At 29.3% G+C, this 117074-nt stretch overlaps 1 protein-coding gene across 1 annotated transcript; it reads right to left on the reverse strand.

Annotated features, from left to right (window-relative positions):
- Positions 1 to 1158: 1158 nt before the first annotated feature.
- On the reverse strand, positions 1159 to 80133 carry LOC100212564 (protein DD3-3). The gene is made up of 13 exons (XM_065818248.1): positions 79782 to 80133; positions 53311 to 53364; positions 52918 to 53100; positions 41093 to 41149; positions 35286 to 35367; positions 31078 to 31194; positions 29944 to 30108; positions 28013 to 28268; positions 13818 to 14001; positions 11692 to 11862; positions 10120 to 10364; positions 9615 to 9828; positions 1159 to 1428 (listed from the first exon to the last, which is right to left on the reverse strand). Exons 1-13 carry the CDS (start codon positions 79856 to 79858, stop codon positions 1353 to 1355), a joined length of 1881 nt encoding a protein of 626 aa, XP_065674320.1. The 5' UTR covers positions 79859 to 80133; the 3' UTR covers positions 1159 to 1352.
- Between the last annotated feature and the right edge of the window lie 36941 nt (positions 80134 to 117074).

The following is a 117074-nucleotide window of genomic DNA, read 5'->3' on the forward strand; positions in this document are numbered from 1 at the left end:
GTTACTCGTCATTCAGTTAAGTCTCATCTTTTTACTGTGACTATTTTCAAGTGCTTAAAAAATTCTTATTTGTTTGTTTTTTCCTCGAACATCGGTTCTTTGAAATTCGCTCCCTTTATCTTGTTTTCCTGATTCATATAATATAAGTCGCCTCTTAATCGTTATCTTGCTTTATAAACTTCATTTTTTTTATTCAGTAACTTCCAACTCTAATTAGTTGTTGCTTGCAGCCTTGTTGGAACTGAAGATGATTAAAAAAAAAAAGGTTCTTAAAATTTATAAGACGTGCTACATGCTACTGCTCATGATAGCTACGTGCTTTTTATATAGACCTCTTGTCTAAACTTGTTGCTAATGCTGTTTTAATAAGCATATCATCAATAAAAAGAAAGGGTGTACTCAAGGAGGTATAATAGACTGGAGGGAGAACGAAGTTAAAATACGTTAAAATACGAAGTTAAATATTTCTCAAGGAACCGTCTTAGTAGTAACATAATTTTTTATTAAGCACCACGTAGTTATCATAATTTAAAGTTAACCAATTACATTTAACTTTTAACAAAAATTATCCAATGATATTTTTTCAAAGCATCTTAAGCAATTGAAGCATTGCAAATAAAAGATGAAAGTTAAAAAATTCGTAAACAATATTTAGAGTTTAGTTTATTTGGCGTATTTATTGTGCCACTGGCTGGTGTATTAGCACTTTTTTTATATTTCTTTAAGAAAATATTCTATTATGTAAATGTCTTTGGTATACTTAAAATAGTTTCAGTGCCGAGCAAAGTCTCCACTTAAAACTACCATTCAAAAACTTAAGATTTTAACGGTCTCGAAATTAAAGCCGAAGTTAGGATTCCATAATATACCATTAAAATATATCATTAAATTATATTAAATTAAATTATAACACAAAAAATCTTGATAGGCATATTACATTTTAAATAAACACAGTAAGATTTTTGAAGTTTTTCCCTTAAACAATTTAATTGAGTATATCTTGCAGACCAGATATTCAACTAAAATACCGCGTAAACTAATAACCCACTGACGGCAATTTCTTCAAAACCAACTTAACTACTATGAGCAGTATAGTGTTCTTAATGTAAAAAAAAATTTTTAAACGATCGTCATCATATATACTAAATGAAAAGACAATTTATTCTGCAAAATTAATCCAATTCAAAATTAATTATATAAAAAACTGAAAAAAATGATGATTGTATAAATTGGTGAAAATATGTATATATATATAAAAAATGATATTGTGTATAAAAATTGTGTACATTGAATGTAAAATCTGATAAGTATAAAAGCCAGCACAGCAGTTTTATATAAAATAATAAATAACTCTATACAAACGATACTTTGGTTTTTTGTGTTAAAGCTGATTTGTGAGAATGAAACGTATTTTTCTTATGGTTTTTCCTAAAATAAGATGTACATAATATTTACTAAATATTAAAACATTACAGAATAAAATAAAAACATTACAGATTAAAAAAATTAAATATAAATTAGAACAACACTTTACAGGTAAAAAATTGACATGTTTTTAACTCTAGTTGTGTACTAAAAAGAATAATTTTATCAGATTTAATGTTGAAGCAAAAGTGGAAACCAATAAAACGAAAATAAACCAAATGCCAACAAAACTCCTACAAAATTTACGAAATTAGTGAAGGAAATCAAGAGATTTTGTGCAGTCTAATATTTTCAAGAACAATGAGTTTTTTAAACTTTTCCTACTACTGTTTTTGTTTTGTTACTTTTTTTATATAAAAACTCAAGATGGTTTAAAAAAATATTATAGTCGAAAAATTGTATCCTTAATCCTCAAATTTTATTCTTAGCAGAGGAGTATTCTAAATCCTAACGCGTATAATATGAAGAGGCGTCTTTAGCTCTAGCTGCCCCTCCCCCCCAGCCTTTCTAAAAAATGTCCTAATTTAAAGGGAGGGGGTGGTCTCTAGGTACCACAGTTTTAGGGGTCCCATTTTTTCAGAAAAACTATTTTTCTTATGTCCTATTTATGGTAATACGTCAGGCTTGGAATTCTCTTTATCTGCCACCGGTCTCCAGGCCTAGAAAAACGCATAACAAAAAAAAAAAAAAAAAATTTTAACGTAATGCTGCATATTTTTTCAACTCGATTTAATAATTAGAATTGACACATCGACAATTGCAAATTACGAAAAACCTGCCCAATTGTTGAGCGTAGAGCGCTCTTGATCCGCTTTAGTGCGTCGAATAACCCATCTCCAGAGCAGTTTGAAGCGGCGGTACTCAAAAATATTCGCAGTACAACATCGACGTTTTGAAATGAAAACTCGAGGTTCTTGGAACAAATGATTTGAATCAGATGACTGATTCAAGTTGGAAAGTAAACATTATGGGCCTGATTCAGGATTCATAAAATTTACGTATCATTTAATGTCTCGCATGTTTATTACCCTTGTTGCGCCAACTATGCTGATACATGAATTGTTTTGAAGAAGAAAAAAACTTGATTAAATCCAATAAACATCTTTAAAACAACCTTAAAAATAATACAGCCTTAATCGTCATGTTTTTTTCAAAGCATTATAACATAAAATATAACATTATAACTACAGTAAATTAAAATACAGTAGAAAAATTGTTAAAATTTTTGTTAAGTTTCACATTCAAAAAACGAAGATAAAAAAATCAAATAAAATATTTATACAAAGATAAAAAAATCAAATAAAATACAAAGATAAAAAAATCAAATAAAATAAATCATTTCATGTTTAAAAGTTATTGCACGAACGAAATTTAAAAAATCGTTCGCTTTCGTTTAAAACCGATCAATTTTAATAAGTCAGACTGTTTTTTGCAAATAAAAGTAATTACGACATATCTTTGACTTAAGATAAAAAAATAAAAAAAGCCCTAAGTGATAAGGCCTGAAAATCAATATATCATTTTCGATGCATCGAAACAAGCATCGTTAAACAATGTATTAAATATTCATCTTCGTAACACAATGATCGAAAGAATAAAACCAAAATTTATAAAACAGCTAAATTCAAAACTAAAATCTTATTTGGTTATCGTTATTTGCCATTGCGCTACAGTAATGGTGCTACAGTAAAAAACTTATAGAAGAAAAACAAATTGCATACTGTTCACATATTCTTTTAATACGCATTTTCTTCATCTGTCTTAAGTTTTCTTTTATCCTAACAGGTTTTTTCAACTTTGGATGATGATAGATTTGTTCTTCTGTCACAACAGATATTTCCAACTGTGGAAAACAATCGTTCAGAGGAAGCAACTGGAATTGCCAATATTCTCCTTGCTTGGAGGAGAAGCTTCGAGGAAGCTACTGGAATTGTCAATATACTCCTGGCAAAGCGGGTAAGTTTGAGATACTTAAATGATTGGTTCTTTCACTAACGAGGTATATACCCGCTATTGGCAATCGGTGCTGTTGTTAAAGAGCTTTCTAACTCCGCCTTAATCTTTGTTAAAAACCTTCAAATTTTCACAATTCTTACGTATCCAGTTATTTTGTTTTCTTAAGGCTGTGTTTGTGTCTGTGTCATAGTGTCTTGTGTGTCATCAATGAGGTATTGTGACGTGTTGGTGAAGAGGTGTTCCTAAGTTTGACCTTCCACATGTGAACACATATACCTTCAAGGATATCTTGATCATGTTGTACCTTTGTCCAATGCAATGCAATCTTGATCCTTTGTAACGTGGATCCAATATGTAACTCCATATTCGGAAAACTTATCATTTACTTTCAATAAGTAATGATCAACGACCTCTTTCATTATGGGATTGGTTAGATTTTAGGTGGTATAATCTCCACTTTATCTGGTATTTTGATGAATAGATTTTGTGAAACATCTTTTTCTGCTACAATATTGATGGCAAGCAGTAGCTTATTAATTGATTATGAATTATTAATTGATTGTAATTGGTAGAGCTCACTGTTCCATCTAATTTAGCAACTTTTAACTAGTTTTTTAATTGTAACATCTAGAATTTTCAATGCTTCGATAATTAGTAAATCCTTTGACTGCTAAGAGTGATTGAATAAGCCAATCAGTCTTTATCAATAAGTGTCTTGTCAATATGTCTAATTAAGGCATTTAAGTCAACGATTTACGGTTAACAATATATTAAACGACCTATTTAATTTAATGATTTATGATTAATAATAAATTAGACAATCTATCTAATTTTACTATTATCAATACAATAGGCAATTTATTTACTTTTTCTCATGTGAAAAGACATTGTAAGGAACATAATTATAAATCAATAAACCACTAATGTAAGTAATTTTGCCATTTTATATTTTAATTTTTTATATAACACATCGTTAATCGTTCAGGTATATTTTTGTTCGATTAACTGTGTTCAATGCTGAGAAAAACTCATCGCTTTCGATGTATCGAACACGATGAGTTGTTCGATGCATCGACCACGATTTATCGACACATCGTTAAACGATACATCGCCGCTCCCTAACTTTTATTATAAATTTTATAATCTAGAACATTCAATATCGAGTCTTGAGGCATGACAGTGTATTAATTTTGCTTTAACACAGCCTTAAACTATAGAAGTTAGTTACGAGTCAAAGTTTGATAACAAATTTAAATTGCAGCCATTGAATATTCTGTTCTTAATAGTTATTGCTCATTTTTGTCCTATGCATTATTAAAATATTCTGGTTGATAATAATGATTTTTACAAGTTAACTGATGTATCCGATTTTATGTGGCGAAAACATTATATGTATTTTATTCTAAATGGTTATGTAATAATTGGGTTTCAATGAATCTAGATTGGTGTTTCAAACTTGTTTTAATATAATATTTTAATATAATATAATGTATTGTTTTAATATAATACACCTTAAAATATCTATTTATAAGATATTGTAAGTGTAATTCATGTTTTTATATATTTATAACACGAAAAATATTGATATTTGTTTATATATAATACAAGAAAACTTGAACTTAGCTAATTCTAATATTTTGGATACAGTTGTAAATGGCACGAACTTGACTGTAAATAATAACCTGTCTAAATCCATAAAGCATCTTTGACAAAGGTGGAATATATGCAACCAAATTTTTTTTCAAACCAAATTTTTTATCCTATTATATACGCAATAAGGTTTAAGCTTTAGGTTCTTTTTTATATAGATTACGTAGTAGTTTCATGAAATATAAAAAAGAGCCCTAGAACAGCATAAAAATACCTAAAATTAGTAATTGGATATGTGTTTAGTTTTCTAAATGCATAAAATAATTTTCAATCAGAATGCCATATTAATATTAGTCTAGTTTATAACTTTGATGCTTTAAGAAATTTAAGCTATTAACTATGCAAAATGAACCGTTGCCAGCTATTCCAGGTATCACAATTAACCAAATAAAAAATCCTTAGTACCACTACATTTGTCATATAATAATACTCAATGTGGTAATTATGGGAGTAGTCCGACAAAATTATTACTTTAGTCCAGTTTAGTTTTATTATGGTTAATAAAATATGTGGTTGCTAAACAATTTAGGTTTCCATAGCAACCCAAAATTAAAACTAATGTCACCATTGAAACCGTAATTTTCAAATTAGTCAACAGTGCAAAAATGGTCTTTAAATCTTTTGTATATGAGGAGTTATTTGTTTTGTCCAGTAAAAATGAATTTTGGCCTACTGTGTAATGGTTTAGGGCCAACGACATGGGGAGGAGGAGGAGGAGGGGGCGGAAGGACACGTCCCCCCCACTTTTTTTCTTAAGGACCTTTTTTTTTTCCTAAGAAAATTCTAGATACAGAAGACTTTTTTCAAGAATTGACAACCGTGCCCCTTACTTCGAAACTCGTGTTGTCGACCTTGTGGTTACATAAATTTCACATGTCAAAAATTTTTAAATCTTCTCATCAAAAAATGATAAACAAACAAAAGAAAAATAAAGAGAAAAAGATAACAAAATGAAAAAGCATCAGACAATTTTTTTTTTTTTTTTATTTTTTAATGTAATAAAAGTATGCATTGCTAATTTGATGAATTTTTAAAATTCTTGAAAAAAAAAAAACCTTTTTAAATAGACACCAATTTAAAAAAAAAAACTACTTGCATGATTGTTGTGAGCTACAACAACTTTATGCAATCAGATCCTTATTTGCAACAAAAAATACTACCAATATTGAAAAACATATCTACCATGTATGTAAAACCATGTATGCAAAGAGCTAGATAGTGAGAGAGATAAAATATTTTTCAAAAGTTATATTCAAAAAACCATGAAATTATATAAAGAATCTAAACCTTTGTGCTGAATTTAAAAAAAAAAAAAATTTTTAATTTAAAAATCTTTCATTTTGATGTTTTCGAAAATCTTCTTCTATTATTTGGTTTCACTGGAAAGTCATAAAATGTTTTTAAATCAACATAAAAAAATCATAAACAAAGTTGCTTGCTTAATCCATTTTGCTATAAATTAATATATATATAACAGAACAGAACTTAGATTACATAGCAGAAATCTAAATTCTGTTATGTCGAATAACAATAAGTAATCATAACAATCAATTCTGTTATGTACACTATTTTTATATAAAACTGAAGGTTAAGCCATGCATTCTGAACTGCATCTATTTTTTAACAAGATGCATGCAACCTTATCTAATTATCAACTTTTTGAAATTTTTGTTTTCAAGTATTATCAAAAAGACTTATGCAGCAACTCGTTAAAAAAAGTTTCTGATGATTGAATCATTCTTGAAAATATATTTAGTAAAGTTTAGTCTCAGCTCAGCTTCAATTTAGCAACAGTTTCTTATCATAATATAATTAAATATTCAAACCATTTTTTCTATTCCTAACAACAATGGTATTGTGACTTATAACTTTTCAATGTCAGAATGTCAGGACACTTATAACTTTTTTTGGCAAGATTTGTCATCTGAGTGTTTGTAAAATCGCTTAGGTAGTTGATAAGAAAGTTATAAAGCAGCCAACTTCTGTATTATCTGAAGATTACAATTTCATGCATTTTAGCTGATTTTCAGTGTTTAACTATTCAATTGGTCCAGAAATTGTGCATATTTTGAACTGGTTAAGATTGTAATCACACAACATGACTAACAGCAACTAAAAGTACTAACAGCTGGCCCCTGATACAAAAAAGATAGAATAGACTTTAATGGTTAAACCAGTTAATGATTTAATTCCTTATACCATAAATATATGATAAACTATTGTACTATATCAATAGATTATCCAGTCCATATATTAAAAATCTGTAAATAATTTTTTTCAAAATATATGAAAAATATCCAAAAAAATATTACCAATGAAATGAATATTAACAAAATTTAACAAATAATAAGCAATATAAAGCTCTAGAAAACACTATACCTCCCTTATATTAATTATTTTACTATGCCTTGCTTAAAGTAACTTTCTACTTTAATGAACAATAGTCATATTTTTATTATGTGTGAAGAGAAAACACTTTTTTTTTAATGTTGTCAAGGAGGCTACTTTAAATGTGGTTACAACCCTCTCTCAACTCTATAATTCTGAGACACAAACCTTGACAAACAAGGCAGCTATGCAGAGAAATAAGTTGAGCGCGGTACCACCAGGGATGTTGTGGAAACATGAATTAGAAACCTCTCACTTATTAAGCGAACACTTATAAATAGCAGTAGCCGGTGATAAATTTGCTGATAAATTTAGTTTGATATATGAATAACTTTAAAATATCTACTTTTAAAAAACTAAATAGAAGTGAATACATAAAAAAAAAGATTTAGAAGCTGAAATCATAACTGCATTGAAAATATTGCGTAGCTTAATAAAAAAACTTGAGTAGTTAATTCTCTTTCAAAAAATTTACTTTGAAACATTTTTTTTAATGAAAAATTGTCTTTGTTTACTACTAGTACACATGAACCTTTTTTCAAAACTGAAAAAAAAAGAATAAAATTTGTCATTTTCTTCAATATTTTTATTGTAATTGCCTTAGTAAACAGTATTTTCAGTCACTTGATGACTTTATTCAAACTTAAATTTCTGGAGAATTTCTCGATTTCCAGAAAATCTATAATTTAACAGAAATGTCTGGAATTTTAGAAAAATATGATCTATAGACAATAAACGCATATCATTTCTAATTTTTTTCTAATCACCTTTGATACTTCTCTGTCTCCGTAACTTTCTAGCACACATAAGTGTGGAATATTTTTTTTTTTTATCACATTAAAATTTTTTTTTATAACATTAAAAGTTTTGACATGTTGTTGATAAATGACAAAGGCAAAAAAAGTGTTTGATGTGTGGTTTTTATGCATATGCATTCTGTTAAACTTGCACTGTGCAATGTTTTACTATGAAATTTTTTTAAGTTTCTTTAATTACGCTACATTTATGGATTCTGTAATTTACTAAAATAATATTTTTTAAGCCAAAAAACATTAACTTTACGATAATGACTTTATCTATGCTGACTGTGTTAAAAAAAAAAACCACAACTGGTTTTTTATTTGCAACTTAGTTTCTTGAAATTTAATGCTAGTTACAACGATATTTTTTCACTAATTAGATTTCTTCTCCGCTCAGCAGCCATTTTTGTTAGTGAATTATTTCTTTAATGTTTATTGCCAATTGAGTTTTTATTAGAGATGCAAAACCAACACCGTTCACCAATCATGATAGTTAATTTAAACATTTGCTAATTTTCCCATTAGTATTTTCATAATAGTAATTCAGATATTTTCAAATAATTGGTCTAATATTGTAAGTTGCTCGCAAATTGTCTTTTAAAGACAATTTATGAGCAACTTACAATAATTAATTTTAAACTACTTTTAACTCTGCTTTCCATATGAAGTCAAGTATTTAAATTTTCTATGCCCAAACAAAAAACAATAATGCCATACTTTTCAGATAATGCAAATACCAGCTGCTTGACAACTTCCTAATTTGCCATCGTATAATTAACACCCTTCTTGCTGATTCGTTCTAATAATTTTGAAAATACGAATTCTACCACCCCTAATACTCTTGGTTGAAAATTTTTAAACTAATGATTACCTATGGAATTTTTACACATTAACTCAAGTAGTTTAGAACATGTTTTTTCTAATGCGTATATATATATAAAAAAAAAAATTGATAGAAAACCTAACAAAATTTCAACTCCCTAAACTACAAAAAAAAGTTATTTTAAAGCAGAAATAACTTGGTTGTGTAGTTTATTTTTGTTTATTTATTAGTTTATTATTTATCTAGTTTTTATCTTTTTTTATGTAGTTATATTTTTTATTTTATGTATTTTTTATGTTTCAGTTAATTTTACATTATTTAGTTTATTAATCCACAACAAATTTCGTTACAAACAGAATAATTGAATTTCTTTACCAACAGAATAATTAAAACATTGAAACAGCAAAAAAAAAAAAAAATAATAATAATAAAATAACAAATTTGCTTCTATCTAAACGCAGAAAAAATGACTTTTTTAAATTTTCATTACTGATTTACTTTTTCAACAATTTTAGAACATTGTTATAAACAAAAATGTTTAAACAAAAAATTATATATAAAATAATGTGTACCTGGGATTATAGTCAGCAACATTTGGTTGCTGTTTAATTACATCATTTATTGGTAAAACAATAATTTTTCCTTTTTGACTACGATTTGAAAAGTTATTATTCCTGGTGCACATGTAGTAATAAGTCCCTGTTGCATTATTTGCAAGTATACGAGGGCCCAGATCAAAGTATCTTCCAGCATCAGCTAGTAATGAATTCCTAGCACCAATTACATCTACAATATACAATATATAAGAGTTCAATTCTCCAATTTTATTTTAAAGTTATTTATGAAACTATTTAATAGTGTAAAATATTATATATCAATGTTGTGACCACTATATTGGCAGTGACATGATAGGTTGCATTAGAAAAATAAACTAATAAAATGTCATTTTAAAATAACAAAAATAAAATAAAAAATAAATTATTTCCTTTCTTATAATGGTTTTTTTTTTTTTTACATTTATTTCTAAAACAAAATTATACAAATTTTTATTTTATTGGTGTTTAAAATGTAACATACCAGGTGTGAGTATGGCTAGTTTTATGGTATCAACCAAACCAAAACCTAGTAAACTTTTGTTTGGCGTGCTCACATTCATTGGATAATTATTTCCATAATGACCGTTTTTGTTATCAAGGGAGACAGCTTGTCCAGGATTGCCTTCAGGGTAATTTTGATCTCTTAACAAAATAATGTTTGAACGATCCGTTCCAGCGGTACCTTGTCCTGCATTATCATTTGGATTAGTATTTGATCCAGTCCACCTAAAGAAAAACATGGTTATATAGAACTGTATATATATATTTTGCATAAAGTTACTATATATATATATATATATATATATATATATATATATATATATATATATATATATATATATATATATACACACACAGATACACACATTAGATACAGGGGTTTTAATATATACATCAACTGATTTTGGGAGAACAGGCAAGGAAGTTTGCTACATCGAATGAAGATTTAGGTTTAATTATTCTTTGTTTTTTTTTTCTAAAAATTTAAAAAATACACTTGACAAACATAAAACTACTCAACAAAAAGCTGGTGACATTTATAAACAACTCAATTTTCATTTACTCAAGTATCAACAAACACATTTTTCAATTGCTTTGATAAAATCTCAACTGAAAGTGCTTGAGAAACATAAACCTACAGAAAACAACCTGATTAGTCAATTTCTGCTATTTTTCATATCTTATATACACACTTTATATAATAGGAATTTTAAATATAAAAATGGTTTAGCTTCTTAGACAAAGTCTTTGTTTCCATGCTCTAATGTTCATTAGTATTTAAAATAGAATAAAAAAATTTTTCTTAATGAAAAATATCTTCTGTTGGCACCATTAGGAAGATTAAATTACATAAACCAATTCATAAAGAAAACAAAAAACAGGCCTAAGCAGGAATAGCAAACTTATTATACTTTGTTGTGACAACTTGGCCACAGCTTTTCAGATATCTGGAACATGTGGTAAAAGAATTAATTTAGTTTTTTTAGGACGTATTTGAAATATCTGAAATGCTGTGGCCAAGTTGTCGCAACAAAGTATTATAAGCATGGTCAGGCAAAGTGGTTGATTGCTCACAGTTCCCGCCAAATCCTGAAAAAACTTCAGTTCACGACAACAAAGATACAATAAGGATGTTAGTCATCATAACTTTGAGGTTTGAGGTTTAAATCCATCATATGCGTATGTTCAACTTCAACATGTGTTTTAAAAAAACAGCAAACATCAATACAAACAATATTATTTTTAAACATTTAATCTAGTATTTTTAAACATTTAATCTTGTATTGCTTTTTTGTGTTTCAGAATACACATATAATAAAAGAATAATATTGGAATAATAATGGTATTTAAAAAAAATAAATCTATTAGACATTTAAAAAAATCATTATAACAAGTCCACAAACAATTAGAAAATTAGAAATTCCAAAAGACTAATGACAATTTTTTTTGATTATCTTCTTATCAACATTTCACATGTTAACACTAAGGCAACCACATTTAAATATACAAGGAAAAATTATTTATAGATAAAATCAATTGAAAAAATAAATACTGTATATGAATTGCATCTGAAACTGATAGAGTAAGACGACTTGGTACAAAATCATATTCAACTGCTGGATATACTTGAACAATATTTCCTCGCTTACCACGAACATTTAAGTTGTACATTTGAACCCCATTAAATGAACTAGGGCGTGGTCGAATCGCAAATCGATGGCTCCTAAACAAAAAAATTCTTTAAAACAAACAAAAAAATTTTTTTAATTACTGTTTGTCACTCTTAATTTTATTACACATATCACATTTAATTATTCAATTTATATAATGCAAACTTATTGCTTAATTCATCTTCTGTGTTGGAGGGAGGCTAGATATACTTTTTTAAATATATTTTATATATATATATATATATATATATATATATATATATATATATATATATATATATATAATATACACACACAAATAAATAAAGGAATTTTTCAACTTCATAATTAGACCTCCAGTACATCAAACTTTTTACTTAAAATAAAGTTTTGTTTAAAAAATAAAGAAAAAATGCAGAGGCATTACATAAAGACAACTTTTGTTTGAACTCTTTGTTAAAAAATATTTATGTTTGGGATGATTGTAGATTAGTTCAGCAAATGCAATTCCAAAAATTCAATTAAAAAAAAAAATGAAAATGAATGTATCACTTAAAAATTGACAAACCCTTTTGATATATCATCTACCAAATACCATGTTTACTAACATAAAAATGCTTTTAAAACAAGATTACAATTATGCAAATTTCATTGTTATAAATATTTATTTTTTCAACCAATGTTGGAATATATTATTTGTAACAAAAAAAGCAAGGTATCCTGCATAAAATATATAATACTACTATGACACAGCAATTTTGCCCAACTTTGCACTCCTGACATGTTAAGCAGAGAATAACTTGACTTTATTTCAATCAAGATATTAATAAATCAATAAATGTCAAATTTTTAACACTGTGCAGCTTGGAACAATATTAAATCATCACTTAAGCAAACATTCAATAATGCAACTTGCTTTCCTATCAAAGCATTCAAAACATTGACACAAGTCACTTTCTATCTAAGCATTTAAAGGGTTCAAAACCACTATACCAGAAACCAAAAAGCCAAATATTACAGCTGAATGCTCTTTCGAATGTCAACTGTTTTAGATGACATTCGAAAGAGCATTCAGCCATACCAATATTTAACTAGAGATGTTATATCACAGTTTTCCTTCTAAAATGTGAGTTGCCTTTGCAAAAACTTAAGATTTGCCCCATTTGTATCTCTACAAAAGCTGCAAATAATCAACCTATTTCAATAACATCTGGTTTGTGCAAAGTGATACAAATGACTTGTTTTTAAAACTCAAAATGGTAAGTCCTGTAACAAATCTGTTGAAAATGCTTGATCTTATAATGACGTTGTGAAGTTGCATTTTGACTTTGCCAACACTTCTTGCCAGCATGCTGTCAACATTTACAATTCTTGTCAGCAATCTCTCAACATTTACAGTTCTTGTCAGCAATCTCTCAACATTTACAGTTCATGTCAACACACTGTCAACATTTACACTTCTTATCAATATGCTGTCAACATTTACAGTTCTTGTCAACATGCTGTCAACATTTACACTTTTTGTCAACACACTGTCAACATTTACAGTTCTTGTCAACACGCTGTCAACATTTACAATTCTTGTCAACACACTGTCAACATTTACAGTTCTTGTCAACATGCTGTCAACATTTACAGTTCTTGTCAACACGCTGTCAACATTTACAACTCTTGTCAACACACTGTCAACATTTACAGTTCTTGTCAACATGTTGTCAACATTTACACTTCAAATCAGCAATGTCAACATTTACATTTATTTATATGAAAGATATTAGGCGTAGGAAGAAGGAAAAAAAGAAATTTTATTTGATATGTAATGTAATGATTACGTTATCTAATGTAAGAGAATTTTAATTATTAAAACTATGATCTATGATTAAACTTTATTATTTTATGCATATTTATCATAAATTAATCAATTATTGTGCAAAATATATGACTTTTAATATAAGTAAATCAAAATAATCATTTTAGTAGATAAAAAAAAAGACCAATTAACCAATTTTAAAATTTAAAATAAAAATACCTGTCTTGAAATGTTCTTCCATATTGAGCAGTATTAATAGCTAAAGCAAGATTCAACTTTTTACCTAATATTGAATTACCAACTTTTAATGGTTGAACAACAGGATTGTTTTTAAAAAGATATCCTCTATTACTGGCCTCAGTGTCTGAAAGTCCAACCAAAGGTCCAATTTTTATATTGTTAACTAAAAATGAAAAACAAATTTATTTATTTTGGTAAAATATAGTGTAAAAGCAAGTAAAATGAAATAATTTTTATGAGAAAAAGGTATTTAATTCTTTTTTTTTTAAGTTGTAGAGAATTTTGAGGTACATTTAAGTATATAAAGATTAAATAATTTTTTTTATAATTTTTTAAGAAACTTTATTTAATTAAAAAAAAAAACTATTTCATTCTTCCCCCATATTTGGGAAGAATGAAATATGCAAATTGATGGGTAATTAAAAGAGTACTTAATTAAAAAATGCAACATATGATAACAATTAAAAAAAGAACCAATAATAGCAATTAAAAAATCAATTAATAAAGAAAATATTTTTATTTATGAGACGATGTTGAGTCTTTAAGAGGTTCTGTAGGTTGAGTTTTTTTTAATTCTGATTCACTACCAACAAGGCTGCAAGCATCCAAAATTAAGTTGAGAGTTACTAGAAAAAAAAGAATAGAGTTAAAGAGCAAGGAAACGGTTGACAAAACACTTGAAAAGTTGAATCAGTCTGAAAATAATAAAGATGGGAGAGAGTTCCAATGGATCGAAGCACAGGGAAAAAAAAAAAGTTGAATAAAAGTTTTTAGAGCATACAGGGATCTCGCAAGTCAAGCGAGAATGAATTTTAGTTGATGGAACTAGAGATGAAAGCTCTATTGAGCAGCAACCATTATAGTATATGTTAAAAAGAGAAAGCGATGCAACTTTACGAAAATGGGAGTAAAGCTCAAGCTTGGCAGATAGAGCTGGTCCAACTACATTTACAATGCATTTTTTAAACCATTTAAGCATTGCTTAAAAGAGAAAGATCATCATTAGAAAAACAAGCCCAAATATGACAACAGTATTCCATACAGGGGCAAATAAAAGATTTGTAAAGATAGAATGGAATCAGAAGAAAGAAAATGGAAAGCACAATAAAGAGAAGCAATCTTACCAGATGTTAATTTAGCAATCGATTGTATATATGGTTTCCATGAGAGGTCAGTAGTGAACAATAATCCAAGAAAGCATAATGAAGAGGACTCAGTGAGAGGGTTGCCATTCATCAATACAGGAATATCAACAGTATTGCAATAGTTATTTGCAGTAAATAACTGAGTTTTGTTAGAGTTAAAATTCACAAGCCACTGCAAGCCCCAATCTGTTACGGAAGTGAGATCAGATCCAAGATCAGCTGCCTGTTCTAAGCAATAGAAAAGACAAGACTTTTTGTCAAGACAGGAGTTTAAAGTCGATTCATCAGCAGAGCCTCTTTAGATATAAGCTTGTCTGGAAGATCATTAATGTAGATACGAAACAAAACAAGACAAAGGATAGATCCTTGAGGTACCCCAGAAGTTACTGGAAATAAAGAAGAGTGGTGGCCTTTCAAGGATGATTTTAATAAAAATTTCTTTAGAAAGAAATGATTTGATATTTTCAAAACCTTTGTCAGATACGCCATATCAAGCAAGATTATGGAAAAGACCATCATGCCAATCTTTGTTAAAAGCTTTAGACATGCCAAAAGCAATAGCCCTTGTCTCAAGATGAGATGTTAGAAATTTATTGATCAAAGATACAAAGACTTTGCAAAAACAGACAGAAGACTGATCGGAAGATAGATGGAGGCGTCAAAAATATCTCTAATAAAATGAGTTTTTAAAAATTGGAACCACAGATGCCATTTTCCAGCAGATAGGAAAACAAGATTTAGTCAAGCACTAATTAAATAGTTTAGAGAAAACTGAAGAGAGTTCTGGAGAACAACTTTGTAAGACTATGACAGGAACATTGTCTGGACCACAAGCCGTAAAAGCGTTTAATCGAGATATGACTTTCGCAACAGAAGCAGGAGTGATTTGAATGTCTAACAATTCGTTAACCTGTTTAATTGAAATGGAAGAAAGAGAATAGCCGTACCATTCAAGAGTTAAATTTGAAGAAAAGTTTTTTGCAAAGAGTTCTGGCTTATCCTTGTGAGAGGTAATAAGATCAGTGCCATAAATGAGAAATGGAATGTTAGGCCGAACTTTGTTAATGACGCTATTGAAGATTTTCCAATGCCTTTAGAGCCTAACTTCTGAGATAAAATACGAGATTTAGTGAATTGAGAAAAAAATGATTACGACTATATATAGCAGCTGCTATATATATGATGATGAAAATGGCACTACTTACTAGTAGTAAGTAGAGGGATGATAAGGTGAATTCGAAGAAGAAGTACAAGATAAAAGATTTACAGAGATCATTGCATAGTCAGAATCACCTAAGGGAGAAAAAGGAGAAACTCAACACAAGCTAGGGTCAGAGACAAGAAACAAATCAAGTAGTGAAGGTAAGTGATAAGGGTTGTCCGGAAAACAAGTCACAAAGTTAACTGTGTAAGAGATTGAGAAATGCAGAAGTTATAGGCTTTAGTGCCAGCAGGGTCAATGGCATTAGAGTCAAGTCATTCAGTGTGATGAGTATTTAAGTCACCATTAACAACAATATTAGCAGAGGGTTGAAATTGAATCAGGAAACTTATTCTATAATTATAATACTCAATTTGTAATATTTCTCAAAGATTATTTTGTAGTTCAGTAATGAGTTAAATGTATTTTTGAAATTCAGTTATGAATTGAAACTCAATTATGAGTTGAAATTCAGTTATGAGTTAAAATTCAGTTACGAGTTGAAAATCAGTTATGAGTTGAAATTCAGTTACAAGTTGAAATTCAGTTATGAGTTGAAATTCAGTAATGAGTAAACTGATGATATCAGGTTTTCATAAACTTGTTATGTTATAATCTTTTTTAGTATTATGTCCAACTAAATTTTTTCAATATTTTTTTTTTTTTAAATTGTATAAGACTCCCTCTTTTTCTTCTTTCAGTTAAAAGCATTAAACTTAATAAGTAAGACTCTTACTTATTAAGTTTAATACTTTGAAAAAACACTTTATAAAAAGCACTCTTTAAAGAGTGCTTTTCATATTGTAAAACTTTGTATTATATTATTTTGTAACTTTTAGCTATAACTTATTTCATCTAGTATTGAAATAACTTTGCAATAACTATTTCATTAACTTTGCAATTTTCTGCAAATAATTGGTATTAATTTTTGAATAACAAATTATTTTTGTAAAAAAAATCATATTTGATTTTGGTTTATTTCTTGGATACAGTTACAGTTTTGCAAATAAAAAATATTTTGTATTTTTTAAAAGTCAGCAAGTAATAAACTAAAAAAATTAAGTTTTGTAAACTTTTTTTTATAAAGTAATTGATAGAGTAAAAGTGGGTCAAACCGATCACCGAACAATAAAAATCAAGTAACTTTATTCTTTTTAAAAATATTTAAACTATTTTTTTTTAAATAAGATAAAATATACCAACAAGCACATTATTTATTAATTTTTTTTTAATATTGTATTTGAAAATATGAAAACTAGAAGAAAAAAAAATGATCGCTTTTGGCACAATGTCTGTTAAAACCAATCAATATAAAATACATTTAATAAATTTAATATTTTATATATGTAAATGTATATACTTTTATATATTTTTTATATAGCATACAGAAATATGCTATATATTTTTTATATAGCATACAGAAATAATAAAAGATTTAAGGTTTACATTTTTTACAACAAAAAAAATCTTAACCCATTACAAAATTTTTTGACAAACATGTTTTGTTGCAGAGTCAAGTATTGCAATTTAGATTCTTGCATGAAATCATGTCCAAATGTAATTTTTTTTTACACTTTCTGCATTTAAAAACTTTTCTTCTTTTGGCTGAAGGTGTTGTAATTGGTTCTATATTTTGAGTTACTTCTTTTTCTGCAAGGTTTGGCAATGGCATTATGAGTTTGCAGATGGTTTTACGTTTTTTAGCTTGTTTTACAGCTAGTTTGAGTTGCTTAACTTCTCTTTTTTTTTTTGAGATGATCTGCAACACCATGTTCTGTAATACATTGGCCAGCAATTTTTGGAATATTAGGTTGTCTCAATTTTTTTACATGAGACTGATTTTTTTCTTGAAAAAAACTCTTTAGCTCATTTCCCATTTCGATTTTCATTCTCTCATGTATTACTCTGTGCTTGTCGAACCTCAAAGCTGCTGTTGCTGGTTCAGAAGATAATGCTAAAGACTTTATTGTTCACAATGGCATTGAAGACGTTGGTTGATTAATTGTTTTGGAGATAGCTAATGCTTGTTGATTGATTTTGTTTTCGTTAAGTGGAAATAACCCAGTATATTCAAAACCAGCGATAGTGTGCAAACGTGTAAAATACTTACCGCTCTCATACACCTGTTTGAGCAACGTAGGAAAATTTTCTTTATCTAAGTTTTTGTATTTTGTGTCTTTGTAATATTAGTTAAGAACTGCCTTCCACACTTGCTTAACGTGGCAATAGACACCTCTGTCCAGTGGCTGAAGAATGTGAGATAAGTGGGCTGGTAGACAAATCAAAATTACATTGTTTTCCCAACATAGCAATACAGCTGCTAAACTGACGTGAGACGTATGTCCATCAAGATGTAAAATATGATTACCACTAATAGCTTGACATTCTGGTATACATTTCCTTCAACCATTCAATAAATGTGTCATGCTCCATCCAACCAGATTTAGAAATTGAATATTTTGTGCCAGTCAGACTACCTAAAGCCCATTCAGCTCTAAAGTTTCGTTTTGCTTTGTGTACCACAAATGGTGGTGTAAAGTATCCATCAGCATTACAGCAATTGTTCACTGTATAATGGATTTTTTCATTGTTACCAGTGAGTTTCAAAACACGCTTTGCACCTTTTCCACATACTACAGTTGCTTTGCCTTGATCACCACAGAAATCCGTTTCATCGCAATTCCACATATGACAACCAGAAGTTATCCCAGACAATTGATATTGTTTAGTGACAGCTTCAAAATAATTATCAATTCTTTCTTGTGTACAAGAAGCGGCTCTGGCAGATGCTAAAGTGTGAGTTTTTCTTGTGGAAATTTCTTTAGACCATCGGTTTATAAATGCATAAAACCAGTCTTTGCCGGGCCTGTCATTTTTAAATAGACCTGAATGATTTGTACGAAGAAGGTAACCGCATACGAAGTCCATGGCATCATTTTGTGTTAAACCATAACCCCAATCACATAGAAACTCAAACGCATGCACCATAATTGACTCTGTTTGCTGTGAAAGTACGGTTGTTGATCCTGATCCCTTGAAGCTAGCATTGTTGCTGTTCTTGAGACCTATTAGAGTTGAGAATGGAATGCCATATTTGAATCCAGCTTTTCTGATTAAAGTATTTTTTTCTTTTACATCATTTAACGCAGCTTCTATATCTTCTTGACTTTTTACTTGTTGTCATCTTGAAAGTGAATAATTAATAAATATCATTGAGTCATTTTTGTAAAATAATTTTAATAGGAAGAACCTGGAACAAACACATGAGAAAATCCAATTATTTAATTCACCTAGTTTCCTGATTTAAAAATTCACATACTACTTAATAAATGAATTTAAAGTAAATATGTGAATGATCGGTTTTACCAGAAAAAGTTTAATATTAATTTTTCTTACTTTTTGTCTAATTTTTAACTATAAAACAAACAAAAATTATGTAATCGGTATTAAAATTAAATTTTCAATAAGATAGAGGTAAAATTATTTTTAAACGAATTATGGTTCCTGAATTATTACAATAGCAAATAAAAGAAAAAAGCATTTTTACGACTCTCTTTTAAACTTTTATAAAAATAAAATGACTGAAAAATGACTTAGATTTTATTTTGACACATTTGAATACAGGAGATGATTCTCTTTCTTCTGGTGTTTTTATTTTTTAAATATTCCTATCGGTTCCGGTTTTATTCAAATTTTTCGATCAGTGATCAAAAAAATAGTATGATCGTTTTGACCCGCTTTTACTCTATGTCTTTCTTTGTGTTAAAAATTTTCACTTGCTATTAAAATGTACACTTTTTGCACACTTGTGATGTTGACAAGAAGTTTCATTTCTAGAAAAATAATATAAAAAAGTGCAACAAAAGCCTTATAAGCTAAACAAAAGATATTTCTGGGAAATAAAATTTGCTTGTTGAACAATATATAGTAATAATCTTGCTAAGATTCAAAATTTATCAGGTGCATTGGTTAAATATGCAATAAAATATAACTATTGCTATAATATAGCAATTGCTATAATATAGCAATTATTTTATTTTATATATATATTTTATATAATATAGCAAACTATTGCTATAATATAGCAATTATTTTATTTTATTTCAAACTATATATTTTTATTAGATATAACTATTTTATTAAATACTTTTACATATTATACATTTGTAAATAAAAATTCAGACATTGAAAGAGTTATACTTTTATTAGACATATATACACACTACTGTTCATAATTATTCTAATGACATAAACTTTTGAAAAAAATCCTATTTTTTATTTAACTATTTTTTAAGATTATTTTTGCACTATTACATAATTTAAAAGTACTTTGATTCAAATGCTTTGATAAAAATCATAAGAATTTAAAAAAATGCTATAGTAGGCAAAATTACATAAAAAATAGACCATCAATAACTGTAAACATGGACCATTATGTCGAAGTTTTAAATCTCTGGTTTCAAGATAAAATTGTTTGTCTGGAAAAAAAAAACGTTGAATGTATGATAAAATAGTGTGTATTATCGCCTGTAAAACATGGTGGATATAGTGTTAAAGTTTGGGGCTGTTTTGGTTGGAATGCCGCACGTGACTTTGTGAAAATAGAGGGAGTAAAAACAAAACTTGTTTACTTGTACACTTAAAAAATCATGCCACACCTTCAGCAAGATCAGTTAATGGAAATTAATTTTTCAGAAGAAAATAACTTGCAGCTTAAATATAAAACATACTTTTCATAAAATTGTTTACGCTATTTGACTGAGTTTGGGAACCATCAAATATTGAATAAAATGACTTAACCTCCCCAATCAAAGGATCTTTCTCCTATCGTATTTTTAACTAAAAGTAATGTCAAAAGCCTAATGATGCATAGGATGTGGAAAAAACTTATTAGTTAGTGACATAAAATTGACTTCGACAAACTGGATAAATTGTTATGTAGAATGCCAAGAATATCTATGGTGATTATTGTCGCTAAAGGTGATTAAAAAGCAAGTAAATTATAAACTAATCTAATGGGACTTTATATTAATTTTTTTGCAAACATAATAAATAGGAAGATAACATATAATTCAGGTAGACTTAGCTTTTAGTTTCTCTCCCAATAGTATGGAAAACTTTGATATCTTAAAGTATGACCATTCGAATAATTATGGACAGTAGTATATTTATATATATATATATATATATATATATATATATATATATATATATATATATATATATATATATATATGTATATATATATATATATATATATATATATATATATAGATATATATATATATATATATACATTCATATATATATATATACATATATATATATACATATATATATATGTATGTATGTATATATATATATATATATATATAATATATATATATATATATATATATATATATAAAAGCTTATTTCAATAATTCATATTCGTAATAAAAGTCTGTCAAATGAAAAAATCATTGTATTGAAACTAAACAGTAATTAAATTTTAAAAAATGAAGCTAAAAGTAAAGTTTTTTAAAGAAATCTTTTAATTGCTAGTTGTCTCTGAACAAATGTACTTTTTTGAAACAAACATAAATACAGCCTAAATAAATACTCAAATGCTTGCTAGCTTAGATTAAACTTTTTTTTTTTAAATTTTTTAAATTTTATTCATTTCGTATCAAAACAATTGAAAAGTTTTTCTCCTGTCGTTGAATATTTTGATAAAAAAAAATAGGTCAAAAAGTTAGACTTTTTTTTTATCTGAATTTATTATTTGCAAATAATGAGAATATTTTATGTATTTGTAATTCAAACTTTTGTACTACGAATACATAACAAACCTAACAAAGGTATGCACTTTTTGAAACGCTATTGTTTCATTAAAACACTGCTTAAAAATATCTTTAAAGTTGTTTAAATATTACCAAACAAAAAAGATTTTAGCTTAGCGTAAATAACATAGCCTTTTGCAAAGTCACTTTTAGTGTAAATGAAATGCACAAAGCCTAACCCTTTATCACAAGTAATAATTGTAAGATTTTATTGTACAACAAATGTTGCAGAAAGTTATTGGTTTCTACTTCCAGCATAGTTTTGCTTTTTTTAAATTTATTTAAATACCCTACTCACTTGCAAAAAATATTTACTGGTAAAAAGTTATGCATTTTCATATCATTGCACTTTCATTTTATTGGTTGCCCTAAGAAATAGTTAAGTAAAATAAATTAAACTCAACATAATTAAGGTAAGAATAACTTTATAATAATAACTGTCATATTTGTCTAATTTTATGTTTTATTTGTTTAATTGGATTTTATGTCGTAATTGTATATATTTCATTTTATGTTGTAATTGTATATATTGCATTTTGTGTTGCTCTTGTATATATTGCATTTTATCTTGCATTTGTACATATTGCATTTTATGTTTTATTTGTATATACAAAATTTGTACGTATATCTATATTATTATACTTGCTCAGTACTCTGGTGCTCAGTAGCTGCAATTATGACAGATAATGATTGACCAGTTTTATTTGAATGTTGCCTGATTACTCCAAATAATCTTGTGTGAAAACTGTAAGTGATCTGCACATTTTGCAAAGTACGACTCACAAAACTCTACTTTCTGATCATAATAGAATGTGATGGTTTTATTGTGCACGCTTCAAAATGCAATGATACTTGATTTTAAAATGCCTGCCTTATGTGCTTCTTGCCAAATAGATTTTATTAAAGTTTTGCTATCAGTTTTCAGTAGTTTTTCTCTTGCGATGCTTGTGAATGTCTGTTGTCACCCAGAGCGCTGTTTGTGAACATCTTGAACAGCCCTGTTCCTTTCATAATTACCCCTGATGCAACTAATGGTGAGTATTGTATACAGATCTATCTAAAACTCCCTTCTAAACCATCTTTGCAATTCCACAACATTCCACAAGGCACACTTTTATTGAACTTTTGTTTTAGATTTTTTTAAAATGATTTGAAAGTACATACAGGTTTTTGTTGGAGTCGTTTACTAAGATAATTGACATTTTCTGATACAACAGCCAATAAAAATGTTTGTCACTTACTACTAGTACTATTTAATATTTGATTTTTTATTGTATTTTGATTTTATATTATATATAGTTTGACATTGATACTACTATAATTATATTGATATATATTGGTACAATTATATATTTACTAGGTGAATGATATATAGATCTTAAGGGGTAAATTGATTCTCTCTGATGACCTGCTTTTCACCCCTTCTTCATCTATTAAGTTGTCATAGATATAATTATAATACATTGTTTCCAGTTTAGGATTTGAATGCTGGATCTTCTTAACTCATTGCATCAGTTTTGCTTGCCTCTCTTTTTATGACTAGGCAACTCATTCTAATATCTCCTAATGAAGGTATAGCGCTAAAACTCACTTTAATGGTTCTGAGGTCCGCTGGTAGTAAGGTTTCCCAAACTCTGTGGTAGCTCTTAGAGAAGCTGATTTAATCAACAGTCAGTACTCAGTTTCTCCACATTCACCCTTAGGTGCTTCTGATCAAGGTTTGATCTCTCTCCAGTCAACTTTAAGGTAGTTGTAAGAGGTACAATGATAGTCCCCTATCATTCTACCTCTTACAACTACCTTAAAGCTGACTGGGACTCATTCCGTGAATATCTTCGTGATGGCTCTTGAGGTAGAAATCTTTCGTCTTCCTGCTGACAAATTTGCTTCTTATGTAATTTCTTGGATTCAGGCTGGCATAAAATCTTTCATTCCCTCTTGATAACTCCAAGTCAAGCCACATTCTTCTCTATAGTTTTCTTCTCATTGTGTTCCTGCAATTTCCAATCATAAACATTACTTTCATATCTATCTGCAAAACAACTTTTTTTAAACATCTTTGCTTCCAACAAGGCTGCTAGCAACCACTAATTAGAGTTTGAAGTTACTGGAAGACATAATCTTTGGAATATTTTCTTGAGTAGCTACCTCAGCAATTCGACCACTTTCAACTTTTCTTTTTAGAGATCCATTCTCCAATTTTACGATTTTATCATAAGCAGTTGATCTGGGTAAACCCCATTCCATAAACTGCTAAGCAACAAACGCTTTACCTTTTTCTTGATATTTTTGGAAAAAAATTTCCATAATTTTTTTGAGGTCCTTTACTTTGACCATTTCATTTTCAATATTTAAATAATATTTTTAACTTGATTAAATTAAATTTTTAAAACCCTCTTTCAAATAAGTATAAAATTTTTTTGCGAAAAACTTTTAGGGTGTTATGTAAGAAGCACATTTGTCAACTGGAAAACAATAGATTTCAACCTAAGGGCCATCACGAAGAAAATCACGGAAAGAGTCCCAGTCAGCTTTAAGATAGCTGTAAGAGGTGTGATGATAGGGGGATTCAGATGATGAAGAAGAATGAGATAATAGTTTTACAGAGATCAAACTGTGATCAGAAGCACCTAAGGATGAATGTGGTGAAATTGAGCACTGACTAGGATCAGAAACAAGACATAAGTTGAGTAGAGAAGGTAAATGATTCGGGTTGTGTGGAAAGTGAGTTGGAAAGTTAACTATTTGAGTTATGCATTGAGAAAGGCAAAAGTTGTGGGCTTTAATACTTGCAGAGTCATTGACACTAGAACTAAGCCATTCAGTGTGATGAGCATTTAAGTCACCAACAACAACAATATTGGCTGATGGATAAAGAGAGAGAGCTTGGTCAATATGATCAGAAAAAACATTAAAAAAAAACATTAAAAAAAGTCTTGAAATGAAGAAGAGTGATATAGAACAAAGAGAAAGGCGATAGAGTGAAGTTCTCCAGAAACCAGATGTCTATTTGCTACTGCTGGGAACCATTGTAAAAAGGTTTTTTCTTAATGCCAAAGTCCGCTATTCTCAGGTCATAAAATCTCGTATTTCATCTAAAAAATTAGGCTCCATCTAAAAATTAAACACAAAGCTGAATTGTTTGCTAAGAGCTTTTAATCAATCTTATCTCTTGACTCCACTAATCACATTCTACCTGATAGAGCCAACAAAAAGTTGACCCATTGTTTGACAGTTGTATTATTCCAGCTTCTGTATCTTAAGTGATTTCCTGCTTGGACTCTTCTACAGCTTGTGGTCTGGACAAAATACCTGTTATAGTCTTGCAGAAGTGTTCTTCGGAGCGGTCATATATACTTTCAAAACTATTTAACAAGTGCTTATCAGAGTCTTATTTTCCAGCCTGCTGGAAAGTGGCATCTGTTATCCCTATTTTCAAAGATTCTGGAGAGCGATCTGACTCATCTAACTACTGTACCATTAGTCTTCTTCCTATCATAAGCAAAGTTTACGAGTCTTTAATTAACAAACACTTTTTCTCTCATCTTGATTCTAATAACTTGCTTTCTGATCATCAATGTTGATTTTAATCTTCTATTCTACTGCTGATTTACTAATGGTAATAACTGATAGGTTTTATTGTGCATTAGATAGGTGTGGAGAGGTTAAGGCTATTGCTCTCAATATTTCTAAAGTCTTTGATAAAGTTTGGCATACTGGTTTTCTCCATAAGTTCTCTTCTTACAGCGTATCAGGTAACATCTTTAGGAATATTGAATCCTTTCTTACCAATTGTGGTACAAAAGTTGTCCTTAATTGAAAGCACTCTTTTTCATTTTCTATAACTTGCCTCAAGGTTCAATCTTTTGGCGCTATTTTTTTTTTTAATTTACATGAATGATCAACCAGAAAATCTCACACTTATGGTGGCATTGTTCGCTGACATCACTACCATTTATTCTTGTCTTGACAAGAAGCCAAAACTCTTTGATTGTTTGGAGGGGGCATTTGAGTTTAAAGAGGATCTCACTTTTGCTACATTATGGGGTCTCAGTGGCTGGTGAACTTTAACTCATATAAAACTCAATTTTTTTAGCTAATCGTTATTGCAACAATATAGATCTTCCAATATTTATGAATGGTAATTTACTCAATGAGTCATTTACCTTTTATATTAGGATTAACTCTTACTTCCAATCTTTCTTGGAAACCATATATCAAATCCATTGCAAAACTACCATCTGCCAAGGTTGCATCAATTCATTGTGCTTGCCATTTCCTTACTCCAGATTCTATTCTTTATCTCTATAAATCTCAAATCTGTCCTTGTATGGAATACTGTTGCCATATCTGGGGTGGATCTTCGAATGATGTCTTTTCTCTTTTAGACAAGGTGCAAAAACCCTTTGTAAACATAGTTAGACCTGCACTTGAAATCAACTTTCAACCATTGTCACATCGTTGTAATGTTCCTTCTCTTTCTCTTTTTTATAAATACTATAATGGGCGCTGCTCTAAAGAGCTAGCGTCTCTTGCGCCATCTACTAAAACTCATTTTTATGTTACTTACCATTTAATTAATTCTCATCCTTTTGCTGTGACTGTTCCTAAGTGTTTCAAAAATACTTATTTGTCTAGTTTTTTTCCTTGAACACCATTTCTATGGAATTTGTTTCCTTCATCTTGTTATCCTGCTTCATATAATTTGCAATCCTTTAAGTCGTCAGTAATTTATTACCTTGCTTAATAAACTTCATCTTTTTTTCATCCAGTAACCTCCAACTCTAATAGTGGTTGCCTTGTTGGAAGTAAAGATGTAAAAAAAAAAAAAAAAAATTATTTTATTCTTGTATTTAGTCATATTTATTTGTATTAAAATTTGAAAATAAAACTTCTTAAAATTTGATTTAAACCTTAGCTTTGCTTCAAATAAAACTAATAAGATTTAAACAGGTTTATTTAGTAAATGATTTAAATGAGTTAATGATTGTAGTGCTGTGTTGTTTGGCATTTTATTCTTTTATAAAATTTTTCTATATTTAATTTTATTTCATACAAATATATTAATATATAGATAAGTATAAAAAAATTAATACATCAATTTTACTTTAAACAAAAATTTCTTATTCTCAAAGACAAAAAGTATTTATAAAATTATACAAAAAGTAAATATTTATCAAACCATAAAAGCTGTGATTATTAATTCAAACATTTACTTTCAAAACGCCAGAAAACCTTTCTTATTGATGGTAAAGAACTTTATCTATTTTACAAAGTGAAACAATTATTTTCTTAAAAACGAAGAATTTCCAAACTTTGACAAAATTCTGACTTTTTAAAATGCATTTTGCTCATTGGAATTTTTGCAACAGATTCGTTTTTAGTTACTTAAGTTTTATTACTAAACTGTAAGCAAACTGTAAACTCTAAACTCAAGCTAATTATTTTTATTTAGCTTACTACTTGAGACTATAAGAAAATCATAATAGATATTAAAAGATCATAATAGATATTGAAAATATTTTAACATATCAAAATATATAGAAACTAGATTACTAGTAATTAAGTTTCTATGTATTTCTTAAAAAAATACAAAAAGCTTTTTTTGTTTACCTTAGTAGTTATTTTAACAATTAATTTTTTTTTGCAAATAAAGACTTTCATTACCGTATGAAATATATATCAAGATTATTTCTTTTTTTAATTTTTTTTTTTATTTTTAAAAAGAATTATTGTTTATATTTGATAATTTTTAATCTTATAATACAGTAGAATCTCTCTAATTCAAATTTGATGGGGAAAAATAAAAGTTCGAATTCAACAGATTTTCAAATTATAGAAAGTTGATTTTTCTTAAACGCATTTGATGGTGACTTTGCATTTAATCGAATTATGGAGGTTTTCGAATTAAGGAGATTCGAATTAGAGAGATTGTACTGTATATATAAACAGTTTATAAACAACAAATTAAAAAATAAAGTAAAATAACTCAATGTAAAAACTAACCAAAGTTGTTATTTGATGAGTCAACAGTTGTTGGAAAGTCACCAGTAGAAATGTTATATCGAAGACGCAGTACACAATTCTCATGGATGTCATTTGGTATTGTCCAGTTGTATGTGTTTGCAAACCCTCCAAATCCATTACCATTATGATTATCCCGCGATATAGGTGATAAAATGCAATCAGGAAAGTTTAAATTCTTGCTTGGTATTTCTGTCCATTTAGCTTTTATTTTAGAACCTCTAGGCCATTCTATGGTCTAAGCAAAAATAATAAAGTAATTAGTATAAATATATAATGAGTAAAAAAGAAAAAAATATATTTAAAATAGTAATGGTTATAATTAAAAAAAATATTAAGAAATCAAAAAATAACAATTAATAAATATAATTTAGATTTAGGAGGAGTTAGGGCACATTGATACATTTTTGCTTTAGAATGAAAAAAAAAAAAAATCAAAACATCGATTTGATAGTAATGATAAAGCTTCAAGAATAAATTCTTTATTTATTTAATTTATATAAATTTATTTCTTATTTGAAATGAATTACCTCTAAGATTAATTAGAAAATATTTTTTTTAAATTTCTCCTATTGCACGATAGGTTTCTTGTATATAATGAAATAACACTGGATTTAAAAAATCTTTGAGTAATAAATATTTTTAGGGGTCCCATCTGTCTCTTAAATAATTAACAGGTCCCAAATATTATCCAAAAAAAATTCCTGTATTCCACAGTAGTAATGCTATTTTCATTATTAGCATTGATATCATATCTGAGCTTGATGTTGTTACCAATTGTGTATTGGAGAAGAAAAGCCATGAGAAAAAGATTATCTTGAAAAACATGTTGAAGAAATGTTAAATTATAATTAAAAAAATTAAAAAATTACATATTAGGCAAAATAAAAATGATAATAATGCAAAAGAAAATGAAAAACTTACACTGAAGTAAAACCATATCTTCTCTCAATTTAACAGTTTACAAAAAATATTGTAATTAATAAAGCTATATATTATTAAACAAAAGAGAAAACATAAACTGCAAAATTTTGAAAGAATTAAAAGCAAAAATGAGAGAGAAAAAAAATGAGCAAAAAAGTGTTGAAGAAAGGAAATGTTGTGGTTAAAATCCCACAAGAATTACTATAACTGTTATACAGGCTCATTAAAAAATTTACTAAATTGCAGTTAAATACTAATAAAGATATATTAAGAACATTACTACTTCCACAATGCAGCTAATATTTAAAAAAATCTGAATCTTACATTTGGAAAATGCAGTTCTGCAGACAGAATTAGAGAATGCGCAGTACAAGAAAGATGGGCATGACAAGGTAAAAATTATTATAGGCTGGCAGGGCATGGACAACATTGTTTTATCAAAATAAAGAACTCACAGGAAAAGATTTGAAGAACAAAAAAAAAAAAATTAAAGCTGACTACAAAATGATGACAAATAGTTGTTTTGTAAAAATAACAATTTGTTGTAAAATAAACTATTATTCGTATTAGTTTTAATTCTATAATAATGCAGCTAGAAGTAAACATACATTAAAAATGTATATATATATATATATATATATATATATATATATATATATATATATATATATAAATATGTATATATATATATGTATATATATATATATATATACATATATATATATATATATATATATATATATATATATATATATATATATATATATATATATATATATATATATATATATATATATATATATATATATATATATATATATTGACATTATTTATGAATAACTATTATAACAAATTAAACCAAAAATAAACTAATACTAATAAATACTATATTTAAAAATTAATAAATTTATTCATTAGCAAAACTAATGTATTATTTAATATAAAAGATTTAAACTTTGTTTTTATTAACTTGAATTTATAATGTTTACCTCGCAGCTTTCCTTTGTTATTTCCAAAAAACTACTTGTTTTACTTTGTATAAGAGCATCCATGTAACCAGCTGGTGGAACGCATGCGTACCTGGGTTTCACATTTTCACTTTCTTGTTGATACCAGCTGCATCGACTCACATTATTTGTCATTACCACAATATCCTATAGTACCATAGAATACAATTAATTATCTTTCTTGTATTTAATGATGTGCAATTACATCAATTCTAACTGTTTACTTTTTTATATATTTTTTTAAAATTGTTTATTTATTGTTATTAATACTTAACACAAATGCTTACAGTAAAACTTAGTAATTATTAAATGTTTAAACTTGTGGGATAACAACAAGAAACACATAAAATCTTCAAAGAAATTTATTGAAAATTGTTTCACCGTCAAACAATAAAAAAACTCATTTTAATGAGTTGCAGGGTTTTACAAAAAAATTAAAATCAACTAATCAAAACATTTTCAACCTTCAGTAAAACTTGAGCATAAAAAATACTAATCAAAGTTGGTCACTTACTCCAAAAATGGAAGCTGTTTTTTGCTGCTTTATACATTAAAAAATTTTTTTTTCTAATGTACAAAAAAAGTAGTCAAATCTTTTTTTAGCAAAAAAATGTCTTATCATAAAATATCAAATAGACTATATTTATAGCATTTAATAATTTTTCTAATTGTAAATTAAAATGTAAACTGTGTGCTACAAAGAGCTCAGTAACAGATAAGTAAAAAAAATATTAAAATAAGTTGTTAACTAAAGTCTAACTCAAATGTTAGGAAAATGAATAACAAAAATATTACAAAAGTTAAAAATACAAACATCTACTCGTGTAGAACTCAATATGAAAGATAAAATACAAACATCTACTCATGTAGAACTAAATATGGAAGATAAAACACAAAAATCTACCCATGTAGAACTCAATATGAAAGATAAAATAATATATATAATAAAAAGAATAAAAAAAGTCACGTGAAGAATAAAGTGAGGAAAAAAATATTTAGCTGAAGATGTCACTAAGTATATTCAGATCTATTCTACATGCATGCATACAGATAAAAAAAAAGTAACAAAAATAAAAAAATCCTTCCAGGGAGTAATATAAAATATAAAAATCTAACCTTCCAGGGGGTAGGCCTCCAATAAGGATAATAATCTCTCTCTTCAGGGCATTCGTAACCACTACGTGCGCCTTGAGAATTTTGGCGAGTAAACTGTGCTGTGTCTCCACCTAAAACCTAAAAATAATTTTTTGAGACTACACATAACAATTTGTAAACAGTCCCTGTATATTTAATAATATAGAAAAGTATAATATGACAAAATATGTTCCTAAATACTTAAACAATAATAAAGATAATAAAAATATTTGTCTTGGAAATAAAAAATTTAAAGTTGAGTTTATTGAGAAATAAAATCAAAAATTCAATGGAAACTTTGTTATTGTTCCTTGTTGCAACTAACAGAGTTAGTTGCAACAAGGAAAAGTTGCAACAGTGCCAAGAATTCACTTATTATTTCCTTTTAAATTTATAATCTATTTATTATTTCCTTTTAAATTTGGAATTTATTATTTCCTTTTAAATTTAGAATTTATTATTTCCTTTTAAATTTAGAATTTATTCATTACTTCCTTTTAAATTTAGAATTTATTTATTATTTTCTTTTAAATTCAGAATTTATTTATTATTTCCTTTTAAATTTAGAATTTATTTATTATTTCCTTTTAAATTCAGAATTTATTTATTATTTCCTTCTAAATTTATATTATGTAACTATAATGATAACATGTCAGCCTATAAAAAATTTCAATAACAAAATATCAATTTTAAAAGTTAATTTTTTTTTAATATAAAGTTGCATCACTATATAACTGCTGGTTTGATTAATCATACTTTTTTAGTTATTTCCAAAAATGGAGATTATTATTTCACCAGACAAATTTGATTACAAAAAATTCTCAAATTATAAAATTTCAAAACTTTTTAAAAAACTTTGAAAGGTCAGCAATTTGCTTAAAAATAAAATATAAAAAATAAAAATATTAACTTCAGCTATCTTTTTTTTTTCTTCAAAAAAGTGAATGAAAAAAACTGTTTTACCTAAAAAAAAAAAAAATCTCTTGAGTTTTAATACTTAATCAAATATTCTATAAACAGGAGATTTAGTTTTTATTTTACTCTATATTATTTGTAAACTACATATTATCAATTTGGTATGCCACATAAAATTACTCAGTTACCCAGTTTTTAAGTATTTGTGGTTGCTTTACTCATTTTTTAGGCATTATGAAATGTGATGTAATTTTTGAAAATTTGTTGGAACCAAAATAATTCCTAAAAATTTTCTTGCTTTTGTTTCTTCATATTTTATATTTTAAAAAAGTGTTAAAAATGTCGTTTTCATGAACTTTTAGTTTTTTTTTGTCTTATCTCACCACTTGATTTGCATTGTATTCAACCTATGTTTGTTTGCTCAGTTACTAAAGGGTCAGACCTGCCCAGAGAATTTTAAAACAATTTTTTTAAATTCTACAGTTTCGTCTTTAATAACTTGATATTTTTACCCTGAACAATCTTAGCTGTTATTTGCCTCCATGCTTTCCATACTCCATAATTTAAGTTGTGTGTTATTGGTTAACTCAATTAGCTCACAAGTATGCCCTTATTATGAACAGTCAGTGTCAACAGTTGATGATAACTATTGGATTATGAATAGCCAATGCTAACCAAAAACATTTTTTGTACAAGAAGAATACTAATCTCCAAACTTGTATACTGCTTTATGTTAATTTTCTGAGATAAAATAAATAATAGTAGACAGCAGAGACCTTCCCTCTAAGTAGACAACTTACCTCTCAGCTAATATTCTGTTGTTTTGAAATGTAAATACTTTTCTACTTTTCCCACTGGACAGAGAGTTTCTAGCTACATTGATCATTTTCTAGTTAAAGCAACACCTTCTAGAACTAAGTCTAAAAATATCTGTTCCATTTTTTCAATGACTGTACTTATACCTTCATATTGCTCTTTAAATAAGTCACAAAGATCACTGTAGGCATGTGATGCTGTCCAAACTATTTGCAACAATACAACTTAGATATTTAAATATTTTCTATTGAAAATAATAATGAGACCTTCTTATTTTATTGTTATAATATCTAAATTGTACAATGTGCATTCTTTAACTATTTTATAGTTAAAGAATGCACAGAGTCTTCTGTAAAAAATTTGAGTTTGTGGATATAAGTTCCTTTATCAAGTTAATTCCATCAGCATCAAAGTTAAAAAGTTTTAAAGTCAAAACATTGCCATGATATTGGTATTTACATTATGAAACTAATTATACACTTTATATCATCCATCGCCATCTAAAGCAAACTTTGATTTTAAGAACTAAATTTGTTAGGTCAAATGTGATATGAAAAGCTTAAATCTGGGACACTGTGAATTTGGTAGAATTTGGTTTAACTTATCTGGAGTAATAGAAAATTTAGTCTTTGAATATGTATTGCAACTAGCCCTGGTCCCCCTTACAACTAGCCCTGGTCCCCCTTACAACTAGCCCTGGTCCCCCTTACAACTAGCCCTGTTCCCCCTTACAACAAGTTAAATTCGGTTAAGACTAGTTATTCATAGTATTTCAACTTAATTCATTAATAATAATAATTACCAATTATAATTATTTTAATATTTATAATTTATACTATTTATTGCATTAATAGTTATTCCATGATAACTATTATTCCATGATAAATATTATTAACTACTTAATACTTTTTATATTTAATCTTTTTAAATTTCATATAACTTTTTCATTAATACCATTTATAAACACTCAATTAACATTAACTAATTAAACATTTACAAATTTTAATTTACCATTAATATTTTATATTATTACTTATATATTATATAAAGGAATAATCTGCTAACTTAACCATTAATTGTAATGAATGATTATTATAATTATTCCGTTAACATTATTAGTGCTAAAACAATTAATCACAATAATGATAATGAAATTAAATGGCTAAATAAAAGATTTAAAAATTGAATGGGTAAATAGTAAAACTTGGATGTTGACAAACCAGAGTTTATATTTATCATAGAAATTTTAATTTTAAATGTATTATTGTTTTAAAGACTTCCATTACAGTTTTTAAACATTTTTCATTTTATTATTAAACATCGATTTTTTTTAAACATTTTCTATTTTTTTTCCTTAAAGACTAATATATACCAATCAAAAGAGCATTAGTATACCTTGAAGCAATGACAAGAAAAGAAACTCCTCAAAAAGTATTCTAATTTAAAATAAAAAATATTTACTACCTAAATTATATGCTGAGTATTTTAATATCAAGAATTTTTAAAATGAAAACATAAATATTTGTGAACAAAACCCTCAATAATTAAATATTGTAATAAAACTTAAGAATAATTTTTACATTGAATAAATGCTAACAATAGTCATATATAGGGCAGGGTTCAAAAATTGTGTTTTTCAAAAGGAATGACCTTTGTAAACTAAATTGGAAAACCAAAAAAAAAATGTTAAAAAAAAAAGGGGGGGGGGGAGGGTTAGAAGGGGGCAAAATACCAAACAAACTACCTATAAATATCTATTTTATTTTGAAAAAAGAAATTTTTAGTAGAATTCTAAATTTTTAGTTTAGGCATTAAAAACTTGTGTCACAAAAGGAACGATAGGTTCCTTCCATGACACAAGTTTCAATGGCTTATATATATATATAAAAAAGTTATTATTCCACATTCAATATCTTTACCTGAAACTAAATAGGTCTTTATAGGTTGCATGTTAGGTATTATTGTTCTCCTTCTAAACGTTTTTATATTTTTTTGAATTTTTAATTTAGTTTATAAAGGTCATTCCTTTTAAAAAAAAACATTTCAATCCTGCCCTATACAACACTTCATCAAGTAAAATGTGTAAAGCAGCCATATTACCATAAAAGCAGCCATCTATGTTGAAAAAAAAAGTCCCATAAAGTCACATTGAGTCGCATTGGTCATTTACATTTACTATATAAAGACATCAACCCAAATTATAATAGATCCTAACTTAAACACCATCTCTGTTGTAAGTCGCAGCCCCAGCCCCTTTTCTCAGATCTTACTTTTTAGTTTTTTTAAATTTACTATTTTTATAACTGGAGGTTCCTAAAGCAAGCAGCTTCAGTATAATAAGTGCAACTTGAGTTTTGTGATCAACATTTACAAAGCTTTGTGAGATTTTAAATATTTATATAGAATTATTCAGCAAAAAAATATAAATAGGTAAAAAGATACAATTTTCAAAAACACACCTGAGTAGCAGTAAACAACCCTTTGTTCCTCTTTGTTTTTATACATTTCATGTAGTAGTCGTAATCTTCATTCATGCCGAAGCTGCTCAAAAACAAGATTAGTTGTATCACATATTATAAAAATAAATAACGTTTACTAATAAATTATATAAACATATAAACATTACTAATAAATTATATAAACATATAAACATTACTAATAAATTATATAAACATTTTTAATTAAAATAATTGAAATTGAAAAATAATTGAAAAGCAATATAAAATAGTTCATTTCAAAAATCATTTTTAAACGTTAGAAAATTGTAACAGATTGAAATACAGGTTGAAATTATAATTTACTATCATTACTAAATATCGTTTGTTCATACATATATATACATAAAAAAACAAGAAGAAAAAAAGAAAATAACAATGGCTGTTAAAGTATTGGACATTTCGGTACAATAGAGTCAAGTATTACTAGAAACCAGCATAAAAAATTCATTCCTAATCCATATCTAGCTAGCCCAACCATACTTCAAATTACCTATTACAACAACTTGTATTTAATACAAGGAAGCAATTATTTTTTTTTGGTAATTGAAAAAAATATGCTATACAAAATGCTAAAAAAGTATGCAAAAAATATGCAAAAAAATCAAAAAGTTAAATAACTTGACTAATATAAATGACTTTCACAGTTGAAATAATAAAACAAAATAAAAATAATAAAATTTTCAAGCAATTTTTTTTGAATGTTTATTTTACATAAAAAAAGTAAACTTTTAGTTAATACAAAAAAAAAAAAAAAAAGGTTTTATTATAAAAAAATGAAAGAAAGAAAAATATATATATATATATATTTTATTACTTTTATTGAAAATTTGTTGAAAAACTTAGATGTTGTTTTTTAAAAAAAGCCTACTAATAGAAATGCAGAAATCTTTAATATTGCAAAAGGAACTAAATATAAGATATAGTATAAATTTTTATAGAAATAATCATCAAAAAAGGCAGGCAAAAATCAACAATTTTAGGCAATCCGAACTAAAAATATTGTTTGACAATTGGAAACTGAAAATTCTTTTATAAATAAATTCCAACCACATGCTGAGAAAAATATTGAAAATTAAGAAAGAAAAAAAAAATTGAAAAATAAGAGAGAAAGAAAACAAATAAAATCAGATAATAATGAATAGTAAAATACAATGCAAATGATTGGATTGAAATCAAAATTGTTGGAGGAAAACTGCTACTCTATTCTGATTATACAACATTTTTATTTCCAACAAGCCTACAAGAACCCACTATAAGAGTTGGGAAGTTACTGGAGGAGAAAAGATGAGGTTTATAGAGCAAGATAACGATTGACAGACAACTTAAAAATTGCAAATTATAAGAATCAGGAAAAGAAGATGAAGGAAGCGAATTCCAAAGAACTGATGTTCGAGGAAAAAAACTAGACAAATAAGAATTTTTAAAGTACTTAGGAACAGTCACAATAAAAAGATAAGACTTAATTAAATGACGAGTAACACGAGAATAAATTTTAGTAGATAGCACAAGAGAGCAGTGCCCATTATAATATTTATAGAAAAGAGAAAGAAAAGCAACATTACGACGATGTGATAATGTTTGGAGGTTGGCTGCAAGAGTAGATCCAACTAATTTTACAATACCTTTTTGCACCTTATCTAAAAGAGAATGAGCATCATTGGAAAAATCGCCCAAGATATGGCAACAGTGTTCCATACAAAGACAGATTTGAGATTTATAGAGATAAAGAATAGAATCTGGAGTAAGAAGGAGGCAAGCATGTTAAAGATATGAAAACTTAGCAGATGCTAATTTTGCAATGGATTTGATATATGGTTTCCAAGAAAGATCGGAAGAAAGTGTTAATCCTAGAAGGTGAAGAGTAGATGACTCATCAAGAACATTACCAATCATAAATATAGGAAGATTTAGACTATTGTGATAACAATTAGCTGAAAAAAATTGAGTTTTGTCTGAGTTAAAGTTCACCAGCCACAGAGAGCTCCATGATGAAGCAGAAGCAAGATCCTTTTCAAGCTCAAATGCCCCCTCCAAGCAATCAGAGAGTGTTGGCTTCTTATAAAGACAAGAATAGATCATCATATCATATGCAAACAATGCCACCTAGATTTGAGAATTTCTGGAAGATCGTTAATGTAAATTAGAAAGGATATAGGACTGAGGATAGGACTTTGAGCAACCCTTGAAGTTACAGGATATGAAGACGAGTGCTGTCTATTGAAGACAACTTTTATACTATGATTGGTAAGAAACAATTCAATAATCTTAAAGATGTTACCTAATATACCATAAGAAGAAAGCTTATGAAGAGGACCAACATGCCAAACTTTATCAAAGGTTTTAGAAATGTCAAGAGCAACAGCCTTAACCTCTCCACATCTATCTAATGCACAATAAAACCCATAAGTTATTACCCTTAACAAATCAGCAGTAGAATGAGAAGAATAAAATCCATATTGATGATCAGAAAGTCATTAGAATCAAGATGAGAGATTCGTTAATAAAAGACTCAAAAATCTTGCTTATGATAGAAAGGTGACTAATGGGGCAATAGTTGGATTGCTCTCCAGAGTTTTTGAAATAGTGATAAAAGATGCTTTCCAACAGGCTGGAAAACAAGAGTCTGATTAAATTTGTTAAATAGTTTTGAAAGTATAGGCAACAGCTCTGGAGAACACTTAGGCAAGACTATAACAGGTATGTTGTCCAAACCACAAGCTGTAGAAGAAACTAAGCAGGAAATCACTTTAGATACAGAAATTGAGTAATATGAATGTCAACCAATGGATCACCTGCTTGTTGGCTATATCAGGTAGAATGCCACTAGTGGAATCAAGAGATGAGATTGATAAAAATTTCTTAGCAAAAAAATCAGATTTGTCTTTCAGTGAGGTGACAAAATCTGAACCATACAAGAGAGGTGGAATAACAGATTTGTGCTTATTATAGATACTGGTAAAAATTCGCCAGAAGTCACAAGAGCCAAATTTTTGAGATGAAATATGAGATTTCGTGACCTGAGAATAGTGCGCTTTGGCATTAGACATAACCTCTTTATCATGGTTACTAGCAATAGTAAAAAGACGTCTTTTTTCTGGAGAATTGTTTTATTGATAGATATGGAAGTAATGGTTACAATTAGGAATCACAGTAGCACAATGAGAGAAAAACCATGGAGAAGAGTGAGGCTTGACTTGGAATCACCGAGAAGGAGATATATATAAGATTCCATGCCAGCCTGAATCCAAGAAGTTACATAAAAAGTATATTTGTTAGTAGAAAGACAAAAGATTTTTACCCAAAGGCCATCACAAAGAAAATCATGGAATAAGTCCCAGTCAGGTAGTTGTACAAGGTACAATTATAGAGGAATTCTGATGATGAAGAAAAATGAGATGTAAGTTTTAGAAAGATTAAACTGTGATCAGGAGCACCTAAGGGTGAATGTGGAGAAACTAAGCACTGACTAGAATCAGAAACAAGACATAAGTCGAGTAAAGAAGGTAAATGATTAGGATTGTCTGGAAAGCAAGTTGGAAAAGTGATTATTTGAGTTAAAGATTGAGAAAGGCAAAATTTGTTTTGTCAGGGCTAGGTTGATTTGATCAGAAATAACATCAAAAAGAGTGTAGTTTTGAGTTGAATGAGAGCAATATAGAACAAAGAGAAAGGCAATAGAGTGAAGTAATGCTAAACAAAACCACATAAAAGAATAGTCTGTGGATTTAAACATAGTTTCAGGATAAATGGGTGAATTCTAACAAATGTAAATGCCCAGGCTAAGCATGTGACTGTTGGAGTCTTTATGAATTAAAGGAAGATAACCAATAAACACTAAGATCACAAGTTGAGACACCTGAGCTAAAATTAGTTTCACAAAGAGCAAGTCTGACAGAATTTGAAAGAGATAAGACTCAACAGAAGAAAAGTTACTTTGAAAACTATGATGATGACGATGGTTTTTTGTGTTTTATAGTTTTTGGAACTTTAGCCATTTTCAAATTTGTTGAAGAACTTGACTCAAAGCACAGATAATACACAGTACACTATTTAGTAGTCCAAGCAATTGCCTCATTACTTTTAATAAACCCTAAGACATAAAAAAGGGCTTCAAATATGGTCTCGACAATGCACACCAAAAGTAAAAACAAGGACACCATCCATGCGCAACATAGCATTGTTAGTACTCTGATATTTTACAGCTGTTGATGGAATCAGCCTCTTTGAGAGCTGCCACAGAGTAAACTGAGTTTTAAAGATGTACCCTCATTAGGAGATAACAGAATGAGTTGCCTAGTCATTAAAATAGAGACAAAAGCAAAACCCATGCATTGAATCAAGAAGATCCAATATTCAACTTTCTAAACTGGAAGCAATGTATTATAATTACATTTACCCCATCCTAATAGATGGAGAAGGGATGCAAGGCCTAGGAGGCTTTCTACAAGACAGTAGTTGGATGTAATTAACATCTACCCAAGATGAGTATTTTTATTGAGATCATTTATTGAGACCATCTCTAGCCTTTACTTAGCGTTTGCCAAATAGTCACATTTTTGTTGCGGACAATTTGTCCAATAAATACTTAAGTTTAGTGGTCAAGTCCGACAAAACCTAACAAAAAATCTTACTTTAATAAAATATTTTCTTTTTACAACTTGACCACGGCAGTTTGCATATTTTGACAACTTTAGACATTTTAAAAATGCACTGAAAATAACAAGAAAATTTAAAAATTAACTTGTCTAAAAAAGAAAATCTAAAATCTTAAAAAACTAAAATTTGAAAAAGAAAATATTTTATATTAGGTTTTATAAAAACTTTTGAAAACTTTTTTATACAATGTAAAATACTTTGTAACTTATTATAAATATATTAGTTACATTATTATGTTTACTTTACATTAGTAACAAATTACTTCTAATGATTGTTTACAATAAACCCATTTTATTTAAATTATCAAACAATATTATTATTATTTCATTTATATAAATATGTATTTTTTATGATAAATCTTTTCAAACTTTTTCTTTGATAATTTTTATGATTAACGTTATGTTACTTTATTCAAATTTAACAGTGTAATAAAAAAGTACTGGTTTCTATTAGCATTAAAATAACTATTACATTTAAATTTTTATAAAATAGATTTAAAAGGGGTTTTAAAAGTTAAAATATTCTTTTACAATTTATAAAAACCATCGGACAATAAAAAAAAAAAAAAAATCTAAAATATAATTTAAATTAATAATAAAAAATTGTAATGCTTTAATATATATAATTAAAACCAAAAAAATTTTGATAGAAAGGTCTTACCATAAGAAATAGAAATGAGTATGGCAATTTTTTTCCGCCCTTAAAACACTTTAAGGTTGGCAGTTAGTTCAGCATCGAATGCTGTATATATAATATACAGCTTGTATATATATATATCTGATCTTAAAGTATTTTATATTAGCATAGATTTGCCGATCTTGTTTCTATATTTTATAGTAAAATCATTGCGCCAAATTTCTTTTGCCAATCTCTAATAGTTTAAGGTCTAGTTTTTGCCGACCTATAATAGTTTAAAAATAAGGTTGGCAAAAGATTGCTTGCCTCAATTTTCCAAATTCTAAGGGCTGTATATATATATATATATATATATATATATATATATATATATATATATATATATATATATATATATATATAATATGTATTTAGTTTGAACAAATTTTTTTAAATATAAAAATAATAATAAATAATAATAAATAAAAAACTCTTACTTTTGATCAGTGTTACAGTTATTGTTTGTACAACTCGCAGGATTAGTAGGTATTGTACTAAATAAAATAAAAAATGTAATCTAAAGAAGAAAAGTATAAAATAATAAAAGTAACCAAAAGAAGCCATTTTTTCAGAATAGCATTTTTTTATTGCAAGTTAACATACACTAGTGGCCATAGGAATGGACACCCCTTCAAAATATATGAAAACTTCACTTTGGTGTGTTTTTTAAAAGAAAATAGCCATATTTATGCGGTTTTCTATATTGATTATTGTTTTTTGATGTGTTCAGATTAAAAAAAAACTAAATTTTTAATTAAAATTCACAATTTTAATATAAAAATATAACAATTTAATGACAAAGTGACAAAGTATGGTAAATTTACATTTTACAGCTTACAAAACATGGTAAAAAAATGGCTTTTAAAAAAAACAACTTAATACTTTGTTGGATATCCATTATTTTTTATTACTGCAGCAATCCTACGAGGCATTGAGTCCACTAAATTGCCCAAATCTTCAGTGCTGATCACGTAAAACCAGGACTTGATTATGGCCTCTATTAATTGTTGCTTGTTCCCAGGTTTTTCTTTCTTTACAAGTTTTTTCAGTCGAGACCACAGGTTTTCTATTGGATTCAGGTCCAGACTGTTTCCAGGCCACTTCAAAACATTTATCTTTTTGGCTTTAAACCAATTTTTGACAGTTTTTGTAGTGTGGCATTTAGCACTGTCCTGTTGGAACACACAGGTTTCTGTTTTGCCCTCAAACAAATCATCAATCGATGGGAGTTATTTGGCTTCTAATATGTTTTCTTGGTATTTTTGGCATTTAAAATACCATCCACAATGTGGATATGACCCACAGCATCTCTGGTCATGCATCCCCACACCATTACACTTATGGGATGCTTTATTGTAACCAATGTGCCCTCTTCACTGGGCCTTCTTCTCACATAATTGATCAACACTTCCAAAAATAAAAATCTTGCTTTCATCACTCCAAATAACTCTTGCCCAGTCTTCCTTTGTCCACTCCTTGTGTTCTTTTGCCCAAATCAAACGATTCCTTCATTGTTTTTTGTTTGAATATGGTTTTTTTCTGGGTCTTCTTGCTTTTAAACCACTTTCAAAAAGCCTTCGGCGTATTGTTCTTGAACTAATCGAAACTCCGGCGGCCTCTAAATCATTTTTAATTTTAGCTGAAGTTGCTCTTCGGTTCTTAAGTACAAGCCTCATTATCATCCTGTCATCGTTGGCAGTTGTCTTCTTAATTTTTCCATTTTTTGGCATATTTTTGAAGGTATTGGTTGCCTTAAACCTTTCGCACACCTTCCTCACTCAGGATTTTGTGGCTTCATTTCCCAACTTTTTGGCAATTTCCATGTACGAATAACCTTCTCCACGTAATGTAACAGCTTTGCATCGCTTTGTAGGTGACCAATATCCTTTCGCCATTGTAAATAAAAGTACAATTTTAAAAAACACACTAAATCTTTAAGAGCACTGTCAACTTTTCACCAGCAATTGTTGAAACTCAACTAAATGACTACAAAACAATGATCTTGTATTTATAGTTTAAAAGATTTATGGATAAAAATGTTAATTAATAGTGTAGTTAACTATTAATATCACAATAAAAAGACTAGTTTTCACAAAAGCACAAAAATAATGAAACATTCACCTTTACTAGAGAAACCCATTAGCAGAGCAATGACTCATTTTTGATACCAATTAACAATAATAATCCATAATTATGTTTAAAATTGATATAAACGATTGAAACTTGTGATTTCCTATAAGCCAAATTATAGATGATGTGGTTTAAATATAAAAATAAATAATTAAATCCACCAAATGCATGATATGTCAACTTTTCTAAGAAAAATGGTAAAAATTACAGGGGTGTCCATTCCTGTGGCCACTAGTGTATAATGCATTGTGTTTTTCACTTTTTTGACACTTTTCATTAAATTAATGACACAATAATGACATATGACACCCAAAATCATTAAAAATTAAAAAAAAATAGTTCAATAATTTATTTATTAAACTTGTATATAATAGTGTACTTTATTTACTTATTAAATTATTTTATACTTTACTTTTTATAATTATATTATATTATACTTTCTATTTTATACATTTTTCACTACCATTACAATGGTAACTGCACTTAATGCATTTAGTGCAGTTTTTTTATAAATTAAATTAAATGAAATGAAAAAATTTCCAGAAAATGCAAGCTTTTTTCAGCAAACTTGACAACCAACAGAGACAACTCTAATCATTTACCTTCACTCCTTTTTTTTTATATCTGGTCACTGATCCTAGCTTGTGTTCAGTTTCTCCTTTTTCTCCTTTAGGTGGTTCTGACCATGTAATGATCTCTTTAAATCTTTCATATTGTACTTTCTTTTCGTACTCACCCTATCATCGCACTACTTGTGACAGTCCTTGAGTTGATGTCTTTTTTCTCTCAGCTAATCTTGCCTCCTACATAACCACCTCAATTGAGGCAGGAATGGAAGCTTTTATTCCTTCTCATTGGTTTCAAGACAAGCTTCATTCTACTCCATGGTTTTCAGTTTCTTGCGCAGCTTCTATATCTATAACTATATATAACTAATCGTAATCATTTTTTTCATCTTTTGTTAATGAACTCTCTAGAGAAATAATGAGGTAAAAAGCAAGAATTCGATGTTAAAAGATGTTGTCAGATGTTTAGCTCCATTGCTCTCAGTTTACTATGTCTAGTATCTTATCTCAGAAGTTAGGCTCTAGAGACTTTTGGAGAATCATCAACAGCATTGTTAATTAGGGTAGGTCTAACATTCCATCTCTCAATCATGGGACTAATCTTATAACCTCTCCCAAGGATAAGGCAGAACTATTTGCAAAAAACTTTTCTGTTAATTCAACTCTTAAATCTAACTGTTATTTTCTTCAATTCAATTAATCAGGTTAGCCAATTGTTAGACATGCAAATCATTTCTGCTTCCGTTGCTGAAGTCATATCTCCATTAAACTCTTCTACGGCCTGTGGTCCAGACAACATTCCTGTCATATCCTTTTCTGTTGTTTTTTTTTATCAACAATAATGATCTTTCCGACAACCTTACATCAAAAGTAGCACTTTTTGCTGATGACATAAAAGACTTCTCCTTTTGATCGCTTAGAACAGGTAGCTGATCTTGAATATGATCTCATTTCTATAACAGATTAGAGCTCACAGTGGCTTGTAAATTTTAACTCCAACAAAAAGCTAGTTATTTACTGCAAACAACTATTGCAAAACTGCCATCATTTCTATATTAATGAATGGAAACCCTCTTACTGGGTCCTCTTTTTTACGTCTTCTTTGATTATTGTATATTACTGACCTTTTATGGAAATCATATATACAATCAATTGCTAAATTAGCATCCACTAATGTTGCTTCTCTTTATTGTGCTTGCCATTTTTTTCCTTCTGATTCCATTCTACAAATTTCTTATTTGTCCCTGTATGGACGAATAAGAGATTTATTACCAGAACTGTTATTACCTCTACAAATCTCTTATTCAACCCTGTATGAAATGCTGTTGTCATATTTGGGCTAGTTCTTCTAATGATGCTCTTTCTTTTCTAGACAAGGTTCGAAAATGTATTTTAAACGTTGGATCTGCTCTTACTGCTAAGCTTAAGCCTCTTTTCCATCATCATAAAGTTGTATCTCTTTCTCTTTTTTACAAATACTATCGTGTGTATCAAGTGCTGCTCAAAGGAGCTATTATCTCTAGTTTTGTCAATTAAATCATTCTCTTTTGACTTGTCATTTAGCAAGCCTCATTCATATAATGCATCTGTCCCTGCATGCTCTAAAAACTTTTATTCGTCTAGTTTTTTTCCCCACACTTAAACTCTTTGGAACTCTCTTCCATCTTTATTTCTTCCTGATTCATACAACCTTCAACTTTTTAAATTTTTTCTCAACCATTTTCTTGCTCTATTACACTATTCTATTTTTCTAGTAACTTCCAGCTTAATAGTGGTTGCTTGCACCCTTGTTGCGAGTGAATCTGAATTAAAAAAAAAAACATGGTTAAACAACAGAACATTAGATTTGTTATTATTAAATGAAAAGTGTCCAAGTATTTTGTCATGATAATAAAGCCAAAATTTTACTCACATTAGTGCATTAGGATTAATCAAATTTATACCCTATTTACATTTAAAAGTTTTTTTTAATTGGTCTTACAGCTTCTTTTTTCTTTTAAAAAACATAAAAATTTGCCGTAAAATTGGAGCAGAAGCAACAGCTTTAACAACTAAAGAAAACTGTATTGATAATAAACAAATATATAAAAATACAAACTATACAATATAGTAGACTAAACTTTTTTTGTTGAACTATATTTTACTATTACCATTTTTACTTTATTTTTAAAACTAATCAGCTTGTCTTCTACAGGGTGTAAACAACAAACCGAACTTAGTTGTTAAAAACTGAATGTAAAAATATTTATCCAGTTTAAAAAGTCTTCAATCTTCTAACGAACATCTTATGACATAAAAAAAACCTTCAAAAATTTTTTTCAAAAAAAATCTTCAAATATTTGTAATATTAACATGTAACTTAATTGATTAGTAATTGATTCATTCACCACATGATTCATTTACCATAAGATTCATTCCCCACATGATTCATTTACCATAAGATTCATTCACCACATGATTCATTCACTACATGATTCATTCACCACAAGATTCATTAACACATGATTCATTCATGGCATTATTGTTCTGGTGATTCATTCACAATCACCGCATGATTTATTTATTTATTTTTATTCACCACATAATTTATTCACCAAATAATTTACTTTATTCATAAAATTGCATCTTTTAAGTGTTAATTTAGTTTTAATAATAACTTTTTGCAAAATATTCTTGACATTTGGTTTGGTTGATTTTAGGGGTAAGAAAAAACTTTTTGTTAACCAGACTCACATTCCTTTGTCTATATAGGCTGGCATAGATGTAAACCTTTGTTGCATGTTTTACTGCATAGGACTATAAACAATGAATTATATTGGATCTTCTTTCTAGTGGTGCACCAATTATTCAATAATGGCCAATTTTTTGCATATTTGCAAACAGTATCAGTTTCAGCCTTAATTTATTGATTTACTAAATTTCTTACCAAATAATATTTTCAAAACTTTTTATCCTCTTATGAGAAAATAATTATATGCCTAACATATGAATTGAAAAAGGGAAAATTGAAAAAAATTAGTACCAAACCCCATTCGTATATTTTTTCCTATGTAGCAGCAACATCATCAACCCGACTCACTCACCCTCATCACACTTTACACTTGTCACTGAACCAACCTTATAAATGAATGGTAGCTGCACCTGTTCAGCAGGTCCAATTTTAACTTGGCAACGCTCATTTTGGAATTGATTAAACACAACTTTCATGTGATGTCAGTGTTGAAAGATAATTTAGAAGTAATAAGGTAGAATCCTTGCTGAGAGTTTGTCAATTGTCAGAAACTTCAACATTATTGCAATAATGATTAGTTACTTAGCAACTGAACTTTGTTTGGGTTCACTAGTTTTACTAGCCACTGTAAGCCCCAATCATACCATGGAAGAGATCAAAATTGGTTTCCTGTTCTGAGAAGTTAAAGGTGATAACTTTTATCATAGAATCTTGGATCTTTAGTAAATAGTGCCACATTAGAGGTAAGATTATTACCACATTAGAGGTAAGAAAGATTATTAATGCAGATGAAAAGCAAACCACTGCACTGTAACTTTTCCTTAGAGGTTGATAAAGACCATTAGTCCTATACTAAGGCAAATTCTAATGAGGGTGGTTTGAATTCATTGAAGAAGGATGCAACAGTCATCAACCACCGATCCCTTAAACACTAAATCAAATATATCTTCAGACACCCCAACAATTACTACACCCCAATCTTTCAAGTTTTAATGTTGTGTCTACTCCTTCTAATTATTTGTCTCTCTGCCTACAATTAGGCAGAGGAGAGTATTCTATAAGTACCAATTTTTTAATGAGACTTGTTGTCTTAAATAATAACTCTTTTAAGAATCATTTTAAACTTTAGTTTTGTGAATTACAAAACTACAGACAACCTTGTTAAGGTTTATGTACTTTTTTATTGTACATTAATTATGCATAATTCAATTTTTGTAAATAAAGCAGACCATGATGTCTTTTATATCTGTGCAACACTTTTTAAACTAAACATTCAACAAAGATGCTTTTGCAATCTATTGCAATGTGTAGACACTAATGTTGCAACTATGATATTTGCTACCTTACTGTTACATATTGCTATTGGTAAATATTGTGAATAAAAATGTTTTTTAAACTTTTTTTATATATGCTAAATTTCACGAAATCTTTATTCTGAAAAATAATTGTAAATAGAAAACTTTTTTTTTCTATTCTGATTCACTCCCAACAAAACTGCAAGCAACCACCATTAAGTTAGGAGTTACTAGAAAAAATGAAAACAGTTATAGAGCAAGAAAACAGTTGACAAAAGACTTAAAAAGTTGAAGGTTGTATGAATCAGAGACACATGAAGATGGGAGAGAGTTCCTGTGAAGAGTTGATGTGCAAAGAAAAAAACTAGAAAAATAAAAGTTTTTGGAGCATGCAGTGACAGCTACAGTAAAAGAATGAGACTTAGCTGAATGGCAAGTCAAGCGAGAATGAATTTTAGTCGATGGAACTAGAGATGAAGCTCCATTAAGCAGCAACCATGATAGTATTTGTAGAAAAGAGAAAGAGATGTAATTTTACGAGCTTAGGAAAGAGGCTCTAGCTTAGTAGATAGAACTGTTACAACTACATTTAGAATGTGTTTTTGGACCTTGTCTAGAAGAGAAAGAACATCATTAGAAGGTTCAGCCCAATTATGACAACAGTATTCCATACAAGGACAAATAAGAGATTTGTAGAGGTAGAGAATGGAATCAAGAGAGAGAGGAAATGGCAAGCAAAATAAAGAGAAGCAACCTTAGCAGATGATAATTTAGCAATCGATTGTATATATGGTTTCCATAAAAGATCAGTAGTAAATTTTTTTTTTTTTTTTTTGTAATTCACCTCCCCAAGGCATAGAAGGCCACTACAGATGAGGAGGCTACTTGTGTTTATAACCCTCTCTCAACTCTATAATTCCAAAACACGAACCTTGACGAACAAGGCCCCTGCGCGGAGAAAAAAGTTGAGCTCGGTACTACCAGGGATGTGGTGGGAATCGAACTCGGAACCTCTCGCTTATGAAGGGAGCACTCTACCACTACACCACTACCGCATAATGATAATCCAATGATACTACACCACTACACCACTACCGCAAATGATAATCCAAGATGACATAAAGAAGAGGAGTCAGTGAGAGGGTTGCCATTCATTAATATATATATATATATATATATATATATATATATATATATATATATATATATATATATATATATATATATATATATATATATATATATATATATATATATATATATATATGTCAACCGTACTGCGATAGTTGTTTGCAGTAAATAACTGAGTTTCATTGGAATAAAAATTTACAAGCCACTGTGAACCCCAATCAGTTACAGAAGTGAAATCAGATTCAAGATCAGATGCCTGTTCTAAGCAATTGAAAAGAGAAGACTTTTTGTCAAGACAAAAGTATAAAGTTGAGCAAATCATCAGCAAAAAGAGCTACTTTAGATGTAAGCTTGTCTGGAAAATCATTAATGTAGATAAGAAACAAAAAAGGACCAAGGATAGCCCCTTGGGGTACCCCAGAAGTTGCTGGAAATAAAGAAAAGTGTTAGCCTTTGAGGATGACTTTAATAAAGTGGTTAGAAAGAAACAACTTAATAATCTTAAAAACTTTCCCAAATACACCATATGAAATAAGCTTATGGAGAAGACCATCATGCCAAACTTTGTCAAAAGCCTTAGATATGTCAAGAGCATTAGCCCTAGCCTCTTCGCTTCTGTCAAATGCACGATAAAATCTTTCAGTCATAGCAGTTAGCAAGTCAGCCATAGAGTAAGAGGATCAAAACCCGTATTGATTGTCTGAGAGCAAGTTATTTGACTCAAGATATGATGCGAGAAATTTGTTTATCAAAGACACAAAGTCTTTGCTAATAACAGAAACAAGACTGGTTGGACAATAATTGGAGGGGTCAGAATGTTCATCAGAGTTTTTGAAAATTGGAACAAAAGATGCCATTTTCCAGCAGGCAGGAAAGCAAGGCTCAGTCAAGCACTTATTAAATAGTCAAGAGAAAATTGAATAGAGTTCTGGAGAACAATTTTGTAAGACTGTGACAGGAATGTTGTCTGGACCATAAGCCGTAGAAGAGTTTAATCAAGATACGACTTTAGCAACGGACGCAGGATGATTTGAATGTCTAACAATTGGTTAACCTGTTTAATTAAAATAGAAAGAAGAGAATGGCCAAAAAAAAGAGTTGAGTTGGAAAAGAAAATTGCAAAGAAAGGTTCTTTGCAAATTGTTTTGCCTTTTCCTTGGGAGAGGTAATAAGATCAGTCCCATGAATGTGAGATGGAATGTCAGACCTACCCTTATTAACAATTTTCCAAAAGTTTTTAGAGCCTAACTTCTGAGATAAGATACTAGACTAGGTGAACCCAGATTAATAGAGCTTAGCATCTGACAGCACCTTTTTACATCGATTTTTTGTAATAATAAATAATAGTTGTTTGTTCTCAAGAGAGAACAAATAGCTTTTCTTTTGAAAAAGATTAAAAAAAAGATTAGGATTAGACATAGTAGCTGCCCAAGTGAGTGAAAACCATGGAGTAGAATGAGGCTTGACTTGGAACAAACAAAAAGGAATTAAAACTTCCATTCCTGCCTGAATCCAGGAGGTTACCTAAGAGGCACATTTTTCAGCCCAAGGACCGTCACAAAGAAAATTATGATAAGTGCCCCAGTCAGCTTTAGGTTAGTAGTAAGTAGTGTGATGATAGAGTGAGTCTGAAAAAGAAGTATGAGATGAAAGATTTAAAGAGATTATTGCAAGGTCAGAACCACCTTAAAAAGAAAAAAAAGAAACTGAACACAAGCTAGGATTAGAGACAAGACATAAATCAAGGAGTGAAGGTAAATGATTAGGGTTGTCAGGAAAATGAGTCATAAAGTAACTACCTGAGTAGGAGATAGTAACTATCTGAATAGGAGAAATTCAGAAGTTATAGGCTTTAGTGCCAGCAGGGTCAGCGATGTTAGAGGTTAACAATTTAGTGTGATGAGCATTATAGCCATCAATAACAACAATATTGGCAGAGGGGTAAAGAGAGAGAGTATGGTCAAGTTGATCAGAAATTATATCTAAGAGAGTGCAATCTTGGGAAGAAGGAGAACAATAAAGAACAAAGAAAAAGGTGATAGAGTGAAGAGGTGCTACCTTCTGTGTAATACATTTTTTAATATGTTACATGGAAGCACATTAAAAATTGGTCAAAAGATTCAAACCTGATTTCACAACAATTAGGTGAATTGATGCGTATGTATACCCCTAAGCCAAACATGTGACTAATGGAGTCTTTGCAAATCAAAGGATAGTACCCATTAACAGTGAGGTCAGAAGAAGGAATAGCACAATTTAAATTAGTTTCACTGAGAGCAAGCAAGCCTGGTGAGTTTTGTAAGAGGTAAGATTCAACTTGAATCAGATACTTAATCATTAGGGAGTGCATAAGAAGATTAAACATAAAAGATTGTTTTAAACTTATATTATTATAGTATTTAAAAAAATACTATACTTTTCCATAATATCAATTAAAATTTTATCTATTTAAATAAAAACTAATAATAAATTTAAGTAAGTGTTATTCAATTTTGCGTATGTTAAAAAGTAGTTTTTGTAACTTTATCTGAAGATAAATAAGCAAATTAAAATAAGTTATATGCAGTATTGTTTGTAGTGGCTAAGCTTTTGGTTTATGAATGAGAAAAGATTAAATCATTTTTCTTGTGAGAAGAAGAAGAGACCATGTTTCTTTTAATGCATTTCTCAAATTGTTTCTTTGTGCAGCAACATTGTTTGTTTTGCAAAATTATAAAATTAAGAAAAGGTTGAAAAACATTACAAAATGACAGTAAGCTGTTTTTTATTATTCTTTGTTTCTTCTTTTTGTTCTGAAAAACCATCATTTTTTTTTATAACTTTAAAAATCTACACTTTACAAGCCCCTACCCACAGCCTCAACAAGCGGAATATAAATCAAATATCAGTGTTTTTTTTCCTGAAACGCACTGGAATGGAACCTTTTTTTTTTGTTAAACATTTTTCTGGTATTGTTATTTAATGAACTTAGTTCATTTTTAAATATTAAACAATTTTAATTCACAAAATATCATACTTGAAATTGTTTCCATTAAAAAAATGCAAAGCTGGACTATAAAAGTCATTAAGTAAAACATTATTTGTAAATTTAAAAAAAAGTGATATCAAATATTAATTAAATAAATTATAAAAAAATAAACTAAGTATGATAAAAAATTATTAGCTTTTTCTTGACTGATAATTGAAGTTTTAATTGGAGCGTTGAAGGTTCATGAGTTTGCTCATGTAGCGATAACGTGAAATGGTTTTACAGTTACTATATAAAATATGTTAACAATATTGTGGCGTGAAGAGGAGCATCAAGGTGGGGAAGGGTTATGAGGGGAGAGAACCAGGAAATTTCCCAGTTTACCGGTGGGCCAGCCTGCGTCTGTTAAGAACCTTGGAGGTAATAAAAGATTATGACAAAACACTTGGCTTCATTATGACAGAAAACTAAACATGATCCTTTTTCTGAATCATTTTTGAAGTACAAAATCTCGTTTTAAAAATAGCAAAAAAATAATAAAGTAACCACAAATCTTTATCTTTGGAATAAAAGGAACAATCTATATTACACCAAAAAAATGTTCAAAATGTCTTTGTTGTTTAATAATCATCTGGCGGGAAACGGTTAAACAATGGTTAAAGTTAAACAATCTTTTATTTTTCTTAGGTTTTAAAGACATCACTTAAATTGTTTGAGAAAGAAATTTTTTGCTCTAGATATCCAATAGTTTAAGAAAAAAATCAAATAAATTGCAACAAAAATTGAAGAATTCAAAATTACAGCATCTGAAATACCTTCTGCATACAATTACACCAATCACGACAAGCCAAGTTGCTGGACATTGAGCAAAAAGCAAATTTTTGATTCAAAGACTTGAACAACATTTCAAATTTTTTAATAAAAAATTATAACAGCAAACATTTTTCAAACTGTATATGAAGTTGTAAAAATCAGTCTTTTAATAACTTTGAAATGGAAACTGATGTATTTGAAATGGATTGAATTTTTCATTCTACATTGCCAATCATATAGGTATGAAATTTAAAAAAATATGATCAAATCATAAAATCAAAGTATACAATTTTTTTAATGATTGATGAGTCAACCACTATAAGTTAAAATTCAACACTGATAGGTTCCCCTAATTTGATGAAAAACAGTTTCAACAATGTTTTTCATCAAATTAGGATCACCACAACTAACAAGCTTCAATCCTTAAAATCATGTTGATTTATGGTTACTCAAGGAAAAGCAAAACCACTGTAAACCATTACACATTATAATTATGATTACAAATAGTACAGAAAAAAGTAGCCAGAGTCTCAAGTCTTTCTAATTATTTGTAAGTGATAAAACTTAATAAGCAAATATAACTATAAAAAAGCAGTTTGAATATAAAAATTTCAATTAAAAATAAAACCTTGTTATCAGACCATCTCGTAAATTTTCACCGCACATATACTGTACAACAATTTCACAATTGGCATTAGGCCCACCACAAGAATGTTGGTTAGTCCACTCAATTGTCAGTTGTGATCCTTCATAATAATACAAATTTCCAACATTGTACCCACCACGTGCATTGTTTTGAGAGTCAAACAAACTACATATATTTTGATACATTAGAATAATTTTTATTCAAGTTAAAATTGATTATTTAATTACAATAAAATGAATAAATAATAATTACAGTAATATTAATAACACTTTTTCACAATGATATAACATGCTACAGTAAGACAACAACCAGATTACACCCAAATAATATTTAAATTAGTTACAAAATTCAAAACATTTTTTGAAAAATCTTTACCGATTTCCATTATCACGCTCTCTAACTGGCTCATCAAGTCGATCATTGCTTCCCCTAATTTAATAAAAAAAAACTAAATTTGTATTACAAACTAACACTGTCTTGTAATGTATAGTAATATAGGCAAATATTGTTTTATGATGTAGAGCTTAAAAAGCGACTAAATGATAATGTTTGTTAAACTATACAATTGTTATAATAATAAAATTGTTCAACAATGCAAATCTAAAACTTTTTGTATTGTAAACTAAAAAAAACCAAAAAAAAAAAAAATTAAATGGGTCAGATAGCACAAATGTGTTTGGTAGGCTACTATTACCAAATAGCATATATTTGCAAATAGTAGCGTACCAAACACATAGAAATTAAATAACAGATACAAAGCTACGTTGCATGTTTTTTATAAAAGCTTACAAAGTTGTAAGCTGACAGCTTACAAAGTTGAAAGCTTACAAAGTTGTAAGGCAATGTTGCTTTAATTTAATTTTTGTAAACAAAATATATAAACCAAGTTCTTGGTCTATATATTTTGTTTACAAAAATTAAATTAAAGCAATATCACCTTAGTTGGTGACCAAGTGACTTCAGTCATTAAAGAATAAATAGCAACCAAGCATGCATACTCAAATTTTACATTTTTTTCCTAATAATATTTGTTGTGACTTTGATAAATCTAAATTCAAGATTATAATATTAGGCAGATATTTAGATTAGTTTTATTGGAAACCTAGCTTTTTGGGTTTTTAGGGTTTTGGTAGTTTTTTGAAAAATCAGTAAAACTTTAAAATACTATAGCCTTGTTCATTCATGGATGTATAAGAGACATGTAAGTTGCTTGTACTTCTATGGTTCATTCATGGATTATTTGCAATTTAAAATAAAATCTTTACAAAATAGCATAGATTCGCGGGAAGAAAAAAATAAAACTATGAACTGATAACAATGAAAAGTTGCTTTTTATTAACAACAACAACAATAACAACAATATATTTTTCATATTTAAGATCTGAATTTGAATAAGATTTAGTAAGAACATCATCAACATAAGCTAGCTCTATTCTTAGTTCTTCATCAGCGGTTGTTCAGATGCATGTGTTGTATGAAGACTACTAATTAACTCTTGTAAATACAGGTTAAATGCTTTGCAAATATTTGACCTATTAACAGCGGTAATCATTGTGATTTTATCTCCAATGCCAAATTCTGAGTGGATCTGTTCTAGAACAGCTCCAAATAGGTATGACATCTTTTTAAGCATCAACATGCCAGTGCTCCTGATCTCCTCTTTTAGGCTGACTCTTTAACCCAGAGTTTCTGTGACACAAATGTATAACTAATGATGAGGTAACTAACAATCAGTTGAAGTTGCAACAAAATACTGTTTCTGTAACAGAGTGGTCAATTTTTGACGCATGACTATCTATATTACCTGCTATCATTCACCAATTTGCATCTTGCCTCTATAGCATTTTACGTTAAGTCTCAATCGGTTACAACTGGTAACAAGGTTACATTCTCTAACTATTAATTAAATATTAAGTAAATAAACTTGAAAATGCAGTAATTATCTGTTTACCATTGCCATAATGTTAAATATCTTTTATTTTATTTTTATTGTAAAATAGCTTCGTCTCAATTAGTTACTTTATCACCCAAAAAAATTAAGTCTCAATTCGCAACGTTACGTCTCAATTGTTTTCGTTTTTTTTTTAACTTTTTAGAGTGTAACCAATTGAGACGTAATGAAACGTAACTAAATCTAGATTTGGGACGTAACTTAAATACGTCTCATAGATTGACTTTTTTTAACGTTACGTTACATCTCAATTAGTTACCCGTTATATAAAAAAAAAAGACAGCGTAGAGTAAAAAATTTATATTTGTAACGTATTTTAACAACGTTTTAATTCTTAAATGTTTTACGCTAGGTTATGTCTTGGTTAGTTATACTTTTAAAGGTAATAAGAAGCTTATAAGGTAAAATAACTTACGGTACACAAGCAATCTAATTAGATTGCTTAAGTACCGTTAATTATCTTAACTTTTAAATGTACTTTTATTTTTAAAACATGAATACAACTTTTAAAGCTTTAAAAGATTTATTTACCTATAAGAACTCCTTTTTAAAAACTAACCCACAAGTGTGGGTAAATTTTTTTTTAAAAATTTCGTGTTATTGCGTTTTCAATAATCAAATGCGTAAATAATCAAATATATAAATAATATTATTGATAAAACAATTTTGTTAAATACCGTAACTCATGAGTTACAGTATTTAACAATGCGTTTGTCGAGAAATTCGCAGCTAAAAAATATATATATTTTAAAACTGATTAGAAAATAGATTCGTTTTAATTAGTTTTTAACTACGTCTCATATCTAGATTTTGTTACGTTGTTTTTTTTTTGGTCAATAATACAAGCGTTATACTTTACAAGTTTTTATAAACCCACAAGCAAAAATGTATATAAAATATTAATGTTTTTAATAATGTCGTCGAAAATGCACTCTATTAGCTGTAGCTAATTTATGTATATCATTATAAAAGTAATAAAAATAAAACACATACTGAAACTTTTTAGTCCCTGTGTTTTTTCTTTCCGTTTTCCTACAACGGGTTGCCTGTAAGGCAACTTTAGTTTGTAGGGTTTTTTTAAAGTTGCCTGTAAATTAATCGTTGAGTAGTATTGGTTTATGTGCTTGAATGTATTTACCCTTCCCCTACATCGGGTTGCTGTAAGGCGACTTTAGTTTGTAAGGGCATTTAGTTGTTTCAAAACAACTTTTGAGTAAAGAAGATCGTGTATGTGTGAGAAACGAGCGTTGAAGGAAAATATTCATTCGTTAAACCCTGTTTACGCTATAAATTAATCTTAAAATGGAAACATCGGAAAATAAAATAGACTTAAACGTCTTTAATAAAAGCTATGCCCAAGCTATGGCAACAAATTTTAACTCTAAATTGTCTAATGAATTTAGCACATTGAAAAGAACCCTGTTGTGTGAAATAACAGAAAATATAACTGAGCCTAATATTTTATTCGCTATTGAAAACACCAATTTAGATCACGATCTGGAAGGCTTGCAAATTATTCGTAAAGGGACAATGATCGAGATTGTCATGAAAACTGACAATTCGAAATCGTTGATCCTTGAAAATGGTCTTGTAATTAATGGTGTAATCCACCATTTTTATAATTCTACTCCTACAAGAAACCTTCGCAAACGAGTTGCAGGATCGGTAATGGGTTTGCCTCTCGAAAAATAATATTTACTTGTCGGTGTGGCTCTTGAGCAACTCGGATATGGAAAACATATACACACAAGAACAGTATATCGCAAAATGCCTAAAAACGGAACACCCTATTATACAGGGATACTAGTTGCCATGATGAATCAATTAAATAAACCAATACCAAGATCTTTAAAACTCTGTGGGTATAACGTCAGGATAATCTATACCGGATAAAACAAAGAAGATAACCTGAAACCAAAAGAAAATTTTATAGAAGTGACCGAAGATCCTAGAAAAAAAGTAACGGTAACAAATGAACCAGAAACATTGGAAGAAATACCTGAACCAACAATTAAATTTTTAAAAACACAAGAATCAGAAGCCTCTATGGTGATATGCCAAAACTCTCTCGAAAACCAAATTATAAACAACGATATCAACAACTTGAATAAAACAAAACCAAAGACACCCGATCAAACATTACAACCGCCTGAAATAAATTCTCAAACACAAGAAACAGGAAGAAAGTCACATGAAAGAAAGTCAAAGTTTTAACAACAATAATATTGAAAAAAAAATTGAATCTCACAACGACAACATCGTAAATGAAGCAAACATAACGCTAAAAGAAAAAGTAGAAGAACCAGAAAAAAAAAATTGAACTTCCCTCAGAATATCTTTGCTTAGATTATACTGAGAGGCATATTTACAACTTAAATTTATTCTACGGCTTCGATAAAACAAAATGCTCGGAAGATGAACTATTAATATTTAAGGCATACAAAAAAGCAAAATATGATCAGAGAAAATTCGAAAGACAAATAAAAAGAAACAAAGCAAATAAGATACCCGTCGGACAATCAATGAATTATATTAAAAGCAATACACAAATCCAAAATAACTCTTCATACAATCATAATGACTGGACTTAAAACTAATACAAAAAACAAAAGTAATACTTCAGAAATTAAAACTATAAAAATTATGTAAGAAAATAAAAAATATTGAAAATGCTAAAAAAAAAAAAAAATTCAAAAATTAATAAAACACAAAATAAAAAAAAACAAATAAATAAAAAATATATAGTATCCATAAGCTTTAAACTAAGATAACAAAACAAAGGTATAACATTAAAAATTTAAACTACAAAAATTAACAAAACAATTTTAAAAAATTTAATAAAAAAAAATAAATAAATAAGAAAAAATAAATAAATAAGAAAAAATAAAAAAAATAAAAATAATGGTATTCAAATAATAATATAACTTAAAAATAATTGAACATACCGATGACGAAAACGGACATTTTAATTATACCGTTGTGGAAAAAGATAACCACACTTTTATTTCAGCTAATATATACGCAAAATCCGGATCAAGTCAAGCTGACCAGTTCGAAAGGAAAAAATTATTTTCAAAAAAATAAAAATAAACAATTCCCATTTTATAATCCTTGGGGGCGATTTTAACATGGTTTTGAAAGAAATAAATTGGCACCCACAAATAAATCGAAAAAAATGTCTCTTAATCAAAGCCTTTAAAATATTATTAAAAGAGCTTAACGTAGAAGACACGTGGAGGAAATTTAACCCTTGCACAAAAGAATATATTTATAAATCCACCAATAACACCACATTCTCCCGCTTAGATCGCTTATATATTAGCAAACACATGCGACAATTAATAAACATAAAACACGAGCCGATGACATTTTCCGACCACCATAATTCAATATGCGCCACCATCACTCTTAAAAACTTAGATATTGGAAAAGAAATATGGATCTTAAACAATAAAATCTTAAATAACCAAAATTATAACGATAAACTAACAAAAATTATAAATTTAGCCAAACAAAAAATAAATCAGTCTGAAAATAAAACATCTGACTGGGATTCTCTTATCTGGAGCAGAGAAAATAATATCTAGAAATTAATAACAAAATTCTCATAAATTGAAATGCCCAGATATATTTTATGAAAACTTCTTTTTTAAATTTTCTTTTTCGTTTTAAATCCTTCAATTAAAACTTCTTTTTTAAATTTTCTTTTTCGTTTTAAATCCTTCAATTTATAATTTTTTTGCTTTTTCGTTTTCGTTTTTTATATAGTGGGTTTTTTTTATTCTTTAAACATGAGCCCCCTGGATGTCTGTCTTTATGTATTTTAATAGTGAAACAGTAGACCACCTTGTAATTTTATTTATCTACTACTGTAACATTATTAATACCTTTGCAAAGCAAACGCCCGAGGAGAATAAACTGCAATACAATGAAAGTTGAGGAAAAGTTCATATGAAGTGAACTTCATTCAAGTTTTTGTCGGCGTACATTAATTAGGTGACCTTGTTAACAGTACGTTTTTCACCTTCTACATCGTGTGCAATTCCTGCCTGCCTTCTCTATGCAATCATTCTAACACGCTTCTTCTGTCTTTTATTCTAAGATATCTTCGTTCTTCCCAAACTCACCTTACTCTCGGTCCGTAGAGAAGATTATGACTCTTCTTTTGGAGATGAACCAGTCTTTGCGGGTCTTGGTAATGTGGCCTCTATATGGCAATTAGCCGGAGGAGGATAAACCACAATACCAGTAATTAAAAAAACATCACAAATATAAATTGTTTTAAGTTACTTCACGTCTTTCTTTTAATTTAAATTATCTAATAAAGTGTAACCAATTCAGATGTTAAAAAAAAATTATGTTTGAGACGTATTTTAGTTACGTCTAATAACTAGGTTTAGTTACGTAACGTTACGTCTCATTTGGTGACACTTTCAAAAGTTAAAAAAAACAAAAAACAATTGAGACGTAACGTTGCAAATTTTGACTTTTTTTTTTCGTGACAATGTAACCAATTGAGACGAAGCTGTTTTACAATAAAAATAAAATAAAATATGATATTTAGCAATACGGCAATATTTATATACAAACATTTACTGCGTTAAAATTTAGAGAATGTAACCTTGTTACTAATTGTAACCGGTTGAGCCGTAACGTAACTTTAAACTGTCATAGTGGTATACCTCAATATTCCCTAGGTTCGAGAGAGAGGTAGTATATGCTGAAACCTGTGTAGGCTTTGACGCGCACAACAAACAAAAATATTTTGTCAGTAAATTTAACTTTTAAACGTTGCATTCAAATTTGGGCATTTTGATAACACCAATTTCAACAAATAGCATAACCGTTTTCTTATTAGTTTCTAAACAGACAGTCATTTCACTTATTGCGTTATGGATGTATAACGCAATAAGTGAAATGACTATATAGTATGCATTTTGTTGCATGGCTGGACTCTAACGTCAAAGGGTACCGATTTCGGTTTCGCAATATAGTGTGTATTATACTGAATATTATAATGAAGTTTAAATACTCTATTTTTTTTTTTTACTTTTTTGCCTGAAAAGTAACAAAAGTAAAGTAAAAAGAAGGTAAACATTCCGCGTAAAGAAGGTAAACATTCCGCGTAAAGAAGGTAAACATTCTGCGCTAAAAAAAAAACCTAGTTGTCTTTTATTACTATTACCTTTAATTCAATTATTGAGTGTTTAAAAATTAACAAATAGTTAAGGAACCCACAAATAAATGCTTTGCCCGCTACTATTTGCTTTTAACTTGCACTTTTTAATTATAGAATATTGAAAATTAATACAATTGCAATAATTTTTTTAATTTAATTTTTATTTCAAACAATGCGCTTGGATTTCAGTTGTCCTTGTGCTTTAAGTCATTTAATCTAAATAGATAAAACGGGCTGAGTACTTAATTTATTCTTCATATTGGAGAAAAAATTATTATTTATCAAGTTAAGAAATTAAAAATAATACTCATATCTAAATAATGTCTTGCCAAAAATTAAAAAAATGTAAATAATACTTGTTTCAATTAGTTTTCTTTATTAGGTTTTAAAAGAGTTACCCGGCTTTTCTGAGTGTAAAATTTAGAAAACAGTAAAAAGAATCAAGGTGGCGGATGACGTAAGAACGCATAAAGGACTTACATACAAACAGTTCATTTTAATAATATAGACACTGTTATTTTTATATAATAATGTTAAGTTACTAAAAAAAAAAATTTTTGTACACAAAGTATATATTTCCTAACAATTATAAGCATATTATTGTTTTCAATATTGATTAGTTTGCTGGGTTGGGCTTTAATTCTGTACATTTTTCATAAAACTATCAATGCTGAGTAATGTTCAATTATTTTTAAGGTATGGTAAAAAATAGATCATTATACAAAGTCTTTATACATGTAGATGATGGCACTTGCATTTTACGGTTAAAACATTTATAAAACAAATATATCTGAGTGTCTACACTCAGTGAGTTGCATATTTGTAAAATTAACACAGTTAATAAATGCAGAATGCAGCGCTGCATTCTGGACTAACTTAGGCGCCAAAAATTTGAAAAAAATTTTTTTTAGATATTTATGGTCCTATTTTACATTTTAACTTAAAAGTTATGTGGATCGTTGGTCAAAGTAAACAAAAAGCGTTAATTTTCTCAACATAAATTTCTTCGTCCATAAAGTACATACGCCAAAAATTTCAAAAAATTGACCCCTCCTCCTCCTTCAGTTGCCATGCATACTTTCAAGTCACCCCTTCCCCTTGAAATTTACGTACGTTTTTGAAGTACCTCCCCCCCTCTCTCTCTTTTCTCTTTATGAATTAAAAAGTTAAAATTTAAAAGGAAAAAAACATTATTTAAGAAGTTTAAATATTAGAGGTCGTTCATAAATTACACCGGGCAAGAGCAAAAAAAATCATCAAAAAAGTGGCCATTAGGGATTAACACAACGAGATTAGGATTAGGGATTAACATAACGAGATATGTATTCATTAATTGACCTTAAGGATTGGGACAGTTATTGTCATGATTATGAGTATTTCATAGGATGGGACACGTCCGCCAGCATAAAGAATTGACGTATGAATTGGTTTTAAAAGAACTTAAACGAAAAACAGAAGAAAGTAAAAGTCAGTTGATGTCTTTTTGGTCTAATGCTAAAACATCAAATATTCAATCTATTGCAATGAAGCCTCCTTTCATAAACGAAATATCAGATTAGAGACCAGGAGCTTTGTTAACATCTGATAAAGCAGACAAAATAGATTTTGAATCAATAAAATACCATCTACTTCTTTTAAATTTGATATTCAAAAAAGTCAAAAATCAAAATCGGAAGCACCAATTGGTCAGCCGACAAAATCTCATATTTTATTCTAATTTTATTCTCTCTGCAAACATTCTCACCAGTTTGTTGATTTTAAAAGTTTGTTTCTGTATGCCAATAAAAGCGCTTAAAGATCAACTACACAAATTTTTCGACAAGTCTTTTTTATTTCATTTTTTGCAAATGATCTTTTAAAAGATTGCAAAATAATACACTTCCCTGTCACCTTGATGTTCAGAGTTGAAAGTTTTCAATTTCTTATATTTTTTTTAGGTAAAATACTTTTCAAAAATTTATAATAGGGTGGTCCTTAAAGCAATAAAAAAATTTTTTTTTTGAAATGTTAAGCTCCCACCCTTTTAAAATGTTCCTTTGGGTAACAAGAGAACCTGCAAAAAATATTTATGCAATCAGACAGTGTTGTGAGGTCGCCCAGCTTGTCTTTTTATAGGGTATAGCAAACATGAACACCGATTACGATTATTCCGAAAAGAGTAATTGACTGAAGTGACAGTTCAACAGTATTCTTATTAGTGTTTGTAACTCATAGTTAATGTAATGGCAGTGTAGAGATATAGTATTACTAGTGTAGTGTGTTGTAATTGTTCAATGTTCAAAATCACCACAGTAATGACTAAATTAGCAGGCCTATAAGACAGTCTGTGCCTGCAGTGTTGACTTGAGGCAATCCGGGTAGCGACGTCGGTGATCGGCCACAACTTGCAGAAGGAATTAGAACTGGTCCTCATCATGGGTTATGAGTTTATTTAACTCCTGCACAAGGGCTACACCCTGTTCATTTGTGACCAGAAGTTTGTTCACAATTGTTGTGCTTTGCTTGTAATCCTCTCTGCCTTCCCATGTTTCGGGGTCCGCGCACAAGAAATCAGAACCAATGTGGAGACTGCTGAGAAGATCACGAGTGTTTGAAGTTACGAAGTCCTCTAAGTTGTGTTGCGATGACTCGCTGGCTTTTAGAATGATTCGTTTTGGACCAGGTTGAACAGATTGTTTGGACTGTAGTGCATCCACCATGTTTCGTTTTGTCTCGGATGAAACGTTTGGATCGAAAAAGGCAAGGCCCACTAAATATTCCGACAGATACCACAAGTGATGTTCAAGCTTCTTGCAAGTAGCTATGGCAATTTTTTCGTCAAACTGCCTGTAGCTGTAGAGATTCTGAAGCAGTTGAAGGTCATTACGAGGAGCGCTGGCAGCCAGTGGTGCAGAGAACCAGGCTTTCAGATATATGATGACTGTGAAGACGCACATCTTACGGAGGCCTTTCTCTTCAAATGCTGTGAGCTTAAATTGTGACCGGAACATCCAGACTTTGAGTGAGTATATAACTTTTGACATCCATCTAGCGTGATGCATGGCACCTGGTGCCATGAAGTTGATTCCACGTGCAGGATCAGGTGAACCTCCGAGGAAGATGATGGACAGCTGGAGGAGTTCACGATAGTCGTCTCGCACTGACTCACGGAGCAACTGGCTATGAGCAAACTCCAGTGTTTCCTGCTTCACTGCGTACGGAATTTCACCCAACTCTGAGCCTGTCTCATACTTTGTCTGATCCAAAACGGACCATTTCTGCTGAAATCTTTTAAAAAGCAGAACCTCTGGGGCAGACGAGGGGGTAAGGCTTGCTGTAAATGCAGCTCCGGCCAACAGCTCCATTATATGATGGCGACATGCCAAGTACAGCAAATCCTTGCCAAGTGCTCGCTCAATTTCAACACAGGCCCCAATGTGAATTCCAGTATTTGAGCTGGTTGTGTCGAAACACATTCCAATAACACGATCTTGGACTCTCCACTCTTGAAGTGCTTGGACTACCACTGACGCCTGATTTTTTCCTGTTCCACCAACCATCTTGCTTACCTTCAACAACTGACAGACACCAAAACCTGTAACTATTATTGGAAGGCGGTCAACATGATCGTTGCCACAAAGATCCTGCATTAACTTGCCATCCCAATGTACTGTCAACGGTACATCACTTGACAAATTGTTCTTCAAAGCTGCTGCAATTTCCGACCGATATCTCTCACGTCCACGCTTTATAGTGCTACGGTTTATACTGAGGTCGCTGATGTCATATCCCAAACTTTGAGCAGTTTCAGCAATGACGAAAGTGGCTTTCCTGTCGCTCATTTTGGTGCGATCTAATGCAGCAGCTAACTGAGGTGTTATTACTTTTTTCGTTGCTCTTATTTTTTTTTTGGTGGAGTACAGAACTTATGCGCACTGAATTCACCATCATCATCGATGCGGTGAAGACTACATCGATTCTTCACTGATGTAGTCTTTTTCATCCAACACTGCACTGGCTGAAGCCTGAGCCCATTGGTCCTTCGCTCGTTTTCTTCTAGCATTTTCCAGCTCAGTACGCTTTGCCTTCCGTTCTTCCTTGGCTACCAGTGCTGTGTCGATTGAGCCCATATAACCTCGTCAACCAGGTTCCCGCTGTGCGGCAAGAAACTCGAGATCTTCCTGGATTTTTATTATCGTGACAGCGTTAGCGTGAGCGATATCAAGGAGATCGTTCATTTTGCCACAAAATTGGGTTTCATTTGATGTATGCGACTCCGACTGGCGTGTTTTGTGCTTTTTCAGAGTTGACCATTCCTTATACAGTAGCTCCAACTTGGCAATGGCATGATCCTTCCGGCAAGTTGGAATACGAGCAATGTTCCAGACTTTTGTCACCTCTTCAATCACATACGATGATGCTTGGCGTGTTGTGAGTCCAAGATTGAGATGATGATGACAGAAAAGCCCTAGTGCTTCACCATTTGATGCAAGGCGGATGCTGGAAACTGCAGTAGTTGGTTCACCCTGGAGATATAGTGCCGACTTACTACGTGTTGTCATGTTTCGCCTACAAAGTGAAATAAAGAACAAATAAAGTTCACACAGTGCGATGGGACATGCGTTAGGCCCATAGGCTATTTCTTAAAATGATAAAATGGTCAATCGCTCATGAAATTCATATTAATTGTAGAAAGTGTTGAGTGATGCAAAATTAATAAGTAGTAAATTGCTTTCAATGCATAAAAAAAATTACAGCAATTGATTTTTTGCGCTGCCTACAAATACAACGAATGACGCAATACAATTTCAACTGGTCAAGGAGCAAAAAACAAAATAAAACGATAAATTTATACTCACTATTCCTGGTTTGAAGATTCCTCTGACTCCTTGTATTGTATTTACTTAGTTGAATTGCAGATAGTGAGGCGTTTCTATTGCATTAACTGGTAATTATCTCACAAAACACGCATTAATATTTTGAAAAATGACGTTTATGCTAAATGACGTCAACCAACATGCATCAAAGAATACTTATTACTTAATTAGTTGATGGTTGATATTACTAAACACCTGAATCGACCACAAGGTGAAAGTGTTGATTAGTTTCAATGTTTCATGAACAATTTTCATAAACTAATTTTTTTTTTAAATAAGCCAAAATAACATTTATAGAACATGCTTGGGCGACCTCTAAACATCAACCAAATGTATAAATATTTTTACACAAACATCTTATCATATAAACGAACAATTCTAGGGGGTGGGAGCACAACATTTCAACTTTTCATTTTTAAGGACCACCCTAATTTATAATCTCCAGTTTTCTCAAGCTTCTTAGATTAAAATGATTATCAAAAAAAATTACCCTGCTTATATTTGAGATAAGATGGGCCGATTATGCAGTTTTGTTACGTAAAATTTTTTATATTCAAGAAATAATAATGTTAAGAATTTTTGCATTTAAGCACAAACGTGTCTTCCTCACGATAATTATTACCCAACTATAATTGCGGTACAGCAACATAGGCACAACAACATGGGTATGTTAAAAACTATGACATTAAAAGTTTGAAAGAAAATCTCCAGGCCGGAAGTAGTCAAAACAATTGTTTTGAATATTTCCGACTATTTTTAACTTATTATTTATATTTATTATATCGCAAACAAAGCGTTTTGACTATCGCAAGCAAATCAAAAATTATGCGTTGTCATTAAAACTATTCCTAAATAACTAATAAACGTAACCAAGCATGTGAGACGTTACATTTATAAAAGCTTCAAACGGTTACTATGAGGTGCCAAATAAACTTGCAAGGCCGTTTATTTGGAACCAAAAATCAACAATATTTTTATCAAGCCTATTAAAACTTATTAAGTTTTTATTTTTAAATTTAAATTTCTTTTACTAATTTTTAAGTTACTTTAATAAAAAGAACTTTAAAGTTTCCAAAAAAAGATTTTAATTAGATCATCTTTTAAGGGCAAGTATACTTCCATCCTCCCAACCTGTGATTTCATTATATTCAAAAACATCCAGAAATTTATTTAAAAACATCTAGTTATTATTAAGTATTTTTATAAGTTAGAAAAACAAGCATTAACTTTAATTTTTTTTTTTTAATTCGTGCGTACGTACTTTTATATTCAACCCCTCCTACCACCCCATAAGCTTATGCAGATCCCACCCCTACCCTATAAGCGTACTTACTTTATGAACAACCCTTTCGTTACGTGATTAACTGTTATAACAAGTCCAGACTGGTTGAACGTAAGTTTGCTAAAAAGAAAAATCCCGGCTAGGTCAAAAAAATTTGTCAAGGCCGTCGAAAACAAATTCAGAAAAATCTGGTCCAATCAATGAGGAAGATAACCAAGGAGTTTTCTGTCAGTGAGAAAACGATTCGAGTGGTGGTGAAGCAGGAACTAAAGTCCAAGTTAAGCCAGGGTAAAAAAATACCTGCTTACTGACACTTTAAAAAGCCAAAAGACTTTGGCTGTTTAAAGAAAATTTGTAGCATTCTAAAAAAAAGCGTCCCAACAATACTGTTATTTGACGAGAAGTCGTTTACAGTTGACTATGTCACAAACAACCTAACAGACCACTACATATCAATCCAGGCACATAAGCAAGTTCCAGTAAAGGTCAGTTTTAAGTTTCAAACAAAGCACCCGGTATTAGTGATATTTTTTTTGTCTTGTTTCATCAGATTAATAAAAAAATTGATTCTGATATCTGCATAGACATCCTGAACACACATGTCAAGCCTTAGAACGAGACCAATTACTATCAGGATACCAAGTTGGTGTTCCAACAGGTTGGGACACTGTGTCACACCTTGAAGAAAACGCAGAAGTGGCTGAAACGAAACATTCCGAATCTCTTGCCCAAATACATCTAGTCCCCTAGTTCATCAGACCTGAATCCTTTTAACTACTCTAAATGGGTATATGTTGAGTCAAAGGCTTGTGCAAAAGCTTATAATAGTGTTGAAGATTTTAAGAAAAGCTGGGGCTAAATGCCAACCATTTTCATCTTGAACACCTGCAACAGTTTCTGGACCAGAGTTGAGTCCATGATTGAGACCAAAAGGGCCCATATCCCAGTTAAAAAAAAAGCTAGTCCCACAATGAGTTCCATTTGGTTTCAGTTTGGGATTTATAGAACCACATAAAACCCGTGTAAGACGCTTTTTTTTCAATGGAATTGAGTAATGTTGCCAAAACTTGTATCTTTCATTTAATAAAAGAATCAAATAAATTGGTTAATTGTTACTTGTTTTATTTCAGTTTTTAAAAGTTGTTGAAACTATTCCGGAAATTAGCGCCGCATACTTAAAATGTAACGCCACACACTTATAACGTAGCCCCGCACACTTATAACGTAGCCCCGCATACTTATAATGTAGCACCGCATACGGTATTTCCTGATATAGAACAACAAATTACAATAGAATAAAATTTAAAAACTACGAAATATTACTATTAAAAGAATTTTTTTTTTATCAAATTTATTATATAATTTAAATACATATAAATAGATAAAGATTTCATTTTAACATTAACTTTTACTTTTAGTATTAACTAATTCTTAAAGTAAAACAATGTCTTATAGCTAAATTATTTGTATTACTATATGAAAGTAATATTTAACCTCTCAATATATAAATTAATTATATAACATTTTATTAAAAATTACTAAAGTTTACTATAGTTCAATAATTTTGACTTATTGTTTTAAATATTGTAAAACAATAAGCCAAAAATATTGAACTTTGGTAAATTTAAAAAAATTTACTAAAGTTCATCAACTAATTGTTTTTTCAAAGAAATATAATAACACTATAGTGTTTTATGCAGTATACTGCATAAAACTATTTAAACATGACTAATGTTGTTGTTACAGCTAACGATGTATTAACCTATAATGATCTTGAAAATATGATTATTTAATTAAGTTTAAAAAATGACTTTGTTTTTCGAATGACTAATTCAAATATACTAGATGCGTGTTTATAGAGTAATAATGTGGTAGTGTGGTCAAAAATAACAACACTTTTAATTTTTAGATACAACCTCCCTAGACATTTTTAGACGTGAAAAAAATAAGACTGTTAATTTTTTTAAATATAAACTGTATAAAGTGTTATACTTATTATTTTTAATTAGGTGCTTCAACGCAGTTCTCCTTAGCATGGTTGGGGTCAAATACGTATTTGTATTTGGTAAAAAATAGGCTAAATTGACGTTTTTGTATTCGTATTGTATTTGATAAAAATTTTTCCAAAATATTTGTATTTGATTGAAATGTATTTACAGTTTGATAAACTAAGTTAACCAGTGTTTTTTAGGGAAATACCATGAGGTTCGTTGTTTGTTTTCTTCATTTTTAATTACAGCAATAACCAAATAATAAAATTTAAAAGAATCGTAAAACTCATAAATATTTTTACTTTATAAAAAATTACAAATTAATTATTCACTTTTCACGAAGTAATGATTTTTAATATTTGCTTATTGACTTTTAAATTTGCTTTAAATACGGGTCTTTACCAAACCTACCATTTCTTACATATCTATTCAACACCGATTATTTATATATCTATTCCTTATTTACTTTAATATTTTTTAGTAAAACAATTTATTCTAAAAAAAAATATTCAAGAGCAAAGAACTTAACATGTGCACATTTTCTGCGTACGTAGAACTTATAAAAGACTTAGGTTTGTTTCTACTACTAAATGCATTTCATTGATAGCTCAGTGGTTAAGTGCGCTGACATCAGTTTTGTTTTAGGGGGTTTAAGACCTCCCCTCAGCGTAATAAATTTTGAAATTTTTTTAATCTTGCTTATATATTTATAGCAAAAAAATAATAATATAGCAAAAAAGTTTCTAAAATTTAAAATAGAATTTTAAAGTTTTCTCATTTTATAGATATATTATACGCGATTATTCCATATATTGCCTGCGAACTCAACATTTGCTAACGACGTTTACACTTACAGACGTTTGTACCTAACGCTATACAAATGGAACGAAAAAGATGTTAGACCACTAAAACATAGTCATAAAGATAAAAGTTCATTCTTATGATTACGATTAAAAACTAAGAATAATATTAAACGCTAATCTAAAAGTAAAGCCACAAAAAGTTTAGCGCATTGACGTCGGTTTATGGCAAAATTAACGTCAATTAACGTTAATTATGCGTCATTAACCTTTATGCGTCAAGTTTCTTTTTGCATTTATCTTACACTTTTTGATCAAGTTTAATTATCTTGCATACAATTCCATAAAAATATATAAAACGTGTACAGATATATCATTTCACGGATAAGAGATCCTATTTATAACAATAGTAATTAATAAATAGTTTTGTCTTTATTAGAATATATCTCATAAAAATATATTCCATATATCTTAAATAGAAGGAGATTTTTTAAAAAATCTAATCAAAATCTTATTTCTAGTTTATTTTTCTAGTTTTTTAAAAATTGTGGCTTCAACAATTTTTGAAAAAGCCTCGTCTATCATTTTTAATTGGTTTAAAGATCGAATGATGTAATTTTAGCAACCAGAAATTATCAAGATAGAAGCAAATCTAATATTGAAGTCCACTTGAATGAGACAATATGTTTCGTTTTTTTTCAATCTTGTTTTTTCAATCTTCAATTTTTTTAAATATAATAACATACATACAAAAAATCAAAACAAACGCATTGTAACACTTAACTGACCTCCTTTCCCCCCCCCCCCCAATATTACGCAACAGTTTGGTATTCCCCCTCCCCCCTAAAGAGAGAGGGGGGTACAAAATTTTATAAAATACAAAACGATTTTAAATATAATAATGTCTATAACTTTCTGAGCTTTTTTGAGTTAATTAACTAGTACTTTTCAGCCTGTTCAATGTTTTTTTTTTCACCCAATAGCTCCGAGTAAAATTATCTCTAAGTATTTATAAACTAATTGATCTAAATTCGGACTTTGTCAGAGCTAATTTCATACAGTAAACATGCTCTGTGAAAAAAATTAATAAAATAAGAAATGCTGCCAATCAAATATTTAAGTTTTCTTATTTTTATAACTTTTTTCAAAATTTGATTTATTACGTTGATTCAAGAGCATTTTTGACAGCTCGAACCTTGTGTCCGTATCCAGAGTTTTTTCCGGAAAGGCAGTTGTACAAAACAAAGAAAATTGTAAACAAGGTTTTTGTGAATATATTAAGTTTGAAGATGCCAACGTTTGCAAAGACCCATGAAGAATGCAGAAAATCTGTTTGTGTCATTTGCATGAAAAAAGGTGACCAAGTGCTGACCGAAGACTACAAATCAAAAATTCTTCAACAAATCCAGAAAGATATCAATTTCAATGATGAGAGAGTGCCTTTAGCAACTTGTATTTCATTCCAATCTCAGATTGGAAAGCTTTGTGATGGGAAAACAACCGTTGTGGCAAAATTTTACCAATTTGAGACAATTTTAATCAAACCTGCAACTCGTTTTTCTTATGTTTGTGAGTGTTTACTCTGACAAATTGCCAAGCCCAAGGGAAAATAAAAGTATCTATTCAGCAAATTACAAGACTCAGAGCCCAAACTCCCACAGCAGGCTTCTCAAAGTGCTGAAAAACGTTGCACAAAGTGCTTGTCAATTATTGGACGTGGGCTTCCTCACAACTGCACTTTAGGAACTCACCATAAAAATCTAAGAAAAATTGCAGCTGCAGATCCCGTAATAGCAGGGCAAGTTGCATCAGCAGTTTCGGCTTCTAAAAGTGCCTCTCCAAATGGAACCATCAGGCTTAGTCAACCAAGTGGAAAGATATTGTCTATGAGAAGAGGTATGCTGTGCTGATTTGGTATTGTTAATTTAATTTAAAAAAACGTTTAAACTTGTCAATCAAATATTTTAATAAAGCTAAATAGGGAGAGGCAAAATTAAAGTAAATTAAAAATGCTCCTTCCATATTCTTAATTGATTCTAATTTAATTTACTTTAAAAATATTGTTATTATACTTTGTTCTAAATTAAATTATCAAATCTTTATCTAGTTTAATCACTTGATTGATTTTCAACTTTCTATTTTTTTTTGTTTAGGTCCATCATCAGCTCAGCAACTCCTTAAAGAACCTCTTACAACGGAAAGTAAGGTTCAAACACAGCAGAATACTGGACTGTCCAACAATGGAATGCAAAAACTTGGCTCAGCTCTGAATCAAATTATTCCTGTAAGATTGGTGGAGCCAAGTTTCCCTCTAAAGTTTGCTCAAGCAGGCCAAAATCTTCATGATCAGTTTATTGTCAGCAACATAACTCTGGCAGAAAATAAGGAATCATGCCAGGTGGTTCATTGCCAAAGTCTCAGCAGTCTCAGTGAAGCCTTTAAATCAGCTCAAAAATTAACAGAATCATCCATTTTGAAGTTGGGAATTGATGGAGGAGGCTCCTTTCTGAAATGGAGGAGGCTCCTTTCTGATGGAGGAGGCTCCTTTCTGATGGAGGAGGCTCCTTTCTGATGGAGGAGGCTTCTTTCACTCACATTGTTTTAGAGGAGGATGAAACGCCACTAAACAGCCCAGTTCAGAAAACTATCAAACTGATGTTTCAACTCTCAACCAAAGCAACAAATGTAAAGCAAAAAACCCTGATAGCACTTGCACAAAATACTTCAGACAGCTACCATAGTGTGAAGACAATTTTAAATCTCATTCAAGTTCAAGAAGAATGTCAGAAAGATTCTCTCATCATTTCTTGCGATCTCAACTGGCAAACATTTTATGTGGAATACAGTCTCACAGCAGCAAGCATCCATGTTGTTGGTGTGATGCCTCATCACCAAATCTCCAAAATCTGTGGCCACCTGAGAACTTTTGGTGAGATCAGAAGACACATTCCAAATTCATCAGAGCCGGAGGAGATTTGAGAAAATCAAAGGACTTCAAAAATGTTGTTCACTTGCCAATACTCGATTTTCCAGATGATAAGCTCGTCCTTAAGGCTATTCCACCCATGGAGCTTCATTTGCTACTTGGTGTGGTAAATCACTTGATCAAAACTCTTTGTGATCTTTAGCCCAAAGCCAAGGAATGGCCCTTATCACTTCACATTCCCATCCAGCCTTTCCATGGTGGTCATTTCAATAGGAATGACTGCATGAAGCTCTTGAGAGGTGTGACCAAACTCCAACTGATTTCAGAAAAGGAAAATTTTGCTCAAGCTCATGGCTTCATTCAAACACTAGCGCTATTCAAGGATATTGTGACTTCTTACTTTGGCCAGAATTTAGATCCTGACTACGAATCCAAGATTGCTCAACTCCAACAGAGCTACATTAAACTTCCAATTTCAGTTACACCTAAAGCGCATGCAGTATTTTTCCATGTGCCTCAATTTATCAAGACAAAAAAAATGGGACTGGTCTCTTCAGTGAGCAGGGAACAGAAGCCTTGCACTCGAATTTCAAGATTCATTGAGATAGTTACAAACAAGATTTTTCCCACCCTGATTATGCCAAGCATCTCCTGAAATGTGTAACTGAGTGTAATATCAAAAAAAATCTAAACTCTGCACTAGAAAGATTTTTTACATAGGTTATTTCAGAAAAAAAAGTTTGAAACATTTGCTTCTCCATGTGTCTTTCCTTAAAGAGTATTCTAATCAATTATCAGAAAGAAAATTGTTGTTTATCTTGTAAGTGAAGTCTTGTAGAAAATAAATGATTAAAATTAAAAGTCTCTATTTTTACAGATCTAGATATCATGTTTTATAAATAATTCACGAAAACAAATATTTTGGTCTTAAAAGCTATCCATAGCGTATATGAAACACTTTTGGATAAAAGCTTAAATGTCTAATAAGTCAGTTGGATATTAATGCAGAATTTTGAAATTACTCATTTTGTGCTACAATTAGTAAACACAATTACCACCTAAAAGGATTTTCATAGGGTATTTCATTGATATTAGGACCCCAAATCTACAAACCGTGAATGCAAAATATTATATATATAAAATATATAATACATAATAAAACATAATAATATATTATATATGTAAAAATATTATTTTATAAATATAATTTTATTTCAACTTGCAACGTTAGCGTGGTCGAGTGGATTCTACTAAACCAAGGTTTCGGGGTTCACCTCTCGGTGAAGAAATTTTTTCTTTTTTTAGTTTGTTCACAAAAGTTTGTTTTTTTTTGTTACTGCACAACTTTTGAGCACCAACTAAATAAAGTTCTGCACTTGGACCATATAAAATCAAAGCGCAGAAAGTGCCTTGCATATAGACTGTTACAGCCGTAACAGACCGTTAACAAGCTGTAACTACTCCGTTAACGGAGTGTACACATTAACTAAGTAAGATTTAGGCGTAGTTAATTTTATAATCAACATGTAGATAACTGAGGGTTTTGGTTTGATTAGACTCCCTTTTAATTAAAAGAAAGTCTTCTATAGATTTAATAAAAAAAAAAAATGTTGCGTCACAAAATCGAGACCCCCTCCTCCCCCTCGTAACAAATGGTCACAAAATCGCCTACCCCCCCCCCCCCCCACACACACACACACTCACACTAAAGCGTGACGTAAGACGTAGTTTGTGGACAGCCCCTAAGTGGTTTTTATAAACAATATACATAAACAAATCGCATATTTGTTTATATATATATTGTTTATATAGGGATGTTTATTAAAAAACGATTTATATGTTTCTTTGCAAACACCAATATACCATACCTAAAATTTTTAAGTGCACTGAACTGCAATTACTTTTAATTTTTTTGGTATTGTGGCTTTTGTTAAGAGCTTTTAAATTTTGCGTCAAATTTTCTCATTTCAACATATTAGTTGTATCATACATACTGCAGCCGTTTTTCAAAAGGCCTTAAGGTAAAAAAAATCAATTTTGACTTTTTTACAAAATAAGCAAGTTTAGATGTCTACAAACGTTATGATACATAGTTTCAAAGAGTTCTGAAAAAAATCATAAAAATCATTAGTTTCAAAAAACGTTTTACAAAGAGTTTTTCCAAATAATTTTTTTTTAATGGCGTTTTTCTCGAAATGCGTAATAAGCATATTACAGGGTTATTCCATAATTAAAACCACATTTAAAATATATATAAACTTAAAAAAATTGCCTAAGTATGACACAAGAAAGAAAGACCCTAATTGAAATTAATAACAAAACGATTAAAAATGTTAAAAGATATTTAGATCTTGAAAAATCTAATAAAGAATTTCAGGAATTAACCAACTTATGTAGGATAAGTTGGTTAATTCCTGATTGCTGTTTAAGTAAATTAATTTAAAAAATTATGATGGCTTAACAGATAAAGAAATATTAGGTGCCAAAAGAGGGCCGAAATTTAAGGATAACAGTATAATAAAAAATGAAATAGCCACATATTTAAATAATGACAGTAGTTATGTGCAGCAAGAAATTGTAAAAATTTAAATAATATTGGAATCAATCGCTCCAAAAGTTATGTAAGTAAAATTTTTTTAAAAATGGGATATACTAGAAAGAGGCTAACTAAAGTACCAATTGAAAGAAGTTCTCCGAGAATTTTAGACGCCAGGCAATTATTTGCAAGAGAATTAGCAAACTATAATTATGACCATTTAGTATTTTTAGATGAAACAGGTTTTAACCTGCACACCACTACTAATTATGGATATTCATTGGTAAATCAAAAAGCATATGTTACTGTCCCAGCCTGCAAAGGTGTAAATATTAGCTTGATGATGGTTATTAATATTAATGGAATAGTTTCTTATGAGTTAAGTGATGTTACTTATAATTCAGAAAGAATTAAAAAATTTATTACACAAAATCTTATTCCATATTTCAGAAGCAATTACGTTCTTATCATGGATAATTGTAAATTTCATCACAGCAGAGATGTGTTGAGATTATTAAATGAAAATCGGATTATATTCAAGTTTTTACCTGCTTTTTCTCCCCAATTGAATCCCATAGAGGAAGTTTTTGGTGAAGTAAAAACAATTTATAAGAGAATGAAACCATTGGCAAAAACAAGAAGCACGATAAAAGAGCGCGTTTGCTATCTACTAGACACCCGATCAGGTAGTTTTGCTAATTTTTACGAGCATCTTAGGCAATATTTATTGTTGGCGTTGTCTAGAAATTCTTTCATTTAAAAATAAATATTGAACTTTAAATTTGTGGAAAATATTTTTTATAATTTTTCATAATTTATTTGTTATATTAAATAAAGTATTTATAATCTAATAAAATGGTTTTGATTATGGAATAAAGTGATTTTAATTATGGAATAAAGTGGTTTTAATTATGAAATAACCCTGTAAGGCGTTTTAAAAAATGGCTGCACCATATATTTATAGTAAAAAAAAAAATGTACCAAAAAAAATTTTTAATTGTCAAAAGAAAGCTTTATATTTTTTTCTAGCTACAGGCTTCTTTTTTTTTTCCTCTACAGCAGCACCCTCTGGATTAGCAGGTCTGTCTTATTAAGTTTTTGCTTTTTTAAGTTTTAGACAATTTTTTTTCCAGACCATCCGCAACTTATTAGGACTAATTTCCTGAGCGCATTAATAACATATGTATCTCAATCATGACACATACGCAACAAATTTTTTTTGCCGGTGTTTTAATGTTTTTAGAAATTTTAGATTTTATAAAAATCTTTTCGTTTGTTAATATGTATATAATAAAACTTCAAAAGTATTTTGTATTTTAAAACAATCGAAAAAAATTAAAAAAGTCAATAGGACTCGAACCACTTCTTGTTTGATCTTGTTTGAAGATTGGCGCGCTATATACTTGGCCAACTATAATGATCTTTTAAACGGAAATAAATGCTATAGATCAAAGTTGAGGAGAGCTTGACGCAATGCAATTTTCAAGTGAAAGTCAAACTGTACAACTTGATAAATGTTTTAGTATGTTTTAACATTACGTAATTTGACGTTTACGTACGTAAGATATTTTCGTACACTTTCGCTCACGTTTGCTTTCAACAAAATGTACTGCGACGTTTTCTCACTACTACCTCGGTTGCAATGGCTGCCAAGGCTTCCATGTCAAACACGCTCGAAGAGGCACTACTAACACTACTAAAAGGATTAAGTTCGGCAATAATATATAAAGATTGTTTCATAAACAATTAAAAAAACAACGATAGCTTAGTATTAATTTATTTTTTTAATCGCGGGTATGAATTTAATGCATATATTCAAACATATATCCTTCTCATCTTTGTTGTATTATAAAATGCTTAAGTTTTATCTCAACAATTTATCTGGAAAATGTGAATTCTTTAAAATCTAAACTTAAAAAGCTGGTATAAACAACTATATAAAACTATATAAATTTCTTTTGATTTCAGAATAATTTAAAAAAATTATTTTTTCGTTAATTTGATTTTTGAACAATATCAACTTAAAAAAAAAATATTAATGTTGTAGAAAGTTTTAGCGTATTTTGCTAACTATTTTAAGTCAATTGTTTATTATAATAACTATTAATTAAAAGTTTTAAATAACAAATTAATTTTAAATGGTTAAATACAGTCTAATAGATGTTTCTATTTTGAATTTGGTGTTAAAGTTTTTATTTTAATTTTGAATATAATTGGTTTGTGATCAAATTCTTGAACCACTTTGCTAAAAAACAATAGATAACTGTGATGTGTTCTTTTCGTTTCGGGGAATTAAAGGAGTAAATCTTAAAACTGTTTTTTAAGATGAAACCTCTTTTTACACCTGGGTTTAGTTTTTTAAACCTTGGTTTAGTTTAACGCTAGCTTTGAAAAGAATCATGAAAGTCATGTCTGTTGTGATGTTTGCTTTTTTCAAAAGTCAAACGTTTTTTTCAATTCAGTTTGTTAAAATATGCTGCTTTACTTAATGGTTCCAGTTTTTTAAAAGTTGCGTTAATTTAGACTTGAAATTAAAAATTATTCTTATATCCTAAATGTGCAAGGCTAGCCCTTTGTTTTTCTTTGACTTTAAAATAACATATACTTTAGTCCATTAGGAAAATTATTCAAAAAAAGTCAAATAAAAACAAATTTATAAAGTTATGGTTATAATATAGGGGGAAAAAGTTAACTTTCCAATTTTAAGTTTCAACTGGAAAGAGACTTTTCGATAAGTTATTTTATAAAATTATAACCATGAGCGAGATCTCGTCTCGTTCTCGTTTCTCGTGAGAAATGGGACTTCTCGCGAGAAACGAGAAAACGAAAATTCTCGTGACAAGTAGAACGAGACTTAAATATTATATTATTTTCCAAATTAAAAATTATTATAATTTACAAAATGCCTAATAATTTGTTTTTTTAATTAATTAACATTTTGACTCAGTGATTTTAATAAATCTAATTAAAAATTTAATTTGTGTTTGACAAAAACAAATTAAATTTTTAATTAGATTTTTTAATTAGATTTTTTTTAAAAATCTAATTAAAAAATTTTAATTAGATTTTAAATATTTTTAATTAGATTTTAAATACAAAAACTTTTTGTATAAAATGGTGCACTTTCGACTTAATTTCATTAGTTTAACAATGGAATTCAACTTGACACATATTGTTCATATTGAAAAGAAATATTCTTGCCTCATTTCAACGATCAAAAAAGTAACCAAGAAAAAACAAAATCTGGAGATATTTTCAAAAAACAAGTGACGGTGCTGAATGCAAGGCGTGCAAAAAGTCTTTGAAAACAAAAGATGGAAACACAAGTGGACTTCATCGTCACCTCGAAAAAAAACACAGCCAAGAATACGTTTAGTATTCTGAAAAAACTGACGACTCTCTTCTTCCTCCTCCTAAGAAGAAACAACAAACCATGGTCGAAATGCTTGAAACAAAGTCCAAATATGACAAAAACAATTCCATTCAAAAACAGTTTGACTCTGCAATGCTGGATTACTTTTGCACTGATCTGGCATCCTTTTCAGCAGTCGAAGGAAGAGGTTTCAAGAAATTGTTTGACATTGCAAACCCTAAACTGAGCCTTCATTAAAGAACAACATATTCAAGAAAGCTTTAAATTCGGTCAAGAGAAGTTCAAGCTGGAATGAAGAGCATAATAACAGAGATTACGCCAAATCTAAAATGTGCTGCATTTACTTCAGACCTTTGGACTTCTAGAGCTCAGGACAGCTACCTCTCTTGGACTTTTCATGCTATTGACGAAAATTGGAGACTACATCACTGGACACCCCATGTCTAACAGTTCCCAGGCAGACACACAGGTATCTTAATTGAAGGAAAGCGGTATTCTTTCTTAGAAGAACTAAATTTGCCTGCTGATTTGCCAATGCACTGCGTGAACGACCAGGCAAGAAACATGAAACTTGCAATCAAATTGTCAAAGCGCCTTGACCAATACTTGTGCAACAATCATGTTTTGCAATGTGCAGTTCGAGACTCATTTGGAATGACTGCTGGAATGGATGATGCGTTGCAAACATGAAAAGATTTGGCTTCTTTAACTCACCAGTCAACAGTTGCAGCTGAGTTGCTTGAATCAGAATCAGACGCTCAAGGAATCAGTTTTAGACAGTTAAGCCAATCTATTGACACAAGATGGAATAGTGAACTGGATTGCATGGCTTCTGTCCTACATCTAAAGAGTGCAATTATCAGCTTATGTGCAAATGAAGATATTTTTTCTTCAAAGACCATGAGTGCATCACAGTGGAAATCAATCGAGGGAGCAGTAGAAATTTTGGCACCACTTAAAGAAGCTACAGAAACGTGGTCGACTGAGTCTATTCCAACAATTAACACTGTCGCCGATTCTCTTTATTTAATCCATGACAAAATTTGTCAATTTATTGAGACGGATGGAAAAAATGGCTACGGTGTCTTGTATGCAAAAAACTTGAAAAGCTGCATTGAGAAAAGATTTCCTCTTTGTCACACTGGAAACTTATTGAGTGCTGCAGCAAACTATTTAAATCCTGCTTTAAAGGGACTTCACTTGAAGCTCTTCAAAAAATTTCAAACAACAAAAGAATGGTTAGCCTCACAGGTTAAGGATAATGTTGAGTCCCAACCTGTTGCCAGAGTCCTTTCAGCAGATTTGTCCTCTAATTCAAAACTGAAGCGCAAGTTAAAATCAGACTTGAAACACAAGAGCCAACATCTGAACTGAATCCTAATTTGAGCGAAACGTGCCAGTATGAATATCTCCCTGATGCCAAAAAAGACTTTTTGATTCTTGATTGGTGGAAATTGCATTTAAATACATTGCCAGAACTCTCTTCATTAGCTAGACAAATTTTAGCTATTCCATCAAGTTCAACTAAATCAGAGAGAGTTTTTAGCTCAGGTGGAAATGTCGTCCGATCATCCAGACACAACTTACACCCAGAAAAAGTAGAACAAATCATCTTAATCAGAGAAAACATTGTCTTGTTGGAAAAGTTTGGCAAAAAAATTCTGAATTAATATTTGAAAAAGCTGTTTACATTTGACAAATGTCATTTGTGTCTATTTGTCAAAACCATGTTTACATTTTTTTTTTTACTTGGATTTTAATAAATTTGTTTTCAAAAATTGTTAAATTCTCGTCTTGTCTTGTTCTCGGTCTCACGAGAAGTCCTAACTTCTCGTCTCGGTCTCGTCTCGGTTTGAAAAAACCTAGTCTCGCTCATGGTTATAAAATTAACAAATATGGCTTATCAATAAATTCGGTCGTTCAATATATACTTCTAATTATCAAGTAGTTACCTTGGATTGTGTAAATAGACATCAGCAGTTACCAGCGAATAAAGCAAAAGTATTGCAACATAAATAAAAACGAACATTGTAAATCTCTTTAGATCGTAATAAAAGTCGTTTTATTATAGATTGTAAAAGTAATAATGATTCTTTAAATTTCAGAGACGATTTTATAACAACAAATTTTTCGTGCTTATATTCAAACACACAATCTGACACATTTCAGAGTTTATTTCTACATAGATACATTAAATATAATATCTTTTGTATATTAAATATAATATCTATTGTAAGTTTAGATTATTAAACTTATATTTGGAGAATTTTTAAAGCACGTTCTATTAAAAAAACCTATTGTTTTTTTAAAAGTTTATTGAATCTTTATAATGCAACAAACCATAGAGAACAGCAGAAACATTTTTTCTATACATGCTTTTATGATAACTCATAAATGTTATTATAATAATACATATAACAATAATAATAATAATAATAAAAATAATAATAATAATAATAATAATAATAAAAGCATGAAGCTAATGAACTTTAAAAGTTCTTTATCAATTTTATTTTGTTGAATAAAAGCTTTCCTCCAGTAGACGTAAAAAAACTTGCAATTTGCATTTGTACAAAAATAATCTATAGACAATTTGTGAAGTTTTAACTTTATAACATTTAACGTCGTTATCCCATATCAGCAGCAAAAACATTTTTTTTAAAAGGTCTTTAGTAGCAACTTTTTTTTCGAGTAAAGATATTAAGTTAGCTTATTTGGGGCGACTATCTGAAAGCTGAAAGCAAATATTGTTACTGCAAACCTGCGCGGAAGTTTGCAGTGTATGTTTACTTGCGCAGGTTTACTTGCGCAGCCTCGCAAGCAAAAATGTGTAAAAAGCACAAATGCATATTGGCGTAAAAGCGCCCAACATATTTTAAAGCACCAGCGTACGTTGAAATTTAAATATGTGCACATGCAGCATAATTTAGTTAGCCCAACACATTATTTTCGAGCCAGCAAAATAAGCAGCTTATTAGGTCAAGGTCACATTGAGGATTTCTTATTAGGTTAGCATTACCTCGGATCTCTGGTAATAATAAGTTGTTGATGTTATGTTGTTCCGATGTCGCGTTATGGTTGGCATCGCCTTGGCACCGTGCATATTTCACTTGGGTGACATGAAAATTGTAAATGACAAATAAAGAAATAATTGTAATAGCGCGTAAAGTGTCTTTTATCTTTGAAAATTTGTTTCTCGTCACAGTAAAATAGCGATAACATTCTTATTTAAACACACAGCATAAAATTTTAATAAACTAAAATGGTTGTAAACTTGTTGTTAAACAATGAATAATAATAATACTAATAAACTTGTATAATAAAATAATAAACTTGAATAATAAAACTAATAAATTTGTTGTTAAACAATGGCGTTGCTCCTTTTATCAAAACAAAGCCTTTTATCAATACTTTAAATACAATACAATAATACAATAACAATAAACAATAATAATAATTTTTTCCTCGTTCATCAGGAAACACATTTGAATAATGACAACATTAATTTACTAGAGTGAGATGGAGATTTTTTTTTTTTTATTTACTGAATTCACCTCAACAGGGCCAATTCTACAGATTATCAATAAATTAGACAATCTATTTACTTTTAATCTTAAAATTAATAGATTGTCTAATGTATTATTAATCGTAAATCGTTAAATTAAATAGATCGTTTAACGTATTGTTAATCGTAAATCGTACATTAAACACCGTATAAATATGACACACTATTAAGACACTTATTAATAAGAACCATATAAATATTGCTCATTTTAAATTTTTACGTCATTCAAAAAACACATATCAGTAATTATTTTCTACAACAATCTTGTACTTACAAGATAAAATCATTAAGGTAGGCTTTTTTTTTTAATATTTCTTTTAGATGTCGCATGATTTTAGATGTATGATTTACGATGATAAATTTATTGATTTAATGTTTGATAGATAAATATATAGATAGATTGTTGGATGTACGATAAACCATGTGCGATATAGCTAAACTATTTTTCTTTTCACTCCTAAATGCCAAAAGTTTCTTTAATTTGGGATTATTTTTTGCCAAGATCAATAAAAACAGAGCTATCTGCATTGAATGTGGCAAGAAATATAAGGTGCCTAGTGGGAGCACAACAAGGATGAGAGGCCATCTTAGAACAAAGCACAAACCCAGCTTTTAAACACTAGTAGCAAGGAAGCAACTTAAGTCCTCCTCTAGTGCTGGGCCATCAAGAGCAGCCACTGTCAGATCACCAGCCAGGAAAAAGTCAAGAAAAGAGCAAATGTCTGACGAGGAAACTCCAACAAAGCGAGTATTCCCTAAAAGTGAATGGTCTAGGAATGACGATAAACAGACGGAAGTTGCTGCAATGATGCAGTAGATATCAAGTGCCTTTTGATGTGGTCAACAACGATGACTTTAAATACCTTGTTAAAATATGTACAAAAGGGCATATATATATATATATATATATATATATATATATATATATATATATATATATATATATATATATAATATATATATATATAATAAGTCATATATAAGACATATATAATAATAAGACATATATAATAAGTCAATTTCTTCAAGGACAGTTTTACGTAACAAAATACCGGATTTATACAATGCAATCAAGGCAGCAGTTAATAAAATATTTAATGAAGACAAACCTCATCTGGATGAAACATTATTAACGTCTGATCTGTGCGGCAACAAGACCACCAACGCAGCATATATTGCTATGACTGCGCACTACATTGATTTGGATTTTCGAATGAAAATTGTTTTTTGGTCACCTTTTTTGGTCACCTTACAACACTTTGCTAGCAAGCCTGGAAGAAATCTCAAAAAGATTGGATGGATTCACCTAAGCCTAATGTGCGCACAACAATAACATGCAACGATGGAGCAAATAAGAGGAAAGCCGGAAAAGATAGTGTTCTAAATGATGTGTTCTGGTGTATTGATCATAAGATAAATTTTATAGTACAAAGTGCTGCCTCAAAATGTTTACTGTGGAGAGATTTGAGTGATAAGCTGACAGAACTGGTTGGCTTCTTCAATCATTCTCAGAAGTCAAAGAATTTACAAATTGTCAAAGCATCAAAAATTCCAGATATTATAATTAAAAAACTAATTCAAAGTTGCTCAACCAGATGGAACAGTGAGCTCCATCAAATACAATCAATTAATAAGCTACTGCCTGCAATCAAAATTGTAGCAGAAAAAGATATTTAACAAAAACTAGTCAACAAAATACCAGATGAAGAGGAGATTAAACAATTGAAGACAATTATTGATTTATTGAAAAAGTTTAAAGAACTATCCAACCTTGCAAGTTCAGAGAACGAGGTTTTAGTAGTCCATATCATTCCAAAACTCTTTGATCTGAAAGATGAATTGCATTCAATATTGTATGATCCACCTAATACCATGATGAAAGAAGTCGCTGATCAATACTTGTTGCAAATGCATGACAGGTTTTCCGAATGTGGAGCTACAGTTTTAGAATACGCATATGCAAATATGTTGGATCCACGTTACAAAGGATCAACATTGCATGGTATTGGGCAAAAGTATAACATGACCAAGATATATTTGAATGAAGCTGTGTTCAACATGTACAAGGCCGAACTTTGGAACACCAAATCACCACAACACATCACAATCCCTCATTGTTTAAACGGAAGATACAATGACACAGACACACACACAGCTTCAATAAAAAACAGCAGTTGAATACGTAACTTCTTACGATCTTGCAAAAGTTTAAAAATCCAAACTTTTGGAAAAGTAGTTAATAAACCGGAAGGGAGCACCTCTTTGAAAGCGGAGATTAAGGCGGAGATAGAAAGCTATTTGACAACAACACTGATTGCCGATAATGGGGATACACTTTGTTACTGGAGAAACCAATTTTTTAAGTACCCAAAACTTGCCTCGCCAGGAGTACATTGACAATTCCAGCAGCTTCCTCCAGCTCTGAACGAGTGTTTTCCACAGCTGGAAATATCTGTGGTTACAGGAGAACAAATCTGTCCGTGTCTAAAATTGAAAAACTTATTTACATAAAGGAAAACTTGAATGGTATGAACAATTTTATAGTTTCACTAATTTCCCAACTAATTTCCAAAAAAAAAAAATTTAATTTTTGTGAAATTTCTTTGCTATTATTGTAGATGATTAATACATCGAACACGATGTTTCGTTCGATGCATCGTGTTCAATGCATCGCACACAATTAATCGTTCGATGCATCGACGTATTTAACGATGTCAAACGATACATCACCGCTCTCTAATTTTAACCAAATTAATAAACTACTGACATCTAGTAAATAGTGGGCTAACCGGGTAACCAAGTAACTTAAAATTTTTATATCAAGAGTCAAACAAACAAAATCATTAACACCATATCTATCTATTTCAATAAAGTAAAAAATAAAAAAAATTTTGACCAATAAGTGCTCCCTCTGATCTTGCGCCCGAGTACAAAGTACCTAGTGACCCCTCTCTCGCAGCGGCAATGTATATCTGTGTATATATATATATATATATATATATATATATATATATATATATATATATATATATATATATATACATATATATACATGGTTTGGGTCAGGGTTAGGGTTAGAATCGAGATCAATCAGAAATTGATACGTTTTGCATTTTAAACAGTTCAACTTTTAAATGTAATTTTTTAAACTTTAACATCAAGTTATAGTACTTTCCTCAAGTTTTTAGACCTCTTCATTTTGAAATATTTTTGGGACGGCTCTGTCTATCATAACCAATCATAAAAACAGGGGAGGGGAAGGGGAGAAAATTGAGTAGCGTCTAAACCACCTCTGTTCTTAGTATCAATATACATTTGAGTATCATCTGAATCAACTTTGCATGCTGATAATATTTCCATGCACTGTTTTTTATACTGCTCATTAGATTTAAAAATTTGAACTTTGAGATCAAGATGACTAAATGTTACGGAGCTTTCTCTTCGCTAACTGATTTGATTAGTTTTTATTTCTTGTTTTTATTTTTTGTTTTTTTAAGCCATTTTACGCTTTGTAAACTTTACAACACAAGTTGCACGAAAAAAATTGAATACCAAACAATCTTCAAATAATAATATATCTAGATTTTGTTCAATTTTCTTGTTATTGTCAAAACTTCCATCAGTAATTGTCAACACAGTGATATTTATATATAGAAACACAGATTATCAGGCTGTGTTTCTATATATAAATATCACTGCTCATTTTTTAAAGTTACATGGTGAACGGGCCGAATTTCAATTATGAAACGGCAAAACAAAAGAAACGTTCTTCCAGACTATTTTTTATGACTATGGTATTTAAGTCAATTTATCATTAAACAGTTTTGTTGCAACTGATGTTACATCAAAATAAATTTTATACTAACTACAAAATGTTAATAAATATGCATAGTTTCCTCATTAGGAATGTACAAAATAGATTATATTATTATTGGACTACTAATCATTATACATCATTAATATGATGAATTTTGTGATCGCTCACAGCAAATTTTGTTTCAATCAACAAGACAGTCAAATTTTTATTGAAGTGACCCAGATTGATGATATTTTTACTTAAATGTTGAAACTGGTAACCATTGACATCCTTTGTATTAACCGACATGGTACTTTCATAACTGTTCAAATTTTGCAGTATTAAAAAAATATTTTTTGCATCATAGAAAAATACAAAAATATTTTTTTACCATGCTAGTGCTTTTGGGAAACATATATCGATATAAATTGTAGCATGTGCAGACTGTAGCTCTTTTACAGAATCAGCTTAAATCACGATACAAAACGCTAAATTCTCTGTCTGTGTGCAGCTGATGAAATTTCATAGTGCCTGTAAATAGCCTTTTGGAACATCAAAAGAAGTAATTTTGGATCCTTCGATAAAGTAAAACTTTATTAACGAATGTCCTATGTTAAGAAAATCGTATTACTGCTTCTGGAAAGTCACAACACATATTAACCAATTGATCAGTCTGACGTTTCACAGACCCTCCTATTGCATCTGGTGCTCACTTTCCATATTCACTTTCAAAAAAGTTCCAACTGGCTGAATGAAATTTTAATTTGTTTAGCACAGTTAAGTATAAGAAAAAGTTCTGCTAACTCCTATATTGTGTGGTTAGTCCATCAGAGAAAAAATGAAGATCTGTAAGTTGTGGGTTATCTAACTTGAGTTTCATTATTATGGGTTCCAGATGTGTCCATATCGTGTCTTAAAGAGTCGGTTATAGTTGTAAATGACCATTTATTTTATAAATTACTCCTATATGCAATGTAGCTCTTTTTCTACTTGCTCCAAAATGTGGAGATTGCAGCAGAGAGTTGCAGAGAGATTGCAGCAGAGAGTTGCAGAGAGATTGCAGCAGAGAGTTGCAGCACACATAGTTCTCATGAAAATTTGTATAATATCTTCGTTCACATTAACTGTTTCTTTTAAATGGGTGTAGATTCTGAACTAGTGTCTTGTTAGTTTTGTTTCGAATTGGTTCACAGAATTTTTACTTTAAGATCTTCAAGTGTTCCACGCTTCACACATTTCCTGGTAACATTTTTTGTTTTCTTTTCTCCCTTTTTTCATACAAATGTCTCTCTTATTTCCATTGAAACCAAAGTATAATACTTTTTTTCTTTTTATTAAAATTGAAATTCTTTCGTTTTTGGGTAACCCCTCTTTCTCTCCATACCTGGTACGTACTTTATGGATGACCTCTTAATTAATAAATTGAGTAGTAGCCGCTTTTGTATTTTATCTTTATTTTTTTGTTATTTTTTGTTTTTTTCTGTAGTTATTCAGGAATTGTCATCACGTGTAAGTAACGAAAAAGAAGAGCCAGGGGGTTTTATTACCTTCTGAAAAGTTAGACATCCTGCTTGTTTCTTTTGTGATAGAATTTTTTTCTACAAAAAAAGTAGACACCAATGATTGTATCTACCAATGATTGTAGATGAATTTGCTTGCGAACCAGGCAAAGAACATTTAAGCTTTAACCAACGTTTTTTTGTATTTTGCTGTTGAACGTTAAGCTGTTTCAAACTCTTCCGTCTATATTTTTATTTGTCTATAAGGCTTTGTTTTTCATTATTGCTATTCAACTTACTTGTGACTGATAAAGGTGTTTCATGATGGTGATCATGATGAAGGTGTTTCAATCTTTCTTTTTAAAGCTCTAGTTTTTGTTTCCTGGTAGATGTTTTTTTTTTTTAAACTTTGGCATACAAAATTCGCCGAATGGTCACACACGAGCAGTGAACGCCTAAGGGAAGAAATGAAGTACATTAGATCAAAGGAGAAATCTTTTTGTTTTTCGAACAAAGTTTTTTGTTTTTCGACAAACGAAAAACAAAGTTTTTTGTTTTTCGTTTCATGTTTTTCGAACAAAGCATATTTTGACAGTTGTCAAGAAAAAAATAAAGATTAATAGAGGAATATTTAAAAATGAATAAGACAGACAATGCACCTAAACAATATTAACAATAATAATAAACAATATATTGTTTTATAAACACTAATATGAACAAAAATATACAAAAAATTTGTCACCAAATAAACAATAAATAAAACAAAAAATTGATTACAAAAATAAAAAGTATGCATACAACAATGAAAGGCCTCAGAATGGAAAAAAAACATTAATGCTAATGTGTAAACATAATTTGTGTAGTGATTAAGTAATAAACTTCTCCTCAGAGTCGCGTCTATTATTACTGGCATTTCGATGAGGATCAGCTTTGTTTTTCATTATTGCTACTCAACTCACTTACTTGTGACTCTGTGTTTCATACTTTCTTTTTACAGCTTTTGTTTTTGTTTTCTGGTAGATATTTTTCCTGTCGGAAAAATAGTATTATAATTAAAATTTGACAACAAAAGTTTATTTATTATCATTATCACAATATGTTTCAGTCTATACATTATTTATTAAAGGTCAAACGTATTAAAATCAAATATAAATATAAACAAAATAATAAATGAAATCTTAATACTAAAATACTTAAAATTAAACAACATAACTTTTTACAATCGCTTGAAAGTAAAAAAAAGCAGCTCATATACGCTACAACATTATAATATTTCAATGCTGCAATGAATCCCTTATGGTTGACGTGTTTACTTAATGTAGTAAATGGCATAGTTGAAATCAGTTGATTTGTTTTGTCATCATAATATCAGCTCCGTTATGTTGTTTTCAACTCCGTTATTAAGAGGAAATCACGGAGTTGACAGTAACAGAGTGGACATTTGTATTAATAGTAAAGAGTATCTAAATATTACTTATTACTACTCATTTGTAAATATATAAATCTTTTATTGTTGTAATGTCCCAGTGATTTTAATAGTGCCAAAACACGCCCTATAAAAATTTAACATTTTACGGAAAAGAAGCGTAACAGAGAAGACATGTAATAAGTAAATCATTATTAAAATAAAGTATTTACATTCTCTTTTTTTACATAAAACATGCTTGCAGCACGATATAACTTTAAATTTAAATATATACCATATGGTATATATTTAAGTCTAGTTCTATATAGAACTAGACTTTATTTTTTTTAATTATTTTGACTAATATGTAAGTTTAAACTGCAAAGCAGTAACTATTTTAGAATGTATTAACGGAGTGGACAAAAAATTTCGAGATAGCAAGTTTTTGACAACAACAGGAAAAGGTGTATGTTTATATGCAACAGGAAAAGGTGAAAGTTTATATATTAGGAGTGGATTCAGCATTTTTTTGTTTTTGAGCTTACTTCCAGACATGGAACAAACTCCAAACATTTTTACGTTTATACTTAAAAACATTACACGATATAAAGTTTGAACCCTCCTCAAATTGAGGGGGTTACAAATTTTATAAGGTCATAACTTTTGAACGATAAGAGATTATTGAATAAAATTTAAAATTTATCGGTGAATATAAATTTTTTGATTTTCAACCAACAATTTTTGATTTTTATATTTACACCTAATTAAAACATGTACTACTAACTTTCTAAAAAAATTCGTAGTTTAAAAATAACAACGTTAAAAACACAGACCAGATAATCGGTAGAAAATTAATTTATCCCAAATCGGTTGAAAATGGAAATCTATAAAGTTGGTCGAAAAATAAATCGGTCGAAAATGAAAACGTCATAAATCGGTTGAAAATAAAAAGTCTATAATTGGTTAAAAAACAATTTTGGCCTCATTAGGTTATCTGAAAATTAGTTCCATTTTTTAGTAGATGTTCTTTTTGTAGAACACCTTAGTAGGTCGAGATTTTTGTAGGTCTAACTATCTGGCACGACTTAAACAACGGACACTTTCTGAAAATAAATAATAAAATCAAATTAAACAACTGTTAGGAATTTTTTTAAATTCTAGTTTAAAAAAAAATGTAACTTAACTTTTAATAAAAATCGAAAAATAATGATAGCAATAATAATAACAAGGTATATATGTAACATATACATATTTAACATGTATGCAACTGATTTTTTATGTGTATTACACGTCTAGAAAAAGGTACACGATGTCAAGACTGACTTTAGTCAGTCTTGTCAGTCAGATTGGTTACTTGTGAATACTTTGTAGTTGTAAAATAAACACGTAAAAAAAAATTTTTTTTCAAAGTATATATATATATATATATATATTAACATGTTTAAAGTACCAGGTGGTATCCCCTCATATATATATATATATATATATATATATATATATATATATATATATATATATATATATATATATATATATATATATATATATATATATATATATATATATATATATATATTAAAATACCTTATATTGACATGTTTAAAGTATCAGGTGTATTCGCTATTTAAATTTTATTACTTTTTAGTTAGTTTTATAAGAATATTAGTTTTACACTGTTTTAATCTATGTAACTATGAAATTCGTCATAATGATGTCCAAACAATCTGATTTTTTTGCACCACACAAGTTTATTAAAATTTCATATCACTTTTAAATAGCCTCCAAATTTACTTCCATTTTCAAACAACGTGCTTTTTTAAATATATAAATTTACAAATAAAATTATTTCCAAAATATCTAAGAGATCGCCCCCATTGCCCCCCTCCCCATTAGATTCGTCTTGCTTTACTGGACAAAATTTGTGCAAGAATTTCACCAGCAGACAAAGTTATTGCAATATATATATGTGTGCGTGTGCGTGCGTGCGTATGGTTTGCGTGAGTGTGCATTTGTGTGTGTATAACATATATATAACGGTAGTATTTTGTAGCAGTGGTAAAGTTACATTTATCTTTTTGATACAAGTAAATATTTCATAAATTTTTAAATTGTCATTTATTTATCAACTTTTTTATTATATAGACTTTAGCAGCATCATTATCTGGTACCAGTGGTAAAGTTGCGCGTATCTTTTCATTACAAGTATATATTCCATAAATTTTGAAAAGTTTGTTTCCTTTTTTTATTTTTTTATTTTGTATTTAATAGGGACAACAACATCCAGTGGCAATGGTAAAGTTATATCTTTTCAAAATAGTTTTAAATAACCAATCTAATTATTTTATATTATACCTTTTTTATGATGTGTTCTTAAGTGGTGCCAACAATTTTTTCCAGATTTCTCACAGATTAAATCTTTTTAAAACCATTATAAATGACATACATTTTGAAGATGTTTTTTTGCTTCTTATCTTTTCTACTTTGTAGTCTTTAATGGCATTGAAGCTTGTAGCAATCTTGTTGTAAATGGCTTAGTATGAGAAAATATCTTTTTTGTAATCTTAACAGCATTTAAGTACCTGTGGTAATGTTACAATTATCTTTTCAATACGAGTTTAAATTCCATAAGTCTATAAAGTGTCAAAAAAAACCTTTTTATTTATATTCTTTAGTTGCAACGACACTTTTTAGCAAAGGTAATGTTATATCTTTTCAAAATAATTATAAATGAGAAATTAAATTATTATATATTATATTCTTCTTTTTTTTTTTTTTTGTATAATTTAGTGGCAACAACATCTTGCACCAATGATAATGCTATATATTATAACTTTTCACAATCATTATAAATGATATAATATGTGAAGGTATCTTTTAAATTATTATTCAATATATTCTTAGTGGCAACAACATCAGGTACCAGAGGTAATATTATATGTATCTTTTCAATACAAATACGAATTCCATAAAATTTAAAGGTGTCATTTGCCGGAGTGGTATCAACATTTGATAGTAATGGAAAAAGTATATCTTTTCAAAATAAATAAATTGGTAAATCAAATGATTACTTATTATTCTCTTTATTTAGCGTTTTTATGTGATAAATCTGTTACCAATGATAATGTTACAAGTTCTATTTTTCAAAATAACTTTTAATGAATACAAATTTGAAGATTAAATTTAACGAAAAGTATTTTTTAATCTCTTTTTTATTTTGCATTAATTAGTTGCATCGGCACGTGGTGCCAATAATAATGTGATATTTCTTTTTTTTTTAATGATTATATATGACAAAGCTTGAAGATGATCTTTTTGTTTATTATCCATTTTGTTTTTTAGTATTGAATGGCATTAATACCTGATAGCAATAGTAGCAGTGGTTGAGCCTTTTCAAAATACTTATAAATGACCAATCATAATATTATGTATTACATCTTTTTTATTTTTTACTCTTTAGTGACAACAACTTCTTACACCAATGCTAATGTTGTGTATTATATCTTTTCAAAAATGATTGAATGAATTATAAGATGTCTTTTTTTATGTTCTCTTTTATTTTAGTGGCGACAACAATTTGTACCAATTGTAAAACGTATTTTTTCAACAAGTATATATTCCGTAAATTTGAAGGAGCCATTCGCTTATTTTCCTTTTTATTTCTTTAGTATTCTTATATATTCTTTAGTAGCATCAAAACCTAGTATCAACGTAAGATTTTCAAAATACTTACAAATGCTCAATTAAATGATTATATATTATAAACCACACACCACCACCACCACCACCACGAACCACGCATGATTTAAAGATGTTTTACTGCAGGTTATCGTTTTTCGTTTTGTAATCTTTATTGGTGTCAACATTTTGTAGCCAATGATAAGGTTACAAATAATATATGTTAAAAATATTTATAAACTTGACAACTTTGTTAAGTTGTATAAGTAAACTTTAGATGTTTTAATTATTTTTAATTTATTCGAATAATTTTATTACATTTTTATATGTTCTCAAACTTTAATTTAACTGGACATATTCAAATAAAAAAAATTTGCTTTACCTTAGTGACTATTATCTTAAAACATTTTTATTCGTGTTTTTTAATATTGTAAAAATAGAATCAGTATATTAAATTTTTATAAAATTTTTTTGATCTTGGTCATTTTAATGATTTTCACTTAAGTATTTAAACTAATAAACGTGGAGGTGGATTGATTATTAGCGTTACGGAAATATTTGTAATTTTTTATTAGGCACTACATGAGTATTTTTGACAGCAATAAAAAGGTTTTAACAACAGAAAAGAATCAAAAAGATTTTACTTAGCTGCATTATTGCCAACCTTCCGGTGTATTTAAAGTTTTTACCATATTTTCACTTTATAATATAATAAAATAAAGCTACGAATTTAGTTAAAATACAAATTATATATTACGCTTTTTTTAAATTACACGTTTAATGTGAAGATAAAATGTTTTATAATGGTTTATATTCCCTGATGAATTGATAAACCGACTAGAATCATTCAATCATTTGCTCTCTATCACAACCAGGTTTCCATACATATATTTTCATAAACATCTTGAACCTCGAGAAAATTAGGAGTTATCTCACTTTCATCGGAAGCATATTATAATATTAATTTTCCGAAAATTAAATTCTAAACTAGAAAGCAACAAACAACTTGAATTACCAAGAATTTTCAAAAATCTTCAAAAATCAAATAAAAATTGTACAAAAAATATAAAATGAAAATCAACTAAAGTACAATTGTTTATAAAAATTATGTTTAAATTTTTAGGAAACAAAAAAGTTTTTAAATAAAAATACTATATTAATTTAGTGGAAAAATATAATTTAAATTCTAAACGCACTTGGGAAATCGATTTCCCAAGTGTGTTTAGAAAAATACAAAATGGTACAAAAATATACAAAAAGATACAAAAAATACAAACAAAAAAAATAGAAAAAGATGCAAAAAATTTCTTAAGTTCCAAAGCTGTCTCTCTTCCGTTTGATCATCGAAATCGAGGAGAGACAGCTTTGGAACTTAATAGATTTTATGCATCTTTTTCCCTTAATTTAGTCAAGAATATACTTCCAGCTATTCATTTTGGAAAAGACTTCTTTCTTTTTTTTTTTTATTTGCTCCTAAGTTACACAAATTACATCTTAACTCCTTCGAATCAACTTTTAATAAGTTTGAATGTGCTTTTAAAGTGCTGAAACCAAGCAGAGCATTTGCTCATTTAGTCCGAATGATATTAATGATAACACTGCTATTTAATATTTAATTTATGAATTAAATACGTTTCTCCAGGCTGATTTTTCAACATTTTATGTCTAGATCTATATTCAGATCTATCTTGATTAAATTGATTAAAACAGCTGCCAAAAAATGCCATAAATATACTTTTATGGAATGTACACAAACGGTGGATTTACAAAAAACGGATATTTTTACGGAACTTCAATGAAGCTTTTTTGAAACATTTCAATTTATCAAAAGTTTCTTATTGAAATATTTCAATTTAATGAAATATATATTTTTTATATTTTTAAATATGCTTTTTATATTTATAAATATACTTCTTAAATATATTTCTTAAATATAATTTTTGAAATATTTTTGAAATATTTCAAAAATTTATTTAAATTAATATGAAATATTTCACTTTATTGGAAAAACTTTTTTTTGCAGTAACTTTAAAGAAACTCTTGTTGTTGCGGTAACTTAAATGAAATAATTTTGCACCCCTTGAAAATCTGGGACCTAATGCTGAAAAAATATCCCATCAAAATTCTTTTAGCCAATGATTGTGTATGTTCGAAAGTTTTAATAACACCAAAAATTGAAGTCATAGTTTAAAGAGATATTTTAATGTGAATATTCTGCGCAGAAAGTCACATTTGAACGTTATTGAATAATAGATATCACCTCTTAAAAATGCATTTTACAGGTATTTAATTGTTGATAATTGATGACACTAAATTTTTTATAGGTACTTATAAAAAGCTTATTGGAATTTCAATCAATTTTTTTGAGCTTAGAGAATTCACTCAGCATATCGCCATCACATACTTATTGTTTACGTCCATACAAAGAAGACTTTATTTCCACGCGCCTAAATATTGTTTTCTATCATGCCAACGTTTGCCAAAAACCATGAAAACTACAGACAATCTGTTTGCTTAATCTATATAAAAAAAGCAGACAGGCACCCTGAAAATTTGAGACCATAAAGCTGATGAAAAGTCCAATCAAAATCCTTTGAAGTCGTGTACTGTACACCATAAAGTATCCATAATGAGATTTTAAAAACTTGTATTGAAATCCAAAAGAGTAATTAACATTTTTCAAAAAGACTTCTTAATAAATAATTCTAGCAGCACAATATTTCTCAGATACTTCTTATTTGCATCTTAATCCAGTTCCGCGCAGTTGGTTCACACTATTTTGCTGTTGTAATCAACAACGCAGTTTAGAAGCTGATGAGAGTAGTCGGGATGAGAAGCATCTCTTTTGTATCTTTCACAATGAATTATGAAGCAACAATGTAAAACTTCGGTGACTTGTTCACTTTACTGTGCCAGGCTAATTTTTTTCACTATGATAAACTGTTGAACATGATGAAAAATAGCATAAACTTTTGGAATGACGTAAATCTGGAGAAAATTTAAAATCTTTAATTTTCAAAGCGTAATCATGTGAAAGGGAACAGCCAAAACAAGCTGAAACAACTCCTTTGAATGAATTTAAAGCACGGCAGAAATCCGAGCTTCTAAACAATTTTCAGCTTCAGCAAGGAATTTCAGCTCATTCACCTTGTTGAGCAACTTCATGCAATCATTGTCATTATAGTGGTCACCTTGGTAAGTTGAAGAGAGATATGAATAGCTCAAAGCCAATCCATGGCCTTCAGCCATTTTTGTATCAGGCTTTTCACAATGTGATTGACCACACCAAGAAATAAATAAAGTTCCATGGCAGTACTTCTAAAACAACTGTTTGGTTAAGAAAAGGAAGCAAAGGAGGATGAATAGTATTGAAGAAAGCTTTGGTATTTTTCAAATCATCTCCATATTGGAAAAAAACTCTGGTATTGCTGTCTAATGCTTCCAAAGGTGCGAAGTTTTCCACATGCAGTGAGCTGGTGTTTTCACACCAACAGCATGATTGTTTGCTACTATGAGATTGAAGTCCAAAAACTATGTTTGCAAGCTTCATCTCACTCGAGATAACAAAGGAGCTAAGAGAACAAGCTTTTTCACATCAATGAGTTGAAAAACGTCTTTAACACTTTTATAGTTTTCTGGTGTATTTTCTGCAATTGCTAACCTCAGCTAATTCTTTTAAGACTGACTTTTGAAGAGGACAATGTGGTTTAGACTCATTTAGCTTTGAGTCAATTAAGCTTATACTCACTTTCAATAAAGAGCCACCACCATTTGTTCCAAGCTTTAGAACAGCATTGTTTTTAAGTTCTCTTGATGATACGATTTTTTCTTTAGGCTGATGCAGATCCTGGCAATGAACTACTTGATCTTCTGAGCTAGCAACATGCTCGAGGGAGTTTATGGTGAAGTAGTCTCTTAACTTTTTGCCACTGTCAGCAAATTTTTGCTGAAAGTTGGTTTCAACTAGCCTTATTGGACTAATATGGCTGAGAGCAGATCCAAGTTTCCTCATTCCATTATTTGAAAACCCAATATTCTCTGGGATTGAAACCATATTTTGAACACTCAAAGAACCAGGAAAAAGTTTCAGTGCAATTTATGACCCTAAAAATTATATTATAAATTAACATTATATTATTTACATTTTGCGATGTCAATCAGATAAAAATAGTAATCGGGAAAAATATTATTGTACATTTTACTTTTTGAAAGCCAATGGCATTCCTTTTGGTTGGTGTATCCAAACTGTTACTCTTAGTGATGCATTTTTGTCTGAAATCACAGTAGATGCAATCTGATCTGCACCAATTGGATCTGTCAATGCAAGTTCTCTGAAGTTTTCATGACGTTTTCCTTGTGTACAATGATGAGGATGTCCACAAGCAAGCGCAGATAAGCAAGTTGTGAACCTTTTTTCAGCTGCAGGAATTTGTGGACTAGCTTGGCCTTCACTGAATTGTAGAAGGTGTTTCCCTTTTCGAATTGAATTTGAAATTGAACTAGTCTAGAAAATTTTTATCACTTGGCTGATTGATTCTGAATTGACAAGTTATGCAAATTCCAAAAGGCACACGATCATCACTGAAGCTCAAAGTATTTATTATAACCTCTTAAATTTTTTTCTGGTAAGATTCTGTCAATTGTCTGTCTGCTTTTTTATACAGATTAAACAAACAGATTTTCTGCAGTCTTTGTGGTTTTTGGCAAACGTTGGCATGGTGGAAAACAAATTTTTGGCGCGCGAATGAAATATTTTTTGCATGGACGTAAACAATAAGTACGTGGTAGAGATATGCTGAGTAAATTCTCTAAGCTCAAAAATATCAATTAAAATTCCATGTAGGCTCTTTATAAGTACTTATGCGAAGTTTAATGTGATCAATTATCACTTTGATAATTAAAAGCTTGTAAAATACATTTTTAAGAGGTAATATCTATCATTAAATTACGGTCAAATTTAACTTTCTGCACAAATATGCAAATTAAAATATCTCTGTTCGATTTCAAACTATGATTTCAATTTTTGGTGTTATGAGAACCTTATACCATACACAGTCATTGGTTAAAGGAATTTTGATGGGATATTTTTTCAGCATTAGGTCTCAGATTTTCAGGGTGTGTTTGATCGACTTTTTTGATCAAATACTCCACGGCGCAAACACGTATTTTGTTGTTTTTTTTTGTGGAAAATGAAAGAAAGAATGCCGACTGATTTTTTTTATTATTATTAAATTTAATCATTCTTGGATAGTAGTGTTTTGTACTAAAGAACCAAATATAAAGAACAATAACAGTAATAATAAGTTCTTAGTTAAATCTTCTTCTCTATGAAGTCAAAAAACGCTTTTTTTCTTTCTCTTTTTTAAGAAATACTTAGAGTATTTCTTAAACCAAAGAATAGATATTTAATTTAATAAAAATACAATGATTGAATGCATTTTTGTGTGATAAAAACAAATTTAGCCCATGCAGATTTTTATGTGCTTTGGAAGCCCTAGATAATGTACTTACGCGTGCTGTTAACATTAATCTTTATATTTTGTTTATGGTTTGCAAAAGTTTCTTGTGCATTTCTGATACCTTAATTCCGTCATAATCGCTTATTATAGATGCATTGCAACCTGGAGGGAATAATTTTATAATTTTTATAAAGTGATCTATATAATATATTTTGTACAATCGGTGCTTTTAACAAATTCAACGATGATTCAATAGTTGAATTACACTTCAAATGCTCAGAAGAAAATAAAACTTGAGTATCTAAAAGACTTTTTAAATATGATCTGTAAAATTTATGAAAATCAATTATTGTCTTAAAATTTGGATTAGAATCATTTTGGCAATAGCCTTCTTCTTTGAACTCGTTGAAAATAAGGACCAATATCTAATTGAAGCGCATACTTTATTGCACTTTCAACTAAATTATCCATGTTCAGGCTGTCGGCATTAATACTGTTGAAAATCTCAGATGAACTGTTTAGCAACATAAGAGGATCAGTTATGCTATGGTCTTTAAATTCAAAACTTTCGGTTAAGATTTTCATTTTGTAGATGAGATTTTTTTCTAAAATACACAGTTACTAAGCATTTTTTTAAATAACTCTAAAGCTTGAGTTTTAGTAATTTTGTTTAAATATAATTCAGTTGACATTTCTACAACGGTATTTATGATTGATTCTAATGAAACACATACTGGTTTTATTGATTCGGTTCGAGCTGTCCATCTTATTTTAGATAAATTATTGAGTTATTAAGAAATTTTGATCAATTCTAAACTTTTTTGTAAATGTCTACATCTTTTTGTACTAAAAGAAAAAAAAATATTATTTTAACACAGAAAAAAAATCTAATCTACTATAATACTGGCATCGTAGCGGTGTTCAAGGAATATATTAATCTTATGAGACTGGCATGGTATAAGTGGAATTAAGCGATTAAGAAGATAAGATAATCTTTGTTGTGTATTTATTTTGCCAGACATACCACAATATGTTTAATACCATACATACATATTATATTTATGTTTTTTAAATCACCGTCAAATACGCTATTTCATACTAGACTTGACAACTTTGTTTTCTTTTTTTGTTTGTTTTTATTTATACTCATTGTAATTTCTAACAAAATAAATCTGCGCTTTAGTAAAATAGTTCAGAAAACAGATAAAAGAGCTGTAAGAACCGGTAAATAAAACCGGTAACAGACAATGTAACCGCATCAAAAGAGAGAACTAAACAAAATCTATAGTCTATATATTAAATTGCTATATAATAACAACCTAATATATAATAGCTAATATGTATTTAAAAATATGGTTTGGGAGTTTTCATAAATTTAACAAAAGCCTTTAATGCAAAAGACTGTGAAATTCTTGAAAACAAATTAAATTTTGTAAAATAACTGGCAATAATTTAAAGTAGATTATTAAGTATTTTATGGAATAACTGGTAATGTTTTAAAATAGATTATAAGTTATCCGTGTAATTGCGAGTATTTTGTCAACGTTGATTCAAAATGACTGAGCTTTTTCTATTATAAGTTTCTCAGTAATCAAATTAAGTCCTATGTTTTTTTCTCATTTACATTGGCAATCTTTATAAAGCTATAAACTTAATAAAGTTTTTGTTTGCATATAACACGATTTATCGTACAATAAAATTTCTACTCGCATTAGTCTATATTTATTTTTATTTTTATTCTCTATCAAGTTTTTATTTTAAAACAATTAGTCTTTAAAATTAATATAGTCAAATGGATTTTCTTTCGTTACAAATTTAAATAACATCTACAACCAAATGACATGCTTATTTTTTTTACTCACCAATTGTTTAGTTATATTCATGAACATCTCTTATGGAAAATACACATCAAAAAAAATTTGCCGTAAAATATCAAAGAGTTTTGGAATGCTATAACAACTAAATCAATTATATCGTTTGTCTATTCATTATCGCTTAAATTATGCGAACATTGCGCGGGTTAGTACAAATAAAAATATAAATTTTATACTGGAATGAGGAAACTTGGATCTGCTCTCAAATATATTAGCCCAGTAAAGCTAGTTGAAGATTTTCATAAGTGCTTTCCCTGCTATTCAATTTTACCCCATTTTACTCTATATCTTATAAGATATTTATGATGATCTATATCTTATGAATGTTTTTTGTATATAATATCATAAATACCATATCAAAACTAAATTTTTATATTCTTATATATATATATATATATATATATATATATATATATATATATATATATATATATATATATATATATATATATATATATATATATATATATATATATGTATATATATATATATATATATATATATATATATATAATAAATATCATATCAAAACTAAATTTTTATATTTGTATATATATACAAATATAAAAATTAAATTTAATACAAAAATTTAGTTTATTTTTTTGATAATACTTTATTTACTAATTTTATTTTTATATCATTATAAATACATATAAAATTATAATTATATTGCTTTATATTACTTTTATTTAACTTTTATTATTTTTAAATCACATATATTATAATATATGTAATAATATATATATATTATATATATATATATATATATATATATATATATTATATATATATATATATATATATACAATAATATATGTAATAATATATATATATTATATATATATGTAATAATATATGTAATAATATATATATATTATATATATATATATATATATATATATATATATATATATATATATACATATATATATATATACATATATATATATATATATATATATATATATATATATATATATATATATATATATATATATATATAATATATATATATATAAATATATAAATATCGTACACCCAGATCAAGGGTGCCACAAGTCAAAAAGTGTAAAACTAAGAAAATCTGGGTTGAAGTTTTTAGTTTTTAGTATTTTTTCCAACTAAGAGTGCCATTTGTATCTGTCATTTTGTAAACATTCTTTTCAGACTTGTGGTATTTTGTCACCAAGTACAACACATAACATACTACCAAATGATATTCATAGCTCAATATCTATAATTTTTGACTTGTGGTACCCTTGATCTGGGTATACGATATGTATATATATATATATATATATATATATATATATATATATATATATATATATATATATATATATATATATATGTAAATAATATAAATATATGTAAAGCGTTATTATATAATTTATGTAATATAAAGATAATAAAAGTTAATTGAAAGTAATTTTTTTTTTTTTTTTATAGTTCACCTCCCAAGGCCAAGAAGGCCACTACAGATGAGGAGGCTACTTGTGGTTATAACCCTTTCCCAACTTTATAACTCCGAAACACGAAGCTTGACAAACAAGGCCACTGCGCAGAGAAACAAGTTGAGCGCGGTACTAACAGGGACGTGGTGGGAATTGAACTCGGAACCTCTCGCTTATAAAGCGAGCATTCTACCAATACACCACTACCACATATATAAAGCAATATAATATATGTAGAGCATTATCAAAAAATTAAACTAAGTTTTTATACTAAATTTTATATTATATATATATATATATATATATATATATATATATATATATATATATATATATATATATATATATATATATATATATATATATATATATATATATATATATATATATATATATATATATATACAGTATCGGACAAAACGAGTGCAACCAAATAATGCTAATTTAGTTTCTTCATATAAAAGTGCTACATTTTTTCAATTTAGAGAAATAACTATGTAACTGTTTAGAGACAAAATTCTTCAAGTTTTATTCATCACAAAGTTCATTATTTGTACACGAAAATTAATAAATTAATCAAAAGTATTAAAAAAAGTTGATTTCCTTCTGGACAAAACAAGTGCAACTCGACAAAATGTTGACCAAGCTGTATTTCACTATCAATATTTCGTGACGAATCCTTTGTTGTCGATCACAGCCTTGCATCTTCAAGCCATAGATTCGATCAGGTGATCAATGAAACTTTGTGGAATCGCTGCCCAGGCCTTTTGGATTTGTTTAAACAGTTGATCCTTATTACGAACACCTTCACGATTAATTCTGCGGTTGACGATCTCCCACAGGTTCTCAATAGGGTTGAGATCTGGAGATTAAGGCGGCCAATCCATCACCGATAGGTGGTTGTCTTGAAACCACTGCTTGACTACTTTTGCAGTGTGTTTCGAATTGTTGTCTTGCTGAAAAACCCATTTTATTGGCATATTCCATTCAGCATGAGGTAACATAACATCTTTCAGGATATTTTTATACATGAAACGGTCGATTATTCCATCATTTCGATGTATTGGACCTAGACCGTTAGCAGAAAAACACCCCCATACCATTACATTGCCTCCGCCATGCTTTACGGTCTTATGGCAGTAACGTAAATCGAGGCGTTTTCCGGCCGGTCGACGTACACGGCAAATGCCATCGCTCCCAATGAAGTTGAACTTCGATTCATCACTGAACATCTTCTATGATCGTCAGATCTTGACGGATCTGACGATCATAGAATCCTCTCTAGAAGTGGTGGAACGCGGTTTTCCACCTTTGTTATCTGCTGCCAACTTCCCCGTAGAACGATATTTGGAACATAGTCTTGATACGGTCCATTTTTTCACGCGATATTTATCACAAATACTTTTTTGTGACATTCCACTTACGTAATCGCCAATAATTTTCTTTCTTAGTTCCAATCCAAGACTGTCGACAGCCATTTTTGCACTTGAAGTCATAAAAATGATAAAAAATAAATAATCACGCTTCTCAAGGCTTACCGTGTTACATTTATCTTGTGATGATACAATAATGCTCTGTGGAACACAATGTCTTGGTTGGATGTAATGAAACACTTGTTGTATTTCACTTCTTGTATTGATGTTCTTCGATAAAACACTTTGATAAAACTCACTTCGATAAACTGTCTTGATAATACTGACTGATTGACTTCCATATACTGACTGAATTACATGTCGATTTACATGTCTCTTATATAGTAAAATGAAGCTGTGTGAACCTGTTCTGGAAGATTCTAGATGCTTCTTTTCGATGCTTCTGGAAGCTTCTGGATGCGTCTGGATGCTTCTGAATGTTTCTGGATTCTTCTGGATGCTACTGGATGCTTCCAGATGCTTCTTCTGGAAACTTCTGTAAGCTTCTGCAAGCTTCCTTTAATTATTAAAAAACTTCCGTGACGTTGTCACGGACCAGACTTAAAAAAAAGAAAAAAACCAAAAAAGTTGCACTTGTTTTATCCGCTGCAAAATGGCACTTGTCAACGAAATTCTGCCTGTGTGCTGTCACCTGTCAGCTGATTGCTCATGTCATGGCATGCTATGACTCCAGACTCCTGAACTGTTTGCTGTGGTAGTATAGTTCGTTTCGTTTTTAGACATGTAAAATTAGGAACACTTTTTAGCATTGTTCGATGTTGGTTGCAAATGTTTTGTCCAATACTGTATATATATATATATATATATATATATATATATATATATATATATATATATATATATATATATATATATATATATATATATATATATATATATACAGTATTGGCCATTAATAACGATCCACCATAATTTTTTTGATATTATTCGACTTTGATTGATAATAAGTCAATGATTGTTTGACTTGTTTCAAATATAAAAAGTGTAAATTGATGAGTATCATATTTTCTTTTAAATAAATGTAGATATTCATAAAAGTATCAATCAATGCGCTAATCATCTGGGTTTTTTTAACACTTACCTCATAATCTAAAATAATTATAATGGCCAAAATTAACTATCCACTCTATTATTTCAAAAATCCTTTAAAATTGCGTTTGTCTTTGAGTAAAACTTTGTAGCTACTTGCAAATTAATAATTATTGTTAAAGAGTTTTTTTTTAAATTGTTATAAATATTTAAAAAGTTTGTGTAAATAAAATATAAAATTTAGCATCTAATTAGCAACTACAACATTTCAGCAATAAAAAAATCAAAATGGCTGGAAAAACTATTGATAATAAGACAAAATGTAAAATCATAGCTATGAATGAACAAAACATCTCAATGAGAAAAATTGCGAAACATTTAAACACAACACATCCAACTGTTAGCAGAATAATTAACCGATATCATGAATACAATACAATTGAAAATATTCCGCGTCCTGGAAGACCCAGCATTTCAAATGAAAGAAATGAACGTTCACTTATTCGCTTAGTGAAAAAAAATAGAAAGTTATCATCTACTGATCTCAGTCGACAATGGCAGGAAGCTTCTGGTGTTGTTGCTAGTGCTCAAACAATTAGAAGAGTACTACAAAAACATAATTACATGTGGCATGCTGCTTGCAAAAAACCCCGTCTATCAAAAAAATATCAGAAAGCAAGGGAAAACTGGTGCTTAGCTCATAAAATTTCGTCTAAGAGCATGTGGCACAACGTTCTTTTCAGCGATGAAATGAACATTGAGGTTGATTCCAGAAAAAACCGAGTAATGCTGAAAAGAATGCCACATGATAGAATGCGCCCAGATTGTTCTATGTATAGAAAAAAACAAGGTAGTGGCAGTATAGGCATCTGGGCCTGCATGAACTATGAAGGTGTCGGTTGCTTTAAACTATTTGATGGCAGGCTTGATTCTCAAAGATATTTAGACATATTGGATAATTATTTGATGCCTTCTATTGACATTTTCCGAAAAGACACGGGAATTATCTTCCAACAAGATAACGCTCCATGTCATACTGCTAAGATTTGCAAGCAATGGTTTGAAGAAAACAACATTAAAGTCATGTCTTGGCCTGCAAATAGTCCAGATCTCAATTGCATAGAGAATTTGTGGTCTTAGTTAGACCACAATCTTGGTAAAATTAAAATAAAAGATCTGGACCAGTTGAAAAAAGAAGCAACAAAATTACTAAATAATGTTCCAAAGATATTACTAAGAATTCAGTGAATTCCATGCCGAAACGGATCAATAAATGCTTAAAAGCTAAAAGATTGTCAACAAAATATTAAACTTTTTTTTTTTCATTTTTTGTGTATTATAATTTTTTTTTTGTTCTTATAGTTAGTTAATTTTATTGATGTGGTTTGTTTATTTTGGCCACATTTTTTTTTTTTGATACATATGAACACTTGTTTTCATTTCAATATTTAAGTTTTTAGTTTATTTAATTTATTATTATTTTCTAATAAATTTATATAGTAATTATTTGATTTATTTGGCACCAATCAAATTCAACTAACTTTTAGTAATTTAATTAATTTTTGTTAATTCCTTTTTAAGAATATTACATTGTATATTTACTGAAAATCTCGCACACATTTTTGATAGTTAATATAAAAATTTGAATCTTATGGTAAAAGCGTTCATTTGCTCAAAATATTTTTAACCACAACCCATACTACGAATGTAGGTACTGTAATATCAAAGGTGAGTATTGTTACAATCGTATTATTTTTACAGATCAGAATTGTACACCATGTTCTGATGAAATTCACAAAAATGTATCAGAAATTAATCAGCATGGCCCTGCTCTTTTTTTGAATATTACTCAATTAAGTGGACTGTAATCATCATGTCCTTCAGAATATATGCATCTGGTACTCCAAGGTGTGGTGAAAAAGTTATGCATGTATTATTTCACTAAACTGCCTTTTCAGAATTTATCTTTCTGAACATTTACTGATCAAATTATCCGCTGAAATCGATGATATAAGAAAGTATTTACCATCAGAATTCCAAAGAAAACTTAGTTCTTTGGTTAATTTTAAAAACTGGAAAGCCTCTGAATTTCGACAGTTTGTTTTATATCTTGGATCATTTCTCTTACATGATAAATTGACAGATTATTATTATGACCATTTTATTATGTTGCACTTCAGCATGGGTGTTTTGGCTTCTGATGAATATTTTGCTTATCATGTTATTGCATCTGAATGTGTTAAATTTGTTGAATTTAAGCCTATATTATTTAGCAAAAGATCTATGGTTTATAATGTGCATGTGTTAATTCATCTAGCTTCGTTTGTAGCAAAATATGGACCTTTGGACTCATTTTCTGCATTTCAATTCGAAAATATGTTGGGTTTATTAAAAAAACGAATTAAAACAGGTAGAAAAATTTTTCAACACACAATCGTTTGCTTAAATGATCTTCGATCAGTAACTACTAATCATTCGAACACTGTAAAGATTTTTACTGATCTGCCGGGTTGTGCTTTTGTTATTGCCGATGGTTCCATTGTTTTATGCACTAGTACAAGTCTTGACTGTTTACATGTCTGAAATTCTTTTATCTTATGTGAAGCCACTTTATACTTTGCTGTACTCATCAAAAGTCCTTAGAATTGGATATTATCAAAAAAGTCGCACACATGCTTATAATGTTAGACCCGTTCAAAAATGTGTCATGATTTTTTTTAGGGAGAACTACTTTCTAATTATCCCATTGGTCTGTAAATTTAACTAAAGTTTTAAAGTTGCTATGGGCTACAATTTTAATTTATTTACAGGGTTTGATTAGCTTTTTTAAATTTTTTAAAAATTTTTGTGTTGATTTAAAAATATATCAATTCATTTGAAGTCTTTATACTATTTTAACTGCATATTTTCTAAATAATAAATGTATAATTTTTATGTTACATTTTACAAATGTTTTATTTCAGATGAATTATATTGTATATTTGTATTGTGACAGTGAAGTTCTGGAATTAAGAAACTCCGACATAATGTTAGAGAAACTAAAAAAATTGGTCTATGGATGATTGGAGATCTCATGGTCAAACATTCAGGGAAGATGACCTTCAAATAAAGGCAATGCATAAGGATGGTGTAAATGTGGCATGTATATTACAGATAAGTATTTTATACCCTGTTGGAATTAAAAATAAAAAGTGTTTCAGTAGTAACACTTTTTTAAAGTAAATTAATCTTACAAAATTGTATTTTATTTATTTTATACGTTTCAGTTGGAATTAATACGAAATCGCTTATTCAAAAAATTCAAAAATTTGTAGTAAAAAAAATTTTACTCCTAAAATGTATTCCTTAAACTTATTGATCATGTGGGTCAAAGCAAAAGGCAGAGCATTCCACCTTTGAATGTGAGTGTTTTTAAACCAACTTTATAAATTATTTATATTGTAATCAATACACTAAGTATTGCAGAAAATGTGTTGAGTATTTAATTTTGGTATTTTAATTTTTATGATCTGTATTTATTTCGATTTCTGGTGTGCTTTCTTATTAATATAGATTTTTGTATATGTTTATTGTACATATAAACTATGATTGAAAATGATACTGCAAAATCATAAGTAGAAATTGATTTTAATACATCAAAAAAACAACAAGACAACTCCTATAAATCTACAAAACAGAAAGAGAAAAGAAAAAACCTTTTTGAAGAACTGTTTTTACCATCATAGCCGCCGTGGGAGCCACCTAAGCTCCCCGATTCCAATTCAGTATACATTTTAAACAATTTTTTATCCCGATAATAATTTTTTTTGATTTCATTTGAATGGTTTATTTGTTGTTTTTTTAGTTACCATTTTCAAATGAAAAAATCAGTATAAAATAATTAGAATATAGTTTTTATATCATTTAAGAGTATTTATAATCATTGTTAATCTTGTTTTAGAACTTTCTGTCTGTCTCTGCCTCAATGGATCAAGTAGATGACTCGCCAGTTACACAGACAGTGTTTCCATCAGAATTGCAGTCTGTTTCACAAATTCAACCACTATTGCATTCATCTTCTTCCTTTTCTTTACCATCTCAAAAAAATGGGATAGACCAAATAAATAACTTTATTCTGAAAGCAAATGTTGAACCCAATACTGTTGAAGGCATTCAATTTATAGTGAATGCCATGTACAGAAAAGTTTGTGGGTTGGAAACAGAAATGCGTACTATGCGTTCACTTTTAGACACTAACCATGGTAATAACGAAAATATAAATATAGATTATTAGCCAGCAAATTCAGTTGATGAGTTTGACTCACTAGGAAAAATAAATAAACTCTAATGATAAAGATATCATTTGCAGAAAAATGAAGCAAAATGGTGGGAAAAATGTAAAAGATTTTTTAAAAAACACTTTCAAAACTTGCATAACAGACAAGCTGTGTTGCAGCATCAATCGAACTGGTGCAGATAAAAAGTGTATGTTTATAGGATCAGTCGAAAGTTTGATTTTTGATGCAGCTTATTGTTTATTTCCAACTGCCACTGAATCCAGTATGACTACCTTAATTGCAAAACACTTGAAAAAATCTAAAGATCGATATTTTGCAACAAGAAAGAGAAACTCTTCTTTAACAAGTGATTTAAACAGTCCTGTTAGAAAAATTCAAAAATTAAACACTGACTCATGTAGTGATTCCAGTTAAATTATTTTTTTAATTTGTTTTATTATTTGTTCACCTTTTTTTTTTAGTTTTTTTTTTTTTCTAATCTATTTTTAAATAATTTAATTTAAGCAAAATCATTTGGTTGTTAATGACTTTTTTTATTTTTTTAAAAAATAATCTATACTTTTTCTTTTAACATTTTTTAATGACTTTAACATTAATAATTTTTTATTGAAACCAGTTTAGCCATTTTGTACTTAATTTGTTATAAATGCAATATTATTTCAATGCTTGTAATTCATTACCCTGAAAAATATAGCATGCGATTTTTTAGGAATATCTTCAAGCTTAGCCGATATTTTCTAGCCTAAAAGTGTAGCTATTGTTACGAGTTTTCACAAGCTATTCTCTACCTTATTTAGCTAGCGAATCGCTAGCTTATTTAGCTAGCAATCCTCGTGGCCAAATCGCTGTCTTTATCGTAACGACTTGTCGCTAGCTAGTCGCTAGCTTATTTAGCTAGCGAATAGCTAGCTAAATATGCTGGCAAATCCGCTAGCTTAAAAAGCTAGCGATCCTCGTGGCCAAATCGCTGTCTTAATCGTTACGAATATCGCTAGCCGATTTCCCATCGGGTAGAATCCTTGAAGAAACAGTGAAGCTGTTTCTTCGGTGATGCCAGTTGGTTTATCTCTTAAACACCCTGAAAATCGGGGACCTAATGCTGAAAAAATATCCCATTAAAATCCTTTTAACCAATGATTGTGTATGTTATAAGGTTCTCATAACACCAAAAATTGAAATCATAGTTTGAAATCCAACAGAGATATTTTAATTTGCATATTTTGTGCAGAAAGTTTAATTTGACCATTTTTTAATGATAGATACTATCTCTTAAAAGTGAGTTTTACAAGCTTTTAGTTATCAAAGTGATAATCGATCACACTAAACTTTGTATAGGTACTTATAAAGAGCCTATCTGGAATTTCAATCGATATTTTTAAGCTTAGAGAATTTACCCAGCTTATCCCTATCAGGTACTTATTGTTTACCTCCATGCAGAAATATATCTCGTTTCCGCGCACCAAATATATGTTTTCCATCATGCCTACGTTTGCCACAAACCATGAAGACTGCAAAAAATCTGTTTGCTTAATCTGTATAAAAACAGCAGATAGGCAATTGACAGAATCTTACCAGAAGAAAATTCATGAGATTATCTCAAATACTTTGAATTTCAGTGGTGATCATGAGCCTTATTGAGTTTGCATGACTTTTCTATTCAAGATCAATCAACCAAGTGATAAAAACTTTTCTATTCAAGATCAATCAACCAAGTGATAAAAATTTTCCAGGCCTGTTCAATTTCAACTCCATTGTTGTAAAAACCATCACAAGGCAAACAGCACAGTGTGATTGTTTGATCTGCAAAATTGCCAAGTCCAATGGAAAAGAGAAACACCCTTTACAATTCAATAAAGACCAAGCTAACCCACAAGCTTCTTCAGCTAAAAATAGGTGCACAACTTGCTTATCTGTGCTTGCTCATGGACATTCTTATTATTGTACACAAGGAAAACGTCGTGAAACCTCAGAGAACTTGCATTGGTAGACCCAAAAGGTATAGAGCAGATTGTATCCACTGTGATTTCAGGCAAAGATGCATTACCAAGAGGAACAGTTTGGATCAGCCAATCACAAGTCATCGGCTTTATGAAAAGGTAAATGTATAATAATATTTTTCCCAATTGTTATTTTAACCTGATTGGCATTACAAAATGTAAATAGTATAATTTTGATTATAATGTAATTCTTAGGGTCATCTGCTGCACAGTAACTCTTTCCTGGTCCTTTTAGTGTTTAAAAAATAGTTTCAATCCAAGTGAATACAGAACTTTCAAATACTGGAATAAAGGAAACTTGGATCTGCTCTCAACTATATTAACCCAGTAAAGCTAGTTGAAACTAACTTTCAGCAAAAACATGTTGACAGTGGCACGGCATTATGAGACTGCTTTACCATAAGTCCCTAAAACTTGCTGCCAGCTCAGAAGATCAGATATGGTTCATTGCCAGGATCTGCATCAGCTCAAAGAAAAAATTGTATCATCAAGAGAACTTGAAAGCAAGGCTATTCTAAAGCTTGGAATAACTGGTGGTGGCTCCTTCTTGAAAGTATGTTTAACCTTAATTGACTCAAAGCTCAATGATTCTGAGCCACACATTCTTCTTCAAAAGTCAGTCAAACTTTGGTCACAAGAGGACCAAAAAAAACACAGGGTTTAAGAAGCAACTGAGGTTGGCAATTGCAGAAAATACACCGGAAAATTTTGAAAATGTCAAAGCAGTTTTTTAACTTATTGATGTAGAAAAAGCTTGCTCTCTCAGCTCCTTGGTTATCTTGTGTGGCATGAAGCTTGAAAACATAGTTTTTGGACTTCAATCTCATAGTAGCAAACACCCATGTTGTTGGTGTGAAAACACCAACTCATTACAAGTGGAAAACTTCGTACCTTTGGAAGCATTAGACAGTAATACCAGAGTTTGTCCAATCTGGAGGTGATTTTAATAGTGCCAAAGCTTTCTTCAATACTATTTATTCCCCTTTGCTTCCTTTTCTTAACTAAACAGTTATTTTTGAAGTTCTTCCTCCCATGGAACTTCGTTTACTTTATGGTGTGGTCAATCACATTGTGAAAAGCATGGTACAAAAATGGCTGAAGGCCATGGGTTGGCTTTGAACCATTCACATCCCTCTTTAACTTACCATGGTGGCCACTACAATGACAATGGTTGCATGAAGCTGCTCAAAAAGAAGAATGAGCTGAAATTCCTTGCTAAAGCTAAAAATCATTCAGAAGCCCTGGATTTCTAAAGGCCGACAACACGCGTTTCAAAGTGGAAGGCATAATCGCCATTTTTTTTAAAAAGTTGTTTATGTCTAGAATTTTTGTTTAAAAAAAAAAAAAAAAGGGCATTAAAAAAAAGTAGGAGGGGGTACATGCCCCACCCCCTCCCCCGGCTCTCTGGTGTTGTCGGGTCTGTTTCTGCCGTTCTCTAAATTATTGTTTTGGCTGTTCCCTTTCACCTGATTATGTTTAGAAAATCAAAGATTTCAAATCTAGTTTCCAAAAACTTCAGATTTTTGTCACTCCAAAGGTTCATGCTGTTTTTTATCATGTGCAACAATTTATCAAGGTGAAAAAAATTATCCTGGGACTGTATAGTGAACAAACCACCGAATCTTTACATTCTTGTTTCAAAAGTCATTGGAAAAGATACAAAAGAGATACTTCTCATCCTGACTACTCATATTAGCTCCTAAACTGTGTTTTTGATTGCAACATCAAAAAACTGTGAACAAACTGCGCAGAACTGGCCCAAGATGTAAAAAGTTTGAATAAGAAGAATCTGACCAATTGTCGCGTTGGTTTGACAAGTTCTAACATTTTGACATTTTTTCAAAAATTGAGATAATGACTTTATTGTACTATTTGTATTATGATAAACAAAATAAACTAGAAATTACTGCGATCTAGTGTAAAACAAGCGAAGTACCAGTGTGCCAAAGTTCTATCTGCAGGTTTAGTTAACAAATATTTAGTTTGACAAGGTTCCAATTAACAGGGTAAGGTAAACCCTAATTGCAGACTATTCCAAATTTTTTTAAGTTAAATATATTATGATAGAAAATTTCATGCTCATTAAAAGTCAAATAAAAACATTGGTCTAAATATTAAACGTATAGTGTTCTAGTGTGACGTTAATGTAAAAAAAAAAATTGCAATACGCTTATACTCGCTCTATTTTATAAATCTTTTTTACAACGTTAAATTGCACAACATAAAGTTCTGGTTTCTACCAGCGTTCTATCAACTATTAAAAGCAAAAAATAAATGGATTTTATAAGGTGAAACTCTTTTTAAAAATTTAATAATGATATTTCAGTCTTCTAGCAAACTTAATTTTAGTCAATGTAAATACATTTTGCCGCGCATATCCTTAACTGTCAGTCAATGTAAGGACGTTTAACTGTGTCTAGCTCCCAACGGTCAATCATGCATGTTTATTACCCATTGCTTATCTCTTACATTCAGTTAATGAATGTATAATTTTGAATATAGTTGATGAACAAAATAATGTAATTTTAATTTACTACATCATATACATTAGTAATATAAAAAAAGTTGAACAATTTGTAATAAAATGTTTATTAGCAATCTTAAAAAGCTATGTTTTAAATAAAAAAGATTTTTTAAATGATTTAAAATTACTGTAAATTAAGATAGTAATATTGGAAATGAAATTATTTTTTATGAGAGAAAGCAAAGTGTGATTAACTTGACAGCATATTATACAACAACCAAACAACAATATTGAGCATTATGGACTGAATCAATGGTGAACAATAGTGGCAAGCATTTTTCCGGTGCCTTTTGCAAGATATTGGATTTTGTGGCAGATAAAAAGTGACATGAACAACTTAGTTACTTGCTTTGATTGCTGCGTCACTCAAAATCGGAACAGTATAATACCAAATAGTGGGTTACATTTTAAAAGGTAGATTCCTAGCATTAACTTAAACACTACAAAATACTTACTTCTTAGTCATTTATGTGTCCAGAAAGTGGATCATGCGCATAATTAAATTGAAAAGCTCACAAGGATAGCTGATTTTTATAGTCCACTTGAAAAAATTATTATCATTATGGTAGCAGCCGTAGCGCAGTGGTGGCGCGCTTGCCTCAGAAACAAAGGATCCGTTGTTCAAACCCCACCTCTAGACATCGGTTAGGAAGGAGGCGTTAACTTCCTATTAATTGCTCATCCGTGGTGCTCTCGGATAAGACCGTAAGGACTTCTTGGGGCACCTAAATAAATTTGAAAAAATAAATTTATTAATATGTTATTTAAATAAATCCACAAGATTTCAAGAACCATTGTTTAACAGCAAAGCTATTTAACTACAAGTTAGTTTCTTTTTCTAACATTGCTGTGACGTAACATTGCTTTGCTAAAATTCTCTATCCATAATTGAAATGAGCCTATGACTTGTGCTAATGTCAAATTTAATGAAAAAAACTAACAGAAAAAGTGCCGGCACTAGCTTATCAACTTCTAGAGTTTTGAATGTTAAACCAAAGAGTTAAACTTGCATAATTTTAAGGCTGTATTTTCTTTTGTGCCTCTCCAGGACCGAAAAAAAAACCAGTGGTTTTTAAGATACGTGAAGACCTATAAAATGATAGAATGCGATGAAAAGCTTTTAAGCTTTTAAGCCATAATGCAATGGTTATTAAATATAATGTAACAGTAGAATCTTGTTAGATAATATGGTAATTTCCGTTTATTATACTATTGTTTCAGTTACAAAATTGAAAAGTAGTTAGCTACTTCAATCACAAAAATGTTTCTAACTACCGTTATAAGCGCAGTTAGAACCTTGTCATAGTGAAAATACGACTATTTCACTATGACAAGATTCTAACTGTATTTTAGGGGAATTTATTCTTCAATGAAGAGTGGAACTTTTTTTAGTTACAAATAGTGTAACTAAAGGCAAATGCTTATGTTATCATAGGTAAAAAATATTATCAATTAATACTTATAAATTTCTATGGTAGAAACATGACAATTTTTAAAATTGATTTACTCAAAACTACTCACGGATCAGTGAGAACCTTGTCAAACCAATGCGACGAAATGTTGTGTTGTTAAGATTAAGATTGAGAGGATTTTTTATGGCCAGTATGTTTGTTTATAAAAACAAAATTAATAAAATAATACAAAGTTTAGTGTGATCAATTATCTCTTAAGATAATTGATCACACTAAACTTTGAGAGGTAAGGTTAAACTTTTTAAGAGGTAATATCTATCACTATATAACAAAAAAATTTAACTTTCTGCACAAAATATGCAAATTAAAATATCTCTGTTCGATTTCAAACTATGATTTCAATTTTTAGTGTTATGAGAACCTTATAACATATACAATCATTGGTTAAAAGGATTTTAATGGGATATTCTTTCAGCAATAGGTCCCCATTTTTCAGGGTGTGAATAATGGAAACCATTTCCATTTTTTTTCCATTCTATAACAATTTATTCCATTTTTGGATAAATCGTTATAAATTTTTTTATGGTGTACTTGATGTGGTATTCAAAATTTTGTGATCAATCAAACTTGTCTAAATAAAAAAAATCCAAATCAACCCATGCAAAATAATGGGGATTTGTGCACTAGAAGTCATTTAGTACCTAAAGAGGCCACCTGACTTTATTTTAAAAAAGTTCAAGTTCTAAGTTATAGTACTCAGTTAAATAATGATGCAATTTTTTTTTTTTCCTATTTCATTTTATTTTCAAAAGATCTTGCCGCTTAAAATCAAGTTATAATCTGAAAATATTTTTTGATAGTCTGAAGTAAATATCTAAGTAAAATATTTTTCTTGTAGTTGAATAATTAACTTTGTTTTGAACACTAACTACTAAATGCAGCATTACATAGTCTTCTCCTCAGTTTTAGTTTTAAAATGATCTTGTTTGTGTGACGCTAGTCGTGTAAAAAAGGTCATTTACTATTTGTGTGTGAAGGGGGGCGGGAAAGGCTTAGAGGATATGCGGTCATTACCTTTATAATTTTTCTTTATTTAAATACTTTTTTCTTTTACATACTAGTAGTAAGCAACTCGTACAACGGGTTATTAGTAAATAAATCATTAATAACCAAGTAGGTTTAACAAAAATAAGACGGTATAACGTGATGTTTGTGTAGCCAGTTTTGAAACTTGGAAACCAACTTGGTTAACCCCTCGAAACTAAGAATCTTACTGAAACCTTCATTAAAACCAAATCAAAATTTTGCAACAAATGACTGAATAATTTGTTAGTTAATGTTTGGCAGCGATCAGGAACTTTAGTCTCCGGGGAAATGATTAGCATATACTATAGAATCAAAGGCTGCATTTTTAATAGCCATTTTTTTTGCAATATTTTATAAATATAATGGTTTATATGTATACACATGTATAAGTTAATAGCTTAAACATGTGCATATATATAAACCATTATATTTATAAAAATATACTTGTAAATTATAACTTTAAGTTATAATTTATGAGTTATAAGGATGCGTTTACTTTTACTTCATAAGATATTCACTATTCAAGAGACATCTAAATAAAGTCACGCGCACAAGTGAACTTTTGAGCCCAGAAAGAATGAGTGTTAGTAAGTAGTGCAGCAATGGCTTGCAGACATAAGAGTGTACTTGGTAGAGAAAGATATCGACATAACAAAAGAGGCGAGCAGAAATTTCAATATAGATAAAGTGGGTTTTCAACGTTCAACTTTTCAAAGTTTTGACAGAGAAAGACACTAAAAATGTTCATTATGCAAATCAACAAACTAATAAGAACGCTTTATAGTGCTTATTAAGCTTAGTCTCACTATTTATATTTAAGTTTATTTTTCTATTATTATGCTTACGGTCAGGCCTAATGTTTAGTTCTATACCTAATAATTTCCAATAAATTACATTCAGCGCTAATTCTAAAGCTTGAGCTACATCTTGATTTATTTCAGTCTTTCTGTCTAGAAATCTGAAGTTTGGGTTTATAAACAATGAACATTTATATGAATAACTAATATATAAGACAGTTGTTATCTGGGCAGACGTGAATCGAGAATAATTTGTCATCTAGTGAAACAGATGGCCAAATTCCAAATATATCTTATTTTGTTTACCCCTTCCCTTCCCCCCTGGATGTTTCTCCCGTTAAAAAAAAAGCATGGAGCTTGTGTTTAAAGAGAATTGAGAAAAGAACAATTATAAGTACATTAATAAAAAAACATTTGCACCTTTTTTCTTCCATCTTTATATTTTTGCAATGAGCAGAGAAAAATTAAAAAGTTCATTCTTTTCCATTTGGGAAAAATGGTTGAATTATTTACAAAGAAAAAGTGCAGAGAGAAATGTGAACAAATGAAATATCAACAAGCTAAGTAGATGGGAAAAGCTATGTAGAAGGTAATATTTATATTTAGAATTTTTAGAATATATACAGAATTTATTCAGAACATTACAGAATTTATTCAGAACATTACAGAATTTATTCAGAACATTACAGAATTTATTCAGAACAATACATTCAGAATATAGCATAAACTATATGAGGTTGTGTATATTCTAAAAATGCTTGCCTTTACAGTCTCTGGCAAAAGTTTGGAATCAGTCAAGTATTTTTTAGGCAAATCCATCATTTACTGAAAATGACATACACATATGACATACACAAAGCTAAGATTTAATTTATGTTATGTACATACATGTGTATATAACATTCGTATAATATTCTATTTACTTTTTTTCTTTAGGTGTGATTGAGGAATCTTACTTTCCTACACCTGTTGTAAATCCGTCAACATTACTTTCTAAACAAACAGATATAAGCAAAGCATTAAAGCATCATAAATGCTTTCCCTCGCCAAATAAGACTGTTCATAAAGTTAGAACAGTTGTTCAAGAGCTTCATGTAAAATCTGATTTGGTAACGCCTCAAGTAGTTTCCATGTTGGGGACAATTGATAAAAAATAAAAGAATTTGTAGCAGTCATGGAAATTCACAAACAACAGCAAGTGGCCTATGTTGTTTGTAAATTTTTTCGAAAAAACAAAAAAAAAAATTCTGTTGTTAAAGCTGCTTAGAAAAAATAATGCATCCGAGTTTAATCGAAATCGTAAACTAATTTCTCATTTTGTAAACTATAAAAAACAGACTTTTATAAAAGTATATTTTTATAGTTTACAGAATAATGAATTAGTTTACAGAAAACATTTATAATTTTTTTTTTTTTTTAAATTTATTTATTGTAGGTGTCCGAAAAAGTCGTTACGTCACAGAGCACCACGGAATAGCATTTGAAAGGAAGTTCACGCATCTTTTTTAAATTGAAATTAACGTCTTTTTTAAGATTTTCTGTGTGTGATAATTGTTATCAATTTAGGCCTTCTTAAACAGGCCGCGACTGCTCATTTTCCGTAAAACTAGCAAAGACCGACTTTTTTACGGTTAAAATTACTTTTTATCCTTGTGTAAATAAACTTCAAAAACAAATAAAAAGCTTTATTAGGACAAAACATTTTGATTAAATATCGGAAGCAAATATTGCAGGAATTTTTTTTACGTTTATAAATAAGTTAATTACAATAAAAATTTAAAAAGTTTAGCTAAAAATGACTTAATCTCATTTTTATAACTATATGTTTATTTTAGCTGTTTAATACTTGTAATACAAATAACAAACTTTTTGATAAAAAGAAATAAATATATTAACTTAAAATAATTTTAATAAAATATATTTTATTAAAATTATTTTGACTTTTTTGACTCAAAGTATGTTA

Source organism: Hydra vulgaris, chromosome 14, assembly GCF_038396675.1.
Source record: "Hydra vulgaris chromosome 14, alternate assembly HydraT2T_AEP".
NCBI lineage: Eukaryota > Metazoa > Cnidaria > Hydrozoa > Anthoathecata > Hydridae > Hydra > Hydra vulgaris.

Bases quoted from the DNA above. Each gene is read 5' to 3' on its own strand.
- LOC100212564 (XM_065818248.1), bottom strand. From the start codon at position 79,858: ATGTTCGTTTTTATTTATGTTGCAATACTTTTGCTTTATTCGCTGGTA. The intron at 28,269-29,943 runs GTAAACATTATA...ATTTTTGCTTAG, and splicing joins TAACAAAGGAAAGCTGCGAG to ACCATAGAATGGCCTAGAGG. The intron at 1,429-9,614 runs GTACACATTATT...ATCTTATTTTAG, and splicing joins GTTGCTGACTATAATCCCAG to GAAAAACCATAAGAAAAATA.